Below are 144,179 nucleotides of genomic sequence, written 5' to 3'. Positions count from 1 at the left end.
CAGTTGTTGGGACCCAGTGAGGGCACAGTAACCCATTCTGCCTCAATGCCCTTCTGACAGGGTGGACTAGATCTGGAGGCCCCCTGCGATAGGCCTTGTGGCCCTGCCTCACCCTGCCCCAGAAAAGAGCAATAGGGAGGTCCTCCTAGCTGCCAAAAAAAGACTGTTTGGGACACAACAAATGAGAGGGGGTGCAGGGAACAGCCAATCAGGGCCCAGCAGGCTCCCATAAAAGGAGCTGCAGGATGAGAGTGAGTTCAGTCTGCTTGTAGGGACTAGGGGAGCAAGAGTTGCTTCTGGCTGGTGTGGGAACTGAAAGGCTGGACAGAGCAGCTGCTAGCAGGGCTGGCTGCATGAGCTGCACGGGACTATGCTATGCCCTCATGTGCCAGCAATGCCCCTCTGCCACATACATTGGCCAAACTGGACAGTCTCTATGCAAAAAAATAAATGGACACAAATCAGATGTCAAGAATTATAACATTCAGAAACCAGTCGGAAAACACTTCAATCTCCCTGGACATTCAATAACAGACTTAAAAGTGGCCATTTTTCAACAACAAAAACTTCAAAAAACAGACTTCAGTGAGAAACTGCAGAACTAGAATTAATTTGTAAACTTGACACCATCAAATTAGGCCTGAATAAAGACTGGGAGTGGCTGGGTCACTACAAAAAAATAATTTCCCCTCTGTTGATATTCACCCCTTCTTGTCAACTGTTGGGAATGAGCCACATCCACCCTAATTGAATTGGCCTTGTTAGCACTGACCCCCCCACTTGGTAAGGCAACTCCCATCTTTTCATGGGCTGAATATTTATACCTGTTTACTGTATCTTTCACTCCATGCATCTGATGAAGTGGGTTATATCCCACGAAAGCTTATGTCCAAATATATCTGTTAGTCTCTAAGGTGCCACAAGGACTCCTCGTTGTTTCTACTGATACAGACTAACACAGCTATGCCTCTGAAGCAGGTACTGTAGTTACTGAGAGTGACTCAGTGGGGAGCTATGGTCAGCAAACTGAGTCCAAGAGGGGTGGCTCAGCAGAAAGACTGCAGTCACTGAGGGCTCAAGTAGAGGCAAGGAGTCCCCAGGGAAGACGTCCTCGGGGCACTGCTCAATTCCAGAATAGGAGCCTTGCAAATTAGCTGACCAAGTGAGAGTACCATGATGGGCCCTGTTGGGCTGTTTACAGACTGAGCCCAGGAAGGACTGCAGGATGTTTTGGGGTGTGTACCCCAAAAGGGTTTTTTTTGTTTCACACACGGACAGTGTGTAACCTGGCCAGAGGGCTAAGTCACCGAAGACCCACCCGACGAGTGCAGTGGCCAACAAGGAGCAGCATAAGTGAAGGAAATTGAGGAAAAACTGCAGACATGCCCTTGACTGGGGGCATTCGTGAGAGGTCAGTGCACCCCAATTATAGCCCCACAACCCACCACCTTCCTGTTACAAAAGTGAATATTAAATAAGGTGGCACTTCCTACTGAAATTAAAGCTTATCAGACATTTGTTTAAACATACAATGATTTGCAGACACTGCTTCTAAATTGGGTACGCACGGCAGCACCAATCATGGAGTGCGGGATGAGATATACAAACCTTGCACTAGTTGGAAAGGAGTTTAAGAGCAGCTATGAGCTCAGGCCAGGCAGAGCTGCCCCACCTGTGAAGCATGCCAGAGGTGGAGGGAGAAGCACAGCTCAGAGGGACCTGGATGATGGAGAGACATCTCACTTCAGCTTCCAGAAAGGAGCAGAGAGCCAACACTTCCTGCAAATGTGAGTGGCAACACAGATGGCTGAAGAATCCTTGAGAGACGGAAGGACTCATGCTGCTTTTTATTTGTTAGTTCAGTTTTCTTTCCTTTGTCATGTCAGGAACTGCAACCAGGCATGGCCCGAAGGTAGACTGCTGCTGACAATGCAACTGCCCTTCAAAGGTGGGCCAATGTAGGAAGTGGTCCAGGGAAGAAGTAAGAGAGCTGAAGAGACTGACTGTAACCACTCGCTATAGGGTCCCTGAGCTGGAACCCAAGGCAGAGAGAAGGACTGGGATCCTCTACAGCCTCATTGAGGAGCCTAGCATGAAGACCTTAGACAAGGAGATAGTGGACTACTGGACCTGGACCCAGGCTGATGACCTGACATGAGGACATGGAACCGTGCAGCTAAACTCTCATTTATTCCCACAGGTTAGAGACTGAACATGACCTGGCCATAGGGCCGAGTCACAAAGCAAAGGGGAATGCAAGCAGACCTGATCGGCAGCCAGGAGGGCTATGCGGGGAGATCTACAATGCTGCGCCCAGCCACATGGTGACACAGTCACTTTGTCACAGAGTTGAAATATGAATTGTTTTCTAGCTCTGCAAAAAAAATCACAAATAAATGAGAAGGCGCATGCAGGTAGAGAAAATATACAGCAGCTCACTACATAAGTTACAGTATATGTCTTAAAGAAACAGCTTTTGCAAAACTTGGCCTAATTTGTTTGTTGAAATTATTCATTGTACGTTGAAAAAACAAAAATGGCACTTCGTTCACAACTTACCCTCTTTCTGTGCAATGCAAATTAAAATGGCTAAATTCTAAACGTTTGAAAATTGACCTAATGGACACCATTTAATCTAGTGGCCATTCAGGCACTTCACAGCAGCCATAATGCTTCACACCCTGGCCACCTGAAAATTCACAGCAGTAGTTGGATAGGATGAAAATCCTTCTGCTCCACAAGCATGGAACCCTGACCTCTGTGCTAGAAGAGAAAATCTGTTAGAAATACAGAATACGCGGTTGGCAGTTATGATTCTATCCACTAGAGGGCAGTCAGCCATATCATCCCACCTGCTATATTGACAGCTACGAGCAGGAGAGAATCTACTATTGTGCCCTCTAGGGAAGGGAAGACTGTAGATTCTCAAAAGGTTAGGCCAATGGCATCATACACAAGTTTGGGACTCTTCAGAGGCAACCTTAGTGCCTCCATCTTTTGACTGAGAGGGCTGCTTCTCTTCCCTACTGCACAGAGATGGAAAATCTGGCCAGACCCTGCATAAATCAGCAAGAAATGGAAGTGAGAGAGAGGCTGGACAACCCCTCTACAAAGCTGCCAATCATTGGTGAGTGCAGGCGCTCTTCTTGAGGACCCCCAAAACATTTAACCATATAGGGTGCAGGGAGGGGTGAATCTTGGTGAAGTATGAAAATGGAGCATGGTGCACCTTCAAGGTCATGGTCTAGCTCCTACTGATGGGAAGGATGCCTATTGATTTATTGGAGTTGGATAAAGCCCCAAAGGTGCAAGAGTAGAGCCGAGTTACATTTTGATGAATAGATTTGTTGAAATACACAATTTTCAGTAGTTTGAAACAATTCATGAATTTGTGTTGAAGTCAAAGTTTTGACTAGAATTTTTTTTTAAATCACTTTTTTTTGTTTTTGATCTTTTTGAAATGTTTTGTTTAGCCTTTTCATTTCAAAACATTGCTTTTGAAATTTAATTTTGGCCAGTTCTTAAAACAAACACACACAAACTTACCTGCCAAAATGGACTGAAAAAAAGATTTAAAACATGTTTTTCAATCTGAAATATGTTTGCTGATTTGAAACAGGTTTTTTAGCTTTTAAGTTAAAAAAATTTTCAAAACAAATTGGTCTTGGTTCAAATCAAAATGGATGTTTTGAGGAGCAGGAAATATACCACTCAGAGGGGATAGATTATTTTGTTTGTTTGTTTGTTTGGTTTGGTCTTTGAACCAAAAATTCATTATTTGCTCAGTTCTATGCAAAAGTTCTACTTGCCTTACTGTGCACACCCCAACTATCTGACTCAACCCTGTGGGCTCTCTTGGGATGGTACCAAATTATTATGAATTGCTGTGACTGATATGAATAAATGTTGTAAGCATGAGTTTGGTAAGGCTTGGTACGTCTGAATTTGCTAGAGGATTCTGGGAGCAGGATTCTCTTAGCATTAGATAAATGATGTGGAAAATTACTGGAAGTGGTGAAAACTGTACTTAAATGGTTAATAAAGGCTCGATCTGGGTGGATGTTTCAACATGGAACTTTGGAATATATCAGCCAAGGGGGACCAGCTCACAAAGTAAAGAAGACGTGAAATCATGTGATCATTGGGCTTGGTACAAGCTGACCTGGGTAGAAGTGACCACTCTGGATGGCATCACACTAAGAGCTTAAATGAAAGATTGATGAGAGGGTAAACATTGACTGAGCTTTGGTCTGTCTGTTCTGCATCCCTGCCCCTTCCAAAATATTAATTAGAGAAAACCCAGTAATGAATGCCCGCAGGGCATATTTCTGGGACATGTGACTCTTTTGAGAACAAAAGGTATAAATGCTAAGCAAAGTAAATTAGTTAAGTTAGTTCCCCAATTAACATCTGAAGAGGTTCATGATGCTGTGAGACAGAGGGCCTGGGGTAACCTAGGCCCTGCTTCAAGGGACCTTTGCGGGATTCTAGAATCAAAAGGACTCAGGGTGACCTAGACCCAGGAGTGAAAGTAACTTACAGGACTTACCTGTACTGCCGGAGTCCTGAGGAGGGCATGGCCTCATCCGGAAGAGACGTGGCCTCATCCGGAAGAGGCGGGGGCTCTCAAGATTTAAAGGCCCTGGGGCACCGGCTGTGGCTGGGAGCCCCAGGGCCTTTAAATCAACCCAGGGCTCCCAGCTGCAGAGGTGGCTGGGAGCCCCCGGGGCTCAGGGCAAATTAAAGGGCCCGGGGCTCCAGCCGCTGCAGAGCTCCGGGCCCTTTAAATCCCCACCGCAGGTCCAGCTGCCGGAGCTGCAGGCGGGATTTAAAGGGCTCGGGGCTCCCCACAGCGGCGGGAGCTCTGAGCCTTTTAAATCCCGGCCCCAGCCCGGACGCCGGAGCTGGAGGCGGGGTTTAAAGGGCTCTGGGCTCCCCGCAGCGTCCAGAGCCCCGAGCCCTTTAAATCCCCGCCGCGGAAGCCGGTGCGGTCCGGCACGGCGTACTGGTTCTTGCTGGTATGCCGTACCGGACCAGACCGGCTTACTTTCACCTCTGCCTAGACCCTGCTTCAGGGGACAGTTGATAGACCAAGTACCTGATAGGGAAAGAGAAGAGAAGAAGTCTTCATCTAGAATTGGTAGCTATACCTGCTTTGTTTGCCAATCAGGATACTGTGTAAAGCTAACATAGTTACTGAGCGTTTATGCTTGGGGAGCTGAGGCTTATTGGGAAAGGTGTGTGCTATGTAATCTTAACTACTTGTGTGATTCTTCCTCAAATAAATTACTGTTCATTAAGCATATTGGTTTCTGAAGTCTCAATGGTACCGGTAACAATCCGCCAAGCTGTGGGCCATTAAACATCCGTTTCAACAGGCTCCAGCCCCTCCGGTGCACAGGGCAAAACTTTGTACTCAATCTAAGCATGAATAGAACTATTTTTTCTTTTCGTCTTCTATCTGAGGAATACATCAAGTGTGATTACACCGTGAGTCATTTTATAATCAAACTACTAACCCATCCCTACTCCTGCAAGACTCAATCTTGCAAGGTGTTGAGCACTCTGGCCGTGATCCGGCAAGTACTAAAATGTACATGAGTAGAGGTGGGATTGTCCAATGGTTAGGATGCTAGCCAGAGACTCAGGCTCAATTCCCTGCTCCACCACAGACTTCTTGACTGACGTTGGGTAAGTCCTGGGTAGTTGCTCTGGCTCTCAGTTTCCTATCTTTAAAATGGGCATGAAAATATGGCCCTAACAGGATTGTGAGGATAAATACATTAAAGATTGATGGGAGCCATAGAAATACCCTAGCTAGCTAAAGAGAAGCCCTACTGACTTCACTGAGGCTACTCACATGCTAATGTTAAGCATGTATGTAAGGGCTTTGCTCGGTCAGGAGCTGAGGCACATATCCTCAAAGGTATTTAAGAGCCTAAACACTATCAGAGCTGGATGCCTAAATACTTTTGAAGATCTGGGCCTGAGTGCTCAGCCTGAAAATAAGGAGCCCACTGTTTTGTCATTAGCATTAGCCATACTTAAACATATGCATGTGGAACATCCATCTCTCTCTGTCCCTTATGTCAAATTATAGCAAGCCTGTATATTATCATTCTGTTTGGCTTATATTTCACTCTTCCTTCATTTCTGCATTTGTCTTTGCAAAGGCACATCCAAGCATCTCAGACACACAGTCAATTTCTCTCTAAATATGTTGGGTCAAGAAAAACCTATTAGTGCTTCTTGTACATTATGGGCAAAGTGTTTAATATCTTCCATTTAAGATGCATTTGCCAAAGGTGTTGTCAAAATGAATGATTAGACAAATTCGTAAGGGGTGGGGGGAGGCCAGTAGATGGGTATTGAGGGATTAAAGTTCACGTTTGGTAATATAAGCTAAATGCTTGAGTGGTTTCATTTCATCCTACTTCTCCAAAAGGGGATTTATTGTTCTTTCTTTGCTTCTCCTTGTCAATGACAGGTAAACAGTTGAGAGATTTAAGTTTATCCCAAGAACCTCAATTCAACAGAAAATTGCACTTCAGAATAAAGGAGGCTACTAAATTCTTGTCGATCAGACTTCTTGTTTCATTCTAGAATTATTCAATCTTGCAGATTTTGAAAATTATTTCCTAAATGTGAATTGTATTCTGGAGGGATCTTGAAATGAAAATTGTGTGGGTTTGTGTTTGTTTTGTTTTTTTATTAAAAAAGGGTTTTCACTAGTACAAAGCATGCCATTTACCACCCTAGCTTTCATTAATATGGTCAGCATTTGTAACACGTATTGTCTTGCAAATATTTTCTTGAAGGTGCTCAGGATTTGCTGCCGTTTACAAAGGTTGTATGTTATTGTCAGCACATTGAGGCTTCACAAAATATAAAGGGCTCGATGGAGCATTTTACACAGTGCCCTGAGTATGGGTTGGCATAATAATTTGCTACCGACTTCTAGCGGGTTTAACATACTGATTTCCTCCCCTCTCACTGGCTACATTCCACTGGTTGGAGGGGGAGCCAAAATTCTGCCCACCTGCTTGGATGCACAGCCCAGCTCCCTCCGTCCACTATGGATAGGAAGTACTAATGGGGGAGGGGGAGCTTTAACTCTCTCCTTCCTCCCTCTGTGCACAGAACTGTTAGCAGTAGGCACAATCTGGCTCCAAGTTTGCATATGGACGTGTGTAAATTGAATAGGCACTGGTCAATAGATAATTCATCATTATATTTCAACTCTTTTGCATATTGCTTCTTGTGCAGGGTGGGAGGGGAACTCCTTTGAACTCTAATTATGGAAGCTCGGATTCTCTTTCCCTGTTCCTGTCAAATGATTGGCACCAGCACAGAAATGCAGCTCCAAGTCATCCCAATGATCTTTCCACTGCCCTGTGATCCTCGTTCTGACTTGTTCCTTGGTTGTGGTGTACTATGCAGGGGAGATGAGAGTGCTAAAGTGTGTGACAGTATTTGCCTCTTTGGCAGCCATGTTAATCATCAGAGCAATTGTATTTATGGTTTGACATGAAAGGACAAATCTCACCTGCCTTATTTGCACGGGTTGTCACTTTTTGAAATCCTTGTGATTGCTTCTGTGAGAGAGGCAAGCACAGTGTGGCCTAAAGATGGAGCGGATAAAGAACAAGTAATATCCTAACAGATGCAATGAAATATACAAAAGCCCTCCCTGTAAAAATACATTTCCAAATGATTGGCTAGTCTGCCGCTGGCACAGGGAGTGTGTTGGGGCCATGGCCAGGAGAAAAGTCATATGGTTGGAGCACTACTGTGCTTCTGTGATCTGCATCTGGTTTACCCACCTCTCAGGACAATAGCCAGCCAGCACAGGCATTTCTATACTCTGCCAGAGACCAGACCAGGGTATAATCAGCCTTAAGACCAAGATGTCTCAAATGTCTTCTTTGTGACTTTGCCAGTCTGGGCACCCAAAAGATCCAATCCACCAGCCAGTAAAGTTAATGGCAAAACTTCCATTGACTCCAGTGGTGGCAGGACTGGCCTTCAAAACAATCCTGTTAACTAGTTTCCAAACGAGCTGACTCCCTCTCCTATTGCCACCCCCCGTCCTGTTTTCTGCCCCTCCCACAGCCAGCCGTGACTCATCCTTCCATTCTTAATCATTCAATAGCATGCAAAACTATATAACTAACCTAATGCAGTTAATGATACCGTGCACACTAGTAATTATTAGTGCTTGGAAGGCACAGGGAATTTATTTTCTCAATGTGCCTTAGATTCTGTGTTAAGCCCACCTGAAGGTTTTAGATTATAACACAGCACACTTTCAGTAAGAAGTAACAGAGGGTCCTGTGGCACCTTTAAGACTAACAGAAGTATAGGGAGCATAAGCTTTCGTGGGTAAGAACCTCACTTCTTCCCTTGTATCCCCGAAAGCTTATGCTCCCTATACTTCTGTTAGTCTTAAAGGTGCCACAGGACCCTCTGTTACTTTTTACAGATTCAGACTAACACGGCTACCCCTCTGATACTTTTCAGTAAGAAAGTAGTCAAGTGAGGATGGAAGCTTGAAGAGGGGATGAAGGTGAGAGTACATTCGTTACAGCTGCTGATAAAAAAAATGGTGGATTATAATCCATAATTATGGGTATATACAGTACACCATAAAAGCAACTGGTTTCATAATTGCAATATGTATTTTAGGTATCCAAAATGCCCATTTGTTTCCTCTTAGTGCAGGAAAAATACTGATACAAGGAAATAGCATTCAAATATGGGGGGAATCTATATAAAAGAGGCAGTGTTCAGTTCATCATTGCATCAAGGAGTGTTTGTTTTAAGACAGTGAGCATTCAACACTGACCAAGATTAGGGAGTCCTTCAAAGGAAAGTCAAAGTTACATGTTAAATCTATATCCAAGGTAGACAGCTGTGGCAAATAATTCTTCACTGAACTTTTCATTAGCATCCATGAATATTTGCATAAATCTTGTCAAGAAAAAATTGGCAGAAGTGCAAGGCCTGCTTCCAATTCTTTTCACTTCTAACATAACCATGGAAAATGCACTTCCAGATTTAGAGGCTTGTGTGCATGCACAGAAACAAAAAGATATCAACAAACTGATTAGTAATGGTAATTACAAACCTGTGACAAGCCATTTACTTGAATTACTATAGGAGAATGCAATTGCCGTAATAAATAAAGTGGCAGCTAAAAACAAAACTGAGATTTGTTCTCCAGTGTCTGGAACGCAGCTGCAACATCAAAAACAAAAAAACAAAAAACAAAGATTTCAGTTTATGTGGAACTTAAAAAGCTACTGACCAGAGCTGTCACTAAATAGATCACTTGTGTGAGGTCATTGTTTACAGTTCACTTTATAAGATGTTTCAAACTTTATACCTCATCTGTAGCATTGGCATGAATATCTACCATATTAGTATGAAGTAGAAGGCAGGGTTTGGGGCAAGTAAGGGTTTATTGAAGCCATAAGAGTTGTCTCCTGTGATATTGTAAAAATGCATACATGTTATAGTGTCATCCTATCTCTGACACCAGCATTGCATATCTGCTGAGTGGTAGCAGAATTCCAGGGCCTTGTAGGCTGATTTCCCAATGGAGGATACATCAGTGATGTGCAGACTGGAGGAGACCGTCACAGATAGCACACTGGAGTGTCCCATTCCCAGGAAGCAACTCTGCACCTAGAAATGATTCTAGCAGAGAGCCAGCCACATTGTTGCTTGCAAATACTTCTACAACATCTTTGCAACCAAACCCATGACACTACAAGACTAAAACCTTGCTCACATGATAATTAAAAAAAATCTTAAAAGACTGAGTTATAGTACTGTGACAGGTAGGGCAATTTCCTACAGTATTCTTGGAAAACTTTACTGAATTAAGTATCTTTGGAGTCCATTGTATTAAATGCAAACGTTATGTTTTAGTGTGGGCCTGGATGATCAAAGGCCTATAGTCAGCAATGTGGGAGACAAGGATGCTCTTTTGAGACAATGTGTCAAGTGGATTTCCTGGGAAATATATAGGAGGCAATGAATGCAAATTCTCCCCCAGTCATGTAAAAAGCTAGGCTTTTGAAGCTATGTACTGAGAAGGGGACCACTGTCTGCTGATTTATCTGCTCTGGATTCTGAATTTGGAAAAAAACAAGCAATATAAAGGAACGACTAACCTATTCAGGTTATAAACTTGTAACCACAGGAAAAAAACAGGGGGTTTGAAGGGCTGACTCCTACCAGAGCCCTTGCTGGAGTTGAGGTGGTGGTGACCTCTTGTAAGCTTAGTAGCATGCATGTAGGTTCTCTTATTCTTTTTGTTTTCTCTGTAGTGTTTTCACTTTAAGAATAAATATGCTTGCTTAGAAAAAGCGGTGTGGTAACTTACAACTAAGCTTTTAGAAGGATTAGATTTTGATCAGTAAATGTTAATAAACATCAGTTCCACCTCACACGCATGAGGGGAAAAAAGTATTTCCATCAATTATCAAAATTTATGTAAAGAAAAGTGTTGCTTGAGAACTTAGTTTAATTTAAAGATATTTACTTTGTATATTTTGACATATGATGTGAACCGTCTCTTATTAACAGTTAGAAAGCTTTACCTTTTTTTGAATCTCAAGGACTACTGTCATTAAATAAGTGGCTGACCCCCGCTGCACCTTAGTTTCCCACAACTGAAAATTTAAATAGAAAAAAAAAAAGCTTAAAACACATCCCTCGGCCCGCGCTGCTTCCCGCAGTCCACATTGGCCTGGAGCAGCGAACCGCAACCACTGAGAGCTGCGATCAGCCTAACCTGCGGACGCGGCAAGTAAACAAACCGGCCCGGCCTGCCAGGCGCTCTCCCTGCACAAGAGAGCCCCTAGTTTTGGAACCACTGTCCTACAGCGTACCACCCATAATATCATTGCTTTTCACAATTGAAACTGGATTGGGTTTAGTAAAAGTCAGTGATGGGATGGGTGATCTCTGTGGCAAAATATGCAGCTAGAGTAGGAAGTATGGTAGCATTGGTAGGTGGCATTTTTACTGCTATTGTAAAGTTTTAATAAGGAATATATTGCAGATGGTGGTGCTATATTTTAGGTAAGATGTTAAACCAAGGATCTGACCAATTGTTTCCATTTTAATACTACTGTGCACTTACACGACACTTTTCATTCTGTATTCTTTACAAAGAAAATGCAAGCATTGTTACATTTTACAAATGTGAGAACTGGGACATGCAGCTATTAAAGACCCCAATCCAGCAAGTCACTGAGGCCCAGATGTTTAAAGGTATGTAGGCATAGCTCCACATGGCCTAAGTCCTTAGGAAGTCTCATTTTTAAAAGTTACACAAGCCCAGTTCCTCTAAGACATTTAGATATCTAAATACCTTTGACACACAGGGCCTAAGTGACTTACCAGGGATGATGCAAGCCAATGGCAAAATCAAGGCTAGAATTAAAGCATGAATTGAATTTGGTTTGCTGCTAAGAGAATGGCAAAAGAAGCATGTTTTTATGGGCCAAATTTACTCCTGTTGTAGTTCCATTGAAATTAAGGCAAATTTGCCAGATCTGAATATGTCCCCATATATTTAATGTGGTTTCCTTTTCTTTGTGGGGAAGAAGTTCCTCTCAAAAATGAAAATTAAAATGCTCTATTACAGCCTAGTCTTGTTAGTTACTGAGCACCTGTCACCAGGTCAGGGGTGGGCAAACTTTTTGGCCTGAGGGCCGCATTGGGTTTCGTAAATTGTATGGAGGGCTGGTTGGGGAGGGGATCGTGGCCCGACCCCCACGATCCCCTCCTATCTTCCCCCCCCCCTGTTCCCTGACGGCCCCTCTGGGACCCCTGCCCCATCCACACACCCCTGCTCCCTGTCCCCAGACCGCACCAGGACCCCCACCACCCAATCCAACCCCTTCTCTCATTTCTGAGGCCCCCCTGGAACCTCTTCCCCTCCAAACTCCCTTCTCCCTGTCCCCTGACTTCCCCCGGAACCCCTGGCCCTGACTGTCTCCTGCTACCCCATCCAACCCCCCCTCCTTCCTGACTGCCCCCCGGGACCCTGCCCCCATTCAACCCCCTGTTCCCCCCCCCCGACCCCTATCCACACCCTTGCCCCCTGACCACCACCTCAACTACCCTGCCCTCTATCCAACCCGCCCGGCATTCCCTGCCCCCTTACCGCGCTGCCTGGAGCACCGGTGGCTGGTAGCGCTACAGCCGCACCACCTGGATGGAGCCGCGCTACGCCGCCGCCGCCTCCACCACCACACAGCACAAAGCACTGGGTCAGGCCAGGCTTTGCTGCTGCGCTGCCCCAGGAGCTCACAGCCCCGCTGCCCAGAGCATTGTGCCGGAAGCGGAGTGAGCGAGCTGAGGCTGCGGTGGAGGGGGAGCAGCAGGGGAGGGGCCAGGGGCGAGCCTCACGGGCCAGGAGCTCGGCGGCCAGGCAGGACGGTCCAGTTTGCCCACATCTGCACTAGGTGCTTCGTGTCCTGAGTTGTTGCCACTGAAGGTGCTCGTTAAAGGTTCAGGATCTACCTTGGCATGTCTTCTGTATCACCAATATCTAATAACATTTAGTCATCTGAGTCATTCCCCCCACTGCAAAATGGGGTTGCTAGTGTTTACCAGCATAGGAGTACTGAGGGGCATGAATAAATAATGTTTGTAAAGTGCTGTTCAAGTGCCAGGTATTATTATGCTGGTGCAGAGGTGGGAAAGGAATTCAGGAGTCCCTGGCTCCCAGCCCTGTGTTCAGCCTATAAACCAATGTGTTTATAGAATTCACCACCACCTTCTTTCCCTTAAGAGAAAAAACAAAAACTCATAAATGTGATTTTCTTCTAGACCGCACTGCCCCTACCCCCCCACTAAAGTGGATTTTTAATTTTTTTTTATGGTCTCATGAATATTTGTCATTTTCATCTAACAGACACTTTTTTCAGCACATTTATATATATGTAAAACTGTAACAAGACCCCCTCCTTTGACAAGTGAACAAATCCCCACACCATTTTAAGAGGAATATAATCAGCATGAAGCACATCTTGCTTTTCATTGCTTTGTATGGTAATAAAATAGGATTATATTTCCCTTTAAAAATCTGTGGCGATATTTTTTTTTACTGGTCAAAGAGAACTATATTTACAGTTCCTGATACTTACAGGTTTGTTTGGTCCTTTGAGAATGAGCCTGAAGTTCTTAGCTTTGATTTGTGTCTTGTGAACCCTTTTCTTAAGCACCATCCTGTGTTTTGTTTTGTTTTCCCCCCCTTTCGGCCATGTTTTTCCTTACACGTTCACACAGAAACTCTATAGAAAAGAGAATCAGAGATCTGTTGGAAATATGTAATCAATATTGGCAATCTTTCTTTGCAGAACTTTACAGGTATGACTTTAAAATTCTCTACACTATTTCAGCTGAATGTCATATTGCCTGTTTTATTCCAGATCAATCTTTATGCATGTGGCAGATTTAGACAAGTATTCTTTGGATCCAGGACTGAAGGAAGCATATTACACAGACAGATCTCAAATCAGCAGAAACGTTAGTCATGTGAGCAAAGTGCGCAGGCAAGGACAGCAACTGAGTAGCAACTACTGAAATGCCCAGAGGCTGCAAAATCACAAAAGGTCAGATGCCTACCTTTTAGAGCTATGGGGGAAAAAACGGGTAAGTAAAAGAAACGAGTGCTCTCAATTTTTCTATCTTACTCTCTTTTCAATGACAAAAGAAAATAACAGGTTTGTTTAATAGTTTTCTCTCAAATAATCTTGCTGATATCTACATATTACACATGGAACCATACTGTCGTCAGTTGGTATCAAGAGTATGCCTGGATGCAAAGAAATATCTGCACTGACAACACGGCATATATTTGAATTGTGTATTGTATTTGGAGGGATTTATTAGCTCATCATATATTTGAAACAGATTTTGGCAGATGGGTTTCAATGGGAGCTCAAGATAAATAGCATTCCTTTCCCTCATCTGAAATGATTTAATTGCCCCTTTAAGGGCTCAACTTTGATATCACCTTTCCCATGCAGAACATTTGACTCAGGCAGACATTTGTTTTAGAGGCCACACTGCTTCTACCCATGATCATTGAGATCAGAGCAACTAGGTGGTGCAGGATGATCAAAGACAGGGAAAGTTCCCCTACACCCTCTCAGTGAATGTTGACAGAAACCATGAGAGAGTGTAATACGGAGCTTTTCTAGATGGAGACACCAGCTAAGAATCAGGCCCTGTGAATGGACTGTCCAGAAAAGACTTAGATCCAGATCTTATTGCCATTAAATTGAACATTTTTAATTTAAACTTTACATACACTACTTTAATTGAATCCATGTCTTAATACCTGGCTTACCTATTTGGGGCTTGTAATTATTTGTGGATGTAATTTTTGGGCCTACATATTGGTACCACATTATTAGCAGGTATTGGTAACTAATGTCATCTAGAAGTCATCAGTGACCTGATCTGTAGGTCTATCAAACTAGACCAAAATATTCAAATATTGGTGCCTAATGGTTCCTAAAATATTCAGATGTCCGGTGCTAAACTAAGTACCTGAAGCCACATTTCAGTATTTAGTGGTCTGATTTTCATAAGTTCTAAGCACTTTTGATTCCCATTGAAGCATTACAACTACAAATTCTAAATCCCTAGCATGCACCCAAGTGTTTCTCAAGTCTACGGGTGGCTATTTGCCTGTGAGCATGCAATTTTGTGTACACATAAGTGTAAGCCTTGTAGGGGGCCAGCCAAAAATGTGGGCCTTAAATGACACATGCTAGGGGCCGGTATCTACAATACTGTTACATGCTAGGAGCCAGTATCTACTGATTTCAGTGGCTTACTGAAATACACAACACTCAGTGTCCAAATTTTCACATTTTCTAAATCAATGGGACTTGGGAGAGATGAACACCCCTGAAAATTGGGACCAAAAAACTTAATAGAGAAGTGTGCCCCAAATCCTCCTCTTGCATTACAATGCCCCACTTAAAATATTGTCCTAGATGTGCCATTGGCACAGTGTTCTATATATACACACATTATTCCTCAAAGGGACTGAGCTTAAGCCAGTGCAAATATCCATGCATATCTTGGCTTAGAATCAGGCCCTTAGTCTCACTCTCCACTTAGAGCTTGAAGATGCTGGATGGTGTGAAAATTCTGGGGACTTGCCAGTTGTGGATTGATGACTTTTGTAGTTATACCATGTAATTAGACTGCAGAGAATGATAAATATCTATTTTTTAAAAACGTTGCCAAGTATTTTCCCACCATTATAACAGGAGGAAACAATGGTTTGGAAGACTATTTTTAATACATACTTAATATCCCATTTTTTAAAAAGTATAATTATAATAGGTTTAATCTTTTATGTGGTATGGAAACAATACTGGGGTAGAGATTAATAGATTAAAATGTAATATTGTCATATGGGATAAAGCATAAGTCATCTTCCTATCTATTACATTCTGTTGAATTTTGCATTTGATGTTTACACATTAATTTATAACTTTTGATTCAAAAGTACTTCTTACCCTGACTTCTCAAAATACAGACACAAATTATGGATAAATAAAAGTACATCCTATATTGACCTTATACTACAGCTCAGCCTTGGATTACCTTACAGTGCACATTTGTTTGAATTAAATACTACATAAATAAAGTGTTCTCATAATTACAAAACAAGTTAACTTGTTAATTCACATAAAATGCTATTTTCTGATTTCCAATTTAACTGGCTACTTTTCATTAAGCCTTTTGCAGTAAATGTTGTCCTATGACATGAATTGCCTTGTCAAAAACCCTGTATTCTGCATGTGACAAACACAGTGTATATTAATACCTTCATTATACATCTTCACACCCTAATTATTTTAATTACTGCAATCACTGTAGATAGAATAGCACCTGCAATTTAGAGCAATCAACTACTTTCAGTTTGCTAAAATTAAGTGTTCATATAAAATATCAAACCTTTAGTAAAGGTCTATCAATAAGTCAGCTATGGGCTGACCTCTTGTATTGAACATTTGTATAAACTTCTTAAGAGTTTTGAAAAGAAACACCATGGAAACACTATGGAACAGAAGTTGAGTGCTGTAAAGCAAATAAAGAACAGAGAGAGATCATGTAAAAGTGTATATTAAGCTAGTATTCCCTATGCAATTTTTGGCATTTGGCAGAAGGATTACAAGAAGTTAACATAATCTGAGCTGGGAATTAGTTTCCAAACCAGATAGCAGTCAAAGTAGTTCAAGTTAAACTGTTTTTCCACATATGGTGAAGCTGAGAAAGAAATGGGCGAATGATTTTCAGAGCAGAAAGCTGCCAAAATAACTCAGTTAACAGAATGTTCTAAATAGCTGGGCATCATCTACTCAATAAAAATGTGAGAATATGTACCTGTCAGCTCACCCATGCACTGCCTAACTAAAGATGCTGCTACTTATATGAAATTGGATGCACTTCCATGGTATTTAATATGTCAGAAGAACTCAGAGCAAGAATGAGAGAGACTGAGAACAAGCCCCAGCAAATTATATTTGAATGGCACAAAGGTCCCCATTTTTCTCCAGCTGGTAACTAGTATCATGACTGAACCAAATAATTTTTTCCCCTAAAAAAAGGTCTTTTGACTTCTGTTGGGGATCTGCCCAAAGCAGGTGGCTCAAGACATGCTTTCCCAGAGCAACTGAGCTTAAAGTTGACTTAAACAATCAATACACAAACAAAATAAAAAAAAACATAAAAATCAGAGTATAAATAAAAATTGTCAAGATTGTCCTCACTGTGAGAATATTAGTATATACACTGTAAAAACACACATTGGTTAAGCAGTTTTATCTAACTGGTTGAAATTACAAAGTTTCTCTTAAATTTGACTTTCAAGGTGCTTAGCTGGAATAATTCTTACACATTTTAAGGTTTTTGTTATTTGAAGTTAATGTTCAATAAGAAGCTATAGAAAATAAAATAATGATGTTCATTTGGTAAAGTTTAGTGTACTAATGTTAAAATGTATCAAGAAGTAATAAATCATAATAAACCAAGTTTTATCACAAAGTTTTAGTCTATTATTCTAAACCACAACTACTCTGGAAGGTGAGTTAGGTACTATTATGGAACTATGGAGCCTTTACATGTCCTTAATCTGTCAATCTGCTTTTTTTGCGAATTAAAGGTTATAGGAGCAACAGTGACAGTTTTATCAAAAATAATTCTAAAATTAAAAATGTATGTTACTTAGTGAAATGTAGTCTCCATCTTTTCATATGACTCCTAAAATGTTAGAGATTTCAGATGATACTAACATTACTTGAAAATTGATAGAAAATACATCTTTCAGCTGCTAAACTTGGCCCCCATCCTATAAACATTTATGTATGTACTTAATTTGAGTAGTCCCACAGACTTCAATGAGTAAAGTTAATGATGAGGGTATTTGTAGGATCAGGGTCCTAATTACCAGCAGTATTTAGGTTCTGTAAAGCTATTATCATTGACTATTAAGGCAATTAATAATGCTGTTTTTAAAGTGTAAATAAAAGGGTTTTTTTTAGGTAGGGGAGGACATTTCAACTGCCATCCAAGTAACAAATATTTCCTTCGAGAAGTGTGTTTTGGTCAAGGAGTCTGTATTTTAATTCTTTCAAAAAATACCTTGTATCAATCCAATTGTGAAATCAGGGCCGAGATTACTAACTGGGACTAGGACTGTAAAAGGAAAAAGGAACCTAAATAATCTAAAACAGCAAGCTTAATCAACATCTGAATCATCAAATCCAGCCCCAGAGCTGAGGCATGACCAAGTAATGGTCCAGCCTGTTCTTAAAAACCCTGACACGTGTTTTTCCAGCCTGTTCTTAAAAACCTGCAGTGACGGGTATCCCAGAACTTAACTACCTTTATAGCTAGAAAGTTTTTTCTAATATCTAACCTAAATCTCTGTTCCTGCAGATGAAGTCCATTACTTCTTATCCTACCTTCTAAGGACATGGACATGGAGAACAATTAATCATCTGTCCACTTTCTAACTAAACATACCCAGATTTGTTTTTAACCTTTCCTCATTGGTCAGGTTTTCTTAACCTTCAATTATTTTTTGTTGGAGGGAGTCCAGAGGAAAACAATTTGTCTACATCTTTTCTAAAGTATGGCACCCAGAACTGGACATAGTACTCCAGCAGAGGTCTCCCCAGGGCAGAGTAGAGTGGCACAATTACCTCCCATGTCTTACAATATTCTTGTTAATACATCTGAAAACATTAGTCTTTTGTGTAACTGCATCACATTGTTGACTCATATTCAATTTGTGATCCACTATAGCCCCCAGATCCTTTTCAGCTCTACTACCATCTAGACGGTTATTCTTCATTTTGTAGTTGTACTTTTGATTTTTCCTTCCTAAGCATAGTACTTTCCACTTGATTTCATTGAATTTCATCATGTTGATTTTAGACCAATTCATCAAGGTTGTTTTGAATTCTAATCCTGTCCTCCAAAGTACAATGAGATCATGTTTAAAAATCGCTCCCATTTCTCATTTCTTATGTCTTACTATTGCAGTCAGAGAGCACATACTGTCAAATGCATAGTAATATATAGGTGATATGTTGGAACACCTTGTAGTTAAGTTTTGCAGCATTTTCTGACCTGGCATGCCAGTGACGCAAAATGTATCTCACAAACTGGCTTTTCAACTGTAACATGACTCCTAGTCTGTGGCATGCCTCAGTAGAGAAACTAGAAAGTGACATGCTTTTCATTTTATAGAGACCTGCCACATGTTACCAAATTACACCCTCCCTTCTTATTTCTATTCATTTCTGTTCTCACACACAGCATTATATAATTGTTAAATAAACTGAGGGAAAAACACTTTTTTACTTGTGCTAAAAAGCATAATTAGTTTTTAGGTGAATAATTTTGTTTGTATCTGTCAGAGCATCAAAAAAACTACATATGGGATGAGTAATGACCCATTCAATGAGTTATATATCTAAAAGTCCTCATAATGTCAGCAATATTTTGCCAATTTGTGAGTGTTGTTCTTTGCATCTCCAAATTAGCTATTGACTACACATCTAAGGAAACTAATGTGTGATGTTTATTGCAAATTAGGGGAATACACTGAATTCATGATTTAGCTATTGTAAACCACTGTACGGTAGCTCTATTGACATCAGTGAGCTTACACCAATTTACAACAGCCGAGGATTGGGCACCATGAAATATACCCTTTGTGTTCTCATTTGTCATAAGAGTATGTGGATAGTAGGTGCCTAGCACTGAACCTCCTATTCTTTTGCCAAAATAGGGCTAAGGAACAATGTATGTCATAATAAATTGGACCTAAATCCTGTGGCATTTTAATGCAACAAATCAGAATTCTGAGGCAGCTTAATTTCTGTTTAAAAATGGAGAATTTTACTGAATTAAATAAAAAAAATAAATAACAATCAATAGTTCTGTTGGTGTTTGTTTGGACATGAATTTCAATATACATTATGCTACCTCCACATTGTCAATTTTCAGTGTGTTGAGATTGGGCAGCAATTGACTTAAAAAGACAGTACAGAGACAAAAAATAAATGAAACAGAACATTTGCACTTGTTAATTTTCCGCCTTTTCTCAAGGCTAGATATGTCTCATGTAGATATGTACTGACTACTCATCTGTATTTCTTCAGTCCACATATAGATCTGAGCATGTATGTGTGATAGGGCCTTTAGTGGCCAAGCAGCCTAGTGGCTGGATCGTTGGTTTGGGGGGCTGTAGGGGGCCCTGACCCCTCCCTCTTCACCAGGTCTAGCCCAGGGTCCTGTGATACTCAAACCCCCTAAACAGGGGAGATGAATCTTTTTCCCTGCCTGGGGTAGGGGGTGGTTTCAGGACTTGTTTTCCTGGGCTACTTCCTATGAAAGTCATTTTAGTTTGAGTGTGGCCCTACTGGCCAGCTACCCCACAGTTGAACCATACCTGCAGGTTCCCTTTGGCAGGGGAAGGCTTACTTCCCTCCAGTAGCTGCATTTGATGGCAGGTTGCTGGTCCATGCCTTCAGGCAGGCAAACAGAGAGCTCCCGCCTCTTCGCCAGTCAGCCCCTAACTAAGCCAGACTCCTTTCTTTTCTCCACCCTCCAGGCCTGGCATTGGCTGCAGGTATAATGGGGTGGGGCTAAGTGAACCCACAGATTTTCTTTTACCTCTGCTGTGCCAGGTGGCAGTTTTTCTGCTTCCTCACAGTATGCTTAAATAATTTATACAGTTGGAGAACCAATCTGTTCTAGTGGACAGGGCTTTGAACTGGTAATCAAGAGGCTGGAATTCTTTCCCCACTTCTGCCTTTAATTTGTTGTGTGACTATAGGAAAGTCACTTAACCTCTCTGCCTCAATGTTCTCCACCACAAAATGGTGGTAATGATGCTTATACATCATAAAGTGCTTGAAAATACTCAGGTTTAATGTACCATGTGCCTTATCCTGTGCTCTAATTCAGTGGTTTTCAATCAGGGGTATGCAAAGGTCTTCCAGAGGGTACATCGACTCATCTAGATAGTTGCCTGATTTTACAACAGGCTACATAAAAAGCACTAGCTAAATCAGTATAAATTAACATTACATACAGACAATGACTTGTTTATACTGCTCTATATTCTATATACTGTAATGTAAGTACAATATTTATATTACAGGTGATTTATTTTATAATTATATGGTAAAAAGGAGAAAGTCAGCACTTTTTCAGTAATCATGTGCTGTAACACTTTTCAGAGTAGCAGCCGTGTTAGTCTGTATCCGCAAAAAGAACAGGAGTACTTGTGGCACCTTAGAGACTAACAAATTTATTAGAGCATAAGCTTTCGTGGACTACAGCCCACTTCTTCGTATGCATCCGAAGAAGTGGGCTGTAGTCCACGAAAGCTTATGCTCTAATAAATTTGTTAGTCTCTAAGGTGCCACAAGTACTCCTGTTCTTCTTGTAACACTTTTGTGTTTGTACACAAGTAGTTTTTAAGTGAGGTGAAACTTAGGGTACCCAAGACAAATCAGACTCCTGAAAGAGGTACAGTAGTCTGCAAAGGTTGAGAGCCACTTCAGTAGACCCAGGATCAGGACCTGGGATGCCTACATATTATTAATAAACACCTCTATACTTTTTGAGATTTTGTAAAATAGCAATTTTTAAGAAAACTAAATGTCCTGAGACCTGTAGTGAAATCGTGAATCTATAACAGAAATGTTGACACTGTCTCCACGTCAGAAATTCATAGTTTAATATAATTCACAAATACAGCTCCTGCGTAGTGTCTCCAACTTGCTCTTTCAAATTATATTGTTTACTTACCAGACTTCATTGCCAGTAAAACTTTTTTTTAAATACAAGTTTATAAAGCAAATTATCCAGCTGTGAAATTGGAAGCACAACTGTTGCAACCCACCTGAATTTTATTTTTAGTAGTTCCCATACAGTAATCTGTACTTGCCTTTATAGTGCCTCCAATTGAAAAGGATTATCTAGTCCGAATACATCAGTACATAATAAATGTGCTTTATTTCTTCCACAGTTCTTAGAGCTGCCAGCCAAAATGAATGTTTGTCCCAGTATTGGCACCACTGGTACTTCTGCAGAAACTATTTCATGGTCCATTGGACCCTAAAGGACATTGTTTTTAAAGGCATATTATCAGAAGCATACCATCAGAGTGCATATTGCCATGTATTACTATAATTTAAGGGCAATAGTATTGCTCGGTTGATATCTGAAGACATTCTGGTCAAAATGCATTAAAGCTAACCTTTATGCTTTTCAACATTTATATTTTTATATCTAAGTAGTAAATAGAGTTCACCAAGGGTATTTTCAGTCATTTGGTAGTCCAAGTGGAAAAGGAGAGGAAACCTTTCTAAATAAATTAGAGGTTGTATAATCTCTTCTCTGTGTGCATGTAAAAGCTACTGCTGATAACGGGATTTATATATAGTAGAATAGAACATTAATTACCTGTCAAGGTACTATAGCAAACAACCCCATTTTGTTAGCTATATTGCTTTACAAATGTCATATATTCACCACTTGAAATTATACTGTGAAGCAACTGGCTTTCTTTTGAAGCAGTTACTGAATTGTACAATGTGAATTTCTAGATCTTCAAGGTTGGAAAACTCATCAAAATATTCATTTGTCAAGTCATTGCTACATTAAAATGGTGTGGGCAATGCCTAATTTGATACAGACTGCAATGGTGTTTGTTAGGGTAAGATGTTACGTGAGCCTGACAGCTTAACTGTCAGATAAATTGCTGTAGTTACAGCACATAGGCAAGCTCATAAGCAGATGATATTAATGTTACCAAAATATGACACTACAAACTAGTAACTACTTAGAAGCATCTGGACAGAAGCAAAATCTAATTTTGTCTAAAAGATCTATATTAGCAGTAATCATATTGTAATATGACCAACATATTCTTGTCAAAGGAGATAGTATGATGGAATATTAATACAACTGATTAAAGATGGCATGCTATTCTAAAATAAACCTTTCAATTTTGACACTCAGTTCAGATTGATATAGATTAGATTGGTTAAAAAAATATCCAGAGTAGAAGAGATAATTAGTTCCTCTGCCAAATGATTGGCAGGAGGGGAGAATGTACAGTATTATAGAAGAGATTAAAATTAAAAAGCTAGCCTTAAAAAAAGATTAAAGTAATTAAAGGGGCACCTAATATGATACAGTAAAGGAGAACCTTGAATATTTTTAAGGAAAACTCATTGGTCATAGGTCTGTTTAAGAACATTATTCAAAAAGAGTGAAGATAGAAATAGATTATGTAGAACAGGGTTAGACAAGGCAACTGGAAGCATGAAAGACAGAAAGTAGGACATCTGTGCCTTTACTGGGTGGGTGAGAAACCTTTATATAATAGTGAAGGATGTATGAAGACAAATGGTTCAGAGAGAGAGAACAGAGAGTTTATTATTTACCCCACATATTAGAGATGATGAAAAGTGCATTGAAAAATAAGTCCCTTTGAGGGTATTTTGTTAATAAACTGGCTAATTAAAAAATAAAGTAGCAGTGAGAAATTTTTGCTGATCTGTTTCCCCTACCAGCTGCAGATAAACAGGGCATATCATCATCCCCACTTACCTGAAGGGCAGTCAAGGGAAGGCTAAAACTATATATGAAAATCTCTCCAAACACCAGTATTAATAAATAAACATGAGAGCAGCAGTTTTAGAAAAGATCTGAACATTACAGACTGCTTTCATCACTTAGGGGAAGAGTAGAGGGAGTTACACTGCAATGGGAGACCTTTGGAAGAATTGTGGCTGACCTAGGAGTTGACCCAAAGGACAATCAAGGAAAGAATTAAGCTATTTGAGTACCTCAGAAAAATTAGGTTCGCCTTTCCCTTGCTTGTCCCTCATGGTCAACGGATTAGACAGCCAAAGTTTCTCCTGAGGACTCCCAGGAAGTGCACACTGCAGCTAATGAATCTACTGAAAGCACATCACTCTGCCACTCATTGCATTGGCTTTCTACTGAACATCAGGTCAGTTTTAATATATTGGATTTTATTTTCAAGTCCCTCAATAGCCCAGGCCCAGGATACCTAAATGAGTACCTTGTTCTTTGGGGCCACACCTGCCTGTGACAATTACACAGTCACAGTATAGAGACCGGTGGCCTACTGAAAATCTAGGACTGCATAAAAGAACTGGAATTTCATATCAAAATATATAGCACCTGTAAGGACTGCATTTACTTTCATATTTAATTCGTTTAAAATCTGTGGGTTATTTATTTAAATGAAACTGTTATAGAACTTCCAGGCTGGTGCAGAATCCAGGAACTTTGCAAGAGAATTTATATTCAGTTTTCTGTGGAGTACACAGGGGGCCCGGATTAAATTGTAATAGAATATTCTGGCCCTTTAACAGCAGGTGTGGCCCAGAAAACCTGTTACAGAAGCTTCAGCTGGGACTTCTAATCCCCAGTGATTGTGTGACATTAGGCTGAAAGCAAGGCCTGCAGGGAGAAGAAACAAGATATAAAAGCCAGGCTATGGCAGCAGGAGAGAGATCTGGAGAAAAACAGAGTTTCTCCACTGGGAGGCCTGAAGGGGAACAGCTGTGGTTGTTAGACTTCTCCTGATGAGGATCTGCCTAGAACTATTATTGCCCTCTACATCCAGGATGAGTAGAGAACTATTCATTCCTTGACTTGTGAGAAGGTTGTGGAGAACCCCTGTAGCAGAAGGGTAGAAGGGGTTGTTGTATTGCCTAACAAAAACAAGGAAGAATTATTTGCAGACATAAGCATGTGGGATGTAGAAAAGTGAGGACAAAGTAGAGATGGGAGGGGATTTCCTGTATAAACATTGGCATATAATTGGTATATTAATAAACCAGAACACAGGAGAGGAGATTTATTTGACAATGCTAGTCATGTGGCATGTGATTATCCTAGAACCATGGTTGAGCGGGGAGGAGGGGCAGAGGCATGGTAGTTCACCTAATGGTGTGGGATAAAAAAGTTCCGTGCCGCATCTCAGTCCCCAAAATATAGGAAACTGGTAAAATACAGATATGCACCTGCTCCAGAACCCCAGTTCTGATTCTCAGACTTTGGAATAGTCCAGATCCAAACATAATGGCTTATGATAATTTCTAATAAAATATTTACAATTACTATATGATCAGCACTCATGCATGTGTGCACACATACACACAACTATGTAAGTAAATAACAAGTATTCAACCTGCTACTATATTTTTGTCAGCCATCTAGGTCTGAATTTTGTGATCTGGCTTTGTTTTGTTTCACTGGCCAAAATGCGGTTATTGTATTGGCATAAAGTATTTCCCAATATTTGTCCTTGTGAAGAGAACAAGGAGGGTAAGTGTTAGAAAAGGTCAGAGAATATAAGTTAGATTTCCACCAACGTGGCTTTGTCTAACAGGACAGAGCATCTGCCCCATGACACTGTAGTGCTTTTGTGAGAAACACACCACATTTTTATAGTAGAAGACAAGCTTTTAAGGTGAGGGATCAAACATGTTTTCTTTTCGGTGTTAAATCATTAATTCAGCAAGCCTCCTCTGTCACAACAATCAGGTTCAATTTTAAAGTCAAAGTTGTATATTGAGTATCTGTGCATCTAGAAGGAAGACTGGTTGATGATAGATGAGATCAGGGTAATTGACGTCAGTCATTCTAAATAATGTGGGCTACAGTGTGACTTGGATTATATGCTCATGCAGTGAGTAAATCTGAGGAAGGATGCATCTGGACCTATAAGTAAGCAGATTCTGTGCTTGTTTACTCCCCCCAGCAGAGTAGATGTGCAGGGTATGGCTTCACTCCTCCTATTTGTTGGCCAGCTCAGCTGTGCTAACCAACAAGTAATATCTGATTTGCTACTAGTACAGCCTTGCCTCTGCACTCCAAACTGAAGGAATACATAGGACCAGAGTTGCTCAGACACTGAGATAAGGATTAAAGTAAAAAACAGTTATCATTTAGTTTTCTTCACTGTCTCTAGCTTGTAATTATCTTCCCCTACATTATAGCAGACTAATTTGGAGGAATCATAGTTTATGCCCAATGGATAAAATTTGGAAATATCCCAGATATCACTGTTTTGAGTTTTAGTACCAGAGTTAATGGATGGATCCTTCAGTAGAAGATATAGGGCCATAAAAGAATTAAACTAAATAATGTATTCTGTATGTGGACTGAGCACATTTATAATGTGAAGATAATGGTGCAAAATTTGATGGACAGTATGTTACACACATACTCATATCTTAGGCCAGATGATGTGCTTCTGCTGAAAAAAATTAGGGCTAAATTTTAGTGGAAAACCCTACCATCTAAGGTAATTTTTGGTAGAGAGGAAGAGGGGAAAAATATGTGGCCACACAACAGGCAGCCTGGTAGTGTTGCCTTCCTAACTTATGGATATCCAAAAAGCCCATGCAATCCCCATGTATTTCGATGAATTGATGGAAGTGGGAGGCTTCCACACAAAGCCCCAGATCCCCTCAGTGGTATTTTCACTGAGTCCCAGTTGCCACAGCGGCAGCTTGGAAACCATACTACAAAGGCCTCCCCAGTGCAGGTCTGATGCAATTCCCACCTTTCAACCGTTCTGGGGAAGAGTAAAGAGGTAAGGCACAGAACAGAAGTTCCCTTAAGTTAAGGTTCACAGCATCAGCATTAACTTATAGACAGGGTAAGGATTTAGATACCATTGCATTAATTCAGATTTATAATAAAAAACACTATAATGAAAAGGAGAGAACAGTTGCATGCTATAGTTAAAGAATGTATTTCAGTTGCAAATAGAGATGGGCTCAGCCAACCTCTGTATCTGAACACTGTTAAAATTGGGGGAAATTCAGATCCAGATTCAAATTCAAACTTTGTATACCATGCCCATCATGAGCTATAATATCTACTACAGAATAGAGAAAAGAGTGGGCACCAAACAAAGAATCGATCTCAGTCTAGTAAAACACTAGGGACTTGTGGATGGCAGTGTTCTAAAGCGATACTTGACTCTTTTGTTTCTTCCCCAAAATCCAGAAAGGAGTCCTCAGTGATAATGAAATCCCATACCATAGTAGTATTCCTCCTGTAACGTTAGCAATGAAAGATCAAAGTTAAAATTTTCCTCATCCGTACAGGGTGTTCAGTAATCAAAGGAACTTCTGAAAGTGCCTCACACTGTTGCTCATTTATTTTACTCTGATTTTATTTTCAGTTTATTCTGAGTGTTCTAGAGGCCTCCATTCAGAGCTAATCTAATTTGTAAAACAGGATTTGTGAGTGAGGGGTTTGCTAGATTTCAATAGTCTTACCTAATGTTGCCTGATAATGCTATCTAACTATTTCCCCTCAAGTACTTGCCTGTTGTAATATTAAAAACAGGGGGATATGTAATGACCTGGCTAGTTTGTGTGCTGGGTAGATTCAGGCCTGTTGAATTGTGTGTGATATGTCCTACACTGTTAACAGCTAATGGAGATTCTTCTTTAGTTCAGGTGCTGGAGGTCTGCGGTTTTGGAGTGCAGTGATCTAACTACTATCTTGCTGTTGCCATGAAGCTCCAAGCAGACCAGGTATGCACTCGTAGATGGCCTCTAACTTGTTACTGTATCTATTTTATAGCTCTAGACACACAAGATCATACCACCCTCTAATATTTCTAATTGGAGTATATGAAAGGAGCAGAAATCCTGCCTATTTGGGTCAAAACTGACAAAAGAAGGTGACCAAGGCACCATGGTGTAATCCTCCTCTTTCCAACCCTGTGCAAGCTCCTCCACAGAAACGCCACATAGTTGGGCTTCTGTCGGTTCTGATGGAAGGGAGTTGTTTAACAAGCAACATCCAGAGATGATTCCCTTGAAAACCTACTGAGGTCCTAAATTCTGCATGTGATATGCATTGTGACATTTGTTGATCTTGTTCAGATAAAAGTGAAATATTGATATACCAGAAAACGGACATTGCTGAAGTTGTTTTGCTCCCTTTTTATATTACATAGAAGCATTTAGTGCTGAGAGGACACATACTTAAAGAGAGAAGAAGCAGGAGTGAATATCCTTTCCTCAGAGAAAGGAACTGGTTAGAGTACCATATGTTGAAAACATAGCAGGAATTCAGCTCTGAGAATAATTAAGGTAAAGCTTCCCCACTAGAGCAGATGAACTGACATGACAAAGCAGTGGTAAGGTTAATGCAAAGGTGAGACTACTGAGTTAATATAGGTAGTGCGGTGAATAAATACATTCCAAGGAAAGTTTGCTTTATTCAGTTAACATAGTAACTCACATGGCTCAAAGGCTGCTTAAAATCTTGGTAGGTTTATGTTATATTAAATTATTACTTGATTTATTTTGGCACCATTACAGAAACCGAGTACAGTAAAGTTTGATACTAAACAAACACAAACACGGTTGCAGATGATTAATTGACAGATTTATTTGTTTTAACTATAGTTTGTACAAGATTCCCATGCCATTCTTTAGGTATTTTCATTGGATATTATTTCATTATTTTAAGGCAAGAAAGAGTGAACTATCCCAAACTGAAAGGTGATTGTACAAAGAGCACCAACTTCTGCAAAGGACATGGGGCTTGATCCACCAAGTACTTTAGCAAATGCACAGCTTGAAGCATGGGCATGACATGGGACTAATTTCATGCTTAAATTACACATTACTTTAAGTGCTTGCAGGATCATAGATAAAGCTATCAAACTTCATTTTCACTTGTAATCAAAATCTCCACTAGGAAAAAGCTATGGCCTCAAGAACCATTTTTGGAAATAGTTATATTCCAGAATCATGCTGTGTTTGAATTGCAAAGGAATAAGGTTCTACATATATGTGATACCTCTTTTGTCTTCTTTCTAAAACAATACATTCAGGATCTGATCCAGCTCCCTTTAAAGTCAATGGAAAGACGTCCATTGACTTCAAAAGGAGTTGGATCAAGACCATAGTTATGTTCATGAATTGAATTTCTAGGCTATAGATTTTTTTTTTATCTTCCTTGGGATATTGTGACTTTCACAATAGCTAGAAAAAAATAATGAGCTTGACTGTAATGAAAACAGTGTATGAAATAGGAATAATAAATAAACAGATTCATAAATAATGTAACACCCTAATTGTAAGTGGTATTTTGCACTTGTTTTCTAGGGTACCTTTACTTAAAATGACTTTTTAAAGTATACATGAAAATGTAGGTAGTGCCATTGTGGCTAAGTTATTTTAAAATGTTGTTTTCATTTAAAAAATAGTAAATAGCCAAGTTTCCCTGATCATCTTCAGTCCTTCACAATTGTCTTTTGGTGATGATTTTTCTGAAATATCCTCATTAAGCTTTCTTTTGTTTTGATTCTTTATCCAGGGATACATTTTTTATCAGCACTGTCAGTTACTGGTACAGTAGAACAGGTAACACAGTGTTTGCCACTGTCAGAATGATAGTCATTGAATACATTAAATATGTATTACTGAATCAAAGGTTTCATTTTTTTAGGCAAAATCCTTCAGTAAACTCCACATGTGGGGATCATTGTGCCCATGCAGAGCCCTACAGGCGACAGTGGGATTTACACAGCAGAGGTGTCTGTTACCACAGAGTTCATTACAACATCAAGATCTTATTTATTCTTCTTTACCTCATTGCATATGTCCATTACACTGTCGGTGTGCCTACACAACCTGAGTGTTTGCCCTAGGAGGATCCATCAAGGCAGACCTGCCCATCACCAAGCTCCTCATGCTGTGAAGTGAAGCTCTGCCCCCTTCTTCAGTTCCTTCTCATCATCCCATAGTCAGAGCTTCAGTGTTCCTAGTAAACTACTTACCTATTGGTACTCTTCACTTTTGCTTTGTTTTCATTTATTGTTTTTATTAAATTCATTTTAGTATTTTCTTTAGATTATTTAAGCTTTCTGTCTAAACTTTGCTTAGCAGGGCCCCATCCAATACTAGCAGGGCCTATCCCAAAGTCCCTGGGATTCAACCTGGGCTGCAGAAAACCTATCCTTATCAATAACCCTCATTCGCACTGTCTCAAATGCCTGGGTGAAGGTCATGTTAGAGATAGGTGCTCTCTTTGCTGTAGCTTTAAGACCAGGACAAAGAAACTGAGGGAGATGCATCTCCGTTATATCCTCATTGAGGCAGCCCTGAAATCACCATCTGAAACTTCTCAGTCTTGAAAGGGAAGTTCTTCAGCAACCCTTTCTTCAAGTGTTCCCGCAGCATTACCAAAAAAGCAGAGCTGGAGGAGATCCCTGTCACCAGGTCCATCTTCTTCAAGGTCTAGGGCTTCTGAACAGTCCTGACCTCAGAAGCATAAGGGGAAAAAAACAGTATCTTGTTCCCTGAAATCCAGAGCCCGGGACTCCTTCACAGGAGATTGGTTCGATACTGATGGTAGAGCGAGACCTTTGGCTCGCTGCTCTCGGTAATGGCTCTTCCAGACAGACCTGCACCATTGACTGCGATATGCCCTCAAGGACTGTCGAGACCAGGTACCTCACTAACAGTGTAATCCTTAATTCTTGCAGGACAATAGCCTACGTCTGTTCTGATCACTCCAGAGGCCTATGCCATGGCCAGATACTTACTGTGCCTGTTGGTATCGTCCTCCCCCTTGTTTCAAGCTGGCAACCCTCCTCTGAGATTGGTGCAGCAGTCGAGACTATGGGCAGCCTTCACTCACAGGACCAGGTACTGATTTTTGCCCCCAATCCCTAAGTGGTCTCCTCAAGGATTGAACTCACAACCCTGGGTTTAACAGGCCAATGCTTAAACCACTGAGCTATCCCTCCCCCCAAGTTCTTCATCTTTGATGGTTTGGGAGAAGAGGCATGTTGTGGGATGAGCTTTTTCCGTGCTCCCCGATGGGCAAATCACATCCATGTAATGTTAAGGGAGAATGATATTGGGGGTTGCACTGGGGTGAGTTTGAGAGTCAGGATTTAGCAGGAATGTGAGTTGGATTGCCCAGGCACTGTACGTAGATTGGTCTGAAGTACTCACAAGGCAGGTATCATGTCACCCTGTTTGCATGGATCAGGCCTGGAGGAATGTGAACTGATAGTAGTGGTGGGCACACACACAAAAAAATGAATATTACAGAGAAGATGTGTATGTCTATTCAGTGTGAGTAATGGAGGCCAACTCTGGCCCTTGTGGATATTCAGTATTTACTTGCAGTGCTCTGCAAACGAGCTTAGATGGGAAATATTTCACATAAATAACAAGCTGTCACTAAAACAGAGAGGGGAATAAAGGTAAGGAAGGTTAAGTAAAAAGCATTTAATTCATTAGTAGGATAACAAAATGCAATATTCTGCATGTCAGAGAAGCCCATTTTGACATTGCGACTAATGTAGTCAATTTTCATACTGTAACCATAATGTACTGTAAATACTGATAAACTAGACAGACACATCTGCTGAACAGGCATTTGGTTCATCATTTTTTTGTAGTGACTACATATTCATCCCACCCAGTGTCTCTAAAAGTTCTGCTACATTCCTACACAAAGTGACAATGCAGGTTGTTCTACTTATTATTCTTGTATTGCCAACACTGCACTTGTCTTTTTTAATGATGTATGGGCTTGCCTTAGTAGTGGTTAATCTAATGATGGAATAACTCGCTGGAGGTTACAGAGACCATTTTCTGTGTTTCTAGCCTGCAGGCAGAATCTCATGGTGATGGATGTCTTGAGGGTTTTTTCTGTGCAAAATATGTATGCACATTTATTGTACTATGAATTATAGCTATAACCCTAAATATTGTAATACGAAGTTATAGCTATTGCCCTAAATGGAGCAACTTTTAGGAAAGCCACTCTGAAGTACCCTGTGTTCTTCTTTCTCCAATTAAACTACATTAAATAAAGAAATCTTTATTTAATTAATTCTTAGACACAAAAAGAGGTGTCCCTGGGTTTGAAATTGAAGTGTCTCATATGATTGTGAAAGGAAAGTTCTGACAGTGAACCAAATATGCTGAGAGATTTTATGAAAAGTTCCAGACAACTTTTATTGCTTGAGCTAATGATATTCTGTATAAATGAAACATCATTACACTGAAGTCTGGCCACACAGTTTCAAAATGAATCTCTATATAATCAAGATAAAAGACTCTAAAACAGTGATTAATGCACTTCCTGTAAGCTAATCAGAAGATACACCTATTAAAATGGGAAAGAAATCATAAATCTTACACAGATTTCTCAAGATTAACACATGACTGACTAACTTTGCCAGTGATACGCGGCATGTATCTGTGCTCAGTCTGGAGATCTTCATTAGACTATAAATAATGAATACTACTTATATGACACCTATTATGCAGGATTCCAAATCACTTTACAAACATTAAGTCTTAACAATTTTATATGAGGTAAAGAAATGTTAAGGCATTTTAGTTTTCCATAGTATATGTACATATACATATGTCTTGTTTATATTACTTTCCTGGGAAATATTTACATTTGAGCCATGCATAGACATCATACATGCTTTAAAAATACTCTCCAACTTTCACAGTCACAACAAAGAAATCGCTACGTTTAATTACTGACTGCTATAGTTTTATCTCCTGCTGGCCTGCTCACTTGCTCTGCCTAATGTGGTGTATTTGGGCATCCCTGCTGTCTGACCCTGCTCTAGATTTTGTTTTATGCTCTCATTGTTGTGTGGTCTCATGTTGAAGTGGTCCCTCTTCTCCTTCCAGTTTGGCTATTTTTCATTCGCTGGCTTCTCTGTGTCCTGGTGGCTTTTAGGGCTTACATTTTAAAGCACTTAGGCTCATGCAGTTGTGCCTGCAAAATGTTTTTGCCACTGTACCCTCAACATATTTAAAAAGTAGTCCAGTTGTTTTTCTTTGCGGCTTTTGTTGCCCTGGATCAGGCTGCATGTTTTGTCACTGTGGCTGTTCCCTTTGGAGTGTTCAGTTTATGTCCCAGCTGATTTCCCGTCATTTCTTATCTTCAGATTGAAGTCTCCATTTGTTCACATTCCAGACTCAAATGAACTGCTGCAGTCTGCTGATTTGCCTCCTGGATCATTATGCCACAAGCCAATAGATCACACAGGATAATGAAGCTTTCTCCAGGAGAGATTCACTATGAACAAGGTAGGACTTTGAAACTGCAATACCCTCTGGTTGCTTTGACAAACACAAAGTTTGCATATGAGGCTGGAGAAACTGATTAAAGGCATCTAACAAAAGTGGGGCGATGGCAGGTATAACTCAGTGATAACACTATTGGCATCTTTAATGTTTGAACTCCCTTAATTAAGGAAGCTGTTCAACAAAATAGGTAATTTCTTAGTGGAAGTGTGACAGTTTTATCAGCCCACTCAATCTTCCCTGATCATTTTTTAGGTACCTTTCCAAAAATCTCTATACCACCAAGTATAAATATCAGCATTAATAAACAGCATTGTGATAGTCAGTGTAGAATGTAATCTGATCATAACAAATGTTTAGATTTTGGCTGTATATTATTATACAACAACTATGGAATAAGGGTATTGGTACTGCAAAGCAAGAAGCAGATGTCATAGTCTTGGAGGTCAGTTTCCCATTAGAGGAAAAATTAGTGAGGCAGAGTCTGGAGATTTCCTGAGTGCAACTTGCTTTAGTTACACTGTATACACTAGTCTTTGAACGGAGGTGGTCACAAAACGGCATTCAGGCAAACGCCTTTTTTTCCTGGAATCTCAGCCCAAACACCAATGCCTTATTCTCAGGAAACAACTCTGCCCTCAGATTAACTACAGTTAGAAAGATTAAGACAAAGAGCAAATCATCTTGCTGTTTGCCACAGCTTTCCCCAAAAGTTCTACATCCATAAAACTAACAACTAATATTTCTTCTAAAGATATACACTGCTTTCACAGTAAGGAGGAGAACTGGTAAGAGTACATGTAACAGTGCCATCTGATGATTACTGCATAACAAAGCAATTACCATAGGCAATCACACCTTGGGTTTCAGAATTTTTCCTCTCATTTCACTGGCTGGATATAGGGTTCTTGATAAGTAACTGTGTCAACCATGCATTATAAACTTGGATATGCCTTGCAGTTGTTACCAGCATTCATGGCCATTTTACCCAGATCCTGCAACTATTTATGTGCATGTTTAATTTTATGTACCATGAGTAGTTGCAGTGAATGTATTCATTGATGTAACTCAAAGAACCTCTCCTCCTCTATTGGCAATTTGCACAATAATTTTTAACAAGAAATACATTTGAGAATTTCAGAGTCATCTCATGGAGAATTTGTGAATAGGAAATAAAAGGCAACTTAATCAAATTATTAATAGTTAATTATTAGCTCAGATTTAACTGCCATCTTTCCCATCTGTCAGCTAGTAGGACCTGGCTATTTTCTCACCCCAGGTCTTTCCTCTGGGTTGTTAGACACTAGCTCTCTTTCTCAGGTGGTGGTCTTAGTTAATGCTTAATTAATAAGGCTTCTCACATCCAGATTACATCCCCTGTAATCAACCCAGCTGTAAAGCAAAAAAACCTTTTGCACTGAAACTTAAATGATCTATTTTTGTTTGGAAAGAATAAAGTTGTCATTGGTCTGAGATTCACTGGAATATGTTTTCACATCTTTAATTGGATTCATATGTCAGAATGTTTTTAGTTCTCTTACAGTGAACGAGAACCACAACAGTGTGCTTTAAATTCCTCTAGCATTCTGTTCAAGACAGCAACATGCTGCATGCATAGTATGTCACTACTTTAACAGCCTTGAAAGTCTTTGAATAAGATCTGGAATGGCAGACAATCAAAATTAAGACCATTTAAAAAGCTGAAGTAGTAGGGTGTGCTCTCTTACAAATTACAGAGTATTACAGTGCTGATATTGATATTCCCATGACAAAGGCTGTAGTATGGTTGTAAAATCATATTTTTTTAGTTCACTTATGTTTATGCTTTTCCAATTCTGTTGGGATGCCAGGCTGAATCTGAAGAGAAGGAGCATAGATGATATATTTTTAAATTAAAATGGTGTTAACATTTACTTTTAAAGATTGAGAGAAGTAAGAGAGCCAACTGAGACATGGTGAACTTCAAAAACAGCTTGATTTTTTTTCAAGAGAAATGAAAGGTGCCATGCATCCTGGAGAATAGTAATGGTTGGCAGCTCTGAAACGCAGTTGGCTGACGGGAGGAATAGCATCTGTGTGGGAAGAACTTCCTCCTTGTCACATGGAGATTGAAGAAGAAGACCACATCTGTCCCTTGCCTATGTCACTCCCTAGGGCCCCCAACAGCAGCAAAGGTGGGTGTGTTTGTTTTGGTTTTTGTTCTGTTTTTTTACTCGGAGGAAACACTTAAAAACCCATCCAAGACCCTCTCTGTCTCCTCTCATGAGTACTCCATAAGGCTCTGCTCTCTCCCTGCCCCCTTTTCAAAGGCTAGTGCTGACAGCATAATTAGCTGTACTAAATCCTTGCATTCCCTGAGTAAGATGTCTGCCATAGTGCCTTGCCCTGGGACATGAGAGAGAAAAGCTCCTTGGACCAAATCTGTGAGAGTTGCATTGCAACCTGGCAGACCACTGATTAGGTTTGTTTTTGTGTTTTTTGGTCCCCTCCAGTGGCTTGGGGCCCTTCTGAGATGCGGGCCCTGTGCAAGTACATTGACTGCATATTGGTTAATCCAGGACTGCCCCTCATACCTCCTCCCTTCAGTGTCCCCTCTCCCATCACTTTTCTTTCCATTTAGTTTACCCCTTTCCAACTAGACACAGGAACAACAACAGCAGCAAAATCATAGAACTAATGTACCTTCAATACCTGTGTAGGGGACAGACACAATCTGCCTGTAGCCAATTGACTGTAATGGCATCCCTGTGATGTGGGACACATTATTACAGGAGTGTGTTAAGGTTTAAAGGTCTGATCCTTCAAGACTTACAAATGTGTTTAACCCTGCACGTGAGTAGTGTTCAATTCTACAGGGCTATTCATGGGAGTAGTTTCATGTCGAACTATTTATGAGTTTGGAGAACTGAGGCCTAAATTATAAGATATTCAAGTAAAGAAAATATTTACTGTGGTGTAATATTACAAGCTGTGAAGCAAATATCCATTTAAAATTGAAGTGATACATTAAGACAGCTTTTCATTCGTCTTGTGTTATTTTATCCATATATAATTATACAACAATGATTACATTTTACAAATATGAAAAGGATATTTTTTTTAGAAAAGTAGTACATTAATTGAGATCTCTATGGTGAGATTATTTTGACACTTCATAGTAAACGGGTTTAAATTAATTCTAAATTGCAATAAAAGTCCTAATAAATTAAGATTTAAATAAAATATGGAGGAAGCAATCTTGAAAATCACCATTAATATAGTCTGTATCATTTCTCAGGGTGTCTTTTATGTGAACAAACTACAATAAAAGTTCTTGTATCTGGTTTCATTGTATGGTATTTCACTTTGAATGTGTTCAGTTTCAATTTCTCACGTAAAAAGACTATAATGAGATTTCCTCCACCGTGCTTTTGATTTTTTTGCTATAACCATGTTGACATCAAATGCAATGTCACCAATAATGGTTGCTATTGGATTCATAACCCATGCGTCTTGATTCTTGGGGTTAATCCAGTTATTGTATGTGGGTTAATAAAAGGAACGTTAGCTGTTACACACACACACACACAAATCCCATCACAATTGGTTCTTGTAATGAAACAGATCATGCGTAGAGGACTTTGAAATTTTGTACTAAAGCAATAGCTGTTGCTGTCAGATACAAGTAACTTCGTTTGACAGCCATAATGTCACTATTTTGTCTTCATTTGGGACAGCATTGCTCCAGAGGCTGGAAAACATGACAATGAATTGAAATGGCTAGCAGTTCAAAATACTTTCAAAACTATATGTTGAGGTGATTATAATGGAAAGTTAAAAATATGAGAAAAATCACCATATGCTTAAACAATACTCCTTTGAAGCCAGGCCTTTTGCACTACAGGTGTTACTCGCTTGCTCTTTGCCCACAATTCAGCCAGTGATATTTCAGGGAGGGCACTCTTCAGTAATTGTACCACTGATTCAGTGCACAGACCAGTACTTTTGCTCCTGACTTGGTCTCCTGTAGGAAGAGGTCATTTTCCTTTGTTTCTAGATAATTGGACAATGTTTGTCTATACTAGTGGTTCTAAACCAGGGGTACGCGTACCCCTGGGGTACACCGGGGTCTTCCAGAGGGTACTCATATCATCTAGATCAGTGTTTCTCAACCTCAGGGTTGCAGACCCTAGGGGTTGATGGGATGGGTTTAGGGGGATCGCAAAGTGCAGAGCTGGCATTAGGGAGTGGCAAGCAGGGCAATTGCCCATGGCCCTATGCCACAGGGGGCCCCATGAAACTAAGTTACATGCTTTCAGCCCCACCACCTGGGGCTCGGGCTCCAGACAAGGATCACAAGTGAAAAATAGGCTCAAATATCACCCTGAAATGTAAGCACAATATTTATATTCCAATTGATTTATTTTATAATTATATGGTAAAATCAGAAAGTAAGCATTTTTTAGTAATAGTGTGCTGTGACACCTTTCTATTTTTATATCTGATTTTGTAAGCAAGTACTTCTTAAGTGAGGTGAAACTTAGAGTTCACAAGATAAATCAGACTCCTGAAAGGGATACAATAATCTGGAAAGGTTGAGAATCACTGGTCTATACTAAAAGTCACCGAATCCAATTCAGTTTTTTTTTTTATTAAAGTGAAGTTTATTAGGGGAAATAAAGGGATAATAACTATCACAATAAAAGTTAGGTTAGCCTTGACAACCTTCCTGCAGAAGCATTGCTTGGCATTCACTTGAAATAACAGTTTTTTGGTTAACAGCTGAATGGACCTATCAGTGTAGTAAGTAGGGCTAGTTGCATTTGGTGGTCGGGGGACGGGACAATTTCTTTTTTTTTTCCCCATTGAAGGGCCAGTCCGTCCCTCGGCCTGTGCCACTTCCAGCAGCTCCCATTGGCCTGGAGCAGCGAACCGTGGCCACTGGGAGCCGCAATCGGCCGAACCTGCGGATGTGGCAGGTAAACAAACCGGCCTGGCCCGCCAGGGGCTTTCCCTACACAAGCGGTGGAACAAGTTTGGGAAACACTGGTCTAGCCTATTCTAGAAAAGGTTTTCTGGTATACCTATACTGGCAAACCCTTCCAGTGTAGACATAACTTCTATCAGCAAAAAAATGTGCTTTTAGTGGTACGGCTTATACCAGTTCCCTAAATGAAATAAGCTATCTTGGCAAAAAGCACTTTTTGCTGGTATAATTGTCTATACAGGGCTTTTGCCAGTATAGAAATGTCATTAAAAATATCACATCTTTAGCTGACATTACTATACCAGCAAAAATTTCTAGTGTAGACCTAGTCTTATACATGGCTAACTTCAGTGGGACTACTAGTATAAGCAAACCCAGCAGATTTGGCTTCTTATGTTAAACTGTAATTTTCTAAATCCAAAAGGATTTACTGTATCCTTTTTTTAATTCTTCCTTGGTGTAACTCCATGAAGCCACCAACCTGACACTGTTTCACCTCTTCAGCCTAGTGGGGTATTTGTTTCCAGAACTAGTTTTTTCCTGTGTTTATACTTGCTGCAAAATCAGTGTTGGGGTAAATAGATTATACGATACCAGCAACAGGGTCAGCAGTGGCAGCAATGGTTCCCCTATATGTCTGTCTATCTTGTTTTTCATGTGTGATCAACGCTGAATGTGAAACTCAGTATGAAAAAGGAAAGTCATTCTCCCTGCTGCCGTTTTAAATTTGTGGGTAAAACCTTTCATGATCTATAATTCTTTTACCTCTTTTTTTCCACCTTCATTTATAAAGCACGTGCATTTGCGTGTGCAGTTGCTTTAAAGCCAAGCAACTTCTTTAAAGACATTAAAATGAAAAATGACAAAAGTGAACCTGTATAAATAAAGAAATCTATTTGGACGATGCTGCATATAAAACTAGTATATATGCTTAGTAAGGAAGATACTGACGGAAAATCTCTTGAAAGAATAAAAAAAATTGTCTTAATAACCTTGTCATGGGGTAGTGGTAAATAGCTACAGATCAAAGGGGGAAGGTGGTGACAAGTGGAGTACTGCACAGATTGTGCCAAATTCCATCTTGTTCCTACAGCATTGGCCATGTGAAGGAAGGAATGTGCAGAAAGGTGTGTTCATAGCTGTAGCTGATACAGAATTGGGCATGTCAGTCAATGCCAAAGGAGAAGCAGTGAGTTTCAAATGTATTAGATTATATGGGGTCATGGAATTCCAAATGGCACATTCCCCTTGTCATTTATGACTCTGCTTACATTTTAGTTTTTCTCATATCTTGTTCATCGCTCAGCAGAAAATGCTTTTATAGGAGTCAGAGTAGCAGCCGTGTTAGTCTGTATCCGCAAAAAGAAGAACAGGAGTACTTGTGGCACCTTAGAGACTAACAAATTTATTAGAGCATAAGCTTTCGTGGACTACAGCCCACTTCTTGCATCCGAAGAAGTGGGCTGTAGTCCACGAAAGCTTATGCTCTAATAAATTTGTTAGTCTCTAAGGTGCCACAAGTACTCCTGTTCTTCTTTTTATAGGAGTGTTATTTCAATTTCCTAACTGTGGATTTCCTCATTACTTATATTTGCCATATTAAGATAAATCTTTGTGCCCAAAGAAGCATGGACTGGGAGGCATTCACTTGGAATCTATTGTCTTTGGTTATTTTCAGCCAGTATTTTAATATTATTTCGACGTAATATCTTGTGATATTAACAGGTCAGACAGAAAATGTAATGAAATGTGTTCTGATGCAAAATGTCCTTTCTTATTTGAATTGTACAAGTTTCTTACCTAGGATTGTATTTGTTATTGGGTCCATGTAACAAATCAATCTTGAAATGCACTGTAAGAAATGTAGTGGTGATTTAGCATGCTTCAGAGAGAGAGAGATTGAGAGTGCCAAACAAAGGGACTCTCACATAAGGTGGAAAGATAAATTCATTGGTATAGTGAGTGACATGAATGACTAGCATCGTGAAAGCAATCCACCAGTCTCATACTGAGCCAAGGATCTTGTCTACTTAAATATCACTACCTGAAAACTTGCAAAAGAGCCATTGATTAGGAAGAGGTGGGTTCATTATCTAACTCCATCCCCCCACAAAAAAACCCCTATATTTTGCAGGTAGATTGACCTACTCATCACCGTCACAGAAAATTCCCTAAGTCATTGGAAAGTTCAGAAATTTATTTTTCTCTTTTTGTGAATTTTGCCAAATTTAACAAAAAAAAAACCAAAACTTTTTTTCTGTTTTTCTTGGTTTTGTTTTTGCCCTTTTGAGAAACTGACAAAATAAATTAGCCTTTTTCACTAAGGGCTAGACAGAGCCAGTAGGCTTGGCTCAGAGTAGGGGGCAATGCATAAAATGCACTGCCCCCGAAGTAGTTAGGGAAGGAATTGTGCTCCATGGCTCTTCTCTCTCTCTCTGGGGAAGGTGGAAGGAGTACTTTGCTACAGCCATTTGCAGGGGGCACCATGCTCCCCCATTCACACCTAGGTCTACACACTCCCTGCTCACTTGTCCCTGTTCTTCCTCCTGAGCCTGGAGCCACTATCCGTGCAAGACTAATGTGGCCACACAGAGAGTATAGAGGGACTTTAACCCCCCACCGTTTACTCACATGTGTTACTATGTATGGGGAGACTTTGGCAAATCAGTAAAGTGCTTGAAAGCACTATGGCTTATTGTTAAAGACAGCCTAGTCAGCAAGCTGTACATTGACCATTCAGCAATCTCAGCTTGACCAAGGCAGGAGGGGAGGGGGTTCTGGGTACCCCCCCCTCCCCGCCTTGGTCAGAAAGGGCAGCTTGACCCCGTGTCCTTCCTGATAAAAAATGTGTTGAAGTTGCTGATACATGCATTTTAAAAGAGCAGGATGTACCCTCAGGAATGTATATTGGGGTCTCAAGGCTGCTGACTCTGGAAAGACCCACACCTGGTTAATCAATAATCAGAAGGAGTCTCTTGCTTGCCCAGTGGAACTGCTTGCTTGACAAGTGAGCAACCCAGAATACCATGGATCTACTGGCGCAACAAAGATTGTGTTTTGTGTTTTATGTTTTGTATTTTGTCTTGTGTTGTTTGTCTTGTTGCTAGCATTGTTGTGTATTGTGTTACAAAACAAGAAAATACTGCATTAGGCAGAAAAGGATGAGCAAGCATTTTAACTGTATTTACAAAAACCAATGTTGCAGAAGGGCGAAGGTCAAGAAACACCAGTCTATTAACAGGGAAACATCCTTAGGTGGTAAAGGCACATTTAAAAGCAAAATATGCATGAGACACAAGGTGTGTATGTTGGTGGGAATAAAAGAATGGACATAAAAAGTTTTAAAGTACAAAGTGAAATTACCAAGGGAAAAAGGGTATGTAAAAACATTGGTTACTAAAAGAATCAGACTTGCCAATTATTACTTCTTAGTCAACTTCCAGCATGCAAGCCCAGCTGAATGCAGCTGGGTGTTGTATGACATTGGATGTAAGGAAAGAAAGGCCCAGTGAAGATATAGCTGCCCTAATACTATCTCAATGTGAACTGCTGAAGGTTATTGGATTTTCCCTGGTACCCAGGAGGGGTGGCTAAAGAAAAGGCTCCCAATAAATGTATTGAACTGCTTTGGGTGGAACTGGATTAGAAGTTGGAGTGCTGGATGCTACTAACATAGAGGTATTGGCAAACAAATGAAGTTATGTTATAAATGTTTCTTTCATTTTATAGCAGTTAGGGTATGTGACTTTGAATTTCATGTACCCGAAGTTAAATATAGTCAGTTAAAAGTATCTTATACTTTGTATTCTATTGTAACACCTGTTCCCCTTGGAATGGTTTTAACTGCTTTACAAACATTGCTTGTACACCCTGATTTACAGAACCAGCTATATACTGCAAAACAGGAAGGGCGCGGAGTCATGGTTACCGTGCATCATAATGCCAATGAAATTAAATGGGTATTTGCAAGAATTGGCCAGAACCTGTCACACCACTGGTGGGAAGTGTTATTGGGATGGTCCCCCACTGGCACAGGCATCCTGAATTTAGCCCTACACCCCATCATAGTAATTTTGGGCTACCAAATAGTAGTGGTTTTTGTTACCAGCCTAATGACATGCTGGACCTGGCGCAAAATCCGGCAATTGCAAGTCCCCTGACAGATGAGTCAGTGGTTACTGCCACCAGCACTCGTACCCCAGGGAAAGGAACATATCGAACTTGTCGCCCCTCCCTTAAATGGGAAAGGAGGCTAAGGCAATCACTTGTCAATTGCTGTGCTGGTGTGCTAAGAATGGGATGCCAACAAGAAGATAATTTGCTCGGTCTTGGCTGAGAGCCTTGAGCTTTCGTTGGATCTCAACTCAGGTGCATCCAGAAAAGGTGTGACAGCGATCGTGTAAAAGCCCCCTTGTGTGTAAGGTAGCCTTTAAGGAGGGGAAACTGTACAGGGAGACTTTGGCAAACCAGTAAAGTGCTTGAAACTACTATGGCTTATTGTTAAAGACAGCCTAGTCAGTAAATTGGCCATTCAGCAATCTCAGCTTGACCAAGGCAGGAGGGGAGGGGGTTTTGGGTGCCACAGAAAGGGCAGCTTGACCCCGTGTCCTTCCTGATAAAAATCGTGTTGAAGTTGCTGATACACGCATTTTAAAAGAGCAGGATGTACCCTCAGGAATATCAATTGTGGTCTCAAGGCTGCAGACTCTGGAAAGACCCACACCTGGTTAATCAATAATCAGAAGGAGCCTCTTGCTTGCCCAGTGGAACTGCTTGCTTGACAAGTTTTCTTTAAGGGACATGTCATTGTATTACTAATGAATAATTAAGGGGGAAAAGCTTGAGATGGGGGTACTCTTCTGGACTAGTCTCTCCCTCTGGATGCATCTTGTGTTCCCCACTGGCAGACGGGCTGTCACTGTGCCACTCGAGAACCACACTCAGCTTTGGTAATTATCAAGGGTTGGGGTGTTTTACTAATCTTGTTGCAGACGTGTGTAAGTGCTTGAGACTAGTAACATTTAGCTTTAAGTGTTGTCTTGTGTTGTCCTGTTTGTGCCAGCCATCTATCGGTCAGACGGCCGTATCTCCTCTGATTTATTTCCTGACACCTCCTCACACAGAGTAAAGTTACCAAGAGCTTTGGGTTGAAAGAACCCCGGGTAACAGCTAGAGCCACAATCAAGCCCTGTGTGTGTTGTTGTTTTTTGCATAGCAGTAATATGCGCTTGAAGTTTAAGCAGTATAAGCCCCTCTCTCTTTCTGTCACTCTTCATGTCATTCCTTTCTACTCTTCTGCTCTGTCAAATTTGTAATCTAATCCCCCACCAAACACACACACACACACACACACATCCTTCCAGGGCTAATCATGGGGTATTGGTGAGAGGGATTTGCCTGAACATGTTTAATTGTATATATGGTATCCAAGTTTAGAGGTAATCAGACCATTGCAAGTTTGAGTAAAATGTCTCCACTCATTTCATATGAAATACAATTATGGCTCCCAAGAGCCCATAGTTTAGGCAACATCCATATATGGGAGATAATGAATAAATGAATTAAGAAGCTATTTGAGCAGACAGTAGTCCGAAGCACAATATCAAGCACAAGGATTTCATTATGGGTGCAGGTTTGTTTGTTATAACTATAAATCATGTCACTTTATTTTACACAGAAGCAGTGTTCACTGTTATTATCTGATTATAACCCCCACACAAGCTATTTACACCTCATTCTTGGATAATCAGCATAATGATTACCTACCTCCATGTGGTAATAATTAAATGTAAAAGCCGGCAACAAAATAATGAGATTTTATAGGGGGTTTTTAGTTTGGAGGTAATGAGCCTGGAACAAAACATTGAGCCATGAATACAACACAATTTAGATTAATTTCACCAAGGCACAATTTTCTGCAGTTACAAATATTTAATTTTGGCACTCGGAATACAGAAGTGTTTAGAGGCAAAAATATACACTTAAGCCAAAATTTTGGACATTTCAATGCCTCTGTGTAGTTCAATTTAATTCTTAAGATGTTGATGGTTGTGTGGCAGAAGTAGAAGGGGAAAGGAATGTTCACACTAAGACCCTGATCATGCAAAAACTAATATACATGCTTAACTTTACAGCCTTATAAAGGAGCAGATCCTTGCCTGTTGTAAATTGTCATAGCTCCTTTGATATAAATGAAGCTGATACAACTTATGCCACCTGAAGATTAGCCCTATGAGTAGTCCCTTTGAAATCAATGGAACTATACACAAGCTGAGACTGTCAGAGCCACCTGAGGGATTTGGATGCTCAATTCCCATTAAAATTAGGAAAGAGAGCACTTCAACTGAACATCATCATCTTACAAGAGTATGGAATATGGCCCCTTATGCACAAGCATAACTTTACACATGAGTAGTGCCATAGAACTGTGTCTTAAATCCATCCAGAAACTGAAGCTAGTGTAGAATTCCGAGCCTTTTTTGTTAAGCAGTGTTTTAGTAAGCATTTTAAACCCGTACTCTATCACATTCATATTATCCCATTACCCCCAATTACACATTGTCCAATTATAATACCCTAATATATTTCTTCTATTCTTTGTGTTGACACCATGCAGATAAATGTAGACTCTTACCATGTTCCTTCTTAGTCATTTTTTGCCAAGATATATCTAGATGTATATATTTAGCCCTTTCAATGTTTCCTTGGAAATCTATTGCTTCAGGCTGCCTAATAATTTTTGATGCTCTTCTCTAAACTCCCTTCAATTTGTCAATATTTAATCTTCTGGTTTTCATTTCTCAGCAACTCATAGTCTAGTTCAGGTCATGAGAGAAAGGGAGAGATTCTTGTCTCCCTTCTCTGTGGAGATGCTTCTCTGTGTGTAGCCCAAAACTGTATCGGCCTTATTTGCTCCCATATTAAATAGTAAGTTGATGTCTAAAGGGCATTTAAAGTTCTGGCTTCCAAGGAGGTTGTTGTCCATAACTGGAGGGTTTTAAGAACAGGTTGGACAAACACCTCACAGGGATAGTCTAGTTTATTTGGTCCAGCCTCCAGGAGGCTGGAATTTATAGTCTCTCGAGGTCCCTTTCAGCCCTACATTTCTATAATTCCATGGTTCTATGTTTCTATGCAAGTAATCCCATTGGCTTTCATGAAGCTACTCATCTGTCTATAGGTATGAATGTGTATAGGTGTTGGTGGGATGAAGGCCTAAGCTCTCTATTAAGATACATATCGTTGCCCTTACATGGGGACAGAGTAATCTAATTTGCCTTTTTTTCTCTTACTGCTATGATCATTCTACAAACACTTTGTTAGAAGAGTGCTATTTTCTCAGCTGAAGCAGAACTATATACTCTCTTGCTTTTGCAAATGGATAGGAATATGTTTTACGACTGTAATATTTTAAACCTTTTATTAGTAATCATTATTTTGTAATTAGCAAGGTTGATATTGTGACGTTGTGCAGTCTATATGGTTTTATAAAAACTTGATAAGATAATAAGTCAATATAATGTAACTGAGATGGTTTTAGAGAAAATACGGTAATAAGTGAATGTAAGTAACTGGGATATGCCTCATGCAAAAGGTCTCTTGTAAGGTATCATTACAAAGCTTATAATCTACTGAGTGTGATCATCTGATTTGTATAAATGTACCACTCTTGTATCTAGAACTAGAAATATAAAATGTAACTCTGAGGGCCTATTGTAATTGTGTAAAGTGTGGACCATTAATGATGGTTTGGAATCTTGATGACTCCCATTGTCTGCAGATGGCTGTATTTACCTGTGAGTCTTCCTGTATATGTGTGTGCTGGCAAGTGAGTAATGAAGTCTTGCAGTGACATGTGATCATGTCACCTGAACTGGAATCCATCTTTAACCTGGTGCTTTTCCAGTGAGGGGGGGTGGAAACCCAGAGAGACAAAGAGTTCCCGCCTTATGCAAAAGATATATAAAGGGGTGGAAGAGAACAGAGAAGGAGAGAAGCCATCATGAAGAATCCCCTAGCTACCACCTGAGCTGCAACAAGAGCTGTACCAGGGGAAAGAATTGTGCCCAGGCCTGGAAGGTGTCCAGTCTGAGAAAAACTTACTGAAACATCTCTGAGGGTGAGGAAATTATCTGTATTTAGTTTGATTAGACATAGATTTGCGCATTTTATTTTATTTTGCTTGGTGACTTACTTTGTTCTGTCTGTTACTACTTTGAACCACTTAAATCCTACTGTCTGTATTTAATAAAATCACTTTCTATTTAGTAATTCACCCAGAGTATGTATTAATACCTGGGGGAGCAAACAACTGTGCATATCTCTCTATCAGTGTTATAGAGGGCGAACAAATTATGAGTTTGCCCTGCATAAAGCTTATGCAAGGCAAAACGGATTTATTTGGGTTTAGACCCCATTGGGAGTTGGGCATCTGAGTGCTAAAGACAAGCGCACTACTGCGAGCTGTTTTCAGGTAAACTTGCAGCTTTGGGACAAGTGATTCAGACCCTGGGTCTGTGTCTGGAGCCAGACAGGAGTGTCTGGCTCAGCAAGACAGGGTGCTGGAGTCCTGAGCTGGCAGGGAAAACAGACGCAGGGGTAGTCTTTGCACATCGGGTGGCAGCTCCCAAGGGGGTTTCTGTGATCCAACCCGTCACAGTGGCGTAGTCGAGCAGGATCTGTGCACAGCTGATTGCTTTGAGATACTGGTAGTGATTTTAAAGTGAGTTTTAAGTGTGGTGGCTGGAGAACAGACAAAGTGGTTACTGGTTTGTTATTTTCTGTTTGCTTATTTCGGGAAAGGGAAGTAGGGACAGAAAAGGAAGCAAAATAAGTAAGAATGAAGATCAAAAGAAGTTAAAACTACACAAGTTGCAAATTGCCCAGAAAGACTGAACAATGGGCGCTGGGAATGTCTCTGTTAACTAAGAAGCCCCTGAGCTGAGTGCATCTCAGTTTCAGTGAACTGCAGATGGGTGTGGCCCAACCTCTGTCTGTGCTGAAGCTGACTGGGGTGTCTAATTTAGCAAGACAGGAGTGGAGGGGTGCCTGTTCTGGCAGGAGGGTGTTCTCTGTGGTATCCCAGCTCATCAAGTGATGGTCTCAAGGGAAGACAAATGGAAATTGATGTACAATTTGCCTGGGGAAAGCCTGACCTGGAAAAAGAAAAGGCTGCCCACCAGCCTGGACTTAAGAGACAAAGCAATTAAGACCCAGAAGCATGACCTGGCTGTAATGGAGTGGAAGAGGTGCACAGAGACATGTATCCTGGAGCTGGAAGTTGGGGTCCTGGTGACTGCTGCGGTGGGAACAAACCCCAAGGACTCTAGCTGGAAGCAAACCCAACCTGAGTGAAAGGGGGGGGATTTTGCTGGCCAGCGAAAGGTCCCTCATAGCTGGAAGCTGTGAGCCTACAGCTGGGTCAGGGTCTCTTTCCCTTTTGGGGGACACAGGAGTGTCTGCCCCATAGGGGAGCCCAAAAACGAATTTTAGGTATACTGCCTCCGCCATGGTCAGTGTCCAAGTCTCTGGCAGTAAGTTCAGGAGGAGGGTGTGACGTTGTGCAGTCTATATGGTTTTATAAAAACTTGATAAGATAATAAGTCAATATAATGTAACTGAGATGGTTTTAGAGAAAATACGGTAATAAGTGAATGTAAGTAACTGGGATATGCCTCATGCAAAAGGTCTCTTGTAAGGTATCATTACAAAGCTTATAATCTACTGAGTGTGATCATCTGATTTGTATAAATGTACCACTCTTGTATCTAGAACTAGAAATATAAAATGTAACTCTGAGGGCCTATTGTAATTGTGTAAAGTGTGGACCATTAATGATGGTTTGGAATCTTGATGACTCCCATTGTCTGCAGATGGCTGTATTTACCTGTGAGTCTTCCTGTATATGTGTGTGCTGGCAAGTGAGTAATGAAGTCTTGCAGTGACATGTGATCATGTCACCTGAACTGGAATCCATCTTTAACCTGGTGCTTTTCCAGTGAGGGGGGGTGGAAACCCAGAGAGACAAAGAGTTCCCGCCTTATGCAAAAGATATATAAAGGGGTGGAAGAGAACAGAGAAGGAGAGAAGCCATCATGAAGAATCCCCTAGCTACCACCTGAGCTGCAACAAGAGCTGTACCAGGGGAAAGAATTGTGCCCAGGCCTGGAAGGTGTCCAGTCTGAGAAAAACTTACTGAAACATCTCTGAGGGTGAGGAAATTATCTGTATTTAGTTTGATTAGACATAGATTTGCGCATTTTATTTTATTTTGCTTGGTGACTTACTTTGTTCTGTCTGTTACTACTTTGAACCACTTAAATCCTACTGTCTGTATTTAATAAAATCACTTTTTATTTAGTAATTTACTCAGAGTATGTGTTAATACCTGGGGGAGCAAACAACTGTGCATATCTCTCTATCAGTGTTATAGAGGGCGAACAATTTATGAGTTTGCCCTGCATAAGCTTTATACAGGGCAAAACGGATTTATTTGGGTTTAGACCCCATTGGGAGTTGGGCATCTGAGTGCTAAAGACAAGCGCACTACTGCGAGCTGTTTTCAGGTAGACTTGCAGCTTTGGGACAAGTGATTCAGACCCTGGGTCTGTGCCTGGAGCCAGACAGGAGTGTCTGGCTCAGCAAGACAGGGTGCTGGAGTCCTGAGCTGGCAGGGAAAACAGACGCAGGGGTAGTCTTTGCACATCTGGTGGCAGCTCCCAAGGGGGTTTCTGTGATCCAACCCGTCACAGATATGTGTACTCTCAAACCATTGTGTGTCTGTGTGTAAAGATGAATATAAGAAAGGGCAGCCATACATGTGTTCAGAATAGCTGGAAGAAAGAGATAGGTAGAAGACAGAGCATTAACACTGATTATTTATTAACTCTGGTTCATGATAATATACTGCTAAAAGTGAAAGTGTTTTCTTCTGGAAAAAGGGTTGAGCTGCACTAGCATTTCAATAGATTAAAATAAAAATGAGGTATTTTTTATGAATATCTGTTGACAGCTATGCATCCCATCTTTTAAATGGAGCTCTGCCAGCTAAATATAGTTGTGATTTTTACATTTTTATAAATCCTGTGAGCTCCCCAAGGGGACATTGTCTCTTTTCAATGATTTATATAGTCTGAATTATAAAGGATGATAAGCATTTGCAGCTCAATAGTGTAGTTAATGCTCAGCCCCCAGGGTAACAGAGCAGTGAAGCATTTACTACTCAGTGGTAGTTCTGCAACAATCAGCAGCACTGTGTCTCTTTCATAGTAAATTTACATCAGTGCACTTTGTCCTCAGGGACTTGAACATTCACTCAATGTAGCCTAGGGAAAACAGCTATTATGGGCAGTTTCCAGCCATTTTTTGGTGGCACAATGAAAAAAAAAAAAGCTATTGTAACAGAATCATAAATCACAGATAGTGCAACATCAAAATAGCCCTGCTTCTCGTCATAGAATATCAGGGTTGGAAGGGACTTCAGGAGATCATCTAGTCCAACCCCCTGCACAACCCTGGGGACTCCCTGCACAGCATTACACACAGAATGCGGTGGTGTCAAAGATACCGCAGCTGCCCAAATCTTCTGTTCCTCTGCTTATAGAGGGACTATGTAAAGTCCACAAAGGGCTATTTCAGCCAAATGGAACTTCTTCATTTAAAGCAGCTTCATGTTGCAGGATGACTAGCAATAAAAGTGATGACTCTCAGGTACATTTCTTCTTATATGCCACAGAAGATGAGGTAGATGACATTGTGCTGATATCAGAACAGAAGAATGTGTATGAAAGATTTATGAAACTGTTTATCAAATAGTTCATCCCCAACAGAAGATGTTGAGGGCAGGTAAATGAGAACAGGAGGTTGCAGTGCATATGAAAGATGTGATAGCTCACCTCTGTCTACTTGGAAAACATTCCAAGTAACTTTATGCCATGATTATTATTAAAAGGGACATTGTATGACATTATGAAGCTTCTCAAGGAAGGCAGAGGTCATATGCAATGAAAAACACCAGAGGAAGAGGAGGTGTACACAACAGAGATGTTACAGAGCTGCTGACGTACGGTTATGACAGAATGAAATACTATCTCTTTGCGACCACATCCAACTGAAGAGTAGCTTGCTGACAATTATAATCATAACTCCATCCTGGATTCAGCAGCAAAGATAAGAAGATTGGTAATTCTCAAAATGCATGGAACTTATGGAAATGAAAACAAATTGAGCTTGTTAGGTGGGCAAAAATTGGAGGCTCCCAGCAAAGTGTTTGTTCCCACAATTGGCTTAAAATGTTGAGCTCACTGGAAATCTTGCAGATTCCTCATCCTGAAGAAGAATGAGCTTCTTTTCCACAGACTCAGCCCTCGTGTGGGCTTAAATCTGAGGCACTCAGATATTATGGTGTTGAGGGCCATATGAGTACCTAGATAAATAGTGACTGGAATGAGTGCTGTAGAGATGACATTGACAGTACGAAAGAGAGTGGCTTATCTGCTCACTATGGATGAAAAGGTCAGATCTGTGACCTGGACCCACAGAGGAACTTTGAGCTTGAGACGATGGAAAGAAAAGAGAGGGAAAGAGAGCCATGACTAAAATAAAAAAGGAAAGGGTCAAGCCTAGAATCAAAGAGAAGTCAGAGGGGGAAGGGCAGTAGACTAATAGGAAGTCAGAATATAATCTCAGCAGGCTGTGAGATTCAGGTAGCTGACCCATTCCTTCACTTAAAGGAGCTGTTGTAGAGGGAAGGTACAGAGTTAATATTGTAAGTCTCACTGAAATAGTACTGACTATCTACAATATGCTAACTCTAATAAAGCATTTACCTTGGTTACTACGAGGGCCTCTCTGTGCTCCTTGCTCTTCTTTGCACCACAACACAACTAAGGCAATATAGTTGCACCAAGGCATAATATGAACTTGCATGGATGCAACTGAAGGCCTAATGTGATACAGAGAACCTTTATTTATGGTGGTAGGGTGTGTGATATGCTGAATATACAAGGCTGGCATTTAGGAAAAAAGTCCTTTTACTTTCTAAACTTGGTGCAAGTGGCAGAGAAACCGCTGATTCAATCAGCATGGAACTGCACAATGCCAGTTGTACAGAGTCACTTTTCAGAGAGGAATTGCACATGAAAACAATTCGGGAGAAAGTGCAGTAAAATATGTTGCAGGGAATAATCCTAAATTGGCAGAGATTGAACTAGACAGTTTAATACATCTTTTCCATCCCTAATTTCTGTGGCTGATTCTTTAAGTTGCAGGTCCTGTAATTTAGTGTGCCATATAGCTTTTCAGTTATACAACATCTTCTAATTTAAAACTTGAACTGTGTATAACAAAGTCCAAGTTGCTTGAGAAAGAAGGGAACCTTAATCATAAAAACAGGACTCCAATATGACACTGCCACCTAAAACCCTAGATTTGATTTCATTTTTTTTTTCCTGTGGAATGAAATATACAGATAACAAATATCAGTAGTGCCCAGCTCCCCCTGGGGCCTTTATTAAATCCTCATATTGAGAAAGTGCAGAGCAGTAAAAGTGGCAGAGAAATATGGTTAGGAGGTGAGATAAACAGAAAGGGAATGAAAAAGATTTGGCTTGGGGACTTGCCTCATTTTGTAACTATAGCAGTTGAAAGTGGAGTTTGTCATAATATAGATCAGATAATACATTATATTTGTAACAGTAGCCACTGAATTCACTGAATTCAGTGAATTCAGTGGCTATTGACCTTGGCCTGTCATGTGACAAAACTATAACTTTGACTTGGGGCAGAAAATCAAGATCAGTTTCTAACCAGCACCCTTTATCACATGAAGAGAGCTAACTTTTTGGCAAAAATGTGAAGCCCACAGTCTGGGAGGGAACATGATAGAAAACAGGAGACGCTGATTGCAGTGCTTCTGAATTTTCCTGAAAAGAAATTATATTGAAGAGAAATTTGAGAGAGTTCTCTCCACAATACTACATGCAAATAGGCTCAGAGGCATTGCAGTTCTACGATATATTCCAGTGGGACCATGAAGAAGATTGTAAAGCTGCTAGGAAAAGCCATTAAAATCTTTAAAGAATACTTTGATATATGCAATACTGTTGCTTGGGAAAGTCACATGTTCTTTACAGCTGTCAGGCGAGACCAATGACTGTTATACAGAATTGCCTAATAAAACCAAGTGCTATGACACTGAATAATTAATAGATGGACTAATTAGAGATGGGATTATTTGTGATATAAGTAATAACTGGTTCAAAGCAAAGTTACTCAGAGAAATGGATGTGACATTGCTAAGAGAAGGGGATATTGCAGGTGTAGTGCTTTCCAAATGAAGGTGCTAGCAATCAGTGAAAGACCTGAAATACATCTAATTTAAAAAGCTTCCCAAAGTCTGAGTACAAGGATACATAAGAATGGCCATACTGGGTCAGACCAAAGGCCCATTTAGCCCACTATCCTGTCTTCCAACAGTGGCCAATGCCAGGTGCCCCAGAGGGAATGAACAGAACAGATAATCATCAAGTGATCCATCCCCTTGTTATGCTTATAAGAAGGGAAAAAGCAAAACGCCATGTTTATTGGAGATAAAACAATTAGCATATGCATTCAGTCAGACACACACACACACACACACACTGTCCCGCCAGTCGATGTCATAGTTACCAGTCCAGAGTCTGGAGCAACCTAGTGGTCAGCTAGGTTTATTGCAGGTAGGGAGGAGCTAGGTTCTGTCGGTCGCGATATGATGCTCTGGGGAAGTCTTGGCAGGAAGAACCCAAAATTTCATGGCAAAGCACCCTGTTTATATAGTGCTCTTCCTTCATTGGGACCAATGAGTTTTGCACCGTCATGCTGTAATCAATCGCCGTTTGATGAGTGCTTGTTTTCTTAAATTGTTCTTTTTATTCTTTATTTTCTTTATTAGTCTCTCAGGGTTTTGATCACAGCTATTTTGTTCCGATTGATAGGTGCCTGCCTCATTTTTAGAGTCATCAATCTGCCTCCTTTGACATCTTAATAGGGATGTGTTGCAATCTCCTGGCGCCTTTACGTCTGTCCTTGGTTCCTATCTGGTCCGGTGATGGCCTTCACACTTTTCTTCTAACACACACATTCCTCATTCACACATAAAACAGGATTGATTTACACAGAACATTTGAACAGGAACATCAAATTGCAATGCAGGAAAAAAACAATCATTGCATTCTTTTACTTATTTCAAAATGCTAATTTTAAACTTACAACAAAGCGGTGACCCTAAAGATCTATTACTGCTTTTAAATCAGCTTCAGACACAAGATTCTGGCTAATGCATCTTTACCAATGGCACACTAGGCCATTCCTTTCTGCTTTCAGAAAGGGTGGCTGGCAGAATATGGTCAAATCATATCATACATCAATATATTTAATACATGCTACATTATTTTTCTTTATTCTTCATTCTAAATGATACACAATACATAAAACATAAAATCATAGTACTACACCCTGTCGCCCATTCCCAGCTCCTGGCAAACAAAAGGAACAAAAAGGGAAGGGCAGATTTGTTAGCAATAATTGTGAACGCAATTATCATTTCTAGTTGTGAGCTACACAGTATGAGGAGTGATTACTAGTAATTAATAAGTTTCTACTTCAAGTCACTTTATCCATTGGAATATTTTGTTGCTTGAATAATCAGATAACTAATTTTTTTTCAATTTTAGGAGGAAAATTGTGTCACTATCAATCACTCACTTTGATTAGTACCTTACTCTGTGTGTAAAGGTGTGTAAAAGCGGCAATATTGGCCCCCTAAATGGTAAGGCACTGGTAAATGGTAAGTGACTGGAAACATCACCATATTTCAGTAATGTTTACCTTGTCTATACAAGCTTTCTAATGCTTTGCCCAGTAATATAACTCATCCAGAGTTGGGATATTTAAATGCTTATATTTAATTGTACCACTGGCTCGATTCTGCAAGGTACTGATCCTACTGACCGCAATCTAGCAAAGTACTTAAGAAAATGCTTAGCTTTAAGCATGGGTCTATAATGGAACTGTTCACCTTCTTAAAGTTAAGCATCTTGCATAATTGCTTTGCTGGATCAGAGCCAGAGCGCTCAGAGCTTTGCAGAATTGAACCCCATAATTCTGAACTATAACACTAGAGATTACACTAAATCAGAATTCCAGATGTGAATTTACCCAAAGTTTTGGGAAGTTCATATTCAGCTCTCAATGAGTTGGGATCATCTTCAGTAAAAATGGATTAGAAATTATTGAGTAATAATCAACAAAGAAAACTAGGTACTTAACTGAATCTTATTTACCATGTAGTGTGAAATCTTGGTTTAGACAGGCCTTTGGATATCCTGTTGAGGTTTATCAGAAGTCTCATTTTGTTTTGTCTCACAAAACTAAGTGATTGGGCAACAAAATGGCAAATGAAATTTAATGTGGATAAATGTAAAGTAATGCACATTGGAAAAAATAACCCCAACTATACATACAATATAATGGGGGCTAATTTAGCTACAACAAATCAGGAAAAAGATCTTGGAGTCATCATGGATAGTTCTCTGAAGATGTCCACGCAGTGTGCAGAGGCGGTCAAAAAAGCAAACAGGATGTTAGGAATCATTAAAAGGGGGATAGAGAATAAGACTGAGAATATATTATTGCCCTTATATAAATCGATGGTACGCCCATATCTTGAATACTGCGTACAGATGTGGTCTCCTCATCTCAAAAAAGATATACTGGCACTAGAAAAGCTTCAGAAAAGGGCAACTAAAATGATTAGGAGTTTGGAACGGGTCCCATATGAGGAGAGATTAAAGAGGCTAGGACTCTTCAGCTTGGAAAAGAGGAGACTAAGGGGGGGATATGATAGAGGTATATAAAATCATGAGTGATGTGGAGAAAGTGGATAAGGAAAAGTTATTTACTTATTCCCATAATACAAGAACTAGGGGTCACCAAATGAAATTAATAGGCAGCAGGTTTAAAACAAATAAAAGGAAGTTCTTCTTCATGCAGCGCACAGTCAACTTGTGGAACTCCTTACCCGAGGAGGTTGTCAAGGCTAAGCGTTTAAAAGAGAACTGGATAAATTCATGGTGGTTAAGTCAATTAATGGCTATTAGCCAGGATGGGTGTCCCTAGCCTGTTTGTCAGAGGATGGAGATGGATGGCAGGAGAGAGATCACTTGATCATTACCTGTTAGGTTCACTCCCTCTGGGGCACCTGGCATTGGCCACTGTCGGTAGACAGGATACTGGGCTAGATGGACCTTTGGTCTGACCCGGTATGTTCTTATGTAAGCAAGGTGTTAACATCATATTCTTTTCTACTACTGATATAAAAGTTTGTTGGTAATAATCTTATTGATAAATTAAGATACTACAAACAGGGGTAGAGGAGTTCTATTTAAATTAGTTATGGACCTTTTTACAGAATCAGGTTTTTTACTGTGATTAACTTTATTTTCAAAACTACTGCACTTGTAAATACACAGATAGGGCTAAATTCTGCTCATTCTATTCACCCAAGAAATCCTATTGTGGACAATGGGACTCTTTTTTATTTCATGAGAACAGGGATTTGGAATTAGCCCATAGTATGTATTGCTGCAGTCAGCAGTACATATCAGAAGTTGAAGCCATAATTCTTTATGGAATCCAAGCTAAATGGTGAAGTAGCAATTAGATAATACATCAAGAAGGGCTATATTTTTAAAAGACTGATTCCATATTGACTTTCAGGTAAAATATTGATCCACTTAAAATGTAATGCAATGCTTATATTGTGCTGTATCACAGACTTTATTCAAAGTAATTTAATATTGATCAGCAGGCTAAATGCTACACAAATACAGTTTTTCAGTTATGTGATTTTTATGAGAAAACATTGCATCCATAGTGAAACAAATTAGACTGTCAAGCAAAAGAACAAGTTTTGCAGTTTTACTTGTTTTTCTTTGCCCCTCATTGCTGATTTACAGTTTATTTAGTTTAACATGAAATGCTGGAAATCGCTTTAGAAATATTTGGATATATCAGTGTCAGCTATGAACACTTCACATTTGTTGTAATATATTTTTTAAGATGCCTGTATTATTATGTACAAAGCAGTCAAACGAATTTGGAAATGGAGCAGTGCCATCAAATGTTCCATTGAATTCAATGAGAATTGAATTATGATTATGTATTATTTGTATTACCCTAGCATGTAGGAGCCCCAGTGATGGACCAAGATACGACTGTGCTAACTGTACAAACACAGAACAATGAGCTGGTCTCTTCCCCAAAGAGTTTATTTAATTCAATCAGGCCCATCTCCAAAAATGTAATTCTACCATCATTGAATTCAGAGGAAGATTGATCATTGGCTTGAACAGGAGCAGGATCACACCCTTAAATATATGAGGACAGAGTCCCTTTATTTGTCACTAGGTGCAATGTAGGATGGTTTACGAAAATGAGCTGATGTACAGCGTGACCTCAAGTGTTGATGTAGTTCCATCAATTCTCTGAGAAATACAGTGCTGGATTCTGGTATTTTTATGCCATTTTTATTTTTAAAGTCCACTGAAGTCTTTGAATCTTATCAAGTCTTTTGACCAACATGAGTTTAAATTTTGAGTTGCTTGGGAAAGTTGTAACCATGAATGTTTTACAAAGTTCTAGTTTCTTTATAAAGGTTTGGGCATCTTGCCTATAGTCCCTTCCCGCCCACCCCTTCAAAATCTTGGATCTACCTCTTCTTTTCCTCTGAAAGTAAAATTAAAAATAGTTCTAACTTCAGCTCAGAAACAGAGGCTCTAAATGATCATGTAATTGAAGATTTAGAAATAACGTATTCTGACACCAAGATAAATTATATGCTGCCACTTACATATTCAATATAGATGGAGGCAACAACTGTGATCATTTGAAATGGAGTGTCCTACTTCAGAGTGGTAAGGGATGATGGCATACTCAGAATTCGTTAAGGTTATAGAAAACTGCAACTTAGACAAAACTTAATTGGAAACCAAGTAGCATAATCACTTTTTAAAAGTGAAACTGTTAATGGAATAAAATCCTTTTACATACAACAAGGGAGGGGAACAGTAAATTGTACTTAATTCTGACAAATAACCAGAGCCTTGGATAAGCTAAGTGAATCAAACCTCTTATATGAGGAATATAAAATATGCTAATGAACAAGTCCAAGGGCAGAGCCATTACATTAAGACTGAATAGCAGGAGTATGAAAACAGCTATGTTTTTTCCCTTAGGATGACAACATTACATCTGTAAACAGAGCACAGGAAGACGTGCTTAGGAGGTGCATACTTCAGATGAACCTAATTAGCTATGTTCTATTTAGTTTTGCGCACACCCTAGTGAACAGTGTTTTTTGGGATGAATGAACCAACCAATTTTTGAGTCCCATTCAGAGTTTGTTTTAGGTGGTTAAGTTTGGTTTGGGTACAGCGGTTCAAACACAGTGGAGGCACATTTTCTCCACTATAATTTTAGTAGATACTAAAAAATGTTAACAACTCATACAAATAAATCACATCTCTTCCGTAAGGAATCCAAATGTCCCCTTTAAAATAAAACACTGAATATGAAAAGAGAGAAACCATAGTAGATTCACTGATGAGATGTTCAGAAACCACAGCACCCAGAATCTGTCTGTCTACCTGGCAACCAGTATTTAAATTTAAGCAATTTATTTATTGTGCAACTCTAAATCATAGACTTTTATTCATAATGTTGTGTCTAGTGTTACTGAAAATCCATAGATCCAGTGACTGCCTGTTAGCGACTTCTACTAGAATTAGCCAACTTCCCCAGAGGAAGAAATAGAGAAGTGGCACTTCTCTGATTTCCATATTTGCCATTATATTGTGCTCACAATATTTCTAGTGATGGCCATTCTGCTGCAATAGAAAATATTTTGACTTGTTTGAACATTTAATATGGCCTCAGCCACTTTTTATGATTAAATAACTAGAAACAAACTGATACATGTTCTTTGTAACCTGATGGAGGCTATTGCTTTTTTCAGTCAAACTTGTTTTCATGAAACAAAAACAAAAAAGTTGTCAGCAGACCTGTCAAAATATTTGTATGCTTTTTTAGTGGTTTCCCAAAATAGCTATTTGAAACAGATTGTTAAAATATAAGAAAATAAAATTGGAACCAGTCTGTATTCAACCTGAATTCTGTATTTTGTTTTTTTCTGTCCTGGGTAAGTGGAGTCTCCCACTTTCACTCTCCACCTCTTCTGCCTTTTAAGAATAAAAACTTCCCATTCCCATCCAATGAAAAATGGGAAAGTTGCCTCCTAGGTACTTTCTCTCAACTTCCCAAGATTCACAGATTTACCCAGGAGTAAAATTTCTCCAAGGATTTAGGAGTCCTTGTAAATGAATTAGCATCTGGGAGTTGCAATGCAGCTAACTCCTGAGTAAATTATTGACCAAAAGCACAAGTTTAGAAACACACTAGGCCAGGGGTCGGCCACGCGGCTCGCCAGGGTAAGCACCCTAGTGGGCCAGGCCAGTTTATTTACCTGCTGACGCGGCAGGTTCGGCCGATCGCGGCCCCCGCTGGCCGCGGTTCGCCGTCCCGGGCCAATGGGGGCGGTGTGAAGCTATGGCCAGCACATCCCTCGCCCGCGCCACTTCCCACCACCCCCATTGGCCCAGGAAAGCGAACCGCGGCCAGTGGGGGCCGCGATCGGCCAAACCCGCCGCGTCAGCAGGTAAATAAACTGGCCCGGCCCACTAAGGTGCTTACCCTGGCGAGCTGCGTGCCAAACGTTGCCGACCCCTGCACTAGGCCATGAATAACTTGGGTGGCTCTGAGAAAACAAGGGAAGACCTCGTGATGCCAAACTGAGATAGTCTGTGTGTGTGGGGAAGACAGCTTCCAGTGTGTGCCTGACTGTCATAACTATAAAGGGAAGGGTAACAGCTGTCCTGTGTACAGTACTATAAAATCCCTCCTGGCCAGAGACTCCAAAATCCTTTTCCCTGTAAAGGGTTAAGAAGCTCAGGTAACCTGGCTGGCATCTGACCCAAAGGACCAATAAGGGGACAAGATACTTTCAAAACTTTGCGGGGGGGGTAAACGCTTTTGTTTGTGCTCTTTGTTTGGGAGTTCATTCGCTCTTCGGACTGAGAGGGACCAGACATCAATCCAGGTTCTCCCCATCTTTCTAAACAAGTCTCTCCTATTTCAAACTTGTAAGTAAATAGGCAGGCAAGGTGTGTTAGTTTTCCTTTGTTTTCTCAACTTGTAAATGTACCTTTTACTAGAGTGTTTATCTTTGTTTGCTATACTTTGAACCTGAGGCTAGAGAGAGGTCCTCTGAGCTCTTTAAGTTTGATTACCCTGTAAAAGTTATTTTCCATACTGATTTTACAGAGATGATTTTTACCTTTTTTCTTTAATTAAAAGCCTTCTTTTTAAGAACCTGATTGATTTTTCCTTGTTTTTAGATCCAAGGGGGTTGGATCTGTATTCACCAGGAGTTGGTGAAAGGAAGGAGGGGGGATGGGTTTGGATCTTGATCCACCAGGAGTTGGTGGGAGGAAGAAGGAGGGATGGTTAATTTCTCCTTGTTTTAAGATCCCAGGGGGGTTGGAACTGTATTCACCGGGAGTTGGTGGGAGGAAGGAGGGGAATGGTTAATTTCACCTTGTTTTAAGATCCAAGGGGTTTGGATCTATATTCACCAGGGAATTGGTGAAGGTTTTTCAAGGCTTCCCAGGGAAGGGAATTAGTTTTTGGGAATGGTGGCAGCGGACCAGAACTAAGCTGGTAGTTAAGCTTAGAAGTTTTCATGCAGGCCCCCACATTTGTACCCTAAAGTTCAGAGTGGGGAAACAGCCTTGACATGGTGGCAGAGCGGTGGGATTCATTTTAAACCCAAAAGCCAGTAAGATTTTTTTTTCCTTCTAGCTGCTTGGAAAGCAGAGCTGAAGGGAGATGCATATATTATCTCTCCTGGCCTGAAGGCAGAGGTGTTAAGTTTTTTTAACAAGGGCCTTTGTTAAGAGAAGGGTTCAATTATTGAGCAAACTGGTAAAAGGAATTTACAAGCTGAATTGTTTTTTTTTTCTTTTTACATCCTTGGGAGTAGCTAGTTAGAAAGTCTCTGTTAACTCGGCAGCAGCCAGAGCTGAGTACATCCCAGTTTCAGTCAACTGCAGAGGGGTGTGACTCAGCACAAGAAAACAGGAAAATGACTACAAAAGAAGAGAAAGCCAAAGAGGGGGCCCACAAGAGAGAGATGGAGCTAAAAGAAAGAGAAGAGAAAGCCAAAGAGGAGGCCCACAAGAGAACTATGGAGCTGGAAAAAGCCAAAGAGGAGGCCCACAAGAGAACTATGGAGCTGGAAAAAGCCAAAGAGGAGGCGAGAGAAAAAGAAAGGAAGCATGAACTGGAAGTAGCAAGGGCTAGGCCAGATGCACCAGCCCATCCTAGCAACTCCTCTCCAGGTACCACTTCCCATCCCAGAAAATTCCGCACCTACAAGGCAGGCGATGATACTGAGGCCTTCTTAGAAAATTTTGAAAGGGCCTGCCTTGGATACAGCATCACTCCAGACCAGTACATGGTAGAGCTGAGGCCGCAGCTCAGTGGACCCTTAGCAGAGGTGGCGGCTGAAATGCCTAAGGAACACATGAACAGTTATGAACTTTTTAAAAACAAGGCCAGAATCAGAATGGGGCTAACACCTGAGCATGCTTGTCGGCGGTTCAGAGCCCTAAGGTGGAAACCCGATGTGTCATTTACTCGACATGCCTACCACATTGGGAAAAATTGGGATGCCTGGGTATCAGGAGCAAATGTTAAATCTACGGAAGAGTTGCCCTTCCTAATGCAAATGGAGCAGTTTTTAGAGGGTGTTCCTGAGGAAATAGAAAGGTACATCCTAGATGGGAAGCCCAAAACTGTAACCGAGGCGGGGGAGATTGGAGCCAAATGGGTGGAGGTGACAGAAAAGAAAAAAGCTAGTAGCAGTTGGAGCGAATATCAGAAGGGGCAAGCCGAAACAAAACCTTACCACCGGGGACAACCCAAGGCCCCACCCACATCCCAAGGGAAACCCCAGGCACCTTCTCACCCCACCACACCAGTCTCCACCAACCAACATTGCCCCGGTGATACCTTAGTAGGGCGATGTTTTAAATGTAATGAACTGGGACATATAAAGGCTCACTGCCCCAAGAACCCCAACCGCTTACAGTTCATTACACCACAATCACATCAAAGATCCCCAGACCCAGATGCCTCTCTCATACCCTTGGAGCGAAGGGAAACCTTGAGAGTGGGCGGAAAGAAGGTTATCACTTGGAGGGACACTGGGGCACAAGTGTCAACTATCCACCAATCCCTAGTGGACCCCAAACTCATCAACCCGGAGGCTCCAGTGACAATTCAACCCTTCGTGTCACAGTCTGTAACCTTGCCTACAGCCAAGTTGCATGTCCAATACAAAGGCTGGTCAGGAATGTGGACTTTTGCAGCCTATGACAATTATCCCATCCCCATGCTGCTGGGGGAAGACTTGGCCAACCATGTGAAGCTAGCCAAGAGGGTGGGAGTAGTCACCCGCAGCCAGGCTAAGCAAGCTTGCACTCCCATCCCTGTTCCTGAGCCGTCCACCAGGGCCCCGTCTGTGTTACCAGAGACCCAAACAAAGGTGGTGGAACCAGATCCCCTGCCAATGACTGCAACAGCCGTAGTGGATCCGATCCCAGAGACCCATCCAAAGCCAGTCCCAGAACCGAAACTGGCAACGCAACCAGCACCAGAACCATTGCCAGCACTGAGTCCAGAGCTTGCAAACCCGTCTACAACTCCAATGCCAGAGGGCACCAGCGAGCCTGAACTGGCAGAAGCAGCAGATAACCCTACCCAAGAGGCTCAGCCAGAGCCTGAAATACCACATAGTGCACCAGCGGACAGTGGTTCACAGTCAATGGAAACAGCCCCAGCACCTGCATCGCTTCCAGAGGGGCCAAGCCCCAGTCCACAGTCCAAAGAGGAACTGATGTCTCCAGCATCAAGGGAACAGTTCCAGGCCGAGCAGGAAGCAGATGACAGCCTTCAGAAAGCTTGGGCGGTGGCATGGAGCACCCCACCACCTCTCAGCTCTTCTAACCGATCCTGGTTTGTTGTAGAACAAGGACTTTTATACAAGGAGACTCTTTCTGGTGGACACCAGGAAGACTGGCATCCTCAAAGACAGTTGGTAGTTCCCACTAAGTATCGGGTAAAGCTCTTGAGCTTAGCCCATGATCATCCCAGTGGCCATTCTGGGGTGAACAGAACCAAAGACCGGTTGGGGAAGTCCTTCCACTGGGAGGGAATGGGCAAGGACGTTGCTAATTATGTCCGGTCTTGTGAGGTGTGCCAACGAGTGGGAAAGTCCCAAGACCAGGTTAAAGCCTCTCTCCAGCCACTACCCATAATTGAGGTCCCATTTCAGCGAGTAGCTGTGGATATTCTGGGTCCTTTCCCAAAGAAGACACCCAGAGGAAAGCAGTACATACTGACTTTCATGGATTTTGCTACCCGATGGCCGGAAGCAGTACCCTTAAGCAACACCAGGGCTAAAAGTGTGTGCCAGGCATTAGCAGACATTTTTGCCAGGGTAGGTTGGACCTCCGACATCCTTACCGATTTGGAAACTAATTTCCTGGCAGGGACCATGAAAAACCTGTGGGAAGCTTATGGGGTGAATCACTTGGTTGCCACCCCTTACCACCATGAAACCAATGGCCTGGTGGAGAGGTTTAATGGAACTTTGGGGGCCATGATACGTAAATTCGTAACTGAACACTCCAATGATTGGGACCTAGTGTTGCAGCAGTTGCTTTTCGCCTACAGGGCTGTACCACATCCCAGTTTAGGGTTTTCACCATTTGAACTTGTGTATGGCCGTGAGGTTAAGGGGCCATTACAGTTGGTGAAGCAGCAATGGGAGGGGTTTACGCCTTCTCCAGGAACTAACATTCTAGACTTTGTAAGCAATCTACAAAGCACCCTCCGACACTCTTTAGCCCTTGCTAAAGAAACCTAAAGGATGCTCAGGAAGAGCAAAAGGCCTGGTATGATAAACATTCCAGAGAACGATCCTTCAAAGTAGGAGACCAAGTCATGGTCTTAAAGGCGCTCCAGGCCCATAAAATGGAAGTGTCATGGGAAGGACCATTCACAGTCCAGGAACACCTAGGAGCTGTTAACTATCTCATAGCCTCCCCCACCTCCAACATAAAGCCTAAGGTATACCATGTTAATTCTCTTAAGCCCTTTTATTCCAGAGAATTAAACGTTTGCCAGTTTACAGCCCAGGAAACAGATGACGCGGAGTGGCCTGAAGGTGTCTACTATGAAGGGAAAAAGGATGATGGCGTGGAAGAGGTGAACCTCTCCACGACCCTTGGATGTCTGCAGCGACAGCAGATCAAGGAGCTGTGCACAAGCTTTGCACCCATTTTCTCAGCCACTCCAGGACGGACCAAACGGGCATACCACTCCGTTGACACAGGTAATGCTCATCCAATTAGAACCCCACCTTACCGGGAGTCACCTCATGCCCAAACTGCTATACAAAGGGAGATCCAGGACATGCTACAGATGGGTATAATCCACCCCTCTAACAGTGCATGGGCATCTCCAGTGGTTCTAGTTCCCAAACCAGATGGGGAAATACGCTTTTGCATGGACTACCGTAAGCTAAATGCTGTAACTCGTCCTAATAACTATCCAATGCCACGCACAGATGAGCTATTGGAGAAATTGGGACATGCCCAATTCATCTCTACTTTAGACTTAACCAAGGGGTACTGGCAAGTACCACTAGATGAACCCGCTAAGGAAAGGTCAGCCTTCGTCACCCAGGCAGGGGTGTATTAATTCAATGTACTCCCTTTCGGATTGCGAAATGCACCCGCCACCTTCCAAAGACTTGTAGATGGTCTCCTAGTGGGATTGGGAGAATCTGCAGTTGCCTACCTCGATGATGTGGCCATTTTTTCTGATTCATGGACAGAACACCTGGAGCACCTGGAAAAAGTCTTCGAGCGCATCCAGCAGGCAGGACTAACTGTTAAGGCTAAAAAGTGTCAAATAGGTCAAAACAGAGTGACTTACCTGGGGCACCAGGTGGGTCAAGGAACTATAAATCCCCTACAGGCCAAAGTGGATGCTATCCAAAAGTGGCCGGTTCCAAAGTCAAAGAAACAGGTCCAATCCTTCTTAGGCTTGGCCGGATATTATAGATGATTTGTACCCCACTACAGCCAAATCGCCGCCCTGTTGACAGACCTAACCAGAAAGAAACAGCCAAATGCAGTTCAGTGGACTGATGAGTGTCAAAAGGCCTTTCACCAGCTTAAGGCGACACTCATGTCTTACACTGTGCTAAGGGCCCCAGACTTTGACAAACCGTTCCTAGTAACCACAGATGCGTCCGAGTGAGGCGTAGGAGCAGTTTTAATGCAGGAAGGACCGGATCAAGAATTCCATCCTGTTGTGTTTCTCAGCAAGAAACTATCTGAGAGGGAAAGCCACTTGTCAATCAGCAAAAAGGAATGCTATGCCATTGTGTACGCGCTGGAAAAGCTACGCCCATATGTTTGGGGACAGCGTTTCCAACTACAAACAGACCATGCTGCGCTACAGTGGCTTCATACCGCCAAGGGAAATAACAAAAAACTTCTTTGGTGGAGTTTAGCTCTCCAAGATTTTGATTTTGAAATACAACACATTTCGGGAGCTTCTAACAAAGTGGATGATGCACTCTCCCGGGAAAGTTTCCCAGAGTTAACTGGTTAACAATTGTTCTTGGAATGAAACATATTGTTAGTTTTTATATAATCAGTAGTATGTCTAAAGGTCTTATTAACTCTATTTTCTCCTAGAATTCCAGGAAGAAATCACAGCCAGTGTGGAACCGAACGTCCAACACTATCTGTGATTTGGGGGGCATGTCATAACTATAAAGGGAAGGGTAACATCTCTCCTGTGTACAGTACTATAAAATCCCTCCTGGCCAGAGACTCCAAAATCCTTTTCCCTGTAAAGGGTTAAGAAGCTCAGGTAACCTGGCTGGCATCTGACCCAAAGGACCAATAAGGGGACAAGATACTTTCAAATCTTGGGCTGGGGAAGGCTTTTGTTTGTGCTCTTTGTTTGGGAAGTCGTTCGCTCTTGGGACTGAGAGGGACCAGACATCAATCCAGGTTCTCCCCATCTTTCTAAACAAGTCTCTCCTATTTCAAACTTGTAAGTAAATAGGCAGGCAAGGTGTGTTAGTTTTCCTTTGTTTTCTCAACTTGTAAATGTACCTTTTACCAGAGTGTTTATCTTTGTTTGCTATACTTTGAACCTGAGGCTAGAGGGAGGTCCTCTGAGCTCTTTAAGTTTGATTACCCTGTAAAGTTATTTTCCATACTGATTTTACAGAGATTATTTTTACCTTTTTTCTTTAATTAAAAGCCTTCTTTTTAAGAACCTGATTGATTTTTCCTTGTTTTTAGATCCAAGGGGGTTGGATCTGTATTCACCAGGAGTTGGTGAAAGGAAGGAGGGGGGATGGTTAATTTCTCCTTGTTTTAAGATCCCAGGGGGGTTGGAACTGTATTCACCTGGAGTTGGTGGGAGGAAGGAGGGGAATGGTTAATTTCTCCTTGTTTTAAGATCCAAGGGGTTTGGATTTGTATTCACCAGGGAATTGGTGAAAGGTTTCTCAAGGCTACCCAGGGAAGGGAATTAGTTTTTGGGAATGGTGGCAGTGGACCAGAACTAAGCTGATAGTTAAGCTTAGAAGTTTTCATGCAGGCCCCCAAATTTGTACCCTAAAGTTCAGAGTGGGGAAACAGCCTTGACGCTGACCAAAAAGACTGTTTCTACAGTTTAAAAGACTATTTTGGCTTTGCCTACAATTTGTGGCAAATTAGGTTTTTATTGTCTAGCTATAGTCAACAGTTTCACCGAGGTGAGACTTTTAGGCAGATAACTTAAATAATAGACTAACACGGCTGCTACTCTGAAACTTAAATAATGTCTTTGCAAGAGACATTGGGCCTAATTCTGATTTTACTTACACAAGTGTAAATCAGGAGTGACTCCACTGAAGTCAATGGATTTATCCTAGTAGGCTAGGAGACCTTTTCTTAGAAGCAAAATGTTAAGAAGAAATTTAGCAAATTTTCTTAATGAAAAAAGTTTTAATATTTTTGCTGTGCTAAAATTAGATGTTACCATTTAATCTGCAGCCTTCAAAGCCATTCCTTATGTGGCAAAGCTGAAAATGTATAGGCAGAGGAACAAGTGATCCAGATTTGTTGGGCCAAATTAAAAGAAAGAAGCAATTTGCTAAACTGTGCTGTCTGATATGTTCTTCTGTTGACTTTATTCTTCCAGGAGAGAAAAACTGACAAATGAGAGAGGTATGGATTACAGATGTAAAGTGATCCTGGTATGAAAGATAATAAATGATTTTTTAAAAATAGAATAAGAATTTGTTTTTGTCTGTGTATGTTTAGACTGGTGACAGGATAATGTTAAGATATCTGAGGGAATAGGGAAAGCCAGCTCTCATGAATCATCATTCACAGCCAACATAGGTTCAGGGTCCAATTTCTTTTGAAGAGGCTTTTTTTGAAGGGCCTCTGAGTATGGGGCTCCTTTCCTTCTAAAATGATGGCCTCTTTTCTTCTTTCAGTCTCTCTTGATGGTTCATCTAGGGCTGCATGGTATCTGTCCCAGGGCAAGTGAGGAGATAGATTGAAACTGAACAACACCAAGATAGGATCTTAGTCAAGGAGTCACCTGTGCTGAAATTAACACTGTTTCACATAGTGGACAGCTATTCTGAGGAGTTGATAGCTAGCTTGGCTGACAATAACCTAGTGAGTACATCTGAAAATGAGTCACCAAAAAGTAACATGGGGGAAGATGTGCTCGAACTGCCAACTGGCAGCTGTAGAAAACTGCATGCTATGATAGAACTTTAAACCTGTGCTTTGTGGGTCTGCAATTCTTCTGTGAAGCCAAATCAATTGGCATCTAGACAGGAGAAGGCACATACTAGGCCATACATTCTAAAAGTGTAACCCCCAAGGAGATTACCTAGATTCCTGGGGCTCTGTCTGCTGGCAGCTCAGGGAGAGGCACACTGTCACTGGTAGGGAGGGGGAGCCAAAGCAGACTCAGAATCTGCCTGGCAACCAATAGGGAGTGAAATGCCCCACCCAGGGAGTTCAGCAAAGGGGAAAAGCCATTTTTGAGTCAGTCTGGAGCCAGCCAGGGCAAGGGCAGGACTGTCTGTGTGGGGAGCTGGTGAGTCCCAGGCCTGCATGCAGGGTTCTCCCTGAGAACTGGCCTCTAGGACCTGAAAGCAAGATCCCTCAGCTGGGCTTTTCCCTCTTCACTGATGACTCCCAGTTTGTAGAGGTTTGCTGGGAAACTTCCCCAGCCAGGCTGGGTTAGCCCTCCAGCTCCCTAGGTGAGACCAGTCACCACATGGTCAGCTTTGCTCTGTCTGCTAGTCCAGGGCTGCTGCCTGCTGTGTGTGTGTCTGGACGCTGGGCTAGGAGACTACAGTTTGGATTTTAGTATAGTTGTGTAATCTGCACCTTGAGCCCTGCACCCCTTTGTGGTGAGGGAAAATCCTGAGACCAGAAGCAGCCTGACTTCTGCCTGAAGAGGATCCCTGCCAGCAGAGATCAGCCACTCTGCAGTGACTGAGGAGTCCAGAGTCATCTCTGAACCTGAGGATCATTCATGGAATTTGTGAGTGCACCATCTTTTAGGTAGTCAAGGAAATTGTTTTGGGGACCCCCTACTCCCTGAACTGTGTCCTCAAGCCAGGGAGTAAGGGTTTGGGGATTTTATAACCTGCTGCGTATTAAACCCGTGGAGGGACTTACCACCTCCTCCCACTTGTGAGTCCTTTGGGCTGTACTGAACCCAGTCAGCCACACTGCTAAATTCCTGCAGAGATGATATCGTGATCATAGGTCATCAAGGGCCCCAACAAAGTACGCGTACCAACAGGACACTAATCTTACATTTGCTACATCAGGTCCCGTGACTGGGGTAAGTTATTATCAGCATGGGCACCGGTGACCTTAAAAATAGTATTTTACCCTTTTATGTTATATTTGTCTAATATAATTACTGTGTTGACATTGTATGTATTTGTGTTATTTCTTGGGAGTCGCCAACTATCTGGCAAGTAAGTGGGGGTTACCCTGTGGTTAGAATTTTCCTCCTAAGCTGCCCTGATGACCCTGCCAGGAAGGAGTGAGGCGGGTGGAGGCACCACCAAATAAATTCATAGTGAAAAATAAAGATGATACACCTTGCTGAGTGGATGGCGGGATCCAGAAGAACCCGGACCTTTCCATCAAAACCTGTAAGCAGATTGGCATTAAAGAAGGTAACAGGGTGGAGAGGAGGCGCTACATAAGCACATCCCTTGCTTGAGACTCTGGTACCAAGAGAGGCAGAAGAATCGCCAAGACACTTCTGTTTCCAGCTAGTATGTGTTTTTCCCTATTATACTACATGCACAGTATTCAGTAATTAAGACCTATGTTTCAACTCCACCTGCAACTGTAACCCCAGGCAGAACTTGAAGCAGAGATGTTTATGCTATTTAAGTGTTATGAGATTTAAGAAGAAAATTGATTGAAGTCCCTTTAAGGATAAAGCATGGTGGGAACCCTCTCCCATACATGAAATCTAGACTTTCTAGTGGGAGATCAGTGTGTGTGTATGTCCTTCAGGAGTAAGGGCTTTGCTTAGAAACTAGGTTTGCTTTCTATTTTGTCTGTTTTGATTTTTATTATTTGTTAAGGACTGATAATGTGCTCAGTAATGTACAAGACAAATTATACAGTGCCTTCCCCAAACTTACAGTGGTTCTCAACCTGCAGCCCAATCAGCACACAGCTCAGCATGTGGGACATCCTTAGGGCCATACAAGCAGTATTGGGTGTGGCCCACATAACACATTGTGAGCTGCATATGCAGCCCGCAATGGTAAATAGGTTGAGAACCGCTGAAACTCTAAGCAATAAAATATGCAGTCATCATTACATGTGTGGCAGGACAGTTCTGTGTCCTACTCATATGTGATTTGAGCCAGATTTAAATTGCTAATGTAGAAGTGAAAGGCCTAACCCCAGTTGCTCATCCCGTGATCTGATTCCTATTAACACCTGATACAACTGTTTGTTTGGTTTCTTTTCAATGGGAGCAGGACTGCAACTAAATAATCACCTCTCACTTTCTGGGTTGGGGAGCACTTCCTTCACCCTGCTCAGACAGGAGATAGCTGATTCCTCACCTCCTACCAACCTTGGTGATGTGCAATAAGGGTATGAGGAGATAGTGCCAGTATCTCTTGTCTCCCATAGGAAAAGGCTTCCATTGACTTCAATGAGCTTTGGGCCAGGGCCTGATCTATTGATGGTATGTTAATCAGAATTCCCTTTTTAGCATTCTGTGGTTTGGCAGGGTCCCTGCCTTGTGATCAGATCCAGAGTTGTTAGAATTATTATGAGGACCCTGATGTGCACAGGTAAGACACTCACACTTAGGAAGGGGCTCTTGACTTTGTAATATTTTATTAGCAGTTACCAAAATCACAGACACTCCAACCAGCAAAGGGCGTGGAGATAATACAGAATGGTTAAGAAATTCAGCACCAGAACATTTGTATACTCACAGCATCCCTTGCATAGTCCTATGATTGGTGAGACAGGTGATCAATGAGTGGTCCAATCTCTGGTATGCCAAAAAGATTCCAACAGTATAGGCTGTGGTTAGCTCTCTTATAGAGTTAAATGGCAGCCATGAATATTCATAAGGATGTCCAGGATCCTGTATCCATATCCTGAACCTCCTCAACCTAATAATGTTGATAGCACATTATGTCTTTTACCTCAAGCTCATTAGCATATACGTCAATTGGTTGTCATAGCATTCTTGCGGTTGAACATCTGCTGATGTTCCTATCTTAAAATATCCAAAACTAGCATCAACTGGCATCTTGCTGTTAGATATCAGCAGCTTAGTCATATTTGTTTATTACAGCATTCTATTTTATGTTATCTTATGATCCACAATTATTCCTGATTAGCTACATATGTTAAGGCTTTTGGGCCTTATGTTTCAGCTTGGTAAGCTACTGTCTTACAGGTTTTGAAGCCTGTAGGCTTCTTGCATACTGCCTTAACTTATACCTATGCCTTATCTAGCAAATATGTATACCTATAGGCTACAGTTTGTAAAGATGTGGCCCATAAAGGGACTTAGGAGCCTAAGTCCCATTTGTAGCAGCACTGCAATCAACAATACTCCTGTCAGCTGCTGCCTAACCCTGTAGGTGCCTAAATTCTCTAGGCACCCAACTGTGTGCCATCTAAGTTCCCCAGGTACCTATGTACGAGACCCTGGGACATGCACACTATTGTCCAACTCTAGGCATCCAGAAGCCTGTCTCCTGTCTCAGGGTGCATGTGCACAGGTCAATAGAAGATGTAACTGTGATGCTGCCTGGTGGATGTGGGTTCTAGTCTGGACAATCAGACCAATGAAAGTGGAGTCTGTGACCATGCAATGTGGCTACTGTAATCTGTAACCCATAGAGTGACTATGTCCACTTCATGCATTCCATAATCCTCTGGCATCTGTCCAAGTGCTCCTACTTACAGCACTGTTGGCACTGCATTTGCATGGTGTCCAGCTCCCCTATGCCCATCATGACAGAACAGTGAGGGTGGGCCCTTCCATTCTCAGATGATCCAGGGACTGGGCCACCTAAACTTCCTCCCTTCATACCCAACCCCCTTCTCTTCTTATAATCCCCTGGAAGCCTGCCCTACCCTACCCTTACTTCCCCACTTGTGCCCTCCAAGGGCATTGACCCTCGTGCTAAGCTCTCCTCAAAGCCTGTCCCCAGCTCATCTCTGTGGCTCTAGCAACCATCAGGACCTCAACACGGGCAGTCATAAACCAGTTAATGGCCTATATTTTGGTAGATGTAAAAATGTCCCTTCTCCACACCCTTGCCACTCCTCTCCTCTCCTCTCCCCCCTCTCCCAGGTGTCCTCTGCCTGCTCCCTCACTTCCTGAGCCAGTACTTGCCATGGTGCTGAGGTCATGGCTGAATGGAACCGAGGCTGCATCTTTTGTCAGTTGTTCTAAATGACCACTTCCAGGTGACTTCATGGACGCACGTGTCTGTGTGCAGCTCCTCACCCAATCCAGCTTGCAGACAAGTGGATACCTGGTAGCTAAAGTCCAGCCCCCTCTTCAGTTTCCTGTGTCTCAATCTGACTTTGGCAAATATGTCAGTCCAGCACACTCTGATGCCAGGGGTTGTCACAAGCCCAGCTGAGCTTGGGCCCATTGCATGGTTTCTTGGCAACTGGCTGATGGTATGGTTCCCAGATTTCAGCTACACAGCAGCCAAAACAAAGGACTGGCTATTGTGGAGTCCCAGTGTGGTGGGAAGCAAGCATAAAGGCATGGATCCTTTTCACCCCACTTCTACTTATCCTGTCCTATGTGTGGCCCTCCTGGAGTGCATCGGTCTGGTCCCAGAGCAGTCCATGGCCTGCCTCGTGGTACAAGATCTTTTCCCATATTCCTGCTGCTGGCTGAGTGGCTCCTATGATTCTCCTCCTGAGTGTCTGTGGTAGTGGTGAGTGCTGCCTGGCCTCTTTCATGGTAGCAGAGTGCTGTGTGGGGGGGGGGGGCAGTGGTGTGCCTAAATGGGGTGGAATGGAAGGAGTGCTGGATGTGGTGGTATGTGAGGGAGTAGGTTGAGGTAGGACTCATAGACTTTAAGGCCAGAAAGGATCATCTAGTCTGACCTCCTGCACATTGTAGGCCACAGAACCTCAGCCACCCATTCCTGGACTATTAATCTGTGGCTGAGTTACTGAAGTCCTCACATCATGATTTAAAGACTTCAAGTTACAGAGAATGCACCACTTACTCTAGTTTAATCCTGCAAGTGACTCAGGCCCCATGCTGCAGAGGAAGGTGAAAACTCCCAGTGTCTTCAGCAATCTGACCCGGGGGAAGTTCCTTCCCAACCCCAAATATGGCGATCAGTTGGTCCCTGAGCATGTCAGCAAGATTCAACAGCCAGGCACCTGGGAAAGAATTCTCTGTAGTAACTCAGAGCCTTCCCCAGCTAGTGTCCCATCACTAGCCATTGTGGATATTTGCTACTAGCAGTTGCAGATTGGCTACATGCCATTGTAGGCAGTCTCATCATACCACCGCCTTCATAAACTTATCAAGCTCAGTCTTGAAACCAGTAAGGTTTTCTACTCCCCTTGGAAGGCTGTTTCAGAACGTCACTCATCCGATGGTTAGAAAGTTTCATCTAATTTCAAGCCTAAACTTGTTGATGGGCAGTATATATCCATTTGTTCTTGTGTCAACAGTGATGCTTCACTTAACTACTCTCCCTCCCTGGTATTTATCCCCCGATATATTTATAGAGAACACTTATATTTCCCCTCAGACTTCTTTTGGTTAGGTTAAACAAGCCAAGAGACTCTGAGTCTCTTCTCATAAGATAGACTTTCCATTCCTCTGATCATCCTAGGAACCCTTCTCTGCACCTGAACTGATCCCTTCCCTGCTGAATCAGGGCTGCCAGTTGATCTTGGAGCTATGTGGGTGCCAGTGGAGAAAGTTGTTTATGGTGGATTTTATTTTTTTTCCAATGAGTTGCAAGTACCCTTGCAGGTTTCTGCAGCATAAGAACCCAGCCCCAGGGAGAAGTCGCCTTGTTTCGGTTCCCATGGTAGGATGCTGTTCCCCACCAAGAGTGTATGAGATCAAATTGCATCAGCCTTTTGAATCCATGGGCTTCTGCAGCCATTAAATGCAGGGTATTTCTGATATCCTCTGGGATATGATGGAGGGACATTTCTTACAGGATGTCCCATGAATTGGGTGTGGCAGGTCACTGAGCCTGTGAAAGAGGGATATGACATTTGTCTGGCAGGGCAGCTCAACTCCCTGTCCCTGTGGCAGCGCCACCCACTTTCTTGTGGGTGAGATTACATGAGCCTCTTCTGATTTTAATGGGGGGGTGTCTTTTAAACTCACCATGCATAATGTCTGTGTTCTCTCTGCACCCCCCAAATGTCCTGGGATCCCAGACTTTCTTCATCCTAATCCTGAAAAATGTCCTGACCAGACCAGGTCAGACAGAGGGACCCAGATGACATTGTCACCTTCACCAATTCTGGCTAAATTCCAAAAACTACATAGGAAGTGAGACTTTGTGTTCCCCTTCCCCCATATTTCCTTTTCCTTTCCTACCTTATTTCTTCTCTTTCCTCTCTCCTTTTTCCTTCTGTCTAATAAGAGTCTGGCTTAGCTGGCCCAGGTAAGCCTGTGACCAGAAAGGCAGCTAACAGCCACCCCGTAAAGAGCCTGATGCTGGTACAAGTTCACGAGATTTCAGAGTGGCTGACCAGATCATGTGCTGTGCTTGTTTTTCAGCCATAAGGTTGTAAGTGAGAGTCAATCTCAGAGACAGAAGCTGCATTTTCTATCTTTGCTGTTCTTTTGTGTGTGTTCGTCTCATTTTGTCGTCTAGGAGACAGGATCGGACTTTAACAACAACAGCAACAGCTCCAGCCCATATTAACTAACTTCTTCTCTTTTCCCCGAGAAAGATAGTTATCACTATCGAAGAGACTGTCAGACATAGTTTGTTTTCCTTCTGAAGACTCCCTGAAGCTAGAAAGAAAGGAACAAAGAATGTTGTTAAAGTGAAAACCTTGTTATTACTTTTATATTTCAAATGCTTTAACTGTTTTTCCCTTTTCTGTATCTTTAATAAAAGGTGAAAAGGATTTTTAATGGTGTGCTTGCTGTGGGACTAAGCATGCTGAGGTCTCTGTATACCACACCCCAAACCTTTAGTATAGTTTAGTATTGGTCAGTTTCAGGATCATGTTAACACCTTTGACTCTTTGAGCCCCTTTATTCCATCTAAATTAATATACCACTTCGTAACATGCTGGCTTGATGGAGCGCCTTGCTGTTCCTATTTTCTAGGCAGATCTGACTAGGGGTGCCCTAATCACTACAGAATCTGTCTCCTACTGAGAGTGTGTGTCACTCTCTCTCCCCTAATGACTATTTATCCACAGTGGAATAGTCATAGGGCTTGAGAGAGAGAATGACTTGGTAGCCCAGTGGTTAGGGCACCTGCCTGGGTGGTGGGAGATTCTAGCTCCCATCCTCCTGGTCCAACAGTTCTTTCATTATTTATCCAAAATGGAACAGTCTCTCCAGGACAGATTAAGGGAGCTCCACCTCAAACCATCTCATAGGTCAGTGGTTAGAGCACTCTCCTGACAAGTATTGCAGACCCCTATTCAAATCCTTGCTTCCTCTCTGGCAGAGAGAGAGGATCATATCTTGGGTGTCCAACATCCCAGGTGAGTGCTCTAACCCTAAGCCTACAAGTAAAATGGGGGGCATCACCACCTCTTTCTCTCCCCTCCCCCATTTGGTGTAGAGCAAAGCAGGTGCCTAGCTTATTCTCACAAGAAATGACTTAGGCACGTAAGCCACTTGACTCCACGAGAGGGGTTCCTATTCATGGGTCGCTAGCCCAGCTAGACACCGCTCTGCAGACCAGTCTTGGTCATCCATGTCTGTGAGGGGTCAGGGCTTTGAACACACCCTGTGGTTGGCATCTCTCATTGGCTGGCTCACACAAAACCCATCCTAGTGCACTAGTTTCTGTGGATCAAATGTTTAGATGCCTGTCTCTCCCCATTCCTCCTGTAGGGTGTGCTAGGCACCTAATATTAGGTGCCAGTTTTATGGATTGCAGCATTGCTGCTGTTATTTTCTAGCTGCCTAAAAGTTAGGTGTTGTGATGTGCAGCATGGTCATAGAATCACAGAATATCAGGGTTGGAAGGGACCTCAGAAGGTCATCTAGTCCAACCCCCTGCTCAAAGCAGGACCAATCCCCAACTAAATCATCCCAGCCAGGGCTTTGTCAAGCCTGACCTTAAAAACCTCTAAGAAAGGAGATTCCACCACCTCCCTAGGTAACCCATTCCAATGCTTCACCACCCTCCTAGTGAAAAAGATTTTCCTAATATCCAACCTAAACCTCCTCCACTGCAACTTGAGACAGTTACTCCTTGTTCTGTCATCTGGTACCACTGAGAACAGTCTAGATCCATCCTCTTTGGAACCCCCTTTCAGGTAGTTGAAAGCAGCTATCAAAACCCCCCTCATTCTTCTCTTCTGCAGACTAAACAATCCCAGTTCCCTCAGCCTCTCCTCATATGTCATGTGCTCCAGCCCCCTAATCATTTTTGTTGCCCTCTGCTGGACTCTTTCCAATTTTTCCACATCATTCTTGTAGTGTGGGGCCCAAAACTGGACACAGTATCCAGATGAGGCCTCACCAATGCCGAATAGAGGGGAATGATCATGTCCCTCGATCTGCTAGCAATGCTCCTACTTATACAGCCCCAAATGCCATTAGTCTTCTTGGCAACAAGGGCACACAGTTGACTCATATCCAGCTTCTCATCCACTGTAACCCCTAGGTCGTTTCTGAAGAACTGCTGCCTAGCCACTCAGTCCCTAGTCTGTAGCAGTGCATGGGATTCTTCAGTCCTAAGTACAGGACTCTGCACTTGTCCTTGTTGAACCTCATAAGGTTTCTTTTGGCCCAATCCTCTAATTTGTCTAGGTCCCTCTGTATCCTATCCTTACCTTCCAGCACATCTACCACTCCTCCCATTTTAGTGTCACCTGCGAACTTGCAGAGGGTGCAATCCACGCCATCCTCCAGATCATTAGAAGATATTGAACAAAACCAGTCCCAGGACCAACCCTTGGGGCACTCTGCTTGATACAGGCTGCCAACTAGACATGAAGACGTTAATCACTACCCGTTGAGCCCAATGATCTAGGCAGCTTTCGATCTACCTTCTAGTCCATTCATCCAGCCCATATTTCTTTAACTTGCTGGCAATAATACTGTGGGAGATCATATCAAAAGCTTTGCTAAAGTCAAGGAATAACATGACTGTTTTCCCCTCATCCACAGAGCCAGTTATCTCATCATAGAGTCATGCCTAAATCCCTTCATGGACTGCACCCGGAGTGGCAACGTAATACAAACTACTGATAATAATATTTAATGTGCAAAATATTCTATGAAGGGATGTCCTGTGAAGGGAGAGTTAAAGTGGACTCATCTGAAATGAAAGAATATAGCAACCTTCCTTCATGAGTAAGGGTCTTATTCTGCAGATACTTATTCATGCAAGTGGTCCTTACTCACGCTGAAATCCCAGATTATTTGGGTAAATTAGGGATTGTCAGATCAAACCATTGTTGTCTCAATTATAAACTCACAAAAATCTCACTAGAAAATGAGTATCCAGTATTTGAGTACAGTATGTGCTTTACAGGGGCATACCATATGTAAAATACTAATTAAGTATACCAATCTAAAAAAGAATAACTAAATCTGACCTTTTTGTTGGTTCTGTGAATTTTCATCTAGAGACAAAAATAAAATAGGTTTTGTTTCTATGAGATAATATCTAAAATCCATTGAGAGAGAACATTTCATTTGGAAAATGAAGTATATAAAGAGGGCTAGGACAATGTACGGTAATTAAAAACAAACAGATTAACCTGCTGTCAAGTAATTAACGTTTTGCTGATATATAATCACTTATATTTTTAACATTAGAAACCTTTTAATAATATTTTTAAGTTTGCTGATATGAAGGATAGTCTATGGCCTAGAATATTAGACTATGAAAGGTTTAATCAAATAATTCAGCTTGGAGCAGGCTTGGCATAATAAGAAATGTTTGTTTATACTCCAATTTATGGCTGTTTGTTTTATTATTTTACCCTGAGGATGGAGCTTTAAATTGTTTAACTCTACAGCTTTGCTAATATACAAAGCACACATTAAAGCTTACACATGTGCTGCCTAATTTATATTGATATTTTTAATTAAATGCTTTTCCTTTTCATTGCAAACTGAAATAAAATATGAGAGTCAACAGGCTTAAACTTTGGGGTGCAGGGGGAATGGGACTCTGCAAGGGAGGTGAGATGAAAGTGGTTGGGGCTCAGTGGGGTGTGGGGGGGTCCATGTATGGGGAGCTCCTGATGCAGGGGGTGAGGCTTGGCAGGGTGGGAGTTTGTGGGATTTGGATGGGGGGGGTTCTGGGTGTGGGGGGCTCCTGATATGGAGGGGGCTCGGTGGGGGGGTTCCATGTGGGTGGTGGGCAAGACCACTGTACGGGGATAACACAGAGTACAGGATGCTAAATACACATCTACCTCAATATAACGCTGTCCTCGGGAGCCAAAAAATCTTACCGCATTATAGGTGAAACCGCGTTATATCGAACTTGCTTTGATCCGCCGGAGCACGCAGCCCCTCCCTCCCGGAGCCCTGCTTTACTGCGTTATATCTGAATTCGTGTTATATTGGGTCATGTTATATCGGGGTAGAGGTGTACTTATTTCTTTCTACAATTATCATCTGTCCTTTACTTAACTTAAATCTCATAAGTATTTTAATGGATTGATTTTAATTATCTAAACAGATTTAGACTAGGGCTGTGTGAAATGATTCAGGTAAACTAAGAACAGGCACTAAACTGGAGGCAATCATTCAAAGGCAGGTAATTTTCCCTGGCTACCTGTTGATGTACTTCTTGTCTATAGCTGTAACAAGAAGGAAGAAATACTGGAAATCTCACAAGAAGCTAGAGCCTGTTCATGCCAGATTCCCAGCACTAATAGTGCAGACTCACCAGATCAGCTAAAGTTCAAATGTGCAGCTGAATTTTTGTTTTTCATCTGAGCTAAACTGACTCATTTGAGGCTTTCCCACTACTAGAGATAAGCAGGAAACCCCACCCTTTCAATACCCCTGAGTTTTCAGAGAGCTTGCTTCTGGATCTGAAATTTGTGGCTTGTTTCTACCAATCACTAATGTAAAGCATTTTCTGTCATTAACCACAGCTGAAAGGTTCATCTGCCAAAAGCAAGAATTGTGCTGCAGAGACTTCAGCAGAAAAGCAAGAAAATGGATCCCTCTAGAGGCCACTTACATAATCTGTACCAGTGGGGGAAAAAATACGTAAATTGTTTCTCTAATCTCTATCTATAAATAAAGGTGTCTTAATTATCTCACAGCACTGCTTATTATACTGGCAATCATATATCTGGAATTTTCAAAGATGGAGTGGTAAATACTGTAGGCTCTCCATTATTAGAATTGCTTTTATTTAAAGCAAAATATTTTCCATGAGTATTCACTCAAATTTTAAAATGAATCACTTTACCCATGATCAGAATTTTCCTATCAGGAGTGTTCACAGAAAACCATTATTTTATATGATATGAGACTAATTGATGCATCAGAGGAATAAATTTCCCCATGAAATAGCGTTGCCAGACAAAGATCAGACTGTTTCCTTCACATCTGGCACTTACTTTGGGCCCGAGTCTGATCTCACTTACAGTGACTTTACTCCTGATTAATACCTGTGAAGTCAATGTGGAAAACCAGTGTGAGTGGCTCTTTGCATGGTATTTGTTATAATAATGAAAATTATGCATCAAAAATATAGTTATACATAAGTGTATATTTTATTTGGAAAGGGACACTGCTTGACATAGCAGAGCTTTCAAAATCCCTCACATTAGCCCTGGCAAAGAAGCAAGTGAGCACCAGTTTAGGAATGTGCGCAAGTATATGATTAAGTCCATGCCTATGCAGGAGAGTACTTAAGCCCGTGCCTAAAGTTTCACACTACATCTTTGTGTGCTACCGCTCCCTTAGAGAGCCAAAGGCCCAGTGGTAGTCAGAAAGGCCTGAAGGAACCATAGACATGCTCCTCAAGTCAAGGAACAGAAACAATTCCAGGTGATCAGTGTGAACATTGTGCATGGAGAACTGGATGCACCCAGAGAGCAGTTCTTGGCCTTAAATTGCCTGAAAAAGTCAAGTAAATTCAAATAACAAATCTAGGAAAACTCGAACATCTGTTCAGACGTTCTGGTAAAACAGATTGAGGCATAATTTGTTGAGTAACTTATCTGCCACAAATTATCTATTGCCCTATTGTATGTGAGTACAATTAATGACAGCCAAGAACACTGTATACATTTTTATCCTTTAAAAATAATTCTTAACATTTTGGATTCAACTCTAGTTGCAGTCCTGCATTTCCTGAAAGCATCCCATTCTTATTTCCTACAGAACAAGGTTTTAGTGTCCTCTACCACTGCACTATTCCACAAGATCCCCCCAGGCATTAGAAAATCAATTTTTATTTTTAAATTAAATGAATGAGAAGAGTGATGTACTTTCACACTTAGTTCTGGCATAGTATTAACTTGTTTTTGTTCATTAATTACATACAAAATATCCTGTTATACTCCATGAAATGTAATTTTATCCACATGAGTAAACACTCATGATGTGCATTTGAAGAAGTGTAGGATAAAATTACAGGCCACATTCAACTTTGCTGTACAGGTGAAAAGAATAAGGCTATGATGAGAAATAAAGATGTGGGAAAATACTCATAAAGGCAATTTACAAAGCAATTTACAAAGAGCAGCATATTTTTGCATAATATTATGGTGCCTTGGAATAATTTCTATAATACCCATTCACTATATGTTACACTGTGCCAACCATAGGCAGGTTAACTCCAACCGGGACATGTTTGTGACCACATGCTGTTTGATAGTGTACTCCATACTTTGAAACTTAGTTCAATTAAATTAAGCAGCTATACATTTGAAATCTGAGACCCTCTCTCATTTTGTGTCTGATCCAACGCCTGCTGAGTCAATGGAAAAAATCCAATGGGCTCTGCATCAGGCCTTTTGTGCCTATGCTCTATTTTGCTGTTTTGTATAAGCCTGAACTACTTCCATGTACTCTTTTTATGACAGGAGTTCCATCCCAAACCAGGAAGTATAATTAAAAGAATGTAAGCTGTCACGTTCTCTCTGTATCCACTGCTTCTTAGCACTGTTACACTTTATTCCTTTTTGATAATTTAGGTAATTGATTTATCTCCTGTTTACTTTTGGCTCAGTAACTATGTGAAAACAGTAACTCAAACACTGCCATCTGCCAGCAAGTGGAGCTCTTTGCTAGGGCAGGAAGGTGTGGCTTCACCAACAGCACTTCTTTTTTCCAGGCTAAAAGTTTTGTAGAGTTGACATTGGTGTTTTCTTTAGTCCTTACAGTTCTTGGCAACATTAAAATTCTGTCTTGATTCTAGTAGCTTATAACATAGGAGCCTGAGCACTAAACCCAGCAATGTTAAATTCTTTTATTCCCATGGAGATTTCCTACCCACCTCCCCCAACACACACTTCGTTATATGTGGGAGCGGACAGAGTGAGAGATGTATGCCCCCAAAAAGATGAATAATACAGGACATAAGTATTTTAATTGCATCCCTATTAAATTTATCATTTTAAGTTCCCTTCCCATTCCACTCCCCTCCATCCTTCCACGCAAGTATTTTTTGATGAAAACACGAGTCTTTCTCATCACTCATAGAGAGACATGAGGAAAACATCATTCAGCCAAGATGAGAGGTAAGGATTAATTTTCTAAAGCTAAAATCTCCTAAGAACTCATGCTAAGAAGCCAGCAAAACGTTGGTAGTATGCTTCTTGATGTTCTTCATTAATGCTGGAGTCTTGTTTACTGTGTTTTTCTGTGTATATTGGCAAATATTTTTTCCTGCTTGGTTGTGATGTATTGTTTGGCTATGATGGGGCTGGCTAACTGCAGACTGCTGGTGGCTGGTTTATTTTGTGCATAGTTTGTATTTTGTAATACTTGTGTTTGTTCCTCCCCATCCTTTGAGTTCTAGAAGAAGAGTAAGAATTACCTAAAGAGGACAATAAGCAGTTATAGGTCAGGTGCTTGATTCACTTCTGCTGGAAGTCCAAACTGTACATTCCTAAACCTGCAGAGAATTAACCTTCTCACCTACCCTTGGAGATGTTTGCACCACCTGCCATCCCTTTGGAGGGAAGCTTTAAACTATGGTCAGGTTTTTATAGACTACTGAGAGAGAGGTATACTAAATTAGGGGGATGCATCTGCACAGCTCTCTATCTCAGTACTTCTACGGCCTTCAGTAGTACCTGAGCTCCTAAGAACTATTAATGGATTTTATCCTCACAATACCCTGCCAAAGTAGGGAAGTCTACCCCCATTTTATGGATGGCACAGGGCAGATGAGGTGACTTGCTGCATTGGAAGTCTACATTTGAGGTGGAAATTGAACCCTGCTTTCTTGAGGCCAAGTCCAGTGCCCTATCCGCTAGACCATCCTTTCTCCCTCTCTTCACTGCTGGTTATAGGATGCCTTCAGCTGTGCCAGTCCTGCTCCCTCTTTTCTGCTGCAGGGGCCTTGTTTTCCAGAGGTGCTCCACAATCCTGGATCCATGAGTGCAGGCTCCCTCCTATGTACGAAAGTGGAGAGGAACATGGGGGCCTAAAAAAAGCAACTAGTTGTATTGTGCTCTCCATCCTTATAGAGAAGCTGTGAAACCATGGCGTACCAATTTATACAAATCCCAGTCATGAGAGCTTAGTGCATCTCTTTAACTTTGATTTCAGTTTCAAGCAGGAAACTATAAATGGCTCTTCATAAGGCATTTCAGATGTTCATGTTGCTGTCCCATAATATTGCCTCCCAGCTCTCTCATGTCCTTGCAGAAACCAAGATTTCTCAACTTTTCTGAAGGAATTTTGGACTTTTGAAGAGCTGCTTTGATTATTTTTTTTCTAACCTTGATCCTGCAAAGATTTACCTATGTGCTTAACTTTCAGTGTTTGTGAGTCTTGCTGTCAAGTTCAAAGACACTGCTCACAGATGCTTCAAGTTAAGCATATGCTTAAGTCTTTGGAGGATTGTGTCACTCCACTTCTGTGCACACCTCTGGTACAGTGTACAGACCTCAGATTGTGTGTTTCACATTACTACCATACAATCTGTTTTTGTTCCATATGGAAGTGGGATCTCCCATAAACCATAGTTTGATTTTGAAATGCCATCAGGAGACTCTTCTTGTTTTTTGCACTCATGAAGAGTGCATCATTTTAGAGGATAATGGATAGCTTCAAACAGTAGCTTGTCAGACTTAACATGGTGTCAACTGATTCTAAAAAGAAAATGAAACTTCCCCAAAAGGATACAGTGTGAGTGGAATAAGCCTGAAGGCTTAAGTAACTTATATTACAACCACCTGTGTGACACTTTTCTATGGGAATTGATCTTTCATTACAAACATTCATCCTCATATCTAGCTAACATACCTGAATTTGTCTCAAAGCATTACGTCAACATAATGTCAACCTACATATCTAACTGTGATTTATTAGAATACAAAACAGAAGCAATATAGAAACAGTTTTAAATGGGGAAAGGTTGGTGAATCTGGCAGGATCTGATCTTTTATATTCCTTTAAGGAAGGAACAATGTATCCACAGTGCAGTCCCTATATATTCTTTACCTTATCCTCACCCTCAAAAACATCATGCATGCACCATCCTGAAAAAAAATTGTTTACATTTTATGGCTGCATGCAAAAATTCATTATCAGTTTGCATGAGCATTACAGGCAGTGTTAACGGGATTAAAATCTAAGGCCCTGGTCCAGCAAACCACTTACGCACATGTTTATGCTTGTGGATAGTATCATTGACTTCAGTGGGACCATTCACATACTTAAGGTAAAGCATGTGGTTAAGTGTTTTGCTGGACTAGGGTCCTCTCTCATCTACATTTTGCATTGAGTAAAAGCAGCAGTAACTGTTTTCTCATGCAGCAGCTTTTTACAGCTTTTCAGGCAGGAACTCCCATCTCTGCATGTCCATCAACTGTTCTCAGCTGGGAGCAGAAGTAACATACGCTCCTGGTGGAGCACAGTTGAAAGTAGTGAGGATTGAGTACTAACGCCCTAGTCCACCCAGATATCTAAGCACATTATGACTTTAAGCAGATGAGTAATCCCATTGATGTATGTAGGACTACTTGTATCTTAATTAAGTGCTTAAGTGAACAGTACTCCTTCTCCATGCTACAGCCAGACATGGAGAGAGCCTCTCCAAGGAAATATCTAAACTCCTCAGAGTGACTCTAAGACCATGTCTACATTACTGTGGATTGACGCTGCTGTGATCAATGTGGGGAGTGGGGGGGTCGATTTAGCAGCTCTAGTGAAGACCCGCTAAATCGATCGCAGAGCACTGTCCGGACGACTCCGGTACTCCATCGGAATGAGAGGAGTAAGGTAAGTCAACAAGAGAGCATCTCCCACCGCGTGGTGTAGACACCACAGTAAGTTGATATAAGCTATGTTGACTCTAGCTACATTATTCATGTAGCTGGAGTAGCATAATTTAAATCGACTTACCCCGGAAGTGTAGACAAGGCCTAAATCATGCTGTGGCATGGGATTCCATGGCCATGTTTCCAGTTGGTCCTAATCAGACATTCAAATGGGGAGTCATGCTGAATGCCCTGATCTGCTATAACCATCATCAGCAAGAGTGAGAAAGTCTGCCAAACAATCAGTGGGGCTACTAGATGATTGAGGTGCAACAGGAGCACTCAAGGAAAACAAGTCTGTTGCAGAGAGGCTAAATGAATTCTTTGCATTGATCTTCACTGCAGAGGATGTGAGGGAGATCCCCACACCTGAGCCATTCTTTTAAAGTGACAAATCTGAGGAATTGTCCCAGATTGAGATGTCAATAGAGGAGGTTTTGGAATGAACTGTTAATTAAACAATAGTAAGTCATCAGGACCAGATAGTATTTGAAAAACCTCAAATATGAAATCACAGAACTACTAATTGTGCTGTGTGATACCATCACGTAAATCAGCCCCTATACCAGAGGATTTGCAGATAGCTAATGCCATCACTGATTTTTTTTTTTTAAAAAAGGTTCCAGAGGCAATCCTGGCTTTCACAAGCTGGTAAGCCTAACATCAGTACCAGGCAAACTGGTTGCAAATATAGTGAAGAACAAAATTCTCAGACACATAGATTAACATGATATGTTGGGGGAAGAGTCAAGCTTTTGTAAAGGGAAATCGTGCCTCACCAATCCATTGGAATTCCCTGAAGGGGTCAACAAATACGTGGACAAGGTTGATTCAGTGGACATTGTGTACTTGGACTTGCAGAAAGCCTTAGACAAAGTCCCCAAAGGTTCATAAGCAAATTAGGCAGTCCCTGGATCAGATGGAAGACACTCTCATGGATCAGTACCTTGTTAAAAGATAGCAAACAAAGGGTAGAAATAAATGGTCATTTTTCACAGTAGAGAGAGTAGATAATGGGATCCCCCAAGGGTCTGTACTGGAACAAGTGCTGTTTAACATATTCATAAATGATCTGGAAAAAGGGGTAAATACGGAGGTGGCAAAGTTTGCAGATGATTCAAGTCCAAAGCTAACTGTGGAGAATTACAAGGGATCTCACAAAACCGGGTGATGGGGCTACAAATTTCCAGATGAAATTCCATGTTGGTAAATGCAGAGTAATGAAGATTGGAAAACATAATCCCAATTATACATACAAAATGATGGGGTCTAAATTAGCTGTTACTACTGAAGAAAGAGATCTTGGCATCAATTTGAATAGTTCTCTGAAAACATCCATTCAATGTGCAGTGGCAGTCGAAAAAGCTAACTGAATGTTAGGAACCATTAGGAAAGGGATCGATTATAAAACAGAAAATATGACAATGCCACTATGTAAATCCATGGAATGGCCATACCTGGAATACTGTGTGTGGGTCTGGTCGCACCATCTCAAAAAAGACATATTAGAATTAGAAAAGGTATAGAGAAGGGAAACAAATATGATTAAGGGTACGGAACAGCTTTCATATGAGGAGAGATTAGAAAAGAGACAGCTAAGGGGGGATATGAGAGAGGTCTATAAAATCATGAATGGCATAGGGAAAGTGAATAAGGAAGTGTTATTTACCCCTTCACATAACACAAGAACCAGAGGTCACCCAATGAAATTAATAGCAGGTTGGAAAATAAACATAAGAAAGTACTTCTTGGCACAATGCACAGGTCAATCTGTAGAACTTGTTTCCAGGGATGTTGTGAATGCCAAAAATATAACTGGGTTTAAAAAAGAATTAAATAAGTTCCTGGAAGATAATTCCATCAGCAGCTGTTAGCCAAGATCTATCAGGGATTCAGCTACATGCTCTAGGTGTCTCTAAACTTCTGACTGCTAAAAGCTGGGATAGATGACAGGGAAAGGATCAGCTGATAAATTTCCCTGTTCTGTTCATTCTTTCTGGAGCATCTGACACAAGCCATTGTGGGAAGACAGGATATTGGGATAGATGGACCATTGCTCTGACTCAGTATGGCCATTCTTATGGTCTTAAAGGTGAATCTCACCCCTATGCAGTGGAACAATGAAAGTCTCATTCATCACTTATATCCTATTTTGAGGGTTTAATGTGGTCTAGTACAGGCCAACTGCACGGGGTGAATTTCATTGCAAGTGAATGTTACAATAAACAGAAATCAGACCTGGATTAATTATCTTGTCACTTCACTCACCTAGCTCTGCTGAAAATACTAGAGTAGCTTAAATACAGTATTTTGGAAAGTGTATTGATTTTTAGCATTGTTTTCAAAGCTTATGCTATTAGCTAAGTGGCATATGTAGCTAATATGTGATTGTCATCTGGGTGTCTCACAGGCATAGCTTTATTCCAGAAATTCACCCCTCGGCAGAAGTTCAGCACAAGGCCTATGCCTTCAAAGCAGAACTTCAGAACAAGGCCTACGTCCTACTGGCCTTTTGCACAAGGTGAATTTAACTTTTGCTGAGTAACCAGGGATTTGGGACTGACCTCATGGTCCCAGATAAAATGGAGAACGGTTAACAGGAAGCATGAGAAGTTGGAACTTGAGGATAATTGAAAGTTAAAACAGCAGGAGGAATGTTAAAGGGTTGTAGAGTTCATATATCTTGGCAGAAATTCAGAACAGACGGTGTGAAAATGATGGGGTCACAAAGAAGAGGATCATATCAAGCTCTAACACTCACTTGGAACTACTAGTGGAAGAGACTTGATATTTCTGTCTTCAAAAAACAAAGCATACACATTTCAAAGGCTCTGCCAGTTGTTTTATATAGTAGCTGTGAAACTTGGTTCATGACCAGAGACCATGAAAGATCATCGGATACATTTTACAGATGTGGTTTCAGACCCCATTGTAGAAATATGACCAAACCTAGGAAATAGACTATGATCCCATTGTCTTAGATTTAAAAGAAATATATGATAGATAGCAATAGCTATCATTACCATCTTTCTATTGTCATGACTTCCAGTCACATTGGACTGAATGGGAGATTTTTTTTTTGAGAGAGAGAGAGAACTGGCTGCAGAGAGAGGGCTAATAAATTATCCTGTTCTACCATGCTTACAATTAAGGATTCCAGATGTCAATGTATATTTTTATTCTTTTTCCATGTTTATTTCTGGCTCTGGTACTTTAGAGCCTGACAACTGTTTTAGGGGAAAGCATTTTTAGAGCATGATTTGAACAGTGACTGCAACAATGAATTGGTTCATTAATGATGAACATCACAAGGAGGCCAAGTCTCTGTTCCACTGAGGGTATGTCTACACTGGAGCTGGAGGTGTAATTTCCAGCTCACGTAGACATACCCACGCTAATAATAGCAGTGGAGCTACAGCTGCATCGGCCATAGGGTTTCAGATGGGATTGCACTCGCAAAAAAGCCAGTCTGTCCCGCCATCTGTGCAGCTGCAGTTACACTGCTTTTTTAATGCACTAGCTCAGCCCAAGCTATTGTGGGTATGTCTACTCAAACAGGAAATTATACTTCCAACTCCAGTGTAGACATAGACTAAGTCCCCGTTTTCCTGCTCTGGTGGCATAAAAAGGGTATTAAAGAAGCCAGAAGCAGCTCCTGAGCAATACCACTTGGCATCCATGCTAGTTTAGCACTGCTGGAGCAGCCCTGCACCAGTTTGCTCTCGGTCCTGAGTGTAAGAGCCATGACAAGGAGTGAGAAGGAGAGGTCTGACTGGAATGCACCATGGTCTGGCTATTCTTGGCTTTTTAGGGTCCATGATGGAGTCTGGGAACTTGGGAGTCATTTATAGGAGCCCACAGGCTGCTGTTCATGATGATGGGGGTTGTGCCAAATGGCCTCAAAACACTTGGAGCACAAAGGAGGCTTAAAGCCACCTTTGCCACCCACCCCCAGTTTGCAAATAAAAAAAAAGTAAATGACATTTGAAAAAAATAAATCCTTCGACAGCTTTAGAGGCAGGTGCAGAATATTCATTATACCACAAGCCTGTGGCTTGGGGAGGAGAATTTTCCCCCAGATTGTAGCATTGGTGATGAGTAGTCAAACTGAAGTAAGATGTCTGGTGTTCACAGCTCAGAAAAATTGTGAAAGAAACTGAATCACTAGAACAAAAATGGAAAAATTAGGCAACAGTGACCATTTGCAGCTGGATTATGTTCCCTTGCATTCAATCCAGCTTGCATTTCTAGCTCTATGTATGAAATTAATGTTTCAGATTTTACCTTAAAGAAAATCTGTTTATTCTTTTATCAAATGCCAAAACATCATACTAAAATACTTTTCTTCTAGCCCTTTGATATTGTCAAAAAGAAAGTGATAGCCTGGTAGAAAATAATAGATCCGAGAAGTATTTCCCTGTCTGTTTATTGGGGCAAGGTTGGTTTGCTAATAATTTTTATTGTATTCCCTGAAACAGATTTTTTCCCCCCAGATTTGGCTCCTGTGCCAAAGCATTTAATAGTATGGCATGAGAGCAGGTGGGAGCTCAGTCAATATATTACTGACCTGAGGATACAAACCTGCTCATATGGAATTGTTCAGTTAGCATCTGTCTCTTATTTTCCTTTATACTGTACTGGAAAGTAAGGTGGCAAAATGAGAAGCTTTGTGACCTTTAAGCTGAGTTAGGGCCTGATCTTTTCCCAATAAATTGAGTGGTGATGGAAGTTCCTTTGACTTAAAGGGCAATCAGGATCTGGTCCACAATGTATTAAGCAAGCACAGTAGAAATCACCCCTTTTTTAGAGCTCTGGCAATCTACTTTCAGTTTTGGGGAGAGAAGGGTGATGTCACGTTTCACTCCCTAGATCTACATGAGGCTATAAGGCAGGGGTCGGCAACCTCTGGCACGCGGCTCATCAAGGTAAACACCCTGGCCGGCCGGGCCAGTTTGTTTATCTGCCGCATCCACAGGTTCGGCCGATCGTGGCTCCCACTGGCCGCAGTTCACCGCTCCAGGCCAATGGGGGCTGCGGGAAGCGGCCTGGGCCGAGGGATGGGCTGGCCGGCCTTCCTGCAGCCCCCATTGGCCTGGAGCAGCGAATCCTGGCCAGTGAGAGCCGTGATCGGCCGAACCTGTGGACGCAGCAAGTAAAAAAACTGGCCCGGCCCGCCAGGGTGCTTATCCTGGCGAGCAACGTGCCAGAGGTTGCCGACCCCTGCTCTAAGGTTTTGATTCCAGGTTGGACCCAGCCTATTTTCTGCTTTAGACTTAATCTTAGAGGAGGGCATTGACATATTGTGATTTGGTCACTCAGATTATCCTCTATTCAGGGTATGAAATCTCATGAGAACAACTATTGTCTGTCAAATTTCTGCCATTTCTGCAATCTCTCAAGAACAGCTTGCAGGATTTTGGTGCCACGAAACCCAAAGGCTAACTTAAACTGAATCCAGATTCAAACCTAGATATGAACGCTACTTTCCCAGCCCATTTGAGTTGTCCTAATGATATTAATAAAGGGGCAGATTCTGCCTCCTTTACATGAAATTCACCCATTTAGAGGGCCAGCACAAGGCCTTTTTATTCCTGTCATGCAGTTAGGGAGTAACGGACTGCACAGTAAGAGAGAGCAGTATAACTACAGCACGGGAAACTAGTGAAAGCTGGATGAGATTCTGCTGGATGTTTTTCATAGATTCTAGGACTGGAAGGGACCTCGAGAGGTCATCGAGTCCAGTCCCCTGCCCGCATGGCAGGACCAAATACTGTCTAGACCATCCCGGATAGACATTTATCTAACCTACTCTTAAATATCTCCAGAGATGGAGATTCCACAACCTCCCTAAGCAATTTATTCCAGTGTTTAACCACCCTGACAGTTAGGAACTTTTTCCTAATGTCCAACCTAGACCTCCCTTGCTGCAGTTTAAGCCCATTGCTTCTTGTTCTATCCTTAGAGGCTAAGGTGAACAAGTTTTCTCCCTCCTCCTTATGACACCCTTTTAGACACCTGAAAACTGCTATCATGTCCCCTCTCAGTCTTCTCTTTTCCAAACTAAACAAACCCAATTCTTTCAGCCTTCCTTCATAGGTCATGTTCTCAAGACCTTTAATCATTCTTGTTGCTCTTCTCTGGACCCTCTCCAATTTCTCCACATCTTTCTTGAAATGCGGTGCCCAGAATTGGACAAAATACTCCAGCTGAGGCCTAACCAGCGCAGAGTAGAGCGGACAAATGACTTCTCGTGTCTTGCTCACAACACACCTGTTAATACATCCCAGAATCATGTTTGCTTTTTTTGCAACAGCATCACACTGTTGACTCATATTTAGCTTGTGGTCCACTATAACCCCTAGATCCCTTTCTGCCGTACTCCTTCCTAGACAGTCTCTTCTCATTCTGAATGTGTGAAACTGATTTTTCCTTTCTAGGTGGAGCTCTTTGCATTTGTCTTTGTTAAACTTCATCCTGTTTACCTCAGACCATTTCTGCAATTTGTCCAGATCATTTTGAATTATGACCCTGTCCTCCAAAGCAGTTGCAATCCCTCCCAGTTTGGTATCATCTGCAAACTTAATAAGCGTACTTTCTATGCCAATATCTAAGTCGTTAATGAAGATATTGAACAGAGCCGGTCCCAAAACAGACCCCTGCAAAACCCCACTTGTTATGCCTTTCCAGCAGGATTGGGAACCATTAATAACAACTCTCTGAGTACGGTTATCCAGCCAGTTATGCACCCACCTTATAGTAGCCCCATCTAAATTGTATTTGTCTAGTTTATCGACAAGAATATCATGTGAGACCGTATCAAATGCCTTATTAAAGTCTAAGTATACCACATCCACAGCTTCTCCCTTATCCACAAGACTCGTTATCCTATCAAAGAAAGCTATCAGTTTGGTTTGACACGATTTGTTCTTTACAAATCCATGCTGGCTGTTGCCTATCACCCTACCACCTTCCAAGTGTTTGCCGATGATTTCCTTAATTATTTGCTACATTATCTTCCCTGGCACAGAAGTTAAACTAACTGGTCTGTAGTTTCCTGGGTCGTTTTTATTTCCCTTTTTATAGATGGGCACTATATTTGCCCTTTTCCAGTCTTCTGGAATCTCTCCCGTCTCCCATGATTTTCCAAAGATAATAGCTAGAGGCTCAGATACCTCCTCTATTAGCTCCTTGAGTATTCTAGGATGCATTTCATCAGGCCCTGGTGACTTGCAGGCATCTAACTTTTTAACTTGTTCTTTTTTTATTTTATCTGCTAAACCTACCCCCTTCCCATTAGCATTCACTATGTTAGGCATTCCTTCAGACTTCTCGGTGAAGAACGAAACAAAGAAGTCATTAAGCATCTCTGACATTTCCAAGTTTCCTGTTACTGTTTCTCCCTCTTCACTGAGCAGTGGGCCTACCCTGTCTTTGGTCTTCTTCTTGCTTCTAATGTATTGATAAAAAGTCTTCTTGTTTCCCTTTATTCCTGTAGCTAGTTTGAGCTCATTTTGTGCCTTTTCCTTTCTAATCTTGCCACTGCATTCCTCTGTTGTTTGCCTATATTCATCCTTTGTAATCTGTCCTAGTTTCCATTTTTTATATGACTCCTTTTTATTTTTTAGATCATGCAAGATCTCGTGGTTAAGCCACGGTGGTCTTTTGCCACATTTTCTATCTTTCCTAACCAGCGGAATAGTTTGCTTTTGGGCCCTTAATAGTGTCCCTTTGAAAAACTGCCAACTCTCCTCAGTTGTTTTTTCCCTCAGTCTTGATTCCCATGGACCTTACCTATCAGCTCTCTGAGCTTACCAAAATCCGCCTTCCTGAAATCCATTGTCTCTATTTTGCTGTACTCCCTTCTACCCTTCCTTTAGAATTGCAAACTCTATTTCATGATCACTTTCACCCAAGCTGCCTTCTACTTTCAAATTCTCAATGAGTTCCTCCCTATTTGTTAAAATCAAGTCTAGAACAGCTTCCCCCCCAGTAGCTTTTTCAACCTTCTGAAATAAAAAGTTGTCTGCAATGCAGTCCAAGAATTTGTTGGATAGTCTGTGCCCCGCTGTGTTATTTTCCCAACATATATTTGGATAGTTGAAGTCTCCCATCACCACCAAATCTTGGGCTTTGGATGATTTTGTTAATTGTTTAAAAAAAGCCTCATCCACCTATTCCACCTGGTTAGGTGGCCTGTAGTAGACTCCTAGCGTGACATCATCCTTGTTTTTTACCCCTTTTAGCTTAACCCAGAGACTCTCAACACTTCCATCTCCTATGTCCATCTCCACCTCAGTCCAAGTGTGTAAATTTTTAATATATAAGGCAACACCTTCTCCCTTTTTCCCCTGTCTATCCTTCCTGAGCAAGCTGTACCCATCCACACCAACATTCCAATCATGTGTATTATCCCACCAGGTTTCAGTGATGCCAAAAATGTCATAGTTGTATTTATTTATTAGCACTTCCAGTTCTTCCTGCTTATTACCCATACTTCTCGCATTTGTATATAGGCATCTAAGATACTGGTTTGATGTTGCCTCCCAGTTTTGCCCTGACCCTCCTTTCTCTCTGCCATTATAGCTCATGCTCTCTCTTGTTTCCGACCCATCTCCCAGGTCTCCATGTTCCCCACTTACCTGTGGGCTTTGCTCACCTGTCCCCGTCGAACCTAGTTTAAAGCCCTCCTCAGTAGGTTAGCCAGTCTGTGTCCAAATAGGGTCTTTCCCCTCCTCGAAAGGTGAACGCCATCTCTGCCTAGCAGTCCTTCCTCGAATAGCATCCCGTGGTCGAGGAAGCCAAAGCTCTCCTGGCGACACCATCTTCGTAGCCAGGCATTCACCTCCATGATGCATCTGTCTCTGCTCGGGCCCCTACCTTTGACAGGAGACCCAAGGTATTTTAAAACTCTGAATAATTATGTTGATACTACCTGATAGCAACCTTCTTGCACTGAATTCACCATGGTCTCAGTCCTCAACTGTGCTAGAACAGAGTTTGGCATTGCTGAAGATGGAATGATGGCTGCTCTAGCCCTTGGAACAATTTACCAAGGTTTGTGGTTGACATTTTAAAATCAAGATGGGATGTTTTTCTAACAGATCTGCTCTAGGAATTATTTGGGGAAGTTCTCTGGCCTGTGCTATACAGGAAGTCAGACGAGATGATCACAATGGTCCGATCTGGCCTTGGAATCTATAAAACTATGAATCTATAAGCTAAGTCCCATCAAGGGACTGGCCACAGTGTAGCCCCAACATACCCTCTATGTCAGAGTATTGAATGATGTTCATGTACAATCAGTGCAGATAGGGGAATGGGGAAGCCTTAAGGCTGCTTCATGCAGCTCCAGCTGCACAAAATGACTTTTACAAAAGGTGGGATCTGTCCTCTTGACTTAGGACCCATGTGACTTTTGTAGGAAAAGGGCATTGTGTGCTCAGTGTTACTACTTTCTTTTGTATTACTGCTGTGTTTGGGAAAGCTAGGTATCTTTGCCACATAAGATTTAAGACTACTGTAGCAGTGGTATGAGGCTTCACTACTCCCACTGCTGAGCAGAGATTATTGCATCTGGTGTTAAATTAAGATATGTACTACAAAGGAAAACTATTGTTTTGCATAAATAGCCTTACTAAACCATTTTGCTCTTTGGATAGGCAGTGCTGCATCCTCCCCTGTGATTGCAGACAATCATGTTAGAAGATCTTTCAGATTCTTTGGCCTTTTTCGTGTGTGTGTGTGTGTGTGTGTGTATATATATATATAAAGTGTGTGTAATAAGATTCAAGAGTTTTATAAGAAAAACAAATACTGAAATACTTATTATGGGCCAAATCATGACCCAGGGTAAATGCCTTCACAGGGGATGAAGGGGGATAAGGTGACCCTTTACTTCCCTGTGCAAGCTACCTATGTAACAACTCATGGCACGGGAAGAAGAGTAGCCACTCTAGGGCTACTACTTCTCCTTCTATGCATTTGGGTGGGGAGTGGGTACAGCCTTGAGTCTGCCCCTCCAACACATTGGAAAGCACAGCTGAGCCAGCACATTGGGGGAAGGCAGTAGGTGCAGTAGGGAAGTTTGCTTCCCTCTATTTCCCCCAGAGTAAGGGAGAAACAGGGACTGGCGTATGACTCTGAGTCTATTTGTGGGGCAGTATAAGTCAGCATTATAAATGAAAAGCAGGAATTAGTACGTACAAGTTTTATATTTCAAGGCAGTCATTCAGTAAGAGGAAAATAGCTTTTCTTGTTTTTGACAATGTATAAACTAAAATCCATGTGCTCATGTAAAAATGAGGGGATAGTTCTAAAAATGATTTTTTTTATTTGAATGAGGTTATTGAGTCTATGAAACAGCTCACATTTACTGTGCTTATTTATCCTAATTATAAATATTCCAAATAACTTTTGGCTAGGTTCTTCCGTCCTTATTCACTTAGGGTAACATTAGCCCCAGTGTAGAAGGTGTGGGCTCCACTTGTGCCCTGTTTTGAGGGCTTAAGTGTTATATAGGTGTTTTGCTGATTTGCACAAGGGTGAATTTCACCTATGAGAAAACTTCTCTCAGTTCCCCACAGTGAATCTACAATACCCTACTTTCATGCATAGCTCTCCACTGATGTCAATAGGCAATATATACATTTGGGGAAGTCAGACTACTGGACTTGAGGTCAACATCAATATCTGAAAGGATGGTATTATTCTGAATGATTATCCACGTTAATATTAACAGAACGTTCACATTCAGCAGCAACTACATTCTCATTCCTACCCCTTTGTGCTGTAGGCTTTGCCAAGTCTATGGAGGTGGCAAACCACATATTAACACATGGGCAGAAATGATCTTTTCTGGAGGTTAGCAGAGTTCAGAACAGATCGTTCAACTTGGATTTTTCAGACATTTTTATAGCTCAGTGTAGAGACCAATACATTGTGGGAGGTCTCAATGCCTCAGTCACGCATTTCTATTTTTTTTTCTAATCACTGTATACATGGGAAAAAATTCCACCCATAAGAAGGTTTTAGTTGGCCAGTAAAAGAAACTCTGAACTCTAGCTACAGTCCCTGCCAGTTTCTTGTCTAGTTAAAGAATATTATTCCAGTGGTGCTGTAAATGTCATCACTTCTAAAAGTATTACTATACATGCTGGACTGTAAAGTGCCATTTGCCAGATGTTTTGTGTGTTCAAGTACATCTGCTGCTCCTGTCACTGTGTCTTTTTCCTGATGGTGAATGGTTGATTGGAGGCATGATTCTGCTCTCACTTTCAACATTGTGAATCTGGAATATCTCTTTTGAAGTCAATAGAGTTACGTTAGGGTAAAAGCCATGTAAGTTAGCACAGAAGCAGGCTCTGGAACATTAAGGTTCTATATTGTGCTATGATATTACACCTGGACACAGTGCTGTAGATGGAACGGAAAGAACATCACTATAGTGTATGCCACCATTTGTCTTTTAGGTAACAGGAAATCACAGTTTTACTTGTTTATTGTATTATGCCAGTTGACTTATGTACAAAAATTATTTTTCTTCAGAAAACATTTGCTGGAAAAGTATTTTTGTTTATATAATTGAGTCTCATTGTCCTTCAATGAGATTTATACTCTTAAATCTCATGTTCAGAAGTACCGCTGGCATTTAGGAGCCTAAATCCTATTGACTTTCAATTAAATTTAGGCTTTTAAGTGCCTAATTCATTACTGATGAGAGTTAGGCTCTAAAGTCACATAGACACTTTTGAAAATTCTACCCAGCTTGTTTTTTCCAAATGAAAGGGGGAGTACAACATGTAATTGAATAAACACAGTTTGGAATAATCTGAGAATGTTTTAATATCTTTAATTAAAATCAGGAGCCAATTTCTTTCCAGGCAATGAAGGTTCAGATGAGCAATGTTTCACTGCACAGTCAAAAAATGGCTGTTTTAGATTCTCTATATTCATCCATATTTTACTTTTAAGGAAAATACTATAAATCCAATAATATTTGCTACAGGTAATGCAAAAATATATTGATATTTGCTTGAAAATGGAAGCATTATGGGGTTAGGCATTTTTCTTTGTCTAATACTAACTTGCCTTTCACTTCGTATTCTACATCTAGTAAACTAGCCTCCTTAAACCAAAATATATAATTTCAGGGATTTTGTGCTTGTTTATATTGGGGTTTTTTGCTGACAAAAATAGAGTTTGTAAAGTGCAGATAATTTTTGAAAAGCCACAACAGAATGAAAGAAAATGACAATAATTACAAAGAAGACAAAGTAAAGGTCAAAGAGAGATTTGGTCAAACTCATTACCAAAAGACACTCTGTAGTTTTCCTCTGGGACGTCAGAGATCCTTGAGATTTACCATGCATCTTGCTAGTCTTGTTTTGTTTGTTTCTCTTTTTGAGAGTCTCAAAGTCCTTTTTTTAGGAGTTCTGAAACCGCAGCTGCACCATGAAGAAATAACATATCCTTGAATCTTAAAACTTCAAATTAAAATTGAGGTTGTTTTTGATACCAGCTATGCTAAAATCTTCGATCTGGGACTTCAGAGCCATTCTGATTTTTCTCAGGCTTTTGCTACACCCGTAGTCATTTTTAACTAGAGATGTTACTATTAATTGACACCGATGTAGAAGAAGGGCCAAACTCTGGAATTGCTGAGCATCTGCAGCTCCCACTAAAGTTAATGGGCTTGATTCTGCAGGGTGCTGAGCACCTCGGGTGCATTTCACAAAGGTACTCAGGAGCCTAATTCCCATTGTTAGGCATCTAAGGTCCATTTTTAGTCACCACTGAGAGCCACAAAATTCCTGCTTGGCTACTGCTTACCCTTGTTGGCACCTAAACATACTCGGTGCCTGCATTTTTGCCTCTGGACATGCTCATTGCAGCTTCACTCTATGAACCTGGGTGCCTGTCTCCCTCCTGAGCACGCACAGAGCTGCTTCATGGTAGGAATCAGGATGTCTATCTCCTATCTAAGCCCCAGAGCGATTCACAAACCAGGAAAGTCAGACATTCGGCCTGACCCAGTCTCGAGCAGGGGCCTGACCCAGTAGGCATGCTCAGAGGTTATCTACTGGATTGGGCCTCTAAGGTGGAATTCCCATAAAACAGCCTGGTGGGGAAGGGAGGACCTCACTTATAACCTTTAACCAGGATGTAGAAGACCCCAGTCCTGAGGGAGAGAATGGATTTGAACAGGAGTCAGGCACCTTCCAGGTGAGTGCCCTAACCACTGAGCTATAGAATATTTTGATTTGGGGCTTCCTCAGTCCCTCCTATTGAAGTTGTTCCACTTTAATTAAATTATTGAATAATTAAATGTTAATATGGCCAATGAAAGCATTAGAATTACTCTATAGCCTAGTGCAGGGATTGCCAACCTTTGGCATGCGGCTCGCCAGGGTAAGCACCCTGGCGGCCGGGCTGGTTTGTTTACCTGCCACGTCCGCAGGTGCGGCCAATCACGGCTCACACTGGCCGGGAGCGGCGGGAAGCAGCGGCCAGCACATCCCTCGGCTCGCACTGCTTCCCGCAGTCCCCATTGGCCTGGGACAGGGAACTGCGGCCAGTGGGAGCTGCGATCGGCCAAACCTGGGGACACGGCAGGTAAACAAACAGGCCCGGCCCACCAAGGGGCTCACCCTGGCGAGTCGCGTGCCAAAGGTTGCCGATCCCTGGCCTAGTGGTTAGGGCACTGACTTGAGAGGTGGCAGGTCCCTGCTCAAATCCCTTCTCTTCAGGAGGAAAAAGGATTTAAACTAGGAGTTTTACACATCCTTATCCACGAGGCTATAGGTTACAAGGGGCGTCCGTCTTCATTTTGGACCTTGCATGTGTCTTTGACAACCAAACGCCTATCTTCCTCTGTCGAAGCAGAGCTAGGCATCTCCGTGCAGCGTGGACTTTGGCCACTATCTCTGGGAGAGGGGTGAGGCTTAGGACACACCCCTTTGGTCAGTATTGCCCATTGGCTAGCTTAGTCAGTTCCATCCTACTATGCTGTCCAAGGCACCTCTCTCTCCCCTTCCATTGAGCAGACACCTAACTCAAGTCTTCGTGGATTACAGTGTTGTTCTGTGATTATTTTTTTAGGCACCTAAAAGTTATGCACCATGATGCTTAGCATCACAGTGCCAAAGTCCCTTTGTGGATCTGGGCCATAGTAATTCAGGATCCTGCAGGATCAGATCCAATGGGAGTTACAGGTACTCAGCAACACTCAGGATTTGGCCCATGGAATTTTTGTTAGCTTCATGACCAACTCAGATGCACAATGACATTGTTTTTTAAATAATATAACAAGATTGCGCTATATTTTGCACCTCTTTGATAAGGATGTGAGATTATCATGGAGCAGTACAGGTACAAATGGGGACAGAATAGGAAAAACACCAACGCTCCCACTTTTTCAGAGTAGATTGACCTAATTCATGAGTGAAAGTCATTGGCTATAGAAATTATCTCATCTGGTAGAACCAAAACAGAATGAGCATTACCAGTTTAGGCTCACTTGCTAGAAGCTGCAGGGATAATTAGACTAGGAAATTCAAAGCAGTTTTAAATCTCTTTTAGCAAAGATTTATATAAATAATGGAAGTTGAAAAAGAGCAGTAAAGCACCCTCCCTCTCACAGCAGGCAAGAGACTGAGCAAGTGTGGAGAACACCCTCTTTGCAGCAGCCTGGAGGCTTGGGAAAGGATGTAGAGTAAGGAACTCCACACATGGAAAAACCTACCTTATGAGAGGAGACTCAGAGACCTTGTTTAGCCTAACCAAATGAAGGCTGAGATATGACTGTTCTCTATAACTATATCAGAGGGATAAATACTAGGGATGGAGAGGAGTTATTTAAGTTAAGAGCCAATGTTGACACAAGAACAAATGGATATAAACTGGCCATCAACAAGTTTAGGCTGGAAATTAAACAAAGGTTTCTAATCATCAGAAGACTGAAACATATTTTCATACCTATACATCTTTAATCAGAATTTATATTTTGAAAGTTGGTGATATATTTGTTGCTTTACAGTACAATATATTTTATATATTATAATAAAGGCAAAACTCCTTTCTATTGTGCATTTAGTGCTTTGAGGCGATAGTTACCCTTTGCTTTCTATAAATGTTTGGTTTATGTTCCACTTTTCTAACACTGCATCTATACAAGGCTGATGTAAGGGCCCATAGTCACCACTAGAACACTGAACCAAAGGTCCTCATAACCTTCAAAAAATCATGATAACTACAACCACTTTAAGCATTTCTTCAATTCATTGTCTCTTTGGAATTGGTGGGAAATGCTCCTGTATCTGTTTATCATCACCTTCTTCACCATTGTAGAGTGGACATAGGAAATTTTCCAGAATAACTGCATTGTAAAAAGACATTGAAATCAGCAGAAAAAAAATGTGTGCGTGTTGTAAAATGTGTTGAGAGAGGGAGAGATTTGGCAAAGTTTCCTCTTATTTTTAAGGGATTTCTGAAATAAAATAATACCAGTTTCAATTACCTGACCAGCTGTTGACCTTGCTTGTGTATACATCATTCGTGATTATTTTGGGATATGGCAGTAAAAACAGGATTTCTTCCTTAAATATCTAAAAAGTATGCTTTCCTGTTTGGTATTACTGGGGTCAATATAAGGTGATTCCTTGGGTTTGTTTCCTTTCACTCTAATCATATTTATCTACAGTAGAACCTCAGAGTTACGAACATCTTGGGAACGGAGGTTCTTTGTAACTCTGAAATGTTTGTAACTCTGAACAAAACATTATGGTGGTTCTTTCAAAAGTTTACAACTGAACATTGGCTTAATAAAGCTTTGAAACTTTACTATGCAGAAGAAAAGTGCTGCTTTTAACTATCTTAATTTAAAAGAAGCATGCACTGAAACAGTTTCCTTACCTTGTCAAACCTTTTTTTAAAACTTTCCCTTTATTCTTTTAGTCATTTATGTTTAACACAATACTGTACTGTCTTTGTTTTGTGGGGGTTTTTTTGGTCTCTGCTTCTGCCTGATTGCATACTTCCGGTTCCAAATGAGGTGTGTGGTTGACCCGTCAGTTTATAACTCTGGTGTTTATAACTCTAAGGTTTTATTGTACTTTTAAGTGCGTAAGAGTTTAAAAGACCTTGATTCTTGGCTACTCCATATTGTGTTTCTAGAGGTTTTTTTTAGAAAAATTAATTTCAAGGAGACAAACTGTTTTCACATAATATGTAACTCAATTCATGTGCACTTATACATGATTGAATATGTGATTCTGGCAAATGCTCACTGAAAAATCTAACTGGGACATACATTGGATGGATACAACTCCTTTCTTTATAAACTAAAATTAATTTCCCATTGATGCATTGAACTAAACCCTGAAGTTCTTGCTCAGCACAAATGTCAATGAGAGATTTGCCTATATATATCCTTTAGGAGTTTGCCAATTGTAAATAAAAGTGCCTTTCTTTGATGAAACCTTCTATAGCATTTACTCTCACAATCCTTGTTCCCTTTTCACATCTCAAAGTAAAAATAAAGATTCTATGGCATCCCTAAAAAAAAGTTACACAAAACCCCGGTGTCCAACATTCCTTCTCTCCAGATCCAATGAGTCTGAAGCATGGCAGTTGGTACTTGTCTAAAGCAATTTTGTTACTCATGGTTTTCAAAACAATGTGAGATTCCTGAAGCATAAAGGGCGTTGTGTAAAATAAGAGGTGGAGCCAAACTAGAATTTAGACAAGCTCATATTCAACTCCCTGGACCTAATCCTACCCTTACAGTGTTGTTTCTTAATAAAATCCAAAACTGGAAGATACCAGTTTTATGGTTCTGGGTACAGCTGAAATCTCACAATCAACATCTCTTGATTTCTGGCACAAACTAAGTCGATTTGGCTTCAGTTCCAAACACCACTTCTTCTGACTATATTTGTATGAAACTAAATTATATTCTTATGCGTACGCATTCTGTGACCAAACTCAGTAAATGAAAAATGAAATGATCAAACAGTAGAAGATGTATAGCACACAATGAACTAAAAGTGCACTGAGCCTTAGAAATTTCCAAGCTCTAAAAATTATGAGTCCAGACTACAGGGAAAAAAATCAATGCTTCCAGGAGGCATTTAGAGAGAAGATGTGTTTATATAGCAAATTAATTTCAAACAAAAGCAGTTTATTTTGTTTGCAGATTTGTGTGGAATGTAATGCAATCAAGTTAGAAAAACATGGACAGGAGGCTCAAAAACCTTCACCTGTTTAACAACTGCAGTAACAGCTTTCTATTTTAAGACTAAATGTAATGGCATTCTGCTATATACACTGGCAGGACAGTCATTTTCTTGCCAGCAGGTGACTACAGTTCAAAAAAAAAAATGTGCTCACTCCAACATAGCAGAAGGAGCTGTCGTTACTTAGAAACCAGCATCACTCATTAATCAAAATAAGAAGACCAAACCATTATATAAAGCAATAATTTTACCAGACAAATATTTTGAGTCTGTCTAAAGAGATGATAAAAGCATATTAGCTACTTCTTGGTTTATTGTTTCCATAAAAACTTGGAAAGATGTATGTCTAGTCTGTTTAAATGATTTTTCCAGGCACAAAGGTTCATTTCAAAGGGTTTTATTTATTTATTTTTTTTTTAAAACCTCTCTAGTTGTTCTTGCAACATCTTTACCTAAGCTGTGTCTGGCTTATTGCTGTGATACTTCAAGTATGCATATTATCCACTACAACAATGCACTGAGGTGTAATTATGAGTTGAAAATAATGTCTGCTTATCAGAGACACTGTGAGGAAAGTTTAGTTTGACCCTTACTATAAGGGATACTGTTGACCTTAGGTATTTTTCTGTTAGTAGCCATGGGAGCTATGATATATTTAGGATGACCAAAAGGCGTCTAAATATGAGTAATCGGATAAAACTAAGCAATGGGAAATTTAGTCTGAGTCTCTGGAAAAAAATCATAATAGTCCTATTAGACTGTGGAAAAAGCTCCCAATGGAAATGGTGGATGCCCCATGCCTGGAGTCATTTACCACCAGTCTGGACAAAGAATTTAAGAATCTGCAGTAGGAAACAATCCTATGTTGGTAGGTGGATAGATCAGATGACCCAATAAGTCTTTTTCATCTTTCATTTCTGTGATCCTATGTGTCTTGTTCTGCAGTAACGTCATTCCTAATGGTCTTTGTACAGCATGTACCTTAGGAAAAATGTAACTACACTGAAAATGCTGATTAATGGGTGATATTATCATTGTTACTGGGAATTACCAAATGGAGGAAGGAGACATTTCTGGGGATGACAAACCAACATGCTGGTTTAGAAAAAACATGACTGAAATGAGTCTCTTCTTGGCAGAGGTCAGAAACTGGAGCTTAAATACTAGGAATTCTCCGACTTTATGGTATGTCAGGGATGGGTATATTGGTTATGAATAATTTCAGGCTCACTCATATATCCTTAATCGATTTGCATTGCATTTAAGAAAGACTGTGAAAAGGAGAGCACAGAAATAACTGTGTAAAACATTAAAGAGAAATTCAGTAGAGGTATTGACAGAATGAAAAACAAAATCAAAGGAAGTTTGAAAAATGGAACAGAGAGAAGGAGCCAGAGAGAGAAATTCTAATTAAAATAGGAATGCTATATGATGTTCAGCTAAAAACACTTATTACTATAATTTCAGCTGCTATTTCTACTTGCCCTGGGTTGATATACCAGGGAGGGAGAGGAGTTATTTCAGTTAAGCACCAATGTGGACACAAGAACAAATGGATATAAACTGGCCATCAACAACTTTAGGCTTGAAATTTAGATGAAGATTTCTAACCATCAAAGGATAAAGTTCTGAAGCAGCTGTCCAACGGAATCCGTGGGGACAAAAAACATAACTGATTTCAAGACAGGTTTATGGAGGGAATGGTATGATGAAACTGCCTACAATGGCATGTAGCCAATCTGCGACTGCTAGTAGCTAATATGCCCAACAGCTGGTAAATAGGGAGGGCTCTGAATTACTACAGGGAATTCTTTCCTAGGTGTCTGGCTGTTGGATCTTGCAAAAATGCTCAGGGTCCAACTGACTGCCATATTTGGGATCAGGAAGAAATTTTCCCCAGGGTCAGTTTGGCAGAATCTCGGAGGGGGGGTGGGAGGCTCTCTTTTGCAGCATGGGTCACAGGTCACTTGCAGGTTTAAACTAATGTAAATGGTGGATTGTCTGTAACTCGAAGTCTTTAAATCACGGTTTGAGGACTTCAGTTACTCAGCCAAAGGTTACGGGGTCTATTACAGGAGTGTCGGGAGTGAGGTTCTGTGGCCTGCAATGTGCAGGAAGTCAGACTAGATGATCATGATAGACGCTTTTGGTATTTAAGTCTATGATACGGAAACATTCCCAAACAAGGTGGCCTTGAGTGACTGCAAAGTTGTTGCTATTTCAGCACACTAGAGGGAGAGCAGGAAGTTGTTAACCATCCTAGCGGTTTGGAAGCTGGTGTGGAAGGCTGCATTAAGTCAGACGTTCCTGGAAGCTGCTAGCTAATCAGTAGTGAGTTCTGTCCCAGGTTCAAAACTGGCAGCCAGTTTAAACATGGCTCCGATCCAGCCGAGCCCTGCAGGGAGAAGCTAGAGCTGCCAGGGGTAACCCAGACTGAATCTGTGGGTTGAAGCTCAATACAGTTTCCTGTAACTTTCCAGAAGTCAGTGGGGCTGAGACTGGGACAACACCATAAAGGAGCAATCACAGATTGTAGGCCAAACGTCCTTGGGAAGTATACTACATCACTGAACCAAAGACACTGTGTGAGCCTAACAGCTACAGTCATTTCCAAGTTATTTTTCCCTTTCTTATCTGAAATTGTGTACATGATCAATAATGTGGATAATGTTATGTAGTACAACTAAATGTTTGATTTAATTGTCAGTATAATGCCCAGGGTGAGCCTAACTGCTGTGCTGTAATAGTTTATCTTTGGAGTGTTATTCATAAATAGGGATTTGAAATAATTAATTGTGTGTGTGCATAGCTATGTTATGGTAAAGACCGGTATTAGGTTCCTAACAAGAGAGAGAAAATGAATCCTATTATAATTTCCACTTGTATTATTTAGAAGGTTCCTTTAGACAATCCAGCTGTAGTCTCACGCAAGGATAGGAATTCATAGTCTGTGCAAATACACCTCTACCCCAATATAATGCTGTCCTCAGGAGCCAAAAAATCTTACCATGTTATAGGTGAAACCGCATTACATCAAACTTGCTTTGATTCATCGGAGCGCTGCTTTACCGCGTTATATCTGAATTCGTGTTATATCGGGTCGCGTTATATCAGGGTAGAGGTGTACTTTAAATCAGATAGAGGAATTCGGTAGGACAGAATTGGTAAGTAAATTGACTTACCTCCACTCTACGCAGGTTACAAATAGAATAGGGAGAGAAGGAAACATAACACCAATGAAGACATAATGACTGTAAATTTCAAACAGTGGTTTCTAAGTTGTACTTCAAAATATGTGCATGTATGACACACAGGCAAAAAAATCACTGCACTTGCAAATTAATATTTGTGCACACCTTTCTATTTGCACCTGCACAGAGATTGATTCTGCTATGTGCAATGTATCCTCAACTCCCAGTGACTCCTGGCCCACGAGAACTTTGTTAAGAGTTAATGTTGCACAAGAAATTTTATTAGTGCTACAAAATCCAGGAACTACCTACCTATCTTTCAGCGCTCTCTACTGTGGAACTTCATCTGTTTACTAATTATGGGCGCACATGCCACCCCTCCCTCCCACACACACAGTACTCTTTTATTAGGACCTTGCAAGACTGGGCACAAATCTTACAATTTCTGAGCGGATGTTTGAAAACATTGCTACAAATGTTGTCTGATTGTGTACTTACTTACTAATACACACACAGGCACACATATGCTTTTCTAATCAAAAAAGTATCCCAACTAATTCAATTCCAACTTCTATGCCACTCTGATATTCTTTGATTCTTTATAGAAAATGTGGTGCTATAATAAGGACAATGCATTTTATTTGTCGACGTTACATTGTATTGAATCTGTGGAAGGAAACATCCTGAAAAGATTCTTTTCCATTTGGGAAAAAGCCCAATGAAACAAGAAAAGACTGTCATGGTTTGAAATGCATATATGGATATTTGGTCAGCTACCCATGTAATAATTTGGAGTCGATGGCACTTTTTGCTGGCAGTCTTATGAATGATATGCTGTACCATTATCTGGTTAGAGAGGATTTTTTCATGTTGTTTTGCAGTGTGAGATGCAAAGCGCATTAGGCCTCAAGAGTGTGGTAGCTGGTAACCATTTTAGGCAATTCTGTTTATCTCACCCTTGTTTACCACTGGGTTTTTCAGGTCCATGCAAGGTACCAGTAGAGATATTTTATTGTTTTTTTCTGCTAAAATTCATTCAGGTTAGTTTAGTCACTTTATACACATATAGTTAGAAAAGTGGTGGGAGTGAAGGGTGGGTGAGTAAGTGGTTTAATGAATAATAGAGTTTGTCAGGCCAATGCAAATTTCATAACAAAATGATCACACCTTTGATTTCTGGGAAAGGCTGCAGCTTTATTAAAGGCAAGATTAACAATAACTCTCAAAATATCAAACTCTGCTCCTTATAAAAAGACACAGGCCACCACCCTGTTGGACCCATCGGGTTCTGGCCCCGTTCCACCTGCTTTTTGCCATTTTGGCAGTGCAAACCAGGCAGAAAACTAGTTTAACTGTCTAGTTGGGTATCCCCATGGCCGAAGCAATCCCTAGGTGAAATGTGGGGCATTGCTAGCGTGTAACTAGGATCCACCAATCCATGGCAGTCCTAATGGCCTCTAAGGGCCATTGGCTGCCATGTACAGGAAAACTGTTATGTTATGTATTCTAACTATATTGTGTTATGGTATTGTTTTAAAAATTTGTTCACCATCGCCATTTTGAAATCCGTAAAAATGTTGTTTGGAAGCCATGTTGGTCTCTCTTCTTGTTCGGCTTTTGGTGCTCTTTTTCTGTAAGGTGGGAAAAGATCGGTCACGTGATCTGTCAATTCTACCTGGAGACAAGAGAGTACATAAACTCGTCTTACCAGGTATAAGGTGCTGTCCATCATGGTGGAAGCCTGTGTCTGTGTCAGTCATCGGTTGTCATTAGCAATCTCTGAGATGCAACACCTCAACTCACCCCTACTTGCCTGAGATTGAGGGATTCTGGTCCAGCAGCCGATTTGATCCGTGTTCCTCCTGTGCAAATCACCAGGCACAGTAGAAGGTCCAGGTTGTCCATCGACCAGGGCTGAGGCAATCGGTCGGAGATGACCCTCCCTCAGTGACTGACGTCTCTTCTGTAAAGTATTGATTTCTTGACTGTTTGTCCATAACATCTGTAAGGGTTAGAGGGACTGGGCTTAATGCCCTTGATTCTAAACCACCGAATGTTCTTTACTTACCTGTACCTAATAAACTGTCTTTTTGTTCACCTTTAATCTTGTTCTCCATCTGTTTCACTGAGATCATAGGTGACAGACCCTAAATCAGGGATAATCCAGACGTCCATCATTAGCAGGGGTCCTTTAATACCCCCTTTTAATTCCCTTTTCCCCTAACAGCCAGATGCAATTTAGAACCTGCTTTTATTTTTGTCAAGAGTCAAACTGCCTCCCAACCAGCCCCAGCACTAGTGAACACAAGAGGTAGTATGAAGCCACCTTGATTCCACTTCCCCCTCCCCCATACACACATGCCTTTGGTGTTGTGCTGAGCACAACTGAGCCAGACCAGAGCACTGAGCCCTCTAGCTGTTTCTGGTTATGCTGCCCATCAGCATGCAGCGACCTAAGTGCACTATCCCCTGACCAGTATCAAGCAGATGTGACCACTCTCATATTCTTAAAATTTTTCCCACTATGTTCTCCAGCCATACAGCCTTGAGGTTGTACCAAAATATATATTTTTCCTTATGGCATAGTGTAGAAATAAGAACCATTCTGCCTTTAAACTGTTATAGCTAATTAGCAAAGGTATTACTGAATACTAAGCTGGGCTAGACTTACTCTTATGGCCAACAGTAGACAGTCAACCCAACAATCTGTGCGGTTTCCTTTGAACTACAGGAGTTCAGAAGACACATTAACCAGTAATACAGTCTGGTCTTTTGGTTATTTGAACAAGAAATCAAAATGGTTTGGCTATTTAAATAAGCAAGTTAAACAAGACACTATTAGAATTGATTTGTCTGCCCGCAGCATACCAAGATCTACAGGTATGCAAAATTAAGCAATTTAATTTAGTACAGTTTTGATTCTTTGCTCCCTAAAGAGGATAGCTGGAAAATTTATTTTTTGTGCATGTTAGAATGATTAGGTCAGTCCATAAAGAAAGATTTTGAAGTATATAAGAAATGAAAGTAGCTTTGACGAGAATAGCGTATTCTGTAACAATGAGCCTCCTTGACTCAGGAACTTCCATTCAAAATTTATGTCCGGAAGAGACTAGTTGAAATCTGCAGTAAATCAAAATTCTGGGAATAAAACAAAATGAATACTTTGGCATTTGTCAGACATGAAACAGCATGTGATTACCATTCACCCAACAACATCCTATGATAACATGGAACAAATTCCTTTGAAGAGCTTAATCAAAAGAATTTAATTTCATTGTCATTACTGCTATGCTAATGGAAGAAACATTTTGTAAAACAAACAAAACTCAAGTAATATTTTTAAATGGTATCATCTAATTAAATCTAGTGCTTAGAAATTTGAAGTGTGACCATGTTTGTTTGTTTGTTTAATTTATTAATTACCATTTTCAGCCTACAGTAGAAACCAAAAGTTACAAATCTTTATTCTGACTTTTTAGACAACCTGTGGATCATACTGAGTAGTAGTGAAACATGCATTAGGGCTAAATTTTATCCCAACAGTCAGTGACAAAACTCCCATTGACTTCAACAGGAGCATGATCAAGCCTTAAGTCTCAGGCATATTATTCTTCATGGGCAACATGACCTACAAATTCGATAGTGGATCATGACACTTGTTATCTATTAGTTTCCATATGCATCAAAATATTTTCAACTAAATAATCCCATTTCTGCAGTGGACATGAGACAATTAAAAGCTTTTAAAGCTTATTTTTAAAGCCACTATAAGACAGGCACAAGAATTTTAAAACAAAGTATTATTTCACATCACTGTCTCCAACTGTTACAGTTTGGAGATCACTAGGAAAGAGGTCCCTTCATGAGCACCCTCTTTTCCCAACACCCCAATTCCAAACTCCTTGGTTATCAAGATGTTTTATTCTGTGAACCACTAGCTGGACTCCACAGACCACAGTTTGAGGAACACTAAAAGGAAAATTAATGGTCTAGCCAGTGGTTTCCAAACTTGTTCCACCACTTGTGCAGGGAAAGCCGGACCGGTTTGTGTACCTGCCGCGTCCACAGGTTCGGCTGATCGCGGCTCCCAGTGGTCGCGGTTCACTGCTCCAGGCCGCCAATGGGAGCTGCTGGAAGCAGCGGCCAGTACATCCCTTGGCCCGCGTCACTTCCAGCAGCTCCCATTGGCCTGGAGCAGCGAACCATGGCCACTGGGAGCAGCGATCGGCCGAACCTGCGGACGCGGCAGGTAAACAAACCAGCCTGGCCCACCAGGGCTTTCCCTGCACAAGTGGCAGAACAAGTTTGGGAACCACTGGTCTAGGCCATTCAACAAACGTGATATCCTCATTGCAAAATTACTGGATATCTTACTGGAGTCCATGGAAAATTCTAGCCTAGGTAATTACACTCTGCCTACTTATTTATATAGCTTAGTTTCTGAGCCCCTCACAATCTTTAATTTTTTTTCCCCCTCTCTGGACACTCCTGCGAGATAGGTAAGTACTGTTATCTATATTTTTAACAGATGTGGAACCGGGGCACAAATAAACTTAGTGATTTGCCTATGGACACAGGAAGCCAGTGGTAGGGCAGAAATTTGAACCTGCCTATCCTAACCACTGGATCATCCTTCCTCTTCAGTTAGAATTGCATATGGAATGCTTCCATCCCTGACATGAACTGTTCTACTTCATTTCTGGGCAGTAAATTGATTCCTTGTTTCTAAAGTCCTTTAGACCCTTCCATTACACACTAGTGTTGATCTATGACTCTATTTTATGCTAGGACTATTATTTGGATGTAATATTGATAGCTTTATAAGGCGTATTAGAGTGAAATATATTAGGATCAAGCAAGAGAATACAAATAATTGGGTTATTAGGCTTTGTTATAGTTAGAGGCCTCTTTTATTAGTGTGAGGCATTGTGTGAACAGTTATGCTAAGGCTAAGTTTTTGGCAATCTCAAAAAAGCTTGAAAATGAGCCCAAGGTAGCTGAAAGATTCTAAAATCTGGGCTGAGTTTCATGTGTTATATTATTATATTTTTTAAACCTGTCGAGTTTTTGTGACCTACAATTTTGTAAGTTTTGCACAGACCTAATGTTTATCCTTTGCACTTCTCCTAGTAATGGTAAAATATTACTTTGTTGCAGAACTTTCCCTTGCTGTGACTCGCTGTCCTGTCATTCCTTTGAGTGCTACTGGTGGTATTGCCTATCCTCTCTTCTCTGCCTCCCTACACATTCAGCAATAAATGTCTGCTCGTTGAGATTCCAAATGGTCCTAGCCAAGCTAAGCTAGGTCAATAGCCAGCTCTTTCACACACATCCTATGTAACCTTGGTTGAGTTACTTAGTGTATTTGTACCTAAGTCCCCTAACTGTAAAATGCGGCTAACACTTCATGTATCCAACTGTTTGTCTTGTCTGTTTATGAAGGGTTAAAATCCATGTGCATTTTATATAACAACCTGGTATATGGATTGTGCCAGCTCTTTTTCAGACCCAAAGTCCAGAGTTTGGTCACGAGACCAGAGGCCTCGCAAATAATAATCAGCTAAGAGAAAAGCAGAATAAACAAGATAACATTCCCGTTACTAAGATATGTTTGGTCAGTAGAAATGCCAGATGTTGAAGCAATAACTGAATAATTATGTTTCATCCAATGTTTCAAAATGGATGGCGCTGGAGCGTCGGGCCCATACCCGGCCGTCGCCGGCAATGAGAGCCGCGGGGGCTACGCCGCGACGAGTAGGAGGGCCGCGACGAGTAGGAGGGCCGCTGCGGTGTGCCTTGAAGCCTAGGGCGCGGGCCCGGGTGGAGCCGCCACAGGTGCAGATCTTGGTGGTAGTAGCAAATATTCAAACGTGTTCCTATTGTGTTTCTCCTGTAGGGAAACATTCTTCCCACAGATCCAACCTTGAGTTTATGAAAATTGGCACATGTCTGTATAAGATATGGCATCTTTCCACCTCCCTTCCCAGGGACCAATGTCCTGCCTTAAGACACACAGAAGACAATCTGTATTGTCATATACTGTTTCTTTGCTTTAACCCCTAGGAATGTACCTGTTGGACAATCAAAGGAGTTGCTCCATTCCTATGGACCCCAAATCAGAATTCAACATATATATATTCTATACTAATAACATTTTATCAAAGTATTAATTAAATGTTAACTTGCTAACTTGAGACCATGGGCGAAGACATTATGTAACCTTTTAACCATTGGCTAATGTGCTATCTTGTCTTGCTGCAAAACCTATCCCGGGGTGCGGAACTGCCTACCCCATCACTTTCCCCCGCCCATGGAAAATCTATATATTCTATTGTAATCAATTGATTGACCGTGTCTCTGAGCCTAATAAGCAAGGTGACACTCCGTTAGCGCTGTGTGTAATAAACTCCTAAGCTTGACTTCTACATGGTGTGAATTTATGTCCTTCAATTTAACTTGTAAACACTTTGGGAAAGGGATTGTGTCGTCCCTTGCGTAGATAGAGAACTAGGTACAACTGGGCCTTGATATCACTTGTAGCTTCTAGGCACTACTGTGACACAAATTAAGAAAAACAAGAAGCTCCTTCGCTTCCACCATCAAATGAAGGTACACCCGGGGCACTAACATTTACTAGTTATGAATCAGAAGCATGATCCATGCATACTATTTAGTAACCATTTTTGTGTATGTCTAAGGGTTTGTGATATGATTTCTGATTACTTTATCTAGATACATAAGCTCCCAAATTCTGGGGGCCTTATCCAAAGGTTGTGAGGTTTGTCAATTACTTGTTTTAGACAAATTAATTAGTTTCTTATTCCTTACTGAAGTAAGAGTTTTTGGAGCCCATTTTATGAGTGCAGTACATTCCATTTTCTGGTTGGCGGGGAAAAAACATAGGTGAACCTCTTCAGTGCTATAGTCAATGGGCAGCTAACATGTCATTTAACATAACTTTTCAAGCAAATTCTGAGACTAGAACATGAAATTCAGTATCATGTGCATTTTTAACACTCCCTGAGAGTCACAGGACTGATATAGCCATGAATGGATTGCAATCATCCATATGGAGTTTTCTCTTCCTATAATCCAACACATAATTCTGATGACTATACTTCATTTAATAATGCAGTTGTGACTCAATGTAAGTTACTTAAAAATGTTGGTTTCAGAAAATTGGTATAAGAGAACTTAGCAATTATTCTGGCCTTAAGCCTCTCCTTCCATAGCCCACCTTTGCCTCACTGGCTGGTGGAGAAGCCCCACACACCTGAACTCTGCCCCACACCAAGGTGAGGACTTCCTGTTTGCAAACTTTGGCCACTAATAAATATAAGGCTGAAGAAGACACTATAAGAAGAAAACACTAACGTTATTTTACCTTGGATTTCTCTGCCAGAAACTCTCTTTAAAAGCACTCTATGGACAGTGTAAAAGCTTGTAATCATCTGCACGTTGCACACATATACAGAGCTCTCCTGAATCTCACCATAATTTAAATTGCTTACTTGAAAAACCTAGTGTAGGAAGATATTATTGAGAATCTGCAGTTACTCACTGAAGGTTTAGAGGAGGAGATATTCTCATTCTCTTTTTAGTCAATGAATTTTCTGTCAAAGAACTTATTTAAAGAGACTCCTACAGCTGTGTTACAGGGATGAAAGTTACAACAGAGATTGAAGTTCCATGGAAAGAGATATATTTCTGCTGTCTTTTTAAACACGTTTTCATAGTGGCATAGAGACATCTAAGAGTTTCAAACTGGAGTTATAAAATCAGCACAGTCTGGTCCTTAAAAACAAGGGTTTTTTTTCTTTAACAGAAAATCCATAGAAATAAAATTATTGTGTTTTTTTTTTAACTTTCTATTTCTGACTAGTCACCAGATTTAAAAGAAATGTTCACAATATTGAAGTTGATGGTAGTATTTTTTGTGAAATGCTCCATCACAAGCACTGGTTCTCATTTGGGACTTGGCTTTTTAATGTAACATTCTAATTCAATCAGACGTTAACCTTTTGGGTACCCCACTAGTCTAAGTCCTTATTTAGTGGTTTTAAAGTCTCAGCTCAATTTAATTTTCTTTAAGGATTTGCTTTCATAGCAATGTATATATGACACCTATGAAAGGGTTCAATTGTTAATCTCTGCCATTGCTAAATTATAATGTCCTAGCCACAGAGGTTAGCACCCTCCCCCAAAAAAGTTTTGATGATGTTTCTTTATTTGAATACACTGATCTTCAATATGCTGCTGGAAGACTTGTGTGGGTGAAGTTCTAGAAACCAAAGCTTTCTTCCTTGACTTTTCTTATGTATTTTGAACAAATATTCTTAAACACAGTTGATTTGGCATTTTAAAATACTGTAGCGGAAAGATACGAAACGTACATCTATTGTAATAAGCTACATTCAAGATGGGAAAGGAAACGCAAAGACAGAGTTAAGAGTCACCTTTGATTCATTCAGTTCAGTACTGAGCTGGGGTACTTTATGAAGACAAGAGATAGTTGAAAACCTGACAGACACTTGAGTCTTTGGTTGAAATTCAGTTGTGATGTAAGCAGATGTGACCCCACTGAAATCAGTGCAGTTACACACACTCATGTAAGGTTTGAGTGTTGCCACTTGTATTTAATATGGAGATTCACTGAGCTCAAGTGGGTTTGTTTTATGTTCCCAAACAGTTGTAGACAAGGGGGACAGGAAATATAGGAGGTAAAGGTCACTTAAATTCAATATCTTAAAGGAACTTTTTAAAAAGTGCATTAAAACAATTTTTACTCATGTTCTTTTAAGATAAAGGATTCTGTAGGTAAGTAAGCCATGTTTTTTTAATTACTACCAACTAAACAGTGAAGGACAACACCTGACCCATCGTTACTCTTTGGTGGTTAAAAAACAGCCAGGTACATTTCATTCCAAGATAATGAACCACACCGTTTTTTATAGATTTCATCACAAGCAGCTAAATATTTCACAAATGCTTTAAGCTCACCATAACTGATCAGAAGTAAACATTCTTGGATGCAACTGCTAACGGAAATAATAATACAAAGGCCTATATATAAAGCTTAGTTAATTTTGAATTAAGCAATTGCTATAAAACTTTATCAATTTACAGGCAGGCTATTTTTTTCAAACAGGATCAAAATAAAGCAGGCTTCACGTTAATATCTTAAGCTCCAATCCTTAAATATGTGTGTGTGTGTGTGTGTGTGTGTAACATTAGCCATGTGAATAGCTCAGTTGTGTTCAATGAGCTCCTCATTTGCCTAAAATTATGCATATTTTTAGATGGCATGCATCTGAGTGTGAATGTATGTCTTTGATAAAGTCTGGGCCAGACCTCATCTGCTGTAAATCTATGTAGCTCTAATTAAAGTCAGAGAAGCTATGCTGCCATTTACAACCCGCTAAGGATTGTTCCTGTGTTTCTAGTCTCTGATTTTGATACACATACTGAACACAGTTCCAGAGCTCCCCCCCGTCTTCTTTTTTTCCTCCTTTTTTTTTTGAGGTGTTGTTATCTAGACTCCTTCAGTCAAGAATGGCTCCCCTTATAGTGTTAATCTAGTCATTAGCTTTCTCCCTACATCACTGAGTTCTCAGCTCTGATGTAGCTGTATGAGTCATCAAAGCAAGCTTACCTGTTTTGGTAATTACCATTTTTTTCTTTCCCTACTGTAGTTTCTTCCATTCCATTAAGCAGGGTCTGAATTACTATTTCTCATATCACTCTTTCTTCCTCTGTTGTTGACCCTCACACTTTATTAAAAAAAAATCCAAGATATTATCAATAACACTGCTGCTATCAAGACCTCTCTGCTACTAGTCTATCTTCATATAAGCTGCTTGTTATCGTTAAGTGTTCAGAAAATGAATAAAGTAATGTTTCATTTGAAGGAAAGATATCTTTTGTTAAGGCCCTTTATAGTGATCCTGTAACAGTTAACATTGGTGTTACTTGTAATTCATGTCAAAGTAAAATAGAAAACATTGTAAACATGCAGGCAGTGGCTTTGCTTCTCACGCTCTGAAATATGATTTATAGCATTTAGGTCTCTTCTAGAGGAGGACTTCTAAAACATTCAGCAAACAATCTGGTAATAGTAAATTTAACTCCTTCCATTGTTCCTATGAACACACCTATTCAACCCTGCAGACAAATCCAGACTTTTTGTCCGCTAAGTGCCTAGTGATGGTGATTTAGAGGATCACTCAATCATATGCTGTGAACAAAGAATTGTAATGTGTTTGAGGGTGCTTGGCGGAGGGCAGGAAGGAAGAGTTAAGACCTTGAAGGCTGACTTCACAGTTGCCATGCACTTTGTGTAGTCACTTACACTAATGCAAAATAGTGTAAAATGCTACCAAATCATAATGATGATATACTATCCCACATTGCATTGTTGTATATGAGAACATAAGATGCAGGACTGTGGTCTTTGTCATAGGGCATTATCTGGGACATGGTTTTATATAAGTTACTTTGAGTTTGGGGCTTGGTGTGTTTTCCTAGAGCTGTTCTACCTTATCCTGGGGGCTCAAACAGCTCAAGGATCAGAAGAACACAAAGATGGCAGAAAGATACTTTTGCCATCTGCTATGCCCTCTGCTGAACGCAATGCAGATGGACCAGGGAATCTGGGCCAAAGAATTAAAGTCTAGCATAAAAATCTGGATCACAGAAACCCCCTTGGGAGCTGCCACCCGATGTGCCAAGACTACTTCTATTCCTGTTTTCCCTGCCAGCTCAGGACTCCAGCACACTGTCTTGCTGAGCCAGACACTCCCGTCTGCTCCAGCACAGACCCAGGGTCTGAATTACTTGCCCCAAAGCTGCAGGTTTACCTGAAAACAGCTCACAGAAGTGTGCTTGTCTTTAGCACTCAGATGCCGAACTCCCAATGGGGTCTAAACCCAAATAAATCCATTTTACCCTGTATAAAGCTTATGCAGAGTAAACTCATAAATTGTTCGCCCTCTATAACACTGATAGAGGGATAGGCACAGTTGTTTGCTCCCCCAGGTATTAATACATACTCTGAGTTAATTAATAATTAAAAAGTGATTTTATTAAATACAGAAAGTAGGATCTAAGTGGTTCCAAGTAGTAACAGACAGAACAAAGTAAGTTACCAAGCAAAATAAAATAAAATGCGCAAATCTATGTCTAATCAAACTAAATACAGATAATCTCACCCTTAGAGATGCTTCAGTAAGTTTTTTCCTCAGACTGGACACCATCCAGGCCTGGGCACAATTCTTTCCCCTGGTACAGCTCTTGTTCCAGCTTAGGTGGTAGCTAGGGGATTCTTCATGATGGCTCCTCTCTCTCTCTTTGTTCTGTTCCACCCCTTTATATATCTTTTGCATAAGGCGGGAACCCTTTGTCCCTCTGGGTTTCCACGCCCCCCTCTGGAAAAGCACCAGGTTAAAGATGGATTCCAGTTCAAGTGACATGATCACATGTCACTGCAAGACTTCATTACCCACTTGCCAGCACACACATATACAGGAAGACTCACAGTTAAAACACAGCCATCTGCAGACAATGGTCCTGGTTAATGGGAGTCATCAAGATTCCAAACCACCACTAATGGCCCACACTTTGCATAATTACAATAGGCACTCAGAGTTATATTTTATATTTCTAGTTTTAGATACAAGAGTGGTACATTGATACAAATAGGATGATCACACTCAGTAGATTATAAGCTTTGTAATGATACCTTACAAGAGAACTTTTGCATGAAGCATATCCCAGTTACATTATATTCACTTATCATATTTTTATAAAACCATATAGACTGCAACGTCACAAGTATATAATCCCTTTGTTACTGCTTTGTAACTAGAGCATTCCAGTCCAAGTAAGTAGTAATGTCTGACTTGGTCTATAACAGTACAGTGTTGTTATTCTTTGGGGGACACTTCAAGGCTTATCTGTTCTCCCTGCACCCATTTCCTTTTCCCATAGACAAGACTGCATAGGGGTATTAATACGAAGGACTCCAGTAAGGAATTCTTTTGGGAGGAGTGTAAACTTCATTTTGTAATTGACCTGGGTGATTGTGATCTAAGGAGTAACTGACAATCTGTTTATTGTAATAGTTGTTTTTAATTATTGTCAAGGCTTTCGCTAGCCTGGCTTGGTTGCTCCTTTGTGGCAGAGCAGTAGAAATTCACTTAAAGAAAGGGTGGTTTTGGCAAAGAGCTGAAGAAAAGTAGAAAATCTCTGAGTTAAAATGTGGGATGGGTCACCTCAGTCCTTGGACTTGATTCTCCATGGTCTTTCACCGGGTGCTATCATTTGTGCCTATGCAAAATGTGTGTAAAACCCTAAGAAACAGAATGGTAGTATTTTAGACTCACTTTGCACAGAACAAGACAGAGGAGAACCAGGTCCTTTGTTTTAGTTACAATCAGCTTATACTGCTGTAAAGTTGCAAGAAAATTAAACTTCGCCTAAAACAGAATTCCCCCATGTGTACTGAGGTACAATGAGAGTTAAAAAAAAATGTATAGCACCAGCATGACAGTTTAGTAGTTGAAAGCTGTTCAGGACTTGTCTTAATAATATCATCTCAGAAATATGCAGTAATTAGTCATGATAGTCTTGAGTAACACTTCTTGCACAACATCAAGTCTATGATGCTCATTTAACTCCCGGAGATGCTTTCTTTCATTAAAAATGATTACTCAAGCATGATTTTAATAATTTATCAAGGAAAAAATGTAAACAGCCGTTAAGTCCCCAAGCTTTTATGTGCTGCAGATGTTCTTTTCTGCTGCAGTCCTGGGTAAGCAAAAAGGCTAAAAAAAAAGTTTGAAATAATATTTTGGAACACACCGTAGAAATTTTCCAATTTATTAAAGGAAATTTAATACCTAACATGAATACCAAATATATTTAATAATACATGTACTGTAGCTTTATCTCTTTTCTCTAGAGTGTACCATGGCCTCCTTTGAATAATGTAGGAGGTAATTTCCTCTGATCAAATGGTTAGGTACACCAAAGTAATTTTTAATTTACATTTCCCACCATTATCTCACAGTTTATTGTTAAAATGGTTAATCTTCATGCTGTTGAATGCCATGAAGTCTCCCTGCCTTGGAAATGGACACAGCTGGCTTAAAAGCTTTTCTTTTCAACATGTCATGCTATAAAAATACAGGGCTTGATTCTTATTTCGCTTGCACCAGCCATGTTCTGGTGTAACTCTACTGGCTTTTTTTGCAGATACTTCTGTTCTAAAACAATGTCAGTGAGATCAGAATCAGGCCTATAGTAGAGGCACAATACTCAAAGGTCAGAACTCAAGTCTACTCTTATCTTCAAGCAGTACCTTCTTGTGCTGTGATTTAGCAGGCTGTCTTGGAGCTTGATCCAAAGTCTTTTCAAGTCAATGAGAGTCAGGCAGCACTATCATGGCCACCTCTCTCTGCTGCTCCTGACTCCCCTCCCACGGCACGTGCACACTCTCTCTCTTTTGTTCTCTCTCTCATAAGGAGATTTCTTCCTGGATCCCCACAGTGCCAGTTTTCCAGTGGATATGAGAGTTAGGAGGGAGAACAGTACTATTCCGTCTCCCTAGCACCACTGTGCATTTTATTAACTGCTGGTGGTGGCCTAGTGTGATTCCTTCATGCAGATGCCACTGCCCCCTCACTGTTGCTAATTCTAGTTTTGCTCTTTCTGATTCAGACCCAAATTCTGACTTCTTAATCTCTTGAAACAGCTTTCAAACTGGACCAAACTTTTAAAGTGCAGCCACTGGACAAGCATTTTCAGACACTCTTCTGCAATGACACAATATATTCACCTTCACTATTTCGTTACATGTCACAATGTGTTTTGCACTCTAGCAAAACATTTTCAAACCGAGAACCTAGCTGCTGCTTCTGTTTCTTTGGTCCGCAGGGTACTGTATTTCCCTTCTCTTCCCCTCCCCCACCCCTATCCCACCCCTTCAAATCTTTATGTATTTTGAAATAGCAGAAATACAATGCTTGTCTTTGGAAACAATTTATATATAAAGTGGTGAGTTGCAAGTTCCAAAATGGTCAAAATACTGAAGAAAAAAAACAACTAATTAACTGCTGATTACTAATCAACTAGGGTATAGGACATTATATTCCCTTTGCTGTATATTGTATGTTCTGGCTTAAGTACATGGACAGCCTTTTAATTTTATATTCATTTCACCAAGCTGTTTCTGGTATTAACATATACATGAAAAACCATCAGTCAATTGTAGTTTAAAGAGGAAAGAATAAATGCTGGTGATATAGGCCTGATCAAATGCCCATTTAAATCAATGGAAAAGGCTACACCGATGGACATTGGAGCAGGTCCTTTGTCTGCCACTCTGAATTCACTTACAGCATGTCAGTGTTAACCAGCTCTGAGAGAAAATCAGCTTTCATGGACATTGGTAGGAAGATACAACAATACAGGAAATCTTTATCCACTGGATATTTATAATCCACAGCTCTGCAGATTTAGGTGTGATAGCTGGAGATAGGTTTCTATTAGAAACAAATATCTCACCTCTGTCGCTACAAACTGAACAATACTGATGTCCTGCTTCCTATTTCATCACATATATCTCAGGATCTGAAACATCACGCTGAAATTAACATCTAATTTGATTTGTATAACCTTTATATTTTGATTCAGTCACTTGAATTATATAAAAGGTATAATGTGCATCCAAACTCTTGAGATGGAATAAAATATTTTTTACGTTACTGTACTGCCATGGTTACACTTAGCTTAATTCAGTTCACTTTATCTAATATTTTCCAGTCTGTTTTAATTTTGATCCACAATCATATTTTTGAAAGAATTGTCAACATACAAATACAGTTAAATATTTGCCGGTTTGAAAGTTGCAATTCAAAATGGCCTATTTTAACCATCACTAATGAGGGATTACCATTATTTTTGTGTTTTTTACAAGTGCCAATCACAACACACACCCTAGTACACAATAAATAGAACAAATATAGTAGCATAATTTATTGTGTTATCTTTGAACTCTGCTGTGATGGATTGGTATATGTCTGTATCAAAATTGTGACCTTCACTTGATACTGTAACTGCCATTTTGAAGAATGTGACTTAAATTTTGTTCATGTAGTTGTAACTGCCTTGAGATGTTAAGAACAGATCAAGAGCAGCTTATTGTAATGCATGATACCACCCTGGACAGCTAACACAAGAGTCATCAACTGTTTTTGTCTTCCAATCAAAGAGGGAATGCCTGGGCTAAAGGAAACAAGTCTGCCTAGTCTGGACTCTAAGGGGGCTGAGACTTCCCGCTAACTACCTGAGAGGTTCTGAAGCTGATCAGTTGGTCTCCTGACATAGGAAACAAAAATCTTATTAAGGGCAGGATCTGCTCCAGCCTTTCAGGGGCCAACCATTGACTGACAATAAAAGGACTGCAGGAGGGGTCTACCTGCTTGACACATTGACTGGGCCTAGGACTCACAAGAAAGGGTGAGCATAGACTTACGGGGGAAGACCTGTAGGTGGTGGTGGTTTTTCCTAACGATACGTAACTCCTGTATATTTTAAGGGTAACAATTATTGGGATTAAGAATTTCCTGTGCAAAGTCTATGTTCCATTACTTTACCTGCCACACGGTCCTTGAGGAGTTGAATTATAAACCAGAGTTTCCCTTGGGGTGCAGCTCTAGGGGATCGTGCATAAGTGACTCAGGAGGTTTGGAGGTCTCAGCAGTGGTTTCAGGGCCCAGGCCAGCTGGACTGTGTAGTCCCACATCACAGGGAAAGGGAACAGACAGGGAGTCTGCACGTGGGACCATGCCTGAGAGGCACAGAGAACGAAACAATGACTGAACTCTGCCCTGACCCAGCTGGCTCAGGAGCTGATAGGTTCCAAAAGTTGGGTTTAATTACAACAGACGGATGACTGTCCACCAGGGACATGCAGCTGCTGTTTTAAGATTAAAAATTATCCTATCTCCTAGAGCTGGAAAGGACCTTGAAAGGTCATCAAGTCCAGCCCCCTGCCTTCACTAGCAGGACCAAGTACTGATTTTTGCCCCTGATCCCTAAGTGGCCCCCTCAAGGATTGAACTCACAACCCTGGGTTTAGCAGGCCAATGCTCAAACCACTGAACTATCCCTCCCCCCAAACAATTAGATATTGTTTATAACATTTCTGAAATGTATTTTAGAACAGAAATTTGGTAAGGCATATGCACAAAGAGAACACACACATTCAAAAAAATCAAAATATTCTCACTTATTACTTAGTCACTTGAATCATATGCCTTTTAGAATTTAAAGGAAATCAGTGTGAAAGATAGTAGTTTTGCTCAACTGGAGGAGGTCACTTCTAATAAATCTGCTCAAATTTATTAGGGGAAATAATAAGAGTTTATCATTTCTGCAAACATTCATGGAGGCAGGCAGTTAATGCCACTTGCAAGAGAACCTGTAGCTGTCATTAAAAATTCTAAGTATCCCCAGAATGTCATCATTTTGCTTCATGTTCCTTCTTCAAGGTCACTGACACAAATATGTAAAATAAACTATATTACCCAGTCATTTTGCCAGTCACCTCATTCCATTGTAAGCAATTTCTATTCAGAAGAACTTTTTGCATTCAACATCCAAACTTTGATAGCTCTATATCCACGTAACCTCTCCCCGTACTATATTCATTAACCTGCCCTGATTGCATTTTCTACAGTGTTTTACATAAAGTTATCTCAAAACCAAACAAATTATGGCCACAAATTCTTTCTCTCAACTTAAATGTTAAATTCATCTGGTATGTTAGACCTGATCTTCATCCCATTGAACTGGTAGTCAGACTTCATTATTTCTTTATTTTTCCTGTAGTATTCCTGGTCTCTTGTAAAAGTCTCACGTGATTTATTACAAAGGTGCCAGCCGCCATATGTCCCAAAAGCTAGAGACAATTTCTGGCTGATGTTTGAGAGATGTCTTGGACTCTACTAAGTTGGCTAGGGTTATGAAGCTGTGCAAAGGGAGGAATGCTTTAGCTGTTACTGCATTGAGGTAAGTTCCTATGAGCTCCAGACTTTGTACCTGGGTTAAGGTGGACTTTCGGATGTTTAATTATAGTTCCAGTCTGAGAAATTGGTCTACAGCCTTCTGAGTGGCTGTCAAATCTTTGTTGAAGGACGGCCCTTTGAGCAGGCAATTGTTGAGGTATGGGAAAATCAGAGTTTCTTGTCTGTGAAGACGAGCTGCTAACACAGACACAACTTTTGAGAATATTCTAGGTTCAGAAAAGAGAATGAATGGGAGCAGCATGTATTGAAAGTGCTATTGACCCAGAGTGAAGTGTAGGAATCTTCTGTGGGAGGGGTGTATCACTATATGGAAGTAAACAACCTTAAAGGTTAAGGGCTGAGAACCAGTTCCCTTGGTCCAATGATAGAATTATTGCTGCACGAGAAACCATTTTGAACCTTTGAATCTTTACGAATATGTTGGGTAAACTTAGATCTAGACTAGGCCTCCAACCGCCGTTCTTTTTTGGAACCAGGAAGCACCTGGAATAAAATCCCTTCCCTCTGTGTTGCGTGGGAACTAGTTCTATGCACCCAGATTCAAGAGAGAGTTGATTTCCTGATGCAAAAGGTGTTCAAGGGAGGGGGCTCTAAAGAGGGACGAGGAAGAGGGTCGGGATGTAGAGGAGGGAGGTAAAGTGGATGCTGAAATGATCTCCAGTACCTACTTGTCCATAGTGATGTGTTCCCAGTTCTGACATAAATGTGAGAGGTGGTCACTGAAGCGAGGAAGACATGCAGATTGTTGTAGCAGATAAGGATTCTACCTCAACCAGCCTGTCAAAATTGGTGTTTTGAAGCTATACATTGTGAAGTTGATGCCTGAGAAGTAGCTGGTCTCTTCTTCTGGAACTGTTGTCTCTTGTGCTGGGGTTCATAAGATCTCTGGGAGGCAGAAAATTGGGTAGGACGAGATCTGCATGCTGTCTGGGACTTACTGAGCTTTCTTTTTTGTGCAGGGGGCGTAAATTCCCAGAGAGCAAAAGGTGGCTCTAGAATCTTTTAAGGGAAACAAATATTCATCAGTTTTTTCCTGCAAACAACTTCAGTCTGTTAAAGGGAAGGTCCTTACCGGTATTTTGGACTTCCCTCAGAAACCTGAGAGCTGAAGTCAGAAGGCCCTCCTTATGACTACCACCATGGAGAAAGAATGAGCAGCTCTATCAGCGGTGTCCAGAAAGGTCTGCAGAGAATTGAGATGTTCTTGTGAGCAGCTGGCCCTCAGCAATGATCACCTGCAGTTGCTCCCTGTGGTCTGTTGGAAGATGCTCAATAAAAGCATTCAACTTTGAATAGTTAGTATGTCTGTATTTTGCCACAAGGGCTTCATAATTTGTGATCCTAAATTGTAAGGTAGCTGATAAGTGTGACTTAAGGCCAAATAAATCAAGACACTTTAGGTCTTTATCATATGGAGTAGATTTAGCATGATGCTGTCTGCCACATTTATTCACAGCATCAACCACAAGGGAGTTGGGAGATAGAGGCAAAGTCTTTGGAGGGAATGTAATATTTTTGTCCACCTTTTTACAGGTGGGTGGTATTGTGGCTGAGGTATGCCAAATTATTTCTGCAGGGTCTAACAAGGCCTCATTAATAGGTATAGCAATGTATAAATTATGCTGTGACTCCTTAATCTCCTCCAGTGGAATTTTCAAGGAGGCTGTCCTTTTAATGAGGTCCTGGAACTGTTTAAAATGGTTGAGGAAGCATGACAGCTTCATTTGAGGAGGAGGAAGAGAGGTTAGTTGTAAGGGTAATCTTTGTCCAATCTCACTTCCTGCTTCTCAGAGGTCTCCTCTTTTGAATCAGGAACCTTAGAGAGACAGTCTGGTGGTGATTATCTGCTCTCCCCCCAGAAACAATAGGGGCCCAAAGGACTCAGTGTGGCCACTGAGGTGGTGCATAAGGCATGGGTGAAGGCACCAGGATAGAATGTGTCTCTCATGAGGATATTCTGACTCCTTAGAGGTCTCAGGATAGAAAGTTCCTTGATGATGGAAGGGAAATCCCTGGACAGTAATGTAGGAGATTGATGAAAAGCCCCTATCATCTTCCTCCACCTCATTACTTAGTAGAGATGGAGCAGTCATAGAGATAGGCGGAGACTCTGTAAATATTGATCAAATCTCCGGGGATCAAAAGGTGGTCGGTACCAAGAATGGGTCAGTGCCAAATGGAAGATTCAGGCATTTCTGTTACGGCAAAGTCTAGAGAAAAAGGAAACTCTTGTGATACCAGATCAGTGGACAGTAGCAATCAGGTAAGTTGGGCAGAGATAACTGTGGTAGAAGGCGCCAACAGTACCAAATGTCCCATGTGCTCCAATCAATGACCAATAGGTGTCAGTCTGTTTTTTTGCAGAACTGAAGTGCTGGGTTCTGAGGTCCTAGTACTTGGTCAGTACTGATTTAGAAGAGCTAGTCTTCTTCCCTCTGCTTCTCTGATCACCCAAGGGTACCAATCTTCTGGACCCGGAATCCTTAGAGTCCTTAGACTTGCTGGTGGTCACGGTATGTGAGGAACTTGCAGCCTTGTGGGTACTGAGTCTCATAGAGTCATAGGTCAGAAGGACCTTCATGATCATCAGAGATCGGTAGGTGCTGAAGCAGATGTCTGAATCAGAGACCATCTATTTTAGGTAGATTCTCTACCCAGAGGACTCAAAGACCACTTTCTAGAGTCTTTTTGACAGGATTCCAGAGATTTCCTCGTCAAAGCTTTAGGGCAATGGTTCTCAACCTTTCCAGAGTATTGTACCCCTTTCGAGAGGCTGATTTGTCTTGCGTACCCCAAGTTCACCTCATTTTAAAACTACTTGCTTACAAAATCAGACATAAAAATACAAGTGTCACAGCACACTATTACTGAAAAATTGTTTACTTTCTCATTTTTTACTATATCATTATAAAATAAATTGTGACCCCCCCCCCCAGTTGAGAAATACTGTTATAGTTTGGAGACCGTTGTACAGGAAGGGTCCCCTGGCCACAGGGTCAGAAGGTGGTCAGTTTTAATTTTAATTGCAGACAGAGATTACACTTTGGGGGAACATGTGACTCTCCAAGGCCGTGGACACACTGGGAGTGTCCATCACTGATCAGGATTGCTTCTTGGCATGAAAGGCAGCGTTTAAACCAGGGAGAACTGGGCATACCCTCCCAGTGTTTAAGTTCTCCTTAGGAGGAGAAACAAAGAAAAATAGGTAAAGGGACAACGGTCCTTATCCTAAAAGTATGAGTAAAATCTTTTTTTAAAGATTTTTATTTTTAAAACTATAAAATTACTACAGCTAACTGACACAAAAAGAAACTCTAAGAACTAACACTGACTAACTAGTAAGAACATGAGAAAAGTACAATTGAAGTAAGTTCAACTCAGATTCTGCTGTGGTTCCATCTTAGACAAAGGCGGTTGAGAAGGAACTGAGGGCAGTTCGCCCTCACTGCTCTATATAGCCTTGGTATAGGGCATGGAGCTTCAGGGGCACATGCATGGGTCAAATGGACAATGCTACCTAAAATCTCTGATCGGAGGTGCAAGAGCCACAAGTGCACCTAGAGTGGAGTACCCATAGGGATGCTACTCAAAGAAGAAGCAAATATACCTCCACTGACAGTGGCACTACATTGATTTGCATCAGCTAAAGATCTGACCCAAGACATACACTGCTAAGATTATATTATAAGTTAGTTTCTTTTGGGGGGAAAAAAAAAACCAACCACCACCAGCTAGGATCTTCTGTCTGGTTAGGTTGTTAATCTGCTTTTCCATTTTAGTTTTACTCTGCTCCTTGGCCATATCGTCCCGTGCATATCTTCATCTATTTCTATCACACATGCAATATGGATGGATGACAGATAATATTTCATAAGGTATATTTTAAATGATGCATTTCATATGCTGAATTCGTATGAAGTGCAATTTTTACTCTGTGATTGGTAATTCAAAAGCTTCCATAGTTGAGAGCTTTCATTATGCACACAGTAAGTAATGCAGAGCAGCACATAAAATATGGATTTAATTAGATAGGATATGCTATCAGTTATTGACTGAAAGAAATAGAATACATTCAATTCAGTCATTGTGTAGAATTTCTTCATTTTCAGATGATACAACAGTAAAGCAGCACCCCAATATTGAACTGTTACCACCAGAGTTTTGGCGTCAGTTCTTCTATTTGGACAATAGTGTCAAAGGTCCATATTATTATTAATAGTCTATGCTTTCCTAACTTAAATTTTTTTATGATTACATGGTATGGAAGAACAACAGATATAGGGACCAAACTTGCACCCATTTTTCCTACTGAATTAGAAGAAGTTTTGCACAAGAAAGGACTGCAGGATTGAGCACCAAACCAATGAAATACCTAACTACAAGATATTTTGAAATCCTGTTATAGAATGAAATTGCTTTTTTTTTTTTTTTTTGCTTTGTAGTTCCTGTGGAGCATGGTATAAATGTCTAGGTGATTCATCAACACTCCCAATAATTGTCTGAGACATCTAGTTATAGTTTCACTAATGCCATTTATATTTCTTGTCACTTTCTCAGATGATTGATTAGCAAGGAAAAGCTTGCAGTAGCAGTTCTCTGAGGAATGGGTGAAGCTAGAGAGTATCTCGTGGTACCCTTCAGCTTGAGCTCCCAGTAGTTATCCAGCTTTGTTTTTCTCTTTCTTAAGCATGAGTTTATGATTACACAATGCCAAGAATGTCTTTTCATTCCAACAGTATCATTGGATTCAAGGCTCATTCATTATGGTCAAAACCATATGTTACATGCACCCCGGCTCTTTCGCCATCATCTCCCGATGACTAACAAAGCTAAGAATGAGAGGACTTGTGGCACCTTAGAGACTAACAAATTTATTAGAGCATAAGCTCTTATTATGCTCTAATAAATTTGTTAGTCTCTAAGGTGCCACAAGTCCTCCTGTTCTTCTTTTTGCGGATACAGACTAACACGGCTGCTACTCTGAAAGCTAAGAATGGTAACCAAGTGTAGCTTCTGTGCTCCTGGGAAGCTTTTTCTTTCTCTTGGGTACTTGATAATAGCTCCCCATTACTGTGTCTGAGTGCTTCCAAATCATTAACCTCACAATACCCTCAAATACTGTTTTACAGATCGGAAAATTAGGTATAGAGAGAGACTCAGTGACTTGTCTAAGGGCTGGTCTACACTTCGGGGGGGGATCGATCCAAGATACGCAACTTCAGCTACGCGAATAGTGTAGCTGAAGTCAAAGTATCTTGGATCGAATTACCTGGGGTCCAGACGGCGCGGGATCCATGGCCGTGGCTCCCCCGTCGACTGCGCTACCGCTGCTCACTCTGGTGGAGTTCCGGAGTTGACAGTGAGCGCGTTCAGGGATCGATATATCACGTCTTAACGAGACGCGATATATCGATCCCGGATAAATCGATTGCTACCCGCCGATACGGTGGGTAGTGAAGACGTACTCTAAGATCACAAAGGAAGTCTGTGGTAGATCAGGAAATTGATCCCAAGTCTCTCAGATCCCAGGCTAGCACCCTAACTGCTGGACCATCCTTCCAGCTGAGTAGAGAGTGTACATCAGGGAACATAGGTGCCTTTCTAACTGGCTGTGTCTGTAAGTAGGTGCAAATCTTTTTGTATGCCAATTTCTGTGTTATGTATGTCCTGTACATGATGTGATTCCAGAAGCACCATTGGTCACCATCTGTCTTCTAAAGGAGCATAGTCTAAATGAGGCCTAGTACCTTTGGCACCCCCATAAAATGTGTGCCCCTCCCAAAAGAAACCCTACATCCTCATTGATTTTTCTTTCTTCCTTTGGAGACCCCCCGTGAACATTTTAATCATTCCATTCCAGACACTGAGGTCGATTCTTGGTTGATTACTATAAGTCATCTACAGGCTCTATACTCCTTGCATTTTACAACTAGGTGCTGTATGTATCTGATCTTGTACGTAGGAATACATCAACAAAGCTGCATAGTTTTGATAACCCGTATTGGAAGTATTCACTGCCCGCCAAGCATTAACAAAGTTCACTCCATGAAGACCATGCTAGAAATGTGAACTTTGGATTTCATTTCACTTACATGTTTAACTGGGTTTCTGTCTAGCTAGCTAAGCATTTCTAATGTTTCCATCATTACGGTTCTGTATCTGGGTGCCAATGAATCAATTCTTACAAAAGCAGTTAATGAGCAGTTTGCTAATTAATGGCGCAAGAAGAAAGTTAAAGTAGTGAATTTTGTGGCGACTACAATAATGAATGATTGGGAAGGAAATGACTTTTTAAAGTTTTTGATAAAATGACACACTAAACCAACCATAAAGAAACAATATAGAAAATAAATTTCTAGGATTTTATGGGAACATTTTATAGCTATTTAAAGGGCATGTTTAAAGGTTCTGGTTTTAAATAGAGCTGAGGGACCTCTGAAACCAGCCTGATCAGCAAGGTCATCATTAAAAAAGGAAAAGAAAGAAATCTGCTTGTATTTGCCTCTCTCAAGGGCACAGCCTGGCTTAGAGGCAGAGGAATTTTTAAACTGAAGGGGAATTAAAATAGGAAGAAATATTTTTAAAAGATAACAATGATTCAAGATAGTCAAGGAGAATTGGGAAGAACCAGTTTATTAGTCATCAATGAGGTGAGGGGTGAGGAGGTAGGAATTGCAACTAGACTTTAGGGGTCACTTTAACAGCAAAGGAAATAGAATGTTGTTTCCCTTGCTACTTCATATTACTAGGTCCTAGTAAGCTCAAGATTCCAAATATTGCCACAATGTTGGGACAAATGTTATTTATGTTGCTTTGAGCAGGGGATTGGACTAGATGACCACCTGAGGTCTCTTCCAACCCTAATCTTCTATGATTTACATATTACCCTCCCATCTAGAGAGGTTTTTTTATCAAACCCTATCCTATTGCCATGTGTCCTCAGGCCAGGTGATTATCATATGATAAACAAAACAAAACCACCACCACCCCTGAAATAAACACCAAGAAAATCCCAAAACAAAAACAAGCAACTCCTTGTTGGAAAGGAAAACAAAAAACCCCAAAGCAAACTACTTTTGCAAGGAATAGTAAACCAGTCTCTGTCACTGTTTAATAAGTGGAAAGCAGAGATTAATGGTAAGAACAAAATGTGTTAATTGTGTTCTTGGTTTTTTCTTTCAATTAATCTGGCCCCCTACTCACCATGCAAATTGTCAAACTGTGTATTATGCAAATGCCTAAGCACTGTCAAGCATATATTCGTGCATATTTGCTACACTGGCATCTGACTGTAACCCTGCAAGGGAATCGGGTTTATTTTAAGGAGGCAGGATGGGGGAATCCCACACACATAGTTATGGTAGGAATAGGGAAAGATAATAAGGTGGTGCATTCCCCTTGCTTACATATCTGGGCAGAGTTCCACCACTGCATCCACTGGCTCTACAGAATCTTTTCTGCACTAATTGATATTAGTTCTAATTATTATTATTATTAGCCAAGATTGACCCAGATCTTTAATTAGGCTCCTATCTCCCCATGATAGGCATCTAAATACCTCAGAGGATCCAGGCCACTGTGACTTAACTACCCTGAGTAAGGGGCAGTGCATACTAGTGATGTCCCCAGCACAGATAAAGAAATGAATTGTTGTTCTGAGAGTAAAAATTCATAGTCTTGTTTCCTCTCTGTTCCAGGGGGAAAGCAATCTGCTACTGGTCCATGCAAGTAGCACATTATTTACCCTTCTGTCTCAGCTGGGCTGCCAGGTGCATTTGGTGTAGTAGAGAGGGCACAAAATGCTCTGCCCATGCCACACCTACCTGTGCCAAAAAGGGAGTAGCACCCCTGCAGAGGCTGCTCTTACCACTACCCTGTGAGCTATGAGGGACATAGTCCACGCAGGAGAGCAAGGGGCACCTTTATACTCACTATTCCCCTGTGTGGGCAAATAAGACAATCAGGTGACTTATTTATTTATTTGCACAGCACCATAGCCTGGTAGGCATTTCGTTGGCTGGTAAGACAGTTACCTGCTTGAAGTTCAACAACATGGCCCTATCTTTTAAAAGGACATTTGTAGTAGAGTGGTCATTATAGGGTTAACTGGGTTACCCAGAGTATTATAATTATGGGCTGTGTAAGCAGAGTCAGAATGAGCTCTACCCTGACATCTGGTGGTGAGTTGTGGAAAAGGACTTCAGGGGCTGATCTCATTTGCATGGGATACCCACCCCACCTGGCATGACGGGACTGCTTGCCCAAATGGTCACTTTGGCTGCTGTGGGACCCCTAGTCTCTTTGTTATTTGGGCAGGAGTAACAAAAGTGTTGTTATCCTGATTATGGAATCAAGAACAGTAGAACTGTACTTAGCATTTTATGATGGAGGGACTCTCCCTCAACTAAGTAGCACTTGCTAGGCAAGGGACATAGGTTCCAAAGCCCAGTGAACTGAGAGAGGTTGGGGATAGGTATGTGTGCCTGGTAGTGTGGGCCCTTTCTGAGCGCCCTAAATGTCACTTTGACCTCTTCTCTCTATTGTGTAATAACAAAGCTAATTTTGAGTCCATTAAGTGTCTTGTTACATGTTGTAGAGCTGAAATCACTGATTGCTAGGTCTAAGTATTAGACTTACTTTGGGCAAGTGGTTCTGAGTGTGACAGCACTGGGGACCCCCTACTAACAGCTGAAATCATTGAGAGCTGTGTTAAGGGGGGGGGCTGAAGACACATTGGTGAGTGGCTGGTGGTGAAGACTGTAGCAGAACCCCGCAGAGAGGCATGGCAATTGGCCGTCCACCTGAGCAGCGGAGCGTGTAAGCTGCCCCCCCATACCTCCCCCCACTTCCACCCAGGCTGGGAGGTAAACTCTGCAGATGAACTTTTGAACTCTGGGGGCTGCACTGACCAAGGACAGAAACTGTGGGTGGGGGTGACTGTTGGGTTGCTGGACTTAAGACCCTGAGGGGAAAAGGACACTGCCAAACTTACTTGGGAGTACGTCTTTTGCTCATGGTTTGTGTTATGAATCCTGTTTGTGGTGGTTCCCCAACATAATGCTGCAATGTTTCCTTCCTTTATTAAAAGGATTTTGCTACACTCAGACTCTGTGCTTGTGAGAGGGGAAGTATTGGATCTTAAAGGCGCACAGGGGGGTGGTATGTAATTGGGTGGGGGCTCGAGCCAGTTTTGCATTATGTTATTGAAATGGAACCCCTAGATACTGAACCCAGCCCTCGTTGCTGCCAACTCTGATGGGCAGAAGGGTTACAGCTGGATCCATGCTCCACCCTCTCTTACTTCCTGTTCAGTTAGTGAGAGTCCCCCTTTTCTTTCTACCTAGTCTTACTCTTGAGGGCATTCTGTGCCCCCCACCCCCCAAAAAAAACAAAAAAAAATGTTTTTGCCCACAATATTTTAAAATTCTGCAAATTTTATTTGTCAAATAAATGTGGAAGCTCCAGCATGGCATTGGGAAGCGCAGGCTACTGGCTGCACAGAGGTGGGAGATCACCTTGTAGCTCTCTTTCAGGACACGGACTCAGCGGTGAGGCTGCACCCGACCCTGACACAGCACAAGGAATAGGCCTGCCCCAGAAACACCCAAGGGCCCTGCCCCTCCATGTGGACAGGCAGGCTCAGCAAGGCAGGATCCAAGTGTGGAGGGGCTTGGTGTAGGGGGATCCAGATGTGGGTTGAGAGGGTTCTGTGTGGGACAATCTGGGTATGGGCCGTTCAGTGGGGATCTTGATGCACAGGGGCTTGTTGGGGGTTCTGGGTGCAACAGTTATGGGATTCTGCAGGTGGGTCCAGGTGAAGGTGGTTGGGGCTAAGCATGGGGGAGTCTGGGTAAGGGGGGGATAGAACTCAGCAGGAGTGTTGGTGTTGGGAGCTCATTGGGGGGTCCAGATGCAGGGGGAGTGGGGCTCATTGGGGGCGGTTCTGAGTGTGGAGAGGTGAGGCTCAGTGGAAAGGTCTGGGTATGAGGGCGGCTGGATTCATGGGGGTTGGGCAGATTGGGTGCAGCTCCCCGTACAGGGATCCCTCCCCATGCAACTGAGGAGCAATGGGTGCAGGAAGTGGGGGGAGGGGAATTTGCAGAGCTTCCTGCAGCCGGGGGAGAAATGTGGGGGTGGGTCTTACCCAGCCCTGGATGCTGTTCAGGGAAAGAGGAAGTCCTGTCCTCCCCAGCCCAGCCGGGACTAGCAGCTGAGCCTGGCACAGGGTAGGAGCCATCAGTCAGTTCTTCCCCAGTCCTGCCTCCTGCCCCACAGTGATTTGCCTCTCTGCTGGCTGCCCTGGGCATCAGAAACATACTGCTGGGGTGGGTCGCATGACTGCTCTTGTGGCTTCCCTTTGCTTCCCCATCAGACAGTCATTTTTCTGAGGGGAAGCAAATAAATCTGCGGGGGATATAAATTCTGTGCATGCACAGTGGCACAGAATTCCCCCAGGAGTATTAGTCTGTTGTGATGCAGTTCAGTAAAGCAGCATGTTCCCAGGCTGCAGTTCCCTGAGTAGACTTACTTTTGTTTCATTGAGCAGTTCCTTGACTCAAGCTTTTTTCAAGTTTGTTTTTGTTAAAATAATATTGTCCCAAAGTAGTTTCTGTAGGATAATTTACTGGCTATTGAAGAAAACAGCCTTTCTTCATGCACAAGCTACAAAGCTGAAATCAGGGGCAACTCAAAGGTTTATCTAAGGTTACTAAACCTCATTAGGACTTATAGTACATCTTCTGCCAAATTGTATTTTAAAGTTAATTAGAAGTGATAATTGCTTGCCAAATGTTTTAAGTCAAGGTCATGTTAAAGGAATATAAATATAAAATAATTTCTTAAACTAATAAACTGCATCACTTTCACATAACTTAGAACTTGCCAAACCTTCCTCCCTGCATTTTTTTTTTTTTAATAGCAATAAAGCTTTGTAAAACTTCAGCCTGGAGCAGACTTCAGCAGAGTTAACAATCCCTGAAAAATAAGGTTCAGGCTGGGAAGGCTGATAAAACCTCACTGCAACCCTAGCTGGTGCCACTGTACTCTATCCAGTTAAAAGAGATGTCTCTACTAATCCTTTAGTAGAATTTGAGACAATAATGTGTAATAAATTCCTATAGCCAGGTTTTTCTAATGGGTTAAGGCAGCTTTATGTGGCTTACGTGATGTGCAAAGAGACGGTAATCCAGCCACAAATTCCCAACAGAGAATTCCCTTGTTAAAGGAAAACTGCCTGCAGATAATGTGTTCTGTAACTGGTTCCTATGCCTGTTGCCCTCCTTCCCTATCCCACATCCAGCATAAGGACATAGCAGGGAAGAGAGAGAGCAGCTAGGCTCCTTAATTCACCTGTGCCAGTGGCAGAATTTGAGCCTCCCAGCAGCTGCTCTGAACTGCAGAGCTGGCTCCTGCCTCCCACCCCCGCACACACATTCTCCAATGCCAAAAGAGAATCTAGCCCCTACTGGCTTTGTTTCCCCAGTCTGAAATGATTATATCAGCAGACCTCTCTTTTCTAGTGTTTTTCTTCACCCCATCCAGATATTAACCCATTTAAAATGTTACGGTCATTCAGATTGTTCTTAGGGCTCTTTTCTCCTATCAGCATTTAGTTGTAACATCTATTGAAGCTAATAGAAGTTACAGATTTATATAGTTGGGAAAAGAGACTCCTTGATTTTTGACTCTTAGAACCAGGTGTCTGATAATTAAGACTATAAAAATTAAAATGCTTGAGCCCTAGGTTAGGAAATCTAACAGTAGGGGGAAAAAAACAATTTCTGTGAAAGCTTCATTACAAAGGTTAATTGCTTGGGCCTATTATAATTTTCTTCTTGTTCTCTGAAAATATGAAATAGTGGAGAATTCAAGAAATCAAGGAAACCAATGCTGCAAAGGTATCTACAGAAGGGCCAGTCCACATGGATCCGGTTGCAGACCTGAGACTGTTGTTAGTACTAATTGTTGTAAACATAATGGTCCAGCTCCATTTGGCATAAACTAACATAGTTCCAATGGGTGGAACAATGCCAGTTTATACTAGCTGAGGATCTGTCGCAACATAATTAATTCTATTACTGGAGATTTTGGCAGAGTACCTTGTTATAAATCAGGGTGCACTATTAGATCAAATAGCTCTGCTAGAAAAAAATTGAGAAGTTCTATGTAGTTTTTCACTGTATTTTTCAATGTACTTAATGTAGAAGGTAAATTGAGGCCTGGAGGTGAAACCATCCATTTCTTTCTTTAGCTATAGAGCACCTCACCAGAAGAGATCAGATCGAGTCTAGTCCTGACCATGTTTGGGTCTGAATGCCTTTGTAATAAGGCCTTCTTCCGAATCCCTCAGCATCAAACAGTTCCGGGGCAGGTTGCAGTGGAAGAAGAAGGAGTCAAGACAGGGAAAAAGGGTCAGCCAAATGGAACAAGCACCAGAAAACAAACAAAAATAAAAAACATCCACAGTGATTTCACATTTAAAAATTCTTCTTTTAAAAGTTTCTACTAGTTTAAGAGCTATTCGCTATATTTATTTTATTTATTTATATAATCAGAGTGCCTAGAAGTCCCAGTCATGGGGAATTCTGCTCCAAGTCTCAAAATGGAAGACACAGAACTGTGAGCGCTGTGGTCCAGGAAAAAAACAGAGGGTGTGAGGATATTGGCAAGTGACTATGCAGACCCATGGCTGTGCTCATGCTGAGCTCTACTGACTTCAGTTATTTTTCACAGTCATTACAAGATTAGGGCCTATAATGTTGTAAGGGACATAGGGGGAGATTGTCAAATGTTCAAGCTTAGCCTCCCCCTTAGGATTTAACTTGACCAGTTTAGCACATGTTAAAGACAGTAGGTGAGATCCTCACCCGATTCTGGTCCCTTTACACAAGGCAAAAGGGCAGGAAGAGTGTAAAGGGACATTAAAAGCCCCAGCTGCATCCCTGAGGCACCCAAAAGGATGCCTCCAGGTGACCTCCTTGCAAGCCCTGGTGAAGTGGGTGTGCTGGGGAAGGAGCGGGGTTAGAGGAATTCATTGGGGGCAGAATTGTAGTGCTGGAGCGATTTCAGGCAGCATTGCAGCTTAGACAAGGCCTGAAATAACTATAACAAACTGAAAATGTTATGCTCAACATTTTATTTCCTTTTACACAATGGCTGTGCGAAGGGAATGGAGCAGCAGGCTTACCTAGAAGATGTCTTGCTTTTGTCAGTTGAAGTTAATATAATTTTGACATATTTACTTTTTTTATCATTTACTTGTTCCTGATACAGATTTCATTTACTAGAGCACCATTTGCTATCTTAATATAAGATATTTAGCGAAACAATAGCATGATACTTTTTGGGTGGCACTATGTGACACACTAAAATAGATAATAAAGTTTGTCGGCTCAGAAGATTCTGTGGTCTGTTTTACAATTTTTTGACTTTCAGATTTCCTTTTATTTTACAACAGATGTCTAGAGAGAAACAGAAAACAAAAAAGTACCATCACTCTACCCACATTGGGCTCTGCTTCCAAATGTCATATTTTTTCATGCTGCTGGGCAAGATCATATGAGAAATGACATGGAAAGGTCACAGCACTGTCACTTCTGTATTAAAATGAAATAGCCTCTAGTTTGCTGGGCATCGTCTCAATTTTCAGAACTTAATGTCAGAGAGCACATGGCATCCAAATGACATTTCTAAATTCAGTCCACTTTGTTGCATCTGAAAAATAGAAATGGATTTTGGCATCTTCTGGGTATATTCTTGATTTAAAAAAATATATTTAGGAAAATATCTGACTACAGGAAGAATTATTTATTGAACTAAACATACTTTTTGTATGTAAACGCTCCTACTGGATGCAGAAATTACTTTTATGTTCCCATTTTTCTCCAATCTTGGTGGTAAATTATAGTATTTGAAGTGCTGATAGAAATGATAAGGTGTTGGATGCACAGAATGAGAAATGCAAAACAGATCAAAATTGACAGCTGAAATTGAAGATAATTGGTGAACTTGGAGCTGTTGCTTGGCTATACTCTTACATGCTTAGCAAACAATGTTAAAATGTAATAGAGAAATGTATGATGGAACATATTTTTGTGCCTTATTTATACTAATTTTAGCCTACATGGAATGGTTAACCATAAAGAAAAATTGAAACATTCTGCATTAGATAGATTTAAAGATGGATTATTTTACTGTCCTAACACTACCATTTTAGAAGAAGGATATTCTAGGAGTTAGAGCATTGAAATCAGTGGGAGTTAGGTAAGAAACCTGCATTGGCATTTTTGAAAAATCCTATTAGATTCCTTTTTTGCATCGTTAAGTGCTTAAATACCTTTGAAAATCTAGCCCATAATGAATATGGATTCAGTGATGCATGATATCAAATGCAGTAGAAGTGTGGCTGCACTTCTCTCATCTGTGAATTAGAAGTTAAACACCAGAACAAGTGCTTATTTCCTGGCCTGAAGTTTGATTGAGAAGCATTGAAGCTACTGCTCACAGATAGTAGAACTGGAATCCATTTTATGCTACCTTCTTGATTAGCTTCCTCAAGCTTGGTTGACACTAGAAAATTAAGTTAGTTTAACTACATCGGTCAAAGGTTTGAAAAACCCACACCTCTGAGCGGTGTAGTTAAGCTGACCTAAATCCCCATGTAGACAGTGGTAGGTCAATGGAAGAATTCTTCTGTCGACCTAGCTACTGCCGCTCGGGGAGATGGGCTACCTACAGTGACGGGATAATCTCGCCATCAGCGTAGGTAGTGTCTTCATTGAAGTGCAGGTGTGCTGCTGTAGCATTTTAAGTTTAGACATACCTTTGGAAAAATTAGGTTGGCCACTAGGTGGTCATTTGCAAAGTCTCTAATATTAAGCAACAGTTTATTTTGCATTGGCCAGACAATTGCATATATTAGGGTGAGAAGGAGATTCCTCTCATCAGAGGAAGTGGTGACAGATCCTGTTGGCAGGGTCCCTGATGTTCTCTAATGTCTTTCACTATCCAAGAAAGGCAGAGTATGAGTCTTAGGTGGAGGTGCTGATTCCTGTAAATACTTCCAGAACTTTGTGTGTGACTGGGCCAGATCTTGGATGGAAGGTTCTAGGTTTCTAGTTCTGCACTTTGCTTATTGTTCTTATCCCTGAATACAGATAATTTTCTCTATGAATAAGATGAGGGTTTCTCAGAGTGATGATCACTGGGTTCTGACATTGACTGGAGGCAGTGTGGGTTTAGGAAATGATTTATAATCTGGGAAAATTCTGCAAAGAGTGATTTTTGCTGCCTTTGTTACAGAGGAGAGCCTCCTCACAGCAATGGCAAACGCTTGTAGAAATCCTTGTGTCTGTATCAAGCAGTGTCTTCCACTCCCCACTGCTCAAGTTTTATTCCTTCTATCTTTTCGTCATAGGTGCAGGGCCGGTGCTTCCATTTAGGGCGCCAGGATTTGGGGGGCGGCAGTTCGGCACTCCGGGTCTTCGGCAGCAATTCTGCAGCGGGTCCCGGAGCGAGTGAAGGACCCGCCGCAGAATTGCTGACGACGACTGGAGCACGGAAGGACCCACGCCTAGGGCGCCAAAAACCCTGGCACCGCTCCTGCATAGGTGAATTTAAGAACCATGGTGGTGATCTGTGTGGCCAGTGGGATTGGAGAGTGCCCAGAGCAGCCATCCCACATGCTTGTCATGCTGCTTCTGCTCCTGGTCCCTTAACTGGAAAAGTGACTTTTGGAATTTGGCTGACTCCAAGGGTGAAATCTTGGTCTCGCAGAAGTTTTGGGGGTTAGGCCAGGGGGGTGGTGTCTTCTTCTCTTGCAATGGGTTTGTTCTTACTACTACTTCTGCCTGCTGGAGGAAGTGGTCTGAGCAGGATTGCAGGGCAGATGGAAGGGGGGAGGATTCTCACATTTCTTTTGTCCACATCCAGCCTAAAGATCCAGTTCAGTTTAGAGTCTGGTCAGGTGTCTGTATGGCTTCAAAGATTTATCTGTGAGAAACCCCAAGAGAGTCTATATATGAGATTTTGGGCTGTTGTATCATAGGCAGTATCTGTGTGTTGAAGTCTTCCAACGCTGATTTTTGTGAACTTTATTCCCATGTCAGATGAGATCTCTATCAGCTCCTCTGGAAAGCTATTGATTTCTATAGGTTTATGGATCAGATCGATTAGTTTGGTCTCTGGACTGGCATAATAAGTAGACATGATCAAAGGATTTTATTTTGAGTGTGCTTTTTTCACATTTGAGCTCAGAAGGAAGCAGAATGGCAACTCCAACAAATATATCTGGCCGGCCTGGGTCTGGATCTGTGGTGCAAGTGTACAGGTAGAGCTTACGGGACTGCATGCATATGCAGTTACATGCATGTTTAAGTATTTGGAACAATCAGTATGTCTAACGGCATTAACATACTATATGCCAACAACTGTAATTAAACTTAATCCGTGCTTCCGATACTCTTTTAGTACACAGCCAGGGCACAAATAGACTTAACTAGATAGATATACTATGCTTGTTTTCATTTGCCATAAGCATACCTCTTCTTTCAATCAATTACATTTTTTTCTAATCCTGAATTACAATACTGCTTGTACTGCAGTTGATATACTCTCTATTTAAATCTATTTCAAACATCCAAATGTATTCTTAAAAAACATTGTACTAATGAAGAAATACTAAGGAGCATTAAATGAGCTTTGCTGAATTTGACTAGTCGTGATTTAACTGGCAGGTTTCCTTAATTATTATGGTGCTCTTTGCATATCCATTTGAATTTAATTTGTCAGAAATTACCTTGAAGCAGCATTTACATTATAATGCTCTCTCTAAAACAGGTTAATTGCTATTCTTTTTAATTATTCTCTACTGTGCTTCAGAAGACCTGTCAAAATATATTTTAACACTAATATATTTGACAGTAAGTTTAGGAAATGTTGAATGGCCCACCAAAACTTAAAGTATAAGTTTATTATTTCCAGAAAAATTATTTTTATCATCATCGGCTATCTTGGAAAAATATAAACAACATAACATATATACATTGTTTTCTTGAGTTAGTTCATATGCTGTGGAATATATTACTGAAAATATCAGATAACTAGAATCTTAATTTGCCAGATGAAAAATACAGCAAATAAGGAATAAGAAAAACAGTAAATTTAAAAGAAGTGATTTAATAGAAATACCAGTAATTAGCACAGAAAACAGTGGCAACACTCACACAGCTATTGCCAATAAAAGCTCTGAATAAAACAATTTGCACAAATTGTAAAAAATTAGGTTCTGATTAGGCTTGCAAATATTAAGGCATATGCACCGTTACTCATGCGAGTAAAGTTATGCATGTGTCTAGGTGTGTATAGTATTGAGGCGTTATGCTTCTAGAGAAAGTATTTACAAAAAATAAATTACTGTAAGTCACCACAGGAGATTATTTACATCTTGAATCAAGGTCTACCATGGCCTTTTTCAAAATCATGCCGTTTCTTCCTTTGACTCATGTTTCACTTCTAAATTGTGACCTGGCTTCTTTAAATCATCCACGTATACCATTTCTGTTGTGCAGATATTTCCATCATTATCTGGACAAAACTGAGCCCACTTTATTCCTTACCTGTTCTGAGACACTGTTTACAGGATCTTTTTCCGAAAATGTCTGACGGTGAATGTACTTCTGAGATGGACATGGCCACACTCAGCCCTTGGACTATTTTAGCTAAGCTACATGATAATTACAGTTCTGTTATCTCCGTCTTAGGAAACTAAACTAAACTAAACGTCTTCACATTACATAGTCCCAGCCCTCAAAGCATCAGACTATAGTCAGAAATTTAGACAATTCTTATGACTTGGATTTCAGGAGTGTTATATACTTGCTGGTCTCATTAACTGCAACAGGAGTTGTGGGTATTCAGCATCAGCACCTCCAAAAATCAAAGCGTTTTGATCCCTAATGTCACATCTATTATTGTCTCGTCTGAACCTGCCATTATGCAGGAAAGCCAATGGAGATGTTACTGGATCATTATCTAGGGTTACCATTCCTCCGGATTTACCCGGACATGTCCTCCTTTTTGTGCTAAAAATAGTGTCCGGGGGGAATTTGTAAAGCACTCAAAATGTCCGGGATTTCCCCCCTCCCCCGGCAGAGCAGAGCGAGCAGCTGGGAGGGCTGCAGGAAAGTCCCGGGCTGGACTCCGGAGCAGCTGTAGAGGAGCCGGATCCGCCCTGCATTCTGAGCCGGCAGCTCTCCCCTGCAGCCCGGTCCAGCAGCACTGTGTAGGGCCAGGGACCGGGTTTTGTTGCGCTGGGGAGCGCAGCCATGTGTCCGGCTCGGCTCGCACAGAGCCCAACACCCTGTTCTGAGCAGCAGGGTAAGGGGGCCAGGGGGTCGGAGAAGGGGCAGGGAGGTTCTGGAGGGGGCAGTCAAGAAACGGGGGGGGCTTTTTGGGGGGAGTGGAGAAAGTTTTGGGCAGTCAGGGTACAGGTAGGGGGTAGGGTCCTGGGGGGCAGTTGGGGGGGGTCTTAGGAGGGGGCAGTTAGGGGGCAAGGAACAGGGAGTCTCCAATTTAAATTATTAGTTTATTTATTTATTTATTTTAACTACTGGATGTGGATGCGGACTGGCCGCGTATAGTAACCAGGAAAGGGCAGGTAGTCACGCCTGTACATAAATAGGGGGTGGGGTTCTGGAGGACAGTTAGGAGCAGGGGTCCCAGGAGGGGGCAGTCAGGGGACAAGGAGCAGGGGGGTGGGGGGCTGGGAGTTCTGGGGGGGAGCTGTCAGGGGGCAGGAGTGGGGAGAGGGATCGGAGCAGTCAGGGGACAGGGAGCAGAGGGGTTTAGATTGGTTGCGAGTTCTGGGGGGGGGGCTGTCAGGGGGCAGGAGTGCGGAGAGGGATTGGAGCAGTCAGGGGACAGGGAGCAGAGGGGTTTAGATGGGTTGGGAGTTCTGGGGGGGGCTGTCAGGGGGCAGGAGTGCGGAGAGGGATCGGAGCAGTCAGGGGACAGGGAGCAGAGGGGTTTAGATGGGTTGGGAGTTCTGGGGGGGGCTGTCAGGGGGTGGGGAGTGGTTGGATGGGGCGTGGGAGTCCCAGGGGTCTGTCTGGGGGTGGGGGGTGTGGATAAGGGTTGGGGCAGTCAGGGGACAAGAGGCAGGGAGGCTTAGATAGGGAGTGGAGTCCTGGGGGGCAGTTAGGGGCAGGGGTCCCAGGAGGGGGCAGTCAGGGGACAAGGAACGGGGGGAGGGTTGGGGGTTCTGGGGGGGCGGGAAGTGGGAGGGGCAGGGGCGGGGCTAGGACGGGGCTCCTCCCGTCCTCTTTTTTGCTTGCTGAAATATGGTAACCCTATCATTATCTCATCATTTATAGCTCTGTGTGTGTGCACGCACACATGTATTACTAATATATAGTCTTGTAAAAATACTCCAGTTATTGCAACTGGCAAACAAAACAAACATTCTGTGTTAAATTCAGGCTGCAGATCTTTCAACAGCCTTATCTTGTACCAGCCCTTTCCTCTGGGATTAAGACATACAATAACAGGGAGCAAGACGTTAAATTACTGGAGTCAGTAAACCAGGCAGAGGTTAATCACTAAGGTCTTGTGTGCGGGGTGGCTAATGGTATTTTAGTGACCTATGTTCACTTCCCCCCCATTAATGGAGAACTATAAAATACAAAGGCTGATTATTAAAACCCAAATGTTTATATTCTGAATATCGGTTCATTAGTAAACTAGGAACTTAAATAACACAAAGCTTTTTGACCTCGTGCCTCTTCAAAAGTGATAAAAATCTATGAGGAGGAGGAAATAAGTTCTTGTCGCTCCACTCTACATTTCAGGCTGGAACCTCTGCTGCTGCCCTCACTTCGACTTGTGTTGGACGCTTTTCTCCCTTTGTCACAAAACGATCCATTTCCTGTTTCTCACTGTACGTGCACTGCTGATAATGTTTGTAAGTTCTTGGGGAAAAACCATGCAATGGACCTCTGACGTGTCAGTTGCTAAGAGAGCCCTGCGTGGGATTAGTGAAGAGCCCTGCAGTGTGCCGTGCAGCTGTGGTTCCCGCTGTCAGCCAGGGCTCCTGCCGTCTGCCCATAGTTTGAGAACTGCTGATCTTAGTCTGACCTCCTGTATAGCACAAACCACCAGCCCCACTCAGTGCCTGCACACTATCCCAACAACCAAAATGTTACAGGCCACAAAAGAATAAACTATTATATGCCACAGTCAGAAAATAGGAGGGGCCAAAGAGCACCAGTGCCCGAGGCCCTAGGGAAATGAATAAGTGTGATATTCCCCGCTCCCCCAAGGTCACTGCCAATCTGACCTGGGGGAAAATTCCTTCCCAATCCCACATGTAGTGATCAGTTAGACCCTGAGCATGCAAGCAAGAACCAGCCAGTCAGACACCTAAAAGAGAGGATCCAACCCCTTGTGGCTCATTCTACACTGATCTATGAGGAGCCAGCATGGACACTCTTTCCACAGTGTACAGAAGTACTCGGGCACCCTTACGTAGTGATACACCTGTAGTCCCCAGGCACAGCATATCTGGGGGTGGGTATTAGAGGAGAGGGCCTTGCACACTTGGTATTTAAAGTGTTACATAATATGCAGTCCTGTCTCCTAAATATCCCTCCCATCCTGCAGGAAAGGAGAGTCATTTGTATGGGGGCACTGTGATTTTGAATAAAACGAAACATACAGGATAGAAAATCCCCTTGGGATGAGAAAGATGTTTTATACAGCTAAGACTGTGGGACCTGTCTACACCCCTGAGCGACGGAGTCATACTGACCGAACTCCTGCTGTAGACAGCGCTATGTGGACAGGAGGGCTTCACCGGTCAACAGAAGCTACCACTTCTCACAGAGGTGGAGTCCCTACATTGGTGGAAGAAGCTCTCCCATCACCATAGGTGGCATCTTCACTAAGCACTACAGTGGTACATCTGCTCCGGTGCAGCTGTGCCACTGCAATGCTGTAAGCGTAGACAAGTGTAGAACCATTGCTTTATGTTTCATTACAGTAACTGAGATTGGTGGGGTTAGAACTGCAGAACAAGAATGAGAAGCTTGTCTTAAGAACCAATGGCCATGGAATCATCTCCCCATGCTCACATGTAAAAGTACGTTAGTGGCCTCCTTCATGCGTAGGATTGACACTTGAATATTTTTATATTGTGTTTGGGAGAGGAGAGCAGTAGTGCACTTAAGAATGTTTAGACTGTTTCCATTCTGAGATTTAATTAGGCTGTTGCCTGTTTACTCTGCAGCAAAATATATTTTAAATGTTATAAATGCACTTTTCTTATGACATCCAGAGGCCTTTCAGCACTGGCTCCTATAAACTAACAGTGCTTATTACTGTGTCTTTGAGTTCAAATATCGTTCATCTCAGGAGAAAGCATGCCACATTTTTTAAAAATGTCTAGCGAGTACTTTACCACTGTAATCACTAGTGGAAAACTAACAGTTACCCACAGCCAGACCTGAGAGCTTCAGTCAAATGGAAGGCTTTGGATCATTTCCTTAATTATGGTACTTATAAATAGGGGTTAAAGTAAGGGGAACCTGAGAGGTCGGGGGAGCAAGCTCCATTCTACTTCCTCTCCCTGGCTTGGGAAAGCAACCCTGTGTCCTGTAAACATTCAGTATACAGCGGAAACTACAGTGCCTAAAGGATAAAAGCCTGGCAATAGGCAAAGACTTGGTAGAAAGAATCCCCAAGAAAAAAACATTTTGGCTGCCCACAATTGTGGTGGTTTCTACAGAGCTATTTCTTGATTGACACAGGCTTCGAGCTTCTTTTCCAAGGAGTCACTGGTTGCCAAAATACCACAGGAGGAGGAGTTGGACTGTGAGATGGGGCTGGTAGTGCATCTTTAGGGCTGTGTCACCAAAACAGATGGTTTGTAAGCCCTGTATCAGGTAGTAAGATCATCATGGTAGACTACAGTTCCCCTAGTTTTCTGTTTAACATTAGCACTGGCAGTAAACCTGGGATGTGAATACCAGTCCAAAGAAAAGTTTATACTTGCTTAAATATTGAAGTTGCTTAAAATAAAATTACCAATGTTTAGATAATTTAAAATAGGTGGAGGATAAACAGTAGAGAAATAAATATTGTAATTATGTGTACAACCCTAGCGAGCCATCTGTTGCTACATGGCATTTGTAATACAACCCAAGTGGTTCTTTCTTTTTTTAAAGAAAACACAGAGGATACCTTTTTTGAAATCCAGGGTGAAACTGGTTGATCTATAACTAATTTGTCTACATTTAACAGGAGGAGAAAGCATAGAGACAGTCTTTCTAATTGAGAAGTCTCTATCCTGATAAAATACATGCAAAATAACAAGGAAAATCTGTATGTTTAGCCAGCTGCTGTGTTGCAAAAGTGCAAAGTGTTGGAAATATTCAGAAAGGACTTTGGGCCCAGTCCTGCTGTTGTCACTGAGCAAATATTTCAAGGACTGAGTAAAGAATATGGGGGGTTGTGCCCACTGTTTTTTATTCCATTGTTGTTGTTGATTTATTTTATTTATTTTCACTGTAGTAGCAGCTATGTACCCCAATCATGCACCAGGACCCCCTTGTGCCAGCTGCTGTACTAACACAGAACAAAAAGACAGTCCCTGTCCTAAAGTGCTTACAACCTATGGCTTGGTGTACACTACAAACTTATGTTGGTATAATTGTGTTGCTCAGGGTTTGGAAAATCCATACCGCTGAGCCACACAGTTATACTGACCAAACTCCTGGTTTAGGCCGCTCTGTGTCAATGGGTTTCTCCTGTTGACATAGCTACTGCCTCTCAGGGAGAGGGAGTACCTATGCTGATGAGGGAAGCTCTCCCGTCAGTGTAGCTATCATCTTCACTAAGTACTACACTGGCGCATCTGTAGACAAGCCCTTAGTACAGGACAAGAGACAACAGGTGGATATAGACCGGGGCAGCACAAGGAAATACTACTGGTGTGAGTGAGGAAGCCATTTTAGATGAGAGGGAGGGTGAAAGAATGGGGTAGAAGTATGGCCTGAATGGAAGGGTGCCAGACAGGGAGCACTGTGGGAGGGAAGATGCCAAGAACTGCTATCCACTCAGAAAATGCTGGTGAGAGTTGCCAACTAATGGGCTTCCCTGCAGAAGACAGCACTGCCAGCTGTCCAAAGCAGCGGTCTGTCTTGTGGAGAAGATGGGGATTGTTTGGTATGCAGATGGAAGCCCTTTGGGATGTGTGGAAGCCTCTATAGGTTGAGGCAGTTTGGATAAACATTTTTAACTCTGGATGCTCACCCAAGTTGAATGCTAAATCTTTTGACATTCCTTCTCATTAATATTTGTATGTCTTTGTTATTGTGTTGAGCAAATTTTTTGCACATGCTTATATTAATTGTTCTGATATAAAAGCACAAAGAAAAATAGCACCAAAGTAGTAAAAATGCAGGTTGGCTCTCTCTGAGGCCTGGTTTACAATTTGTTCTTATAGCAACTTTGTCAATGATCAGCCATGGTAATTGCATGTTCATAATTTATATTTAG

General features: G+C 41.4%; 1 long non-coding RNA gene across 9 annotated transcripts; it reads left to right on the top strand.

Annotated features, from left to right (window-relative positions):
• The first annotated feature begins 42,250 nt into the window (after window positions 1-42,250).
• On the top strand, window positions 42,251-121,917 carry LOC101948981 (uncharacterized). 9 transcript variants are annotated; one of them, XR_010590632.1, is made up of 5 exons: window positions 42,251-42,632; window positions 53,394-53,488; window positions 66,112-67,788; window positions 120,433-120,612; window positions 121,589-121,917. It is a non-coding gene; the product is annotated as an uncharacterized LOC101948981 (long non-coding RNA). The 9 variants fall into 9 exon arrangements; XR_006175242.2 differs by lacking the exon at window positions 66,112-67,788 and adding an exon at window positions 118,811-119,058 and having other exon boundaries at window positions 42,252-42,632; window positions 53,394-53,506; window positions 121,589-121,915; XR_010590634.1 differs by lacking the exons at window positions 120,433-120,612; window positions 121,589-121,917 and adding an exon at window positions 77,766-77,931 and having other exon boundaries at window positions 66,112-67,482.
• Window positions 121,918-144,179: the final 22,262 nt, after the last annotated feature.

Source organism: Chrysemys picta, chromosome 9, assembly GCF_011386835.1.
Source record: "Chrysemys picta bellii isolate R12L10 chromosome 9, ASM1138683v2, whole genome shotgun sequence".
NCBI lineage: Eukaryota > Metazoa > Chordata > Testudines > Emydidae > Chrysemys > Chrysemys picta.
This window is presented reverse-complemented; position numbering and strand designations above follow the sequence as displayed.